The sequence below is a fragment of the Pinus tabuliformis genome, chromosome 1_2 (assembly GCF_031772625.1).
Source record: "Pinus tabuliformis cultivar Carrire ecotype Pingquan chromosome 1_2, CPIR1, whole genome shotgun sequence".
NCBI lineage: Eukaryota > Viridiplantae > Streptophyta > Pinopsida > Pinales > Pinaceae > Pinus > Pinus tabuliformis.
Window position 1 is genome coordinate 761,951,265 of NC_142298.1, and position 107,748 is coordinate 762,059,012.

Sequence of the window (107,748 nt, forward strand, 5' to 3'; positions counted from 1 at the left end):
CTACATGTGAGCTTGAAACGACTATCTATATAAGAACTTGTTGAAGCAACAAATTTTTTCCCAAAAATTCTAGCTTAAAACTAGTAATCCTTTCCCCGTGACATATGACAAGCAATTGAAAATCCCTGAGATCACCTAGAAGTATCGATTAATTGATGAAGCCTTGAGCTCACCTAGAAGGTATCAAGAACCATCCACAAACCATAAGCAATAGTGATAATCATAGAATTGGGTTTGGCAGGCACTGCAATAACAAATCGTCTTCTTACTATGAATCTCTAAAAAAATAGCCAAAATGTTGGCCTTCACGCAAGTACGCAAAATATTATTCATTCAAATTACTATTACATGACTATATTGAATTTCTCTAAACAATTTCATATGTGGATAGCTTCAAGGCTATCTTAGCTAACCATTGTCACAAGTTCTTAGAGTAAGTCTGCTTGATTTCTATTTCAAAAGCTCTCTTTGGAGAGAGGGCTCCCACCATGGGAATTCAATGTGTTATGGTCTAAACTCTGACTAAAATAATTTAAGGCATTTGTTGAATTCATAATGTCCTAGTCTAAATACTGACTAAAACAATTAAAGCGCATTTGTTGGTGTGTAGTAAGTTATATTTACTACAGTCCATCAATTATGGATACATGAAATACAAAATGGATTATCCCCCTTTATATAACAAAACTCAAAGACAAGTATGTTTCATATTATGATTAATTATTGCATTCAATTCTCCAGTTTAAATTGTATATTGATTTTAATACCTTATTATGTATTTGTTGTTGATGTCTTGTTGTGGTGAACACAAGTAAGTGGAATACAAAATGGAGTGTTTATCGTTATATAACAAAATCTAGAGGAGGTGTGTTTTCTATTATGAATAATTATTGGTTTTGAATTATGCTTATGATTACTTTCTGTGTTTGGATTTGAATGTTATTCACCCCACTTTTTTTTCCTTCCAGTTGAGGAGAGGACACTACAGTAGAGATCATGTGCAAAGGAGAAGTTTGCAATTTTTTGTTTGTTATTGGCTACATGTTTTGTTTTTGTTGAGTTTTAGCATGGTCATGCTTTTTGTTGTACTCGTTTAGCTCTGTTTTACATTTTTTTCTCATTTCTTTTAGTTTGGTCTTGGTTTTATTTATTGGATGTGTAATAGGAAAGGAAACAAGCAAGGAGAGAAAATCAAAGAGATAAGATGGAGGTTGTCATTCATAAATGAAGGTGAATCACCTTAACTATATGCAATGCATTTCACTCACAATTATCTTTCGCTCATTTATGAATCCATTTGCTTGCTTCTCAATTTATTATATGTTTTATATGTGGTCTCACACTCATCTAAATCTGCTTAGTGTAGTGAGCAACCACAATTGTATAGTCTATGAAGGTCAAGGTGAAGATACCCTAGACATTCTATCAACGCAACTTGGACGATTGGTGAGCCATATCTTTTTCCTACATAAGAATAGTTTCCTATTCGCAAATCAATTTATCCTTTTGTCATGGATTCAAGTTAGTATGATCTTGTTAATGAGTATGATTTTGATAGAGAATAAAGGGAAATGTTATATTGAGGTTCACAATTTCAGGGGTTATTTCTCATGGTTGTTGTTGCTATAACATTAGCCAAGGGCGAACAAGTATGCGTATGATTAATTTATCGCTCTGTACATTTATTATTCATTTTCTCTTGTGGTTTATTTGTGATCTAATATATAATATTACTTTGTGTAGTGAGTGACTATAGTTGCAGTGTCTAGGATGGTGCAACGTATGTTTTCTTGCTCCACATCACATGCACACCCCCCCACAACGTGCCTTGTACAAGAGGTGGGTAAGATTGAGCAGATAAGCATACTGACCCTTCAACCAATCAACCATCGTGCTTACATACAACACTACTGCCTTGTAAAGCCCTGGGATTTTGTGTGTTCAATATGTTTAGATATGCTTAGATTCCTTTTCCGAAAAATTTACATCTTCTGAAAACATTGTTTGTATTACTCGTAGTATAAATACATCTAGTTTATAAAATTTATATATTTTTTGAGATATAGCACAAAATATAACTGGAATCGAACTGGAATAGAAATCTAATATGTTACTGTATATCTAGTGCAAATGGCTTGTTCCAATGAGCTTGAATACATGAAATATAAAATGGACTCTCCCCTTTTATATAACAGTCTTAAAGAAAGGTGTGTCTCTTATTACGATTAATTATTGCGTTCGACTCTTTAGTTTAACTTATATAACGATTCTAATATCTTATTTGTGTATGTTGTAGATGGCTGGTTTTGATGAGCACGAACAAGTGGAATACAAAAGAGAGTGCCCATCATTATAAAACAAACTCTAGTGTAGGTGCGTTTTCTATTATTAATAACTATTGGTTTTGAAATATGCTTACTATTACTAATTGTGTGTATATTTTAACATTATTCAACCCACTTTTTTTCCTTTCAGCTGAGGAGAGCACATTATAGGAGAGATGATGTGCAAAGGGGATATTTGCAATTTTTATTTGTTCTTGTCTGCATGTTTTGTTTTATGATTGTGAGCATGGCCATGCTTCGAGTTGTTGTTGTTTTTTTTTGTTCTCATTTTTTGTAGTTTGGTCTTGGTTTCATCTGTTGGGTGTGTTGTACTCGTTTTCGTTTGTTTTCCTTTTTTCATGTTTTTTTATAGTTTGGTCTTGGTTTCATTTGTTGGGTGTGTTGTACTCGTTTTTGTTTGTTTTCCTTTTTTCATGTTTTTTGTAGTTTGGTCTTGGTTTCATTTGTTGGGTGTGGAAAAGGAAATGAAGGAAGTGGACACAGAAAGAAATGAAGGAAGCAAACAAAGAAAATGGAGGTTATTGTTCATAAATGAAGGTGAGTTAACATACTGATATGCAATGAATTTCACTTAAAAGTATCTTTTGTTAATTTGTGGCTCTACTTGTTTGTTATTCAATTTATTATGTTTTATCTATGCTCTCATAATCAACTAAAATGATCTTCTTTATGTAGTGAACGGATACAATTGTATAATCTACAAAGGTGAAGTGGTGAAGATACATTAGAAATTATACAAACTTGGCACAAAAGATGGGTGAGCCATATTTTTCTCTTACAAAACACTATTGTTCTTTAATACACTGAAATATTTGCTTTTTGCACAACAATTTATCCTTTCGTAATGGTTTCGAGGTAGTATGATCTTGTTCATGTGTGTGAGATTCAAGAAATTTTCGTAAAACTTTATTATGAAAGAAACAGAGAAGTTATACTTAGGTTCACATCTTGAGTACATATTTTTCATGATTGCTGCTACTACAATATTAGTGAAGAGAGGGCGTGTACGCATATCATTAATTCAAGTGTAAACTTGTCGATTTTTCCATGATACTCAAGAATCTAGTTTGAGTCTAAAATCACAAACACAAAACACTCAAATGCGACAACACTTCTAGTTTGCACAAACATACATTAGTGAGTCAACAAATGCACATGACAATTTTTAACGTTTTAAACCCTCTACTTGTTATATTACACACTATAATACAATTGCCTTAGGGCTTCCGTACTAGGTATCACGACCCTTACATATAGCCCTGATACAAGGACACAACTAGGGCTTGGTGCCAACTTCTATGATCACCAATCTACCCTAAACAAAGTACACTTGAATTACTTGTTGACAACATGCACTATAACCATTTCAGTCCATGTACCTTGAACGCATCTGGCGGGTCCTCTTGCCTCCCAATTTGTTGATCACTGCACTTGCATCTTTAGTTGCCACTATCAATGATCACAACTCCTTTTGTGTCACTAAACTTTGGCTCACGGATTTTCCCACTAGCAGCCTTCTAGCTCCATTAAGAAGTCTGCTCCTTGGGTCTTCTGTATATGCCCTTTTGTCAACCATGTGGCTCCTTTCATAAGTTGAACTGGGGCTTCATTACAATGCCTCCTAACAGCCCATTGATTCATTTCGTGAACACTATACTTGAGGTCTTCTAGACTACCCACTTTTCAACTTTCTAGATGCTCCAAAATGCTATTCCTAAGTCACACCACATCTAGCCCTCTTGGTTGCCCTTTCATCCTTCAAAGTTCGACCCTTAGGGCTTCCAAAATTACGCATACACAGTCAACACCATGACTAATCTAGGGCTTCCAAGGCTGCCATTTCTTCTGCAATTTGTCTCCTTAAATTGTCCAGGTCTAGGGCTATTCCAAACAACCCATCAACAATGATAAGATGCATTCTAAAGGGATTCCAAAATTACCCATACACAGTCAACACCATGAATAATCTAGGGCTTCCAAGGTTGCCCTTGCTTCTACAATGTCTCCTTAAATTGTCCAGATCTAGGGTTATTCCAAACAACCCACCAACAATGATAAGATGCGTTATATATCCATATTCTGAGGGTTAATTACAACTGTTGTTAAAGCCTTTGAACAATCCTTAACTTTTCCTTTACTACATCACCCTTCTCGTTGTCCTTCCATCTCAAACTTCTACCCACAACAAAGAGTCATCTGCCTCCCTTTCTAGGGTCTCAACACTCTTCATTCATCAAAGATTTGGGCTATCCTTTCACTGAGATTTGGACAGACCATAGGATGGCTCTCTGCATAGGAATAAGCCCTAACTAGAGCATATCAAAATTGTTGTCCAAAACATTGTGGACAACCCTCCAACCTTAGTAATCTATCTCATTGAGATTGCTACCGCTTAGTCTCCAAGCAACCACCGTTTTGGTCAATTTCTTGACTGATATCCTAGGCCTTGCTACAGATCTTTGCGGCCCCAAATCTAGGGTTACCTCAGACCTGCGATACCCTTCTTCCAACCTTGTACTTGTTGCATTGCTCCACTAAGGCATGCGGTGTTACTCCAACTTTCCTCCAGTCCTCACGACATACCAAAACATCCTTATTGTAGGTGTTTTGGCCCTCTAATAAGGTATAGGAGTCTGCGACTAGATCACAAAAGTACCATTGCTTTTGGCCCAGAACTTTCGGCCCTTTTCCACAATTCTCTTCCACTACTTGGATGCACAGACTTGCCCACTAAAACCCTCACCAAACTCAGTCAACATCCTCCTTGAACCTGAACCAGATCATGAGACAAAAAGACAAACGTGAAACCCTTCCTCTCGCTCTTTATCTAGCTCAGCGTGTTGAGGTATGTGGCTTCCTTGGATCAGCCCTCACTTGAGAACAATTGCACTTGTTGGATAATTAAATGAGTTTCACAAATTCTCTTCTTATAGTTTTCTCACGAGGGTAGACTTTTCCCTCTAAGGGTGTCTTTCCAAGCCTAGGCCGACTTGAAGTTTCTAGACAAACCCAACTAACTTAAGGAAAATTAATTTCTTCATTTGATCAAGACCCTTCATCGTATCCTTAGGTTACCCTTACTCCTCTAAGGGTTTCCCACTTGCAACAATGAATAAATAATAATTCCTTTTCTTGATTTTGCACCCACACCTTGGGTACAAAATCCCAAGACAAATCCCAAATAACTGAAGGAAAAATAATTTCTTCTTTTGATCAAGGTCCTTCATCGTAGCCTTAGGTCACGCTTGCTCCTCTAAGGGTTCTCCACTTGCAACAATGAATAAATAATAATTACTTTTCTTGATTTCACACCCACGCATTGGGTACAAAATCCCAATGCTTGGGTTGTTTTCCCACAAAGGGGAAAACCCTTTTGTGGTGCAAACTCAAACAAATCCAAGCATGGGTGGTGTGCAGGGATGACCCCTTCATCAATAGAGATTTAGTCCTGTAGAAGCACATTTCACTTAACTTTGCACTTCCATTGTTGGAATCGATTTGAGATATGCTGAGAAGCTTTCATTGATAATTTTCTCCCAAAGAACTCTTTGAGATTGTCTTTGATGTAAATCCAAAACATTTTTCTATATCACTGCAATCCCTTTAATTTTGTATCGTGTATACGTAAACATGATGTTGTATCCAAACAACTGTGCGACTTTATACATCGTTGGGTGTTTCAATCTCTTATGCCTACTTGCAGTGGAAGAGATTGGACTCTGGAGGTCAATAATTGCATACAAGTATAAAACAAAATGATTTTTATAGTCGTGGAACGAATAGAGAAATAAGTCACAATAGTTATGAGAACACCACCTTTGTATTGGAGTTTTTTAAGCTAGAAACACCAACCCAAAGTTTGTATAAGCGACATTAGCGTCAAGAAAAACATGTGAAGAAAACAATTTTCTTGTATTGCAACTCATTGACCAAAACTATGTGCCAAATTCCTATTTTATGAGTTTCATTTCGTCTGATTTGGTAACTAGCAAGTTTTACAAGGTGTACAAGAGCTATATTGCCCACAAACATGAGGAAACCAATGTTTTCCGCAGTGATTCTCCTCACATGCATGGGTGGCCTAATCTAGTTGTAGGCTCCAAATATCATTAAAATCACCGCCCAACCTGCGCCCTACTACATATCCCTTTTCATTTCCTCAGACACAACAAACTGTAAGCTACCATGATTGGCAAAGCTATTGTATATAGTTGTCGGTCTGTCACTCCTATGTGACACTGAAAAAATATGCGTTCAATTTCTAGAACGAAAAGTGCGAACACTGATAGCTTTCATACCGAACAAAATTGATTTCTTATCAGATAACTTCCGTCTACTCATATTAAATATAAAGTTAAATATATGCCCATCCAATCCACATAGGATCATCACCAATGGGATTTATATCAAACTCAATGACCAAATATTTCTCCAATTTCCAGATAGACAATATTACCCCTTCTGTGGCCAAAAGAACCTGAACAACATTGTGACTAGAATTATAGAAAATTTAGTGGGTACTATCAAATATGACCAAATCTTCTCTTTTCCTGGTAGCTTTGTTGATGCGTGATCATGACTGCAGACTGTAAGAGAAAACCCTCTTTAAATGCTCCGAAAAAGGGAACAACTTGAACTTATGCTTGACTTTCACCTAAAATACAAAAGTTCGTTATAAGATCGATATTTACATATCTTTCCAAAACTTCTACATGTGAGCTTGAAACACCTAGCTACTGATGTAATTTAATAAATTATAAATCTCCATAGCTCGAACTTATTTACACAAATATGCTATCTAAATAAGAAGTTGTTGAAGCAAGAAATGTTTTTCCTTGAAGTTCTAGCTTGCAACTAGTAACCCTTTCCCCTTGACATATGACATGCAATTGAAAATCCCTGAGTCACCTTAAGTATGGAGCAATTGAAGAAGCCCTGAAATCAAGTAGAAGGTATCAAGAACCATATGCAAACCATAAGTATTAGTGATAGTCATTGAATTGGGTTTGGAAGGCACTGCAATAACAAATCGTCTCCTCACTATGAATCTCTGAAACAAACAACCAAAATGTTGGCTTTCACACGAGTATGCATAAGATTATTCATTCAAATTACTATGACATGACTATATTGAATCACTTTAAACAATTTGATATGTTGATAGCTTCAAGGCTATCTTAGGTAACCTTTGTCACAAGTTCTTAGAGTAAGTCTGCATGATGTTCTATTTCAAAAGCCCTCTCTCTCTCGAGAGGGCTCCCACCATGGGAATTTAATGTGTTATGGTCTAAATTTTGACCAAAATAATTAAAGGCATTTGCTGAATTAAATGTGTTCTGGTCTAAATACTGACTGAAATAATTAAAGAACATTTGTTGGTGTGTAGTAAGTTATATTTACTACAATCCATCAAAATTATGGATACATGAAATACAAAATGGATTATCCCCCTTTATAAACAAAATTCAAAGACAAGTATGTTTCATGTTATGATTAATTATTGCATTCAATTCTCCAATTTAAATTGTATATTGATTTTAATATCTTATTATGTATGTGTTGTAGAGTCTTATTGTGGTGAACATGAGCAAGTGGAATACAAAATGGAGTGTTTATCGTTATATAACAAGCTCTAGAGGAGGTGTGTTTGCTATTATGAATAAATATTGGTTTTGAGTTATGCTTACCATTACTATTTATGCTTGGATTTTAATGTTATTCACCCCTTTTTTTTCCTTTCCGGTGAGGAGAGGACTCTGTAGTAGAGATAATGTGCAAAGGGGAAGTTTGCAATTTCTTGTTTGTTATTGGCTACATGTTTTGTTTTTGTTGAGTTTTAGCATGGTCATGCTTTTTGTTGTACTCGTTTAGGTTTGTTTTACATTTTTTTCTCATTTCTTGTAGTTTGGCTTTGGTTTTCTTTTTTGGATGTGGAATAGGAAATGAAGGCAACAAGGAGAGAAAATCACAGAGATAAGATGGAAGTTATCATTCATAAATGAAGGTGAATCACCTTCACTATATGCAATGCGTTTGACTCACAATTATCTTTTACTCATTTGTGAATCCATTTGCTTACTTTTCAATTTATTATATGTGGCCTCACACTCAACTATATTGATCTGATTTGTGTAGTGACGAACCACAATTGTATAGTCTATGAAGGTCAAGGTGAAGATACCCTAGGCATTCTACAAATGCGGAACTTGGACGATTGGTGAGCCATATTTTTTTCCTACATAAGAATATTGTCCTTTAACCGATTGAAATATTTGTTTTTTGCGAATCGATTTATCCTTTTGTCATGGCTTCAAGGTAGTATGATCTTGTTAATGAATGTGAGGTTTGATATTTTCCAATTACTTTGATACATAATAAAGGAGAATGTTATATCGAGGTTCACAATTTTAGGGCTTATGGTTCATGGTTGTTGCTGCTATAACATTAGCCAAGGGCAAACAGGTATGTGTATGGTTAATTTATTGCTCTGTATATTTGTTATTCATTTTCTTTCATGGTTTATTTGTGATCTCATATATAATATTACTTTGTGCAGTGAGTGACTATAGTTGCAGTGTCTAGGAATGGTGCAACGTATGTTTTCTTGCCCCACATCACATGCACACCCCCACACAACGTGCCTTGTAGAGGAGGTGGGTAAGGTTGAGTAGACAAGCATAATGACCCTTCGACCAATCAATCGACGTGCTAACATACAACACTACTGCCTTGTGGACCCTGGTATTTTCGGTGTTCAACATGTTTAGATATGCTTAGATTCCTTTTCCGCAAAAAATTACATCTTATGAAAACATTGTTTGCATTACTCGTAGTAGAAATACAACTAGTTTATAAAATTTATATTTTTTTGAGATATAGCACAAAATATAACTGGAATCGAACTAAGTTGCATGACAAGTTCATACCTTCAAACTCTCTAGTTTAAATTCCATTAGAAATCTAATATTTTATCCTATATCTAGTGAAAATGGGTTATTCCATTGAGCATGAATACATGAAATACAAAATGGGATGTCCCCTTTATATAACAGTCTTAAAAAAATGTGTGTTTCTTATTACGATTAATTATTGCGTTCGACTTTTTAATTTAACTTATATAACGATTCTAATATCTTATTTTGTATTTATTGTAGATGGCTTGTTTTGATGAGCACGAACAAGTGGAATACAAAAGAGAATGCCCATTGTTATAAAACAAACTCTAGGGGAGGTGAGTTTTCTATTATGAATAATTATTGGTTTTGAAATATGCTTACCATTCCTAATTGTTTGTTTATTTTAACGTTATTCAACCGACTTTTTTTCTTTTCAGCAAAGGAGAGCACATTGTAGGAGAGATGATGTGCAAAGGGGATATTTGCAATTTTTCTTTGTTCTTCTTTGCATGTTTTGTTTTTTGAGTTTGAACATGGCCATGCTTTGAGTTGTACTTATTTTCCTTTTTTTGTTTTTTTTTTTTTCTCATTTTTTGTAGTTTGGTCTTGGTTTCATTTGTAGGGTGTGTTTTACTCGTTTTCCTTTGTTTTCCTTTTTTTCACGTTTTTTGTAGTTTGGTCTTGGTTTCATTTGTTGGGTGTGGAAAAGGAAATGAAGGAAGCAGATAGAGAAATAAATGAAGGAAGCAGACAGAGAAAATGGAGGTTATTGTTCATAAATGAAGGTGAGTTAACATACCTATATGTGGTGCATTTCATTTAGAAGTATCTTTTGCTAATTTGTGACTCTACTTGTTTTTTATTCAATTTATTATGTGCTATATATGCTCTCGTAATCAATTATAATGATCTTCTCTATGTAGTGAATGACTACAATTGTATAATCTACAAAGGTGAAGTGATGAAGATACACTAGAAATTATACAAACTTGGCACAAAGGATAGGTGAGCCATACATTTCTCCTACAAAATACTATTGTCCTTTAATACAATGAAATATTTGCTTTTTTCACAACAGTTTATCCTTTTGTAATGGTTTCGAGGTAGTATGATCTTGTTCATGTGTTTGAGATTCAAGAATTTTTCCTAAAACTTTGATATGAAAGAAATAGAAAATTTATACTTACGTTCACATCTTTAGTGCTTATTTTTCATGATTGCTGCTACTATAATATTAGTTGAGGGCGGGCAAGTATGCGTATGGTTAATTGAAGCATAAGCTTGTTGATTTTTCCACAGCACTCAAGAATCTGGTTAGAGTCTAAAATCACGAACACAAACACACTCAAATGCGACAACACTTCTACTTTGCACAATGAAATAACATACATCAGTGAGTCAACTAATGCTCATGACAATTTTTAATGTTTTAAACCCTCTACTTATATTACAAACTATAACACAATTTTCTTAGGGATTCCGTACCAGGGATCACTACCCTTGCATATAACCTTGATATAAGGATACAACTAGGGCTTGGTGTCAACGGCTATGATCACCAATCTACCCTAAATAGAGTACACTTGACTTACTTGTTGACAACAAGCATTATAGCCCTTTTAGTCCATGTACCTTGAACGCATCTGGCGGGTCCTCTTGCCTCCCAATTTGCTGATCACTGCACTTGCATCTTCAACTGCCAGTGTCAATGATCAAAACTCCTTTTGTGTCAAAAAACTTTGGCTCACATATGTGCCCACTAGCAACCTTCTAGCTCCATTAAGAAGTCTGCCCCTTGGGTCTTTTGGATATGCCCTCTTTTCAACCATATGGCTCCTTTCATAAGCTGAACTAGGGATCCATTACTGTGCCTCCTAAGAGCCCATTGATTCATTTTATGAACACTGTACTTGAGGTCATCTAGACTGCCCACTTTTCAACATCATGGATACTCCAAAATGCTGCTCCTAAGTCACACCACATCTAGCCCTCTTCGTTGCCCTTTCATCCTTCAAAGCTCAACCCTTAGGGCTTCCAAATTTAGCCATACACAATCAACACCATGACTAATCTAGGCTTCCAAGACTGCCCTTTCTTTTGCAATTTGTCTCCTTAAATTGTCCAAGTCTAGGGCTATTCCAAACAACCCACCAACAATGATAAGATGCATTCTAAGGGATTCCAAAATTACCCATACATAGTCAACACCATGACTAATCTAGGGCTTCCAAGGATGCCCTTTCCTTTGCAATTTGTCTCCTTAAATTGTCCAGATCTAGGGCTATTCCAAACAACCCACTTACAGTGATAAGATGCGTTTTATATCCCTGTTCTTAGGGTTAATTACAACTGTTGTTCAAACCTTTGAACAAACCTTAATTTTTCCTTTACTACATCACCCTTCTCGTTGTCCTTCCATCTCAAACATCTATCCACGGGAAAGAGTCATTTGCCTCCCTTTCTAGGGTCTCGACCCTCTTCATTCATCAAAGATTTGGGCTATATTTTCATTGAGATTTGGACAGACCATATGATGACTTTATGCATAGGAAGAATCCCTAACTAGTGCATATCAAAACTCTTGTCCAAAAGCTCATGGACAACCCCCCAACTTTAGCAATCTACCTGCTTGAGGACGCTATCACTTAGATTCCAATTATCCACCGTTTTGATCAATTTCTTGACTGATATCCTAGGCCTTGCTATAGATCTTTGCGACCCAAATCTAGGGTTACCTCAGACCTGCGGTACCCTTCTTCTAGACGTGTACTTGTTGCATTGGTCCTCTAAGGCATGCGACGTTACTCCAACTTTCCTCCAATCCTCACAACATACCAAAACAAGCTTATTCTAGGTGTTTTGTCCCTCTATTAAGGTACAAGAGTTTGCGGCTAGATCACAGAAGTACCACTGCTATTGGCCTAGGACTTTCGGCCCTTTTCCACAAGTCTCTTCCACTACTTGGATGCACTGACTTGTCCACTGAAACCCTCACCAAACTCAGAGAGCATCCTCCTTGAACCTGAACTAGAGCATGAGACAAAAGGACAAACACGAAACCCTTCTTCTTGCTCTTTATCTAGCTTGGCTTCTTGAGGTATGCAACTTCCTTGGATCAGTACTCACTTGAGAAGAATTGCACTTGTTGTATAATCAAATGAGTTTCACAACTTCCCTTCTTATAGTTTTCTCATGAGGGTAGAGTTTTCCCTCGAAAGGTGTCTTTCCAAGGCTTGGCCGACTTGAAGTTTCTAGAAAAATCCCAAATAAGTTGATGAAAATTTATTTCTTCATTTGATCAAGACCCTTGATCGTAGCCTTAGGTCACCCTTGCTCCTCTAAGAGTTTTCCACTTGCAGCAATGAATAAATAATAATTCCTTTTCTTGATTTCACACCCACAACTTGTGTACTAAGTCCCAAGACAAATCCCATTTAACTTAAGGAAAATTAATTTCTTCATTGGATCAAGACCCTTCATCGTAGCCTTATGTCACCCTTTCTCCTCTAAGGGTTCTCCACATGCAACAATGAATAAATAATAATTCCTTTTCTTGATTTCACACCCACACCTTGGGTACAAAATCCCAATGATTGAGTTCTTTTCCTAAAAAAGGAAAAACCTTTTTGTGGTGCAAACTCAGACAAACCCAAGCATAGGTGGTTTGACATTGATGCCTCCTTCATCAGTAGAGATCTAGTCCTGTAGAAGCACTTTTCAGTTAACTTTTCACTTCCATCGTTAGAATCGAACTGAGATATGCTGAGACGCTTTCAATTATACTTTTCTCCCAATTAACTCTTTGAGATTGTTTTTGATGTAAATCCAAAACATTTTTCTATATCACCGCAACCCCTTTAATTTTGTGTTGTGTAGACATAAACATGATATTGTAGCCAAACAACTGTGCAGATTTATAAATTGTTGGGTGTTTCAATTGCTTATGCCTGCTAGCAGAATGGAAGAGATTGGAGGTCAATGTTTACATACAAATGTAAACTGGAATGATATTTATAGTCGTGGAACGAACAAAGAAAGAAGTCACAATAGGCATGAGAAGACCACCTTTGTATTGGAGTTCTTTAAGCTAAAGACAATCTCCAACAAAAAATAATCATCAACCCAGAGTTTGTATAAGCGACGTTAGCGTTGGGAAAAACTTGTGAAGAAGGTAACAATTTTCTTGTATGGCAACTCGTTGACCAAAACTATGCGTCAAAGTTCTATTTTATGAGATTCATTTTGTTTGATTTGGTAACTAGCAAGTTTAGCAAGGTGTACGAGAGCTATATTGCCCACAAACATAAAGAAACCAATGTTTTCTGCAGTGATTCTCCTTACATGCATGGGTGACCTAATCTTGTTGTAGGCTCCAAATATCGTTGAAATCACCACCTAGCTTGCACACTTCTCCATGGCTATTTTATTTTTTTAGACACAACAAACCGTAAGCCACCATGATTGACAAAGCTATTATATATAGTTGTCACCTTGTCACTCCTATGTGACATTGCAAAAATATGTGTTGAATTCCTAGACCGAAAATTGCGAAGACTGATAGATTTCATACCCAACGAAATTTCCTTCTTATCAGATAATTTGGCCGTAGTTTCCAATTTTAACACTCCCTCTCAACTAGGGAGAATTCCACTTGCCAATCCATCTGTCATCATGCCATCCTGTCATCCCGGACCATCCCTGTCATAACAACCCTGCTCTGCTCTGCACTGCTCTACTTTTCTTTGCTCTGCTAAACCATGAAGTAATAATGAAGAAGTGATCGAGAGTGAGTCATAACATCATACCACTCTCTACTGATAGAAGTTAGTCCTTGATCCCAAATCAAGTTGTTGAACACCATGCATCCTAGTCATAGGGAGTACGACAATACATGATGCGTCCATTGGTAGTGCTATGGTCCCTAACCATCTTTTCCCAACTCATTGTCCAGATGAGAGGTACTTCCCATGAGTCCTAGACTTTATGGGTAGGATGTATGTCGGGGCATCAACAGGAGAAGGTGAACCACTCATCCTGCTCATATGCCATAGGAGAAGGTGAACCACTCATCCTATGCATATGTCAATCGTAGGGGAAGGTGAACCACTCACCCTACACACATGTCAACCATAAAGGGGTATCATATGAGAAGGTGAACCACTCACCGTACACACATGTCAACCATAAAGGGGTATCACAGGAGAAGGTGAACCACTCACCCTGTATCAAGCTCACCACTAGGGAAAGGTTGTTAATTTACATAACAATGGTATGTTCTATGCTTAAGAGCAATTTACTTCAATTTTTCTTATTAGCTCAATATTAGTTTCCAGATTAGCAATCACATTAACATTGATAGTAAATGTAGATAGAACATAATTAATAAGCAGAAGACAAGCCAAGACAAGAGGACACAATATTTGGCGGATGCTAGGGAAAAAATTGAACGTGTGGAAAACCCTTTGCTCAAATCTTCTTATTATTCTTGAAAAGTTCGGCAGAGAGAGAGAGTATAATATACAAAATTCACTTGCCCAAACACTGTCAAAATAGTCCAGTCAAACTGCAATCAACAAGATGCCCTAACTAGAAAGTCAATGCTGGTCAAACCACCAGAAAGTCTCCTCCAAATCAGCTTGGTCAAACCTAGTTAAATCGACCTTCAGTGACAATCCAAATCAGCCCAAAACAGTCCAGAAATTATCAGTCAAAGTTGGTCCACGCAGGTCAACGCTGTGGTCAAACTTGCTGCAATCAATGCTAGTCAACTTGCCCAGAAAATCTCGATTTTTGTGCCATAATATGTGGCCTTCCCAAACAGAGAATTTCCCACAAAAAATGTAGTCAAACAAAGTCAAACACTGCTCGATCAATGCTGGTAAAAGCGGGCTGCAACTCGGTCAACGCAGAGAACAAAAATCTCAATCAAACCTTCACACGTGTGGAGAAGAACATGTTGCCTATTATTTTGTATGACCCAATCAGATGAAGAGGGATAAAGATGTGTGTTGGTGAGTGTCCAAATGAGGAAAATATCTCTTCTATTTATACACAACGTTGAGGGTGAAGAGACATGTCTGTTGGGCTTCATGACCCTACATTAGACTTCTGGCCGACCTTGACAATTTGTCCATAAAAGAAATAAATTCATAATTCCATTTATACTTGTCAGAATGAGATGATCTTTAGATCAATCTTGCACCTCTTGGAAAGAGGAATCCAATAAAAATATCATCTCCATCATATGAGCCGTCCAAGGTGGAGTTTGGCCCTAGTTGCCAATTTTAACACTCCCTCTCAACTAGAGAGAACTCCACTTGCCAAACCTTCTGTCATTCTATACCATCTCTGTCATCCCTGCTCTGCTTTGCTGAACCATGAAGAAATAATGAAGAAGAAATGATCGAGAGTGTATCATACCAATCTCCACTGACCCGAAGTCAGTCTCCATTGATCCTAGATCAATATCAAACATCCTAGCATAGGAAGTACGGTAGTACACGATGCGTCCATCGATAGTACTATGGTCCCTATCCTTATTTCCCTACTCATTGGCCAGATAAGAGGTACTTCCCATGAGTCCTAGACTGCATGGATAGGATGTATCGACAGGAGAAGGTGAACCACTCATCCTACTCATATGCCATAGGAGAAGGTGAACCATTCATCCTATGCATATATCAACCATCATGGGGTATCACAGGGGAAGGTGAACCAATCACACTTTACACAGCGCACCACTAGGGGAAGGTGAACCACTCACCCTATGGTCGCTCATAGCTTCAAGAAGTACCCCAAGCCCCCTAGAGCTCCCAGAGTTTAATATCCAACTCAAACGGGACCCTCATAAGAGGGTCTCTCCACAACTCCAAGTCGTTCATAGAAGGTTAAGAATTTGACCTTCCCTAGGGGCTTTGTAAGAATATATGTGACCTGATCATCAATCCCAATGTGATGGAGCCTTATTGCTCCTTGATGTACCATATCCCAGATAAAGTAGTACCTGAATATGCTTGGAGATGTCATGAAACACAGGATTCTCAGAAAGACGAATCCCACTTTGGTTGTCACAATAAATCACGGTGGTATCTAGCACATGCCCAAACAACTCACTAAAGAGCTTCCTCAACCAAACAACTTCACAGGAGGCCATACTAGCAACAATATATTCAGCCTCGACGATGCTTAAAGCAACTGATTTCTACTTCCTGCTCATCTAGGATATCGAAGCAAAACCTAGTGAAAAGAAACATCCAGGTGTGCTCTTACAATCCACCACACTGCCAGCCCAGTCAGCATCAAAATAACCATGGAGCCTCAAATTCCCGACAGTGTATCTTAGTCCATAGGTGGTTGTGCCCGGGAGATATCTCAAGAGATTCTTGGCAACAATCCAATGTATGTGATGAGGCTCAATCATAAATTGACTCAAATGTATTCACTGCAAAGCATATGTCCGTACAGGAGTTGACCAAGAACATCAGGCCCCCCACGAGTTGACGATACTCAGAAGGATTTCCCAATTCAGGCCCAACAACACTTTCCCATAACTTCTTGAAGTTAAGTTCCATCGGAGTGGTCACAGACTTGCAATCCACCATCCCAAATATTTCAAGTAACTTCACAATATATTTTCCTTGGGAAAGGAAAACCTTACCTTGCTTTTGCCAGACTTCCAAGCCTAAGAAGTATTGCATCAATCCTAGGTCCTTCATCTTGAATTCAGAAGCCAACTCCCTCTTGCATTGATAAATAAGAGGTTCTGCACCAATCAGAAAGAGATCGTCCACGTAAAGTACCAAGATGAGAGGTCTATCATTTTCAACCTTAAAGTAAAGGTTCAGATCAGCTTCACTTCTTGTAAAACCCAACTTCATCAGATATATGTCGATCCTCTCATACCAAGCCCAGGGAGCTTGCTTCAACCCATAGGGGGCTTTCTTCAACCTGCATACATGTGTCTTTCGATCTAGAACTTTGAACCCCTCGGGTTGTTCCTCAAGTGAACCATGCAAGAGGCAGTCTTGACATCCATTTGATGTAAATTCCATCCTCGAGAGGCAACAGGGGCAATGATCGAGCGGATGGTGGTATATCGGGCAACTAGTGCAAATATCTCATCATAGTCCACACCTTCCTTTTGAGAGAAGCCTCGAGCAACAAACCTGGCCTTGAACTTTTTAGCACTTCCATCAGCTCCATGCTTTATCTTGTAGAGCCATTTCGAGGTGGCAACATATTTGTCCTTGGGTCTAGGGACCACATTCCAGACATCATTCTTCATAATCGACACATATTCTTCGTTCATAGCATCCTTCCAAACTTGGTGCTTCACAACTTCTTCGAATGTGCAAGGCTCAGTTTGAACAATGGTGCTCATGGCAGTTAAGTACCCTTGGTACCTATTCGGTTTGTTACTTTCACAAAATATCCCCCTTGGTGCAATATGTCTCTCGACATCTTTGAGACTGTCCCTAAGCCATGAGGGTCTTCTTTTTTAGGAGGGCTCATGGGAAGGTGGATCAATGGGATCCATTGGTTATTCAACATCGGGCATCGGCTCATCCTGCCGTTCTCCTGCTTTCTTGTATCTGCTTCTTTGTCTTTCCTTGGAATATGAAGGTTCCTAATCTTCCCAAGGGCAGCATCTTCATCGAAGGTGGCATCATGACTTATCTCCACTTCTCTTTGAGTAGGCACATAGATTCTATATGCCTTTGAAGTTTCACTATAGCCCACAAATGTTCCTTTCTTCCCAGATACATCCAATTTGCTTCTCTTTTCTTTTGGCACATGAAAATACATGGGGCTACCAAAAATTCTAAAGTGAGAAACATCAAGTTTCTTACCGGTGAAAACTTCTTGGGAGTTTTGGAGTCAAATGCTTGACGAGGGCATCTATTTTGAACATACACGACAGTGTTGGCAGAGTCTTCCCATAGGAACTTCCGAAGGCCTTGATCATGAAGCATGGCACGAGTGGCTTCTATAATAGAACGATTCTTCCTTTCAGCAACACCATTTTTCTCATGAGTATGTAGTAGTCTCCCTCTTAATGCCAACTTCTCTACAATAGTCATTGAACTCATTTGATTCATATTCGATTCCATTATCGGTCCTCAATATTTTGATCTTCTTCCCTGTTTGAATTTCAACCAAGGCTTTGAAAGCGTGGAACCATGAGAACACTTCGTCCTTCTTCTTCAAGAAATAAATCCAAGTTTTGCGAGATAAGTCATCCACAAAGATAACATAATATAAATATCCTCCCATGGATGTTACGGGCAACATACCAGATAGATTAGAATGAACCAATTGCAAAATGTTGGTAGTCTTGCTATCGCTTGAGCGGGATGGTCCCCTTGTATGTTTTCCTTCGGCACATCCCTGACAAGCATCTTCATGTTCTACTTTAAATTTGGGCATACATGTTACCATCTTCCTTACATCGGGTAGGGATTTATAATGTAGATGAGCTAACCTTCGGTGCCATAATTCGGATTGAAGAGATGTGTCACAAGGCATAGCTCCTAGAGGACTTCCTCCAACTTGATATAGGCTATCAACCCTGAATCCAAGAGTAAATTCTTCTTTGAAATTCCTTTTCCAAACACATACCTTTCCATCAATGAATGCCACCTTGAATCCTTTGTCCTCCATTGTCGAGATAGATACTAGGATCTTCTTTAGATCGGGTACATATAGCACTTCTTGTAGATGAATGATGTTACCTTGATTCAATTGAAGAGTAACATTCCCAACTCCTTTCACGGGATAGGTGGCATTGTCTCCAAGAATGATTTCCAAATTTTTATCTTTTTCTATCAGATTTGAAAGAGCCTCCTTGTACCTAGTGAAGTGCCTTGAGGCACCACTATCAATCAACCAATTTCCCAAGGTATTTGGAGGAGAGGCAGTAGAGAGGGCAGATATAAGATAAAATTCTTTTGGTTTGTTATCTACAACATTAGATTCATCATACCTGGAGTTTCTTGATCTTTTGGGAGGTCGACCATTTCCATGTTGAGTAGCAGAAACTTTCCTTTTTCCTTTGTTGTTGAATCTGCCATTCCTTTGATTGTTGTTGCCCCTGAAATTGTTGCAGTTTTTGTTGTCATCATCCTGGGGTTTATCCCTTCTATTAGGACACTCTCTAGCATAGTGGCCAAACCTGTTACCAATGAAGCATCTACCCTTTCTTCCATCTTTGAATCTCGGTCTTCCTTGACATTACTTCTTTGAACCTGCATTGTTCTTTCTTTTAGCATGAGTAGAGAATGCAGTAGGATCATTCCTATTTGAAGGCATGTCTCTCTCTATCATTCTTGTTTCTTCTTGAATGCATCTAGTCAACAATTCATCAAAACCTGGAATCCGATCATTGTTGAGGATAGTAGTGGTTGAACACATGCCATTCGCGAGGGAGACCTCTAAGGGAAATGAGAGTGAGCTCCTTGTCAGCAATAACTTCTCCAATTGAAAGAAGATCATTTTTTATTTTGGTAATCCTCATGAAGTAGGATTGGATATCTTCTCCTCTTCCCTTCTTTATGTCCTTCAACTTGTTCTTGAGAAAGAGGACTTGGTTTGCATTGCTGGCTTTGAACATGCCAACCAACTTGTCATATATCTCCTTAGATGTATTCAAATCGGAGATGTAAGCAACTAAATGCTTTTGAATAGAATCCTTGATGATCTTCTTTTCTTTGACTTCACCTTTCTTGTACTTTGTCTTAGCGGCAGCCGATGCATTTGAAGGAGGTTCAGTAATCTTTCCCTGAACATAGTCCATAACATCAGGCTCTTCCAAAGTCAAATCAAGAGACATCTTCCATGCACGATAATCAGACTTATAATGGAGCTTGTCATCAGGTTTGAAGTAAGATGAGGAGGCCATTGAATCTTATCCTTGTCCAACAAATCTAAGTGATTGCTCTTCTCACTCTTCCTTGGGCTTTGTCTTTACCTTAGCTCTGATACCATGTTAATTTTAGATAACAATGGTATGTTATATGCTTAAGAGAAATTTACTTCAGCTTTTCTTATTAGCCCAATATCAATTTCCAGATTAGCAATCACATTAACATTGATAGTAAATGCAGATAGAACACAAACAATAAGCAAAAGACAAGCCAGGACAAGAGGACACAATATTTGGCGGATGCTAGGGAAAAACCCCAACTTGGCGAAAACCATTTGATCAAATCTTCTTTATTCTTCAAAAGTTCAGCAGAGAGAGTACAATATACAAAATTCACTTGCCTAAACACAATCAAAATAGTCCAGTCAAACTGCAGTCAACAAGATGCCTAACCAGAAAGTCAACGCTGGTCAAACCAGCAGAAAGTTTCCTCCAAATCAACTTGGTCAAACCCAATCAACTTGACCTTTAGGGACAATCCAAATCAGCCCAAAACAGTCCAGAAATTCTCAGTAAAAGTTGGTAAACACAGTTCAACGCTATGGTCAAACTTGCTCCAATCAACGCTGGTTAACCTGCCCAGAAAATCTCAATTTTTGTGCCAAAATATGTGGCTTGCCCAAACAGAGAATTTCCCACAAAAAACGTAGTCAAACAAAGTCAAATGCTGCCCGGTCAACGTTGGTCAAACCTGGCTGCAACTCGGTCAATGTGGAGAACAGGAAACCAATCAAACCTTTGCACGTGTGGAGAAGAACAAGCTGCCTATTATTTTGTATGACCCAATCACATGAAGAGAGAGAAAGATGTGTGTTGATGAGTGTCCAAATGAGGAAAATGACTCTTTTATTTATACACAACGTTGAGGGTGAAGAGACATGTCTGTTGGGCTTCATGAGCCTACATTAGACTTCTGGCCGACCTTGACAATTTGTCCATAGAAGAAATAAATTCATAATTCCATTTATACTTGTCTTAATGAGATGATCTTTAGATCAATCTTGCACCTCTTTGAAAGAGAAATCCAATAAAAATATCATCTCTATCATATGAGCTATCCAAGGTGGGGTTTGGCCCTAGTTTCCAATTTAAACAAAGGTGAACCACTCACCCTATGGTCTCTCTTAGCTCCGAGAAGTACCCCATGCCCCCAAGGGCTTCGTGAGAATGTTTGTGACCTGCTCATTCGTCCTTATGTGTTGGAGCCTTATTGCTCTCCGTTGTACCATATCCCAAATAAAGTGGTACGTGATATCAATGTGCTTTAAGCGGTCGTGGAACACAAGATTCTCTAATAGGGAAATCCATCTCTATTTGTTGTAGAAGATCACAGTGATATCTATCATGTGCTCAAATAGCTCATTGAAGAGCTTCCTCAACCAAACTGCTTCACAACACGCCATGCTTGCAACAATGTATTCGGCCTCGGCGGTGCTTAGTGCAACTGATTTATGCTTCCTCCTCATCCAAGAATAGAAGCAGACCTGAAAGAGAAGCAACACCCAGATGTGCTCTTACGATCGACCACACTGCTAGCCTAGTCAGCATCTGTATATCAATGTAGCCTCAAATTCCCGACAGTGTATCTCAGTCTATAGTGGATTGTGCCCCTGAGATATCTCAAGAGATTCTTAGCAACAATCCAATGAATGTGATGAGGCTCGACCATATATTGACTCAACGCGTTCACAACGAGGCATATGTCAGGACGGGAGTTGACCAAAAACATTAGGGCCCCCACAAGTTTACGATACTCAGAAGGGTTCGCCAATCCGGGCCCAACAACACTTCCACATAGCTTCTTAAAGTTGAGTTCCATCGGAGTAGTCATGGACTTGCAATCCACCATCCCACATCTCTCAAGTAATTTCACATTGTATTTTCCTTGAAAAAGGAAAATCACAGCTGGCTTTTGCCAGACCTCCAACCCTAGGAAATAATGCATCAGTCCTAGGTTCTTCATCTCGAACTCGGAAGCCAACTCCCTCTTGCATTTATGAATGAGAGGGCCATCACCTGTCAGAAAGAGATCATCTACATAAAGGGCTAGAATGAGACTCTGTCCTTTTCAACCTTGAAGTATAGGTTTGTTTCAACATCGCTCCTTGTAAATCCCAATTTCATAACATAGCTATCAACTCTCTCTGAAGAATTTCAACCCCCACTCCGGTTATCAGTTTTCCTTATCACTCTATGCATTTAGTTTTAAATCCAAGCATGATAAAAATTCTAAAATCTGGAAATGACAATATTTTCTAAAAACACAAATTTAGAGATTTCACAACTACTGAAATTGCTGAAATAAAACACAGCAAAATTATGACAGCCACACACAGAAAATAACATAGTGATTTTTGGTCAATGTGACCTTGGAAAAACCCCCCTACAACTCTTGGGGAAAAGTAGTTTGAGAGCTCTTCTTTATTTCTGGAAATGCTTTTACAGAGAAACTGAAATACACAGTAAAAATTCTAGCAACCACAAATTATAACTTATCTCGATTTATGTGCTCGAACTCTACCTTGAAAATCGTGCTAATCAGCGAACTGCCAAAACGGAAAATTTTCCAGCAATAAAACAGCATTAAATGTTGTACGACTTGCCTCGAAAACCGTGTCTGGAACCTGTTTTATGGATCACACAAATTTCAATAGTACGGATGCCTCGAAAATCGTGCCCAAAACCTGCCTCGAAAGTTGTGCCCTTGTTGCTGTCCCTCTTCCTTGATTTTTGTGCCTTTTTTTTCCTGCTGTATGGTTTTGCCTTGGGATGTGTGCCAATAAATGCTACTGCCCTGATTTGTTGAAATGTCTTCTTGCTACTCTCCTTCACTTCCTCACTGCTTAGAAATTGTCTCCTTGCTCTCTCTTCTCTTTCTCTCAAAATGCTCATGAAAGAATGAATTGATCTTTTTCTCTTCTCTTCTCCTTTTACTTTCTAAATGACCTTTTGGGTTACCCTAAGATCTAATGGTTGAGATTCATTTAGATCTAGGGATGAGAATACATGTGCATTTAATTCTCACTTTCTATTTTTTAACTCACCCACTTAAATAAAGACCCACTTAGCGTTTTATTTTCATAGTCACTTTTTCACTTTCTAATTCTTCATTGACTTTAATAAAGTCACCTTTAAATTAGAATGTATCTTTACCACTTATAAAGTCACTTTTAAATTAAATTGACTTTACCACTTATAAAGTCACTTTTAAATTAAATGGACTTTACCACTTATAAAGTCACTTTAGGAGAAAAGTACAGATAAATTTGGACATTTTTCCCTAGGCCAAAGATCAAAGCCTTAGGGAACCACTTGTCCTCTGGTACCCAAATTTTAACACTCCCTCTTACCGAGGAAAGTGTTCCTCACCACTCCCATCTTGTCTCTGAAGTAGACATGCTTCCCCCATGGTAAGGATTTGGTGAAAATGCCCGCTACCTGCTGATTTGTGGAAATGTACTCAAGCTTGACAGTTTCCCTTTGGACATATTCTCTAATGAAGTGATACTTGATCTCAATATGCTTTGACCTGTCATGAAAAACTCGATTCTTCGTGAGTTTTATGCAACTCTGATTATCAGAGTAAAATACTAAAGGTCTCAATGCTTGACCAAATAGACCAAACAACATCTTGCGAAGCCATATGGCCTCACGACTAGCCAAACTAGTAGCCATATACTCTGCCTCAGCTGAGCTCAATGCAACTGACTGTTGTTTCTGGCTGATCCACGACACAATTGCTGAACCCAACCCAAAAAAACACTCGAAAGTACTCTTCCTATCTGAAGCACAACCGAATCTGTGTACCCTACCAGTCTCACTCCATCACCCTGTCTATAATCCAGAGCAAAATCCATAATCCCCTCCAAGTACCGAAGAATGTGCTTTGCAGCCACCTAGTGCACTCTCCTGGTCTCACACATGAACTGACTCACAGTGTTAACTGCAAAACATATATCTAGTTGAGTGTTGACCAAATACATCAATTTACCAATTAGCTGTCTGTATAGAGTATGATCCACCAACTCGGAATCAGAAGCGTGAAGCTACTTCCAGTTAGTGATCATAGGTGTAGACATGGTTTTGGAGTCCTCCATGTGAAATCTGCTAAAAATATCCACAATGTACTTCCTTTGTCCCATGAAGAAATACCCCTCCTCCTACCAGACCTCCAATCCTAGAAAAAAATGCATCGAGCCGATATCCTTCCTCTCAAACTCTGAAGCAAGATCTCTCTTGCAACCCTCAATGAGTCTCTTTGCACCAGTGATGATCAAGTCATCAACATACAACACCAGAATGAGAGGCTCATCACCCACCACAATGAAGTATAGGTTTGAATCAGCCTCACTCTTTGTGAAACCCAACTGCTGCAAGTATGTATCAATCCTTGAGTACTAAGCTCTAGGAGCTTGCTTCAGGCCATAGAGTGCCTTTTTCAATCTGCATACATGGGACTCCTTCCCATGCACCTCAAAGCCCTGCGGCTGCTCAATATAAACCTCCTCCTGAGTGAAGCCATTAAGAAATGCGGTCTTCACATCCATTTGGTGGATCTTCCAACCCATCTCTACTGCAATCGATATAATGGAGCAAATAGATGTATACTGAGCTACGAGAGCGAAGGTCTCCTCATAGTCAACTCCCTCTACCTGTGAGAACCCTCTCGCCACAAATCGAGCCTTGAACTTCTCGATGCCGCCATCTGCAGCATGCTTTATCTTGTAGAGCCATCTGGAAATAACAACTGATTTACCTTCAGTCCTCGACACTACCTCCCAAACATTGTTCTTCATAATAGAAGAATACTCCTCCATCATGGCCTCTCTCCAGACCTGCTGGCTGGCTGCCTCCTCGTAACTAGAAGGCTCGGAGTCAACAATGCTTGTTACCAATGCCATGTAACTATAGAACTACTCAGGTGGTTTACTCTCTCTAACCTGTCTCTTTGGCCCAGCAACTGATGTGGCCTCGCACAAGGTATCTTGAAGCCACTTGGGCTTCCTCTTCCCTGAACATACTTCTCCCACTGGAGTGAAAGAATCCTCATCATCATCAGAAGCTTGAACTCCTGAAGGCCTGCCAACTAACCTCATGCTTGAATCTGTGCCTGTAGACGCTGAAGTATCATGCGAACTGTCCATTAGTGGACTACCCTGTGAACTGCTCTGTGGACTGCCCTGCATGCTGCCGGAAGAACCACCCACCTGACTCTGAGAGCCACTACTCACTGATGGACCTGACACTGTAATCGATGTACCTCTTGATCCCTGACCACTGGATCCTTATGACTGACTCAGCTGCTCCTGAGGGTCTGGTGACTCTGGATACTCTAACTCTTGTGACCTCTTGAAAGTTCTCTCTTCCTCGAACTTCACATCCTTCCTGACAACCACTCTCCTTTGTGCAGGAATATAAATCTGATAAGCTTTCGAGGTCTCGCTATAACCCACAAAGATGCCCTTGTTTGTAGTGGGCTCTAGCTTGGTCCTGTTTTCCTTGGGGACATAGGAATATGTAAGGCACCCAAAGATACGAAAGTGCCCAACATCAGGCTTCATTCTAGAAATAGCCTCCTTCGGAGTCACATTCCCCAAGGCATGATGTGGACTCCTGTTCTGCAAATACACAACAGTGTTGTAGGCCTTTGCCCACAAAAATAAAGCAAACCCCGGATCATGAAGGACGGCTTTGGTAACCCCTATAATGGATCTGATCTTCCTCTCTGCAACCCCATTTTGCTGGGGGTTGTAAGGAACTGTGAACTCCCTTCTAATGCCTGCCTCAGCACAAAAATCAACATACTCACCAAGGGTATACTCCCCTCCATTGTCCAACCTGAGGACCTTGATCTTCCTACCTGTTTGGGTCTCCACAAGAGCTTTGAACTCTTGAAACCGCTCGAAGACCTCACTCTTGGTCTTCAAGAAATAAATTCAGGTCTTCCTGGAGTGGTCATCAGTGAACGAAACATAGTACTCATAGCCACTCAAGGATACATGAGACATCCGACCACTCACATCAGTATGAATCAAGTCAAGGATCCCGATCGCTCTGCTGTCATTGCTGGGAAAAGGGGATCTGGAAGACTTCCCCACAACACATCCTTTGCATACATCAAGGTGATCAGAATTGAAATTTGGCACACCAGTGGTGATCTCCCGCAATGTACTCAAGGCCCCATGATACATGTGCCCCATCCTGCGGTGCCAAATCTCACACAACTCTGAATTGCTAGATCTGCTGTCGGTCCTGTCTCGGGTGCTGCTACTCAATGCCATCAGGGGCTGGAATGAGAACTTGTACACCTTGGCATGGCGCATACCAATCACTCTAGCTGAAGAAGCTGGAGTTCCCCTAGGATATATAAGCACCTGCCTTCTCCTAAACAACACATCATACTCTCTGTCCTCAAGTGCTGAGATGGATATCAGGCTCTTCTTCATTCCAGGCACATATAGAACATCTAACACTTTCAAGGGAGGTTTGGGTTTCCTATCAAATGTCAATGTCCCTACACCGACTGCTCTAACCATGCTGTCATCACCAAGTACTACCTCCATATCAATATCATCCTTTGAAAGCTTTGAGAAGTACTCTCTGACTACTGTCATGTGGCAGGAAGTGCCATTGTCAACATACCAAATGCTAGAAGATGCTCTGCTAGTAGTGGAAAGTGCACACTCCCTCTGAACCTATATGGCAGGTGATCCTGCACTAGTGGCATCACAAGCTATGAACCCAAACTCCCGATCAAAGCTCTCTGAGAAGCTCTCTATCTCTGCAGAAGCTGCCATGGGTTTGTCTCTCCCTTTTTTATTCTTCTTCTCCGGACACACAACAACATAACGTCCCAACTTTTGACAATTCCAACATTTGACTTTGGAATAGTCTTTCTCCTTGTTCTTTTGCTTGCCTTTACCTTTGCCTTTGCCTCCACTGTTGGAAGCTTGCTTCTTTGCTCTGCCCTTCTTGCCTCTTGCTAACGATGCCACATTGTCATCCTCCTCCACCTGTTTGGCTGCCCCAAGATGGTTCTTTCTGATCTCATTCTGAATGCAATCATCCCACAACCTCTCCCAATCAGGAAGGTTTTCCCGTGCAACAATGGCATCCACAAAATTCTCCCAAGTTTTGGGAAGGCCATTCAAAGCAATCCTCACCAACTCAGTGGGTGCAATGATCTCACCTATGATTGCCAACTCATCTCTCACTGAAGTGATCTTTGTGAGGTATGTGGTAGCACTGTTAGTCTTAGCCATTTTAATGGCCTTCAGTTTCTCCTTTAGGACCATTTTTTTGTTTTCATTTGAGCTCTAATAAAGACTGGTCAAGGCTATCCACATCTCATGTGCATATGTCTTTCCTTTCACACGAGTGGCTTCTCTACAGTAGTATTTGAATTCATTTGACTCATATTCGGTCCCATTATCAATCCTCAATAATTGATCTTCTTCCCTGTTTGATTCTTGACCAAGGCTTTGAAAGAACGGAACCATTTGAACACTTCATCCTTCTTCTTTAAGAAATAGTTCCATGTTTTGCGAGAGAAGTCATCCACAAAAATATCATAGTACAAATATCCACCCAGAAATGTCACAGGCAACATACCTGATAGATCAGAATGGACCAACTGAAGAATATCGGTGGTTTGAGTTTCACTTGAGGGGAATGGTCCCCTTGTATGTTTTCCATCTTCACATCCTTGACAAACACCTTCATTATTCAAGTTGAATTTGGGCATCCCTGTGACCATCTTCCTTACATCAAGTAAGGCTTTGAAATGAAGGTGAGCAAATATCTGGTGCCATAGTTCGGATTGAAGAGAAGTGTCACAAGTCATTGCTCCCAATGGACTTCCTCCAACCTGATAGAGACCTTCAACCCTGAATCCAAGAGTGAATGCATCTCTTGGGTTCCTTTGCCAAACACGAACTTTCCCATCAATGAATGTCACCTTAAAACCTTTGTCTTCCATCGCAGAAATAGAGACCAAGTTCTTTTTCAGATTAGGTACATATAATACTTCTTGTAAGTGGAGGGTTTGACCTTGATTTAAGTGAAGAGTAACAATCCCAATTCCTTTCACGGGATAAGTGGCATTATCCCCAAGTATAATCTCCATATTCGTCTTCTTTTCAACCAAGTTTGAGAGAGCTTCTTTGTACCCAGTGAAGTGCCTTGAGGCACCACTATCAATCAACCAATGATCCAATGTATTCGAAGGAGAGGCGGTGGTGAGGGAAGAAATAAGATAAAATTATTTTTGCTTTACAACATTAACTTCTTCATACCTGGAGTTTCTCAACTTCTTGGGAGGACGACCATTTCCATTTTGAGCAGCGGGAGCATTCCTCTTTCCTTTGTTATTGAACCTGTTGTTCCTTTGATTGCCATTTCCCTTGAAGTTGTTGTTATTGTTGTCATCATCTCTTGGAGTATCCTTTTTGTGAGGACACTCTCTAGTGAAGTGGCGAAACCTATTACAATTGAAGCATCTTCCTTTTCTTCCTTCTTTGAATCCCGACTTGAACCCTTGTCCTTGATTCCTTGGACCATCATTGTTCCTTCTCTTAGAATGAGCGGAGAAGGCGGTAGGATTGTTTCCATTTGAGGGCTTGTCTCTTTCCATCATCCTTATTTCTTCTTGAGTGCATCTAGCCAATAGTTCATCAAATCCCGAAATCCTGTCATTGTTGAGGATGGTAGTGTTAAACACATCAGAATCTCTTGTAAGGCTTCCAAGTGCAATAAGAGTGAGCTCCCTGTCACCAATGACTTCTCCAATAGTTAGGAGATCATTATTGATCTTGGTAATCCTCATGAAGTAGGATTGAGTGGATTCTCCTCTATCCATCTTGATGTATTTCAAATTGTTCTTGAGAAACAGAACTTGATTTGCATTATTTACTTTGAACATCCCAACTAGCTTGTCATACATCTTCTTAGATTTTTCCAAATAAAAAATATAGGCAACCAAAGGCTTATGAATAGAATCAACAATAATGTTCTTAGCTTTAACCTTACCTTTCTTGTACTTGGTTTGTGCAACAGCGAATGCATTTGAAGGAGGCTCTACTATTCTTCCTTTGACATAGTCCATAGCATCATTTTTTGCCAAAGTCAAATCTAGAGTCATCTTTCATGCATGATAGTCAGATTTGTCCTTAAGCTTGTTCTTGGATTTGAAGAAAGATGTAGTCGTCATTGGGACTAGTTCCAAGTCCTTGTCCAACAACTTCCCTTAGTGATTTCTTTGCTTCACTTTTGCTTGGGCATTGTTTTCACCTAAGCTCTGATACCATGTTAATTTTAGATAACAATGGTATGTTCTATAGTTAAGCACAATTTACTTCAATGTTCCTTTAACAACCCAACGACAATTTCCAATTATATCCAGTAGAAAGCACATTAACTTAAACACATTGATAGTAAATGCAAATAGAACATAAAAACATGTGCAGAAGATAAGCCAAGACAAGAGGACACAAGATATGGCGGATCCCAGGGACAAACCCCAATGTGGGGAAACCCTTTGATCAAATCTTCTTATTATTCTTCAATAGTTCAACAGAGAGAGAGTACAAATATCAGAATAACATGCCCAAAACAGTTCTGCCAAATCAATAGTCAATCAGCAGTTAATCAGCCCTAACCAGAAAATCAAGAATGGTCAAAGCTGCCCCAAAAGGTCCTCCAAGCAGCTCGGTCAGCAGCAGAAGAATGCAGCTTGCCAAGGGAGTCAAAGTAAACCCAAAATCAGCTCGGTCAACCTAGTCAAAGTTTGCTTTTATTTATCTCGTAAAACCAGAAAGTCAACACAACAATCAACACAGTCAAACAGTCCCCAAACACCTCAAAACTCATGCCAATGAATGTGGCATGTAGAAATCAGAATTCCGCCCACAAAATCGAAGTCAACACATGGACAAATACCCCAAGTCAACATTGGTCAACGCATGCCCTAATCTCCGAAATTTCAACCTCCAAAACCAATCAAGAAATCTGTCCTCTTCCATGCGTGCGAAGTAGAGAGCCTCCAGTTGTACGAACCAATCAAGAGAGGAGAGAGAAGATGATGTCATGAGTTGATATGATGTCCAAATGAGAGAGGGGTCACTTCTATTTATATACTTCGTTGAGGGTGAGGAGACACATCTATTGGGCTTCATGAGCCTACATTTGACTGAGGCCGACCTTGAAAATTTGTCCATGAGAAAGAATAAATTCAAAATTCCATTTCTGCTTGTCAGAATGAGATGATCTTTATATCAAAATTGGACCTCTCAAAAAGATGAATACAACGCAATAATCATCTTCATCATATGAGTTGTCCTAAGGTGAAATTGGCCTTGTTTACCAATTTTAACACCCCTTCCGTGGCTAAAAGAACCTAAAGAACATTGCGACTACAATTATAGAAAATCTAGTGGGTATTATCAAATATGACCAAATCTCCTTTTTGCCCAGTAGCTTTGTTGATGTGTGCTCATGATTGTGGACTGTAAGAGAAAACCCTCATTAAAAGCTCCAAAATAGGGAACAACTTGACCTTATGCTTGACTTTCATCTAACGTACAAAAGTTCGTTATAAGATCCATATTTACATATCTTTCCAAAACTTCTACATGTGGTCTTGAAATAACTAGCTACTGATGCAATTTAATAAGTTATAAATCTCCATAGCTTGACCTTATGTACACAAATCCGCTATCGAAGTTGTTGAAGCAACAAATGCTTTTCCCAAAAGTTCTAGCTTGAAACTAGTAACCCTTTTCTCTTGACATATCACAGGCAATTGAAAATCCCCGATATCACGAAGAATTATTGAGCAATTGAAGAAACCCTGAAATCACCTAGAAGGTATCAAGAACCATCCACAAACCATAAGCATTAGTGATAGTCATAGAAATGGGTTTGGCAGGCACTGCAATAACAAATCGTATCCTCACTATGAATCTCTAAATCAAATAGCCAAAATGTTGGCTTTCACATGAGTAGGCAGAAGATTATTTATTCAAATTACTATGACATGACTATATTGAATTACTCTAAACAATCTGATATGTGGATAACTTCATGGCTATCTTAGCTAACCCTTGTCACAAGTTCTTAGGATAAGTCTGCTTGTTTTTCTATTTCAAAAGCTCTCTCTGGAGAGAGGGCTCCCACCATGGGAATTCAATGAATAAATAATAATTCCTTTTCTTGATTTCACACCCACACCTTGGGTGCAAAATCGCAATGCTTGGGTTCTTACAAACACAAGCATAGGTGGTCTGATAGTGATGACTCCTTCATCAATAGAGACTTTTGTGGGCGAACCCTTATGTGGTGCAAACTCACACAAACCCAAGCACAAGTGGTCTAAGAGTGATTACTCCTTCATCAGTAGAGATCCAGTCCTGTAGAAGCACATTTCACTTAACTTTGCACTTCCATTGCTGGAATCGATCTCGAGATATGCTGAGAAGCTTCAATGATACTTATCTCCCAAAGAACTATTTGAGATCGTCTTTGATGTAAATCCAAAACATTTTTCTATATCACCGTAACCCCTTTAATTTTGTGTTGTGTAGATGTAAACATGATGTTGTAGCCAAACAACTGTGCGACTTTATACATTGTTGGGCGTTTCAATCGCTTATGCCTGCTAGCAAAATGGAAGAGATTGGAGCTCAATGTCTACATACAAATATAAAACAGAATGATTTTTATAGTCGTGGAACAAACATAGAAAAAAGTCACGATAGGTATGAGAAGACCACCTTTTTATTAGAGTTCTTTAAGCTAAAAACAATTTCCAACCAAAAATAATCACCAACACAGAGTTTGTATAAGCGACATTAGCGTTGGAAAAAACATGTGAAGAAGATAATAATTTTCTTGTATAGCAACTCATTGACCAAAACTATGGCGAAAGTCCTATTTTATGAGATTCATTTTGCCTGATTTTGTAATTCAATTGCTTATGCTTGCTAGCAGAATGGAAGAGATTGGAGATCAATTTCTGCATACAAATATAAAAAGGAATGATTTTTATTGTCATGGAACGAACAAAGAAAGAAGTTGTGATAGGTATGAGAAGGCCACCTTTGTATTAGAGTTATTTAAGCTAAAAACAATTTCCAACAAAAAAATAATCACCAACCCATAGTTTGTATAAGCGACATTAGCGTCGGGAAAAACTTGTGAAGAAGATAACAATTTTCTTGTATGGCAACTCATTTACTAAAGCTATGCGCCAAAGTCCTATTTTATGGGATTCATTTTGTTTGATTTGGTAACTAGCAAGGTTAGCAAGGTGGAGGAGAGCTATATTGCCCACAAACATAAGGAGACCAATGTTTTCTACAATGATTCTCCTCACATGCATGGGTGGCCTAATCCTTTTGTGGGCTCCAAATATCATTGAAATCGCCACCCAACCTATGCATTGCTCCATGCCCTTTTGTTTTTATCAGACGCAACAAACCATAAGCTACCATGATTGGCAAAGCTATTGTATATGGTTGTTAGCATGTCACTCCTATGTGACAGTACAAAAATATGCATCGAATTCCTAGACCGAAATATTAGAATAATGCTATTTTAGTGTTTAATGCTCATCTGTGATTGTAATTAGCTGTTTCTTGTTAGAAACTTGCTGTTTCTATATTCTTAGTAGAAACTTGCTGTTTCTGTAAATACAGTTGTATTATTTATTGAGCTTCACTGCTCATTATAAATCAATTCAATTCATTCATTGATCATGGTATCAGAGCTTGGACCCAGGTTCGATTCCCCGAGTTGTGTTTGAGGGGGTGTTAGAAGAATAGTCCATAATTTCCACCTTGGGGATCCTAGTTACTGGTTTGGAATCCGTAATTTCCACCCTGGGGATCCTAGTTAATGGTTTGAAACGTTTACCAACACCTGCGGGTTTTGGTGTAATGGAAAACCGCTTCATGGTGTAATGAAATAATTCTTCATTGCGTGAATTTTTTTTTGCTTCATTCGAAATTGCTCTCTAGGGGTTTGAATTTGCTGCATCATTGTAGATGCCATTGTTTCATCTGAGTGCTTGCTTTCTTACTGTTTGAGTTGTTCTTTGGTGAGAGTTTCTGGTGTCATCCGAGAGATTCGATACACTCCGCTTGTGTTTCGTGTTGGCCAGGCTCGAACTACTCCCATCCCGCCTCATTGGACCGGACGCTGTTTTGACGTTGTTCGAAGTTGGATTTTTTTTACCGTGTGGATTTTTTTGTGTGCGAGGTTAGGCTCTGTCACCGCGTCTAACCCTGGATCTGTTCCACGAGCATCGGCTGTTGGTGGAAAACACCACGAACGTCACCACCACGAGACCTACGGCCTTTTGCGGCAAAGACCGAGACTGGAAGAATTACTCTATTTACGCACCAGTGGCAATAGGATACTGTGGCTAAAAGGAGTTCTTCGACATCTGCGAGAAGGGGTCGAACTGTCGTGCCTCTCGAACTGGAGTTCGAATTCCAACGATTCGTAAATCATTGCCACTTTGGCGTTGGGATTGTCGACATGAAGGGTAATGATAGTGTCGGGGCGGAATTGCACTTGAATTTGTAGGAGAGTATTGTTGTGCGGTTTTTGAACTTGTTCAATCCATCCGAACCAAAGTTCAATTTACATCGCAATTTATTTGGGTTGAGTATAGTTGGAACTCATGACCTTCTCCCGCTGCTCCACCATACTGCTCTTGCAAGGCCATCTTGCCCTTTAGTGAGTTCAGCGACAGAAGCTCCGAAGAAGCTACAGACAGCAGGTCGGCCGAGGGCGACGAACATAACAGCTGCTCCGTGGTCGTGTTGGGCGTCCACGATGCCGGGGAAGAGCGCTTGAAGGCCTTGCCCATCAAACGTGCTCGACGTCAAGCCGGAAAGTATCCATCCGTCTAGCACTGCACCACGACGATATGCAACAACAATGCATTACCAACAAAGCGTTTGACAATTTGATGGAATGGATCTGCAACGCATTAACAACAGGGCATTTGGCGGAGGAACACCAATCATTTCTGTCCTGCACGTGGGCCCATATTCACTATCCTGGTGGGTTACGTATTTTTTGGACAGTTAACTTTGGTATGTTATATAGCTTTTTTTTTTGCATAGAGACCATGAATTGCTGACAACTTGCTCGTATCAATTTCTCAGTATATATATATTTTTTGACACTTCAGAAAATATATATTTTTTTTGCATACAAATATTCTCCAAGTTTGTTTTGGTTCTGTCAGATTTTATCCGGATTAGCCGGCATCTGCATTGAAATCCGTGTCGGATTCCTTTGGTGTTTTTTGTGTCTTGGAAAACGTGCAGATGGGTTCGGTAACCAATCTGATGTTGGAAGGCAGTTAGCGCTTTAATGGCACCAACTATAACATCTGGAAACAGAGAATGTTGACCATTTTTGAATATAGGCGTCTTGACCAGCTCGTTTTGGGCAAAGAACTCCGTCCTGGTACACCTGGTATAGATCAAGATAAGTTTGATGATCGAAATCGAGAGGCTGTTATGCTTCTCAAACTTTCTGTGACTGATGATCAGTTACCACAGATTCCTTCCGGCAAGACAGCTGCCGAAATCTGGCAACATTTGAAGGAATTGCATGAAACATCCGACAAGAGCAGAGCTTTCTTTCTAAAGAATCAGTTGTTCTCCATCATGATGGACGAACATATGTCTTTACAGGAACATCTTAACAAGATTAAAGACATTCGCGATGAGCTCAAAGCCATTGGTCGGATCACGGAGGAAGAAGATATGGTAGTCATTACTCTGAAAAGTCTACCGAAAACTTATGAACACTTCATAGAAACAATCAACATTACCACCACTAATGTTGATCTGAAATTTCCGGAGTTATGCACCAAACTCCTGCAGCAGGATCGTTGGAAACAACAGTTTGGTAGTGGTGCTTCATCAGCCTCCTCAGAAAATGCTTTTGCTGCCAAAGATCAGTCCTCTCAGTCCTTTCAGCAGAAAGGTTCTTCTCAACCTTCTGACCCTGCTAGGAAGAAAAATGTGCAGTGTAATTACTGTCACAAGTTTGGCCACATGAAGAAGGATTGCCGACAGAGGATCGCTTCTGAACAGAAGAAACAGGGAGGGTCTCATCAGACAACGAATGTTGCAGAACATTTTGAGCAGACAAAATCTGCTTTTTACGCCTTTATGGCTAAGAGGTCCTCAGATTATGCCCTGTCTTCTGCCTGATACATTGACTCTGGCACATCACGTCCTTTCTCTCACAGGCGTGACTGGTTTATTGACTTCTCATCATTCAGTGATTCCATGGTATTCGATGGAGGTGAGGAGTACACAGTGGTTGGTAGAGGTACAGATCAGATCCAGTTTGGTGGGCATACACTCATCTTCCTGGTATGGAAATTAATCTGCTGTCTGTTAGCCAGATTATGAGGAGCTCTCCTCAGCTCGATGTGGTGTTCAGTGCACATAAGTGCTCCATTATTGACAGGGAAACTCGTCTTACGGTTGCTGTTGGCCTAGAAGATCATGGCCTATACAGGCTTCTTGACACTGGTGATTCTCCAGAAGTGGCTCTAACGGCTTGTGTTTATCCCATCAACACTCTGTGGCATCAGAGATATGGGCATCTAAACATTCAGTATCTCTCTCAGGTATCTCGTGAAGGACTTGTGTCAGGGTTAAACTTAGCAATTGGGAGTGTGTGGTGCTTGTCAAGCTGGCAAGCAACTTCGGTCTTCATTCAAGGATGGAGAATCTTGGCGCGCATCTAAGGTACTCCAGTTAATTCATGCTGATATTTGTGGTCCTATGAATACATCTTCTATTACTGGTTGCAAATATTTGTTGCTTATTGTAGATGATTTCAGTAGAAAGATTTGGGTGTACTTTCTAAAACATAAATCTGATGTATTTAGTATCTTTTAGAAGTTTAAGTCCTTAGTTGAAAAAGAGTCTGGCTGTAATATCATAACTTCTTAGGATAGATAACGGGGTGAATTTGTTCTTTTGCTTTTCTGCAACTTCTGTGATACCCATGGCATCAAATCCCAGTTAACTACACCCTACACTCCTCAGCAGAACAGTGTTGTCGAACGTCGCAACCATACGGTTGTTGAAATGGCTTATTCCATGTTACAACAGAGGAGTGTTCTGAACAAATTCTGGGCTGACGCAGTGCTTACTGCTATCTATCTTCTTAACTGATCATCTACTTAGGCTGTTAAGGGGAAGACTCCAAAGAGGTTTGGTCTGGCCGTAAGCCTAAGATCAGTCACCTCAAAGTATTTGGCTCGGTTGCAAATGTTTGGATTCCAGCTGCTAAGCGCTCTAAGTTGGATTCCAAAAGCCAGAAACTCATGATGACAGGGTACAATGATCACCACAAGGCCTATAGGTTGATAGATATAGCCACTGGTCGTCTTAGCTTCAGTTGGGACGTAGTATTTGATGAAGACAGAGGATTTTTTCAGTCTACTCCTTCTTAGCAATGTTCTGAGGATCAACCTCACAGTGTTCTTCTTCCGTTAGGTCCACCTGATGGGAGGGATGATGCAGCATCAGTATTTGATGATGCACTACCTGAGCTTCCTCCAGAAAATAACCCTCCTCTTACTGCTCCTATTGTTCCTGAGCCTCCTCCACCTCCTCCTGATATTGGTTCCTCTACTCTCCGACCTAAATGGTGGGCTAAAACTATTGGTGATCTCCAGGATAATGAGCTCCTTGAAGGTAGAACTTCCAGAAATAAGAGCAAACAACAGTCTACAATAAATTTTGCTCTTATGGCTAACCTACACAGTGTTTTTGAGCCTCAAACCTATTCAGAGGCTAAGGGTACACCTGAGTGGGAACAGGCTATGGAAGCTGAATTCCAGAGTCTTCAGAAGAATCACACTTGGACCCTTTCTGATCTTCCTGCAGGGAAAAAGCCCATTAGCTGCAAATGGGTGTATAAAGTGAAATACAAAGCTGACGGAACCCTAGACAAGTATAAGGCTCGCCTTGTTGCTCAAGGGTTCTCACAGAAGGAAGGCATAGACTATGAGGAGACCTTTGCTCCTACAGCCAAGATGAGTACCATACGGCTTGTCCTTGCCTTAGCAGCTCAGTTCAATTGGAAAGTCCATCAGATGGATGTAAAGAGTGCTTTTTTGAATGGTGACTTATAGGAAGAAGTCTACATGACGCAGCCTCCAGGATTCAAGGTTGTCGGTCAAGAACAGAAAGTCTGTAGATTAGTCAAAGCACTCTATGGTTTGAAACAAGCCCCTCGGGCTTGGTACATGAAAATTGACAAGTACCTAACAGATCATTGCTTTTAGCGGAGTCCATCTGATGCAAACCTGTATATCAAACATACTGGTGATGATATCCTGTTTGTGGTTGTCTATGTGGATGATCTTATCATTACTTGTAGTTTAGCACATTTGATCCATGGGATCAAACAGGATTTGTGCAACACTTTTGATATGACAGATTTGGGACTTCTTCATTACTATTTAGGGGTGGAAGTTTGGCACACTGAGAACAACATCTTTCTCTCTCAGTCCAAATATGCCAGAAATCTTGTGGACAGGTTCAGAATGCAGGATTGCAAACCTGCCACGACTCCTATGGAACCAGGGCTCAAACTTTCAGCTCAATCATCCTCACCACTTGTGGATGAAACTTTATTCAAGCAGTTAGTGGGTAGCCTCATCTACCTTACTGCCACTCGACCTGATATCAGTTTTGCAGTAAGCTACATTTCACGCTTCATGTCAGCTCCTAAGGCTGATCATTGGATAGCAGCAAAGCGTGTGTTGCGTTATGTAAGAGGCACTCCTGATTATGGACTTCTGTACACTCGGAGTTCAGATCCTACACTCAGTGGTTACATAAATTCAGACTCGGCTAGTTCGGTTGATGACCGTAAATCTACAGCTGGGTATGTGTTTAGTTTGGGATCCGGCGTTGTCACATGGACTAGTAAGAAGCAGCAGGCAGTGGCTCTCTCCTCGACAGAAGCAGAGTATCGAGGAGCAGTTAAGGCATCTTGTGAGGCAGTTTGGCTTCGACGTATGCTTGCGGATATGCATGTTTCCCAGGCAAGTCCTACTCCCTTGTTCTGTGATAATCAGGGAGTGCTCAAACTCGCCAAGAATCTAGTCTTCCATGAACGAACAAAGCATGTGGAAACCCATTGTCACTACATTCAACAACTTGTTGAAGACAGATCCATTCAGTTGCTGTATGTTCCCACAATGGAGCAACCAACAGACATCTTCACCAAGCCTCTTGCTCCTGAAAAGTTTGTAAAATTCAGAGGGTCTATAGGTGTTGTAAATAGATTGAGCATTAAGGGAGGGTATTAGAATAATGCTATTTTAGTGTTTAATGCTCATCTATGATTGTAATTAGCAGTTTCTTGTTAGAAACTTGCTGTTTCTATATTCTTAGTAGAAACTTGCTGTTTCTACTTTCTTAGTAGAAACTTGTTGTTTCTGTAAATACAGTGGTATTATTTATTGAGCTTCACTGCTCATTGTAAATCAATTCAATTCATTCATTGATTACGAAAATTGCGAAGATTAATAGCTTTCATACCCAACGGAATTTCTTTCTTATCAGATAATTTCCCTCTGCTCATATTAAATATAAAGTTAAATATATGCCCATCTAACCCACATAGGATCATCACCAATGGGATTTATATCAAACTCAATGACCAAATGTTTCTACAATTTCCATATAGACAATATTACCCCTTCTGTGACCAAAAGAACCTGAAGAACATTGTGACTACAATTATAGAAAATTCAGTGAGTATTATAAAATATGACCAAATCTCCTTTTTTCCTAGTAGCTTTGTTGATGCGTGCTCATGACTGTGGATTGTAAGAGAACCCTCTTTAAATGCTGCGAAATAGGGAACAACTTGACCTTATGCTTGACTTTCATCTAAACTACAAATTTTCGTTATAAGATTGATATTTTCATATCTTTCCAAAACTTCTATATGTGAGCTTGAAACGACTAGCTATTGATGCAATTTAATAAGTTATAAAGTTCCATAGTATTGAATCAACAAATGTTTTTCCTAGAAGTTCTAGCTAAAAACTAGTAACCCTTTCCTCTTGACATATGACAAGCAATTGAAAATCCCTGAGATCACCTAGAAGCATCGAGCAATTGAGGAAGACCTGAAATCACCTAAAAGTATCGAGTAATTGAGGAAGCTCTGAAATCACCTACAAGGTATCAAAAACAATCTGCAAACCATAAGCATTAGCGATAGTCATAGAATTGGGTTTGGCATGCTCTGCAATAACAAATCGTCTCCTCACTATGAATCTCTAAAACAAACAGCCAAAATGTTGGCTTTCACACGACTACGCAGAAGATTATTCATTCAAATTACTATGACATGACTGTATTGAATTAGTCTAAACAATTTGATATGTAGATAGCTAGAATATCTGAGCTAACCCTTGTCACAAGTTCTTAGAGTAAGTCTGCTTGATTTTCTATTTCAAAAGCTCTGTCTTGAGAAAGGGCTCCCACCATGGCAATTCAATGTGTTATGGTCTAAATTCTTACTAAAATAATTAAATGCATTTGTTGAATTCAGTGTGTTCTAGTGTAAATATTGACTGAAACAATTAAAGCACATTTGTTAGTGTGTAGTAAGTTATATTTAGTTCAATCCATCAAAATTATGGATACATGAAATACAAAATGGATTGTCCCCCTTTATATAACAAAACTCAAAGACAAGTATGTTTCATATTTTGATTAATTATTGTATTCAGTTCTCCAGTTTAAATTGTACATTGATTTTAAGAATAATAAGATATTAATCTTATTATGTATTTGTTGTAGATGCCTTGTTGTGTTGAGCATGAGTAAGTGGAATACAAAATGGAGTGTTTATCGTTATATAGCAAACTCCAGAGGAGGTGCGTTTGCTATTATGAATAATTATTGGTTTTGAATTAGGCTTACCATTACTATCTATGTTTGGATTTGAATGTTATTCACCCCACTTTTTTTTCATTTCAGCTGAGGAGAGTACACTGCAGTAGAGATAATGTGCAAAGGGGAAGTTTGCAATTGTTAGTTTAATATTGGCTACATGTTTTGTTTTTGTTGAGTTTTAGCATGGTCATGCTTTTTGTTGTACTCGTTTAGCTTTGTTTTACATTTTTCTCTCATTTCTTGTGGTTGGTCGTGGTTTTGTTTATTGGATGTCCAATAGGAAAAGAAGGCAGCAAGGAGAGAAAGTCAAAGATATAAGATGGAGGTTATCATTCATAAATGAAGGTGAATCACCTTAACTATATGCAATGCATTTTACTCACAATTATCTTTCGCTCATCTGTGAATGCATTCGTTTGCTTTTCAATTTATTATATGTTTTATATGTGGTCTCACAGTCAAATATATCGATCTCGCTTTGTGTAATGAGCAACCACAATTTTATAGTCTATGAATGTCAAGGTGAAGATACCCTAGACATTATACTAACTTAAATTGGACGATTGGTGAACCATATTTTTTTCCTACATAAGAATATTGTCCTTTAATCGACTGAAATATTTGTTTTTTTGCGAATCGATTTATCCTTTTGTCATGGATTCAGGGTAGTATGATCTTGTTAATGAGTGTGTGGTTGGAGATTTTCCAATAACTTTGATGCAGAATAAAGGGAAATGTTATATTGAGGTTCACAATTTCAGGGCTTATTGCTCATGGTTGTTGCTGCTATAACATTAGCTAAGGGTGAACAGGTATGTGTATGATTAATTTATCGCTTTGTATATTTGTTATCCATTTTCTCTCGTCTTTTGTTTGTGATCTCATATATTATATTAGTTTGTGTAGTGAGTGACTATAGTTGCAGTGTCTAAGATGGTGCAGAGTATGTTTTCTTGCTCCACATCACATGCACACCCCCACAGAACGTGCCTTGTAGAGGAGGTGGGTAAGGTCGACCAGACAAGCATACTGACACTTTAACCATTCAAACATCGTGCTAACATGCAACACTGATGTCTTGTGGACCCTGGGATTTTGGGTGTTCAATATGTTTAGGTATGCTTAGATTCCTTTTCCGAAAAATTTACATCTTATGAAAACATTGTTTTCATTACTAGTAGCAGAAGTACATCTAGTTTATAGAATTTATGTTTTTTTGAGATATAACACAGAATATAACTGTAATCGAACTAAGTTGCATGACATGTTCATACCTTCAAACTCTCTAGTTTAAATTCTATTAGAAATCTAATATTTTATTGTATATCTAGTGCAAATGGCTTGTTCCACTGAACATGAATACATGAAATACAAAATGGACTCTCCCCTTTTATATAACAATCTTAAAGAAAGGTGTGTTTCTTATTATGATTAATTATTGCGTTCGACTCTTTAGTTCAAATTATATAACGATTCTAATATCTTCTTTTTTATCTGTTGTAGATGGCTTGTTTTGATGAGCAGGAACAAGTGGAATACAAAAGAGAGTGCCCAATAAACTCTATGGGAGGTGTGTTTTCTATTATGAATAATTATTGGTTTTGAAATATGCTTACCTTTACTAATTGTGTGTATATTTTAACTTTGTTTAACCCACTTTTTTTCCTTTGAGCAGAGGAGAGCACATTGTAGGAGAGATGATGTGCAAAGGGGATATTTGCAATTTTTCTTTGTTCTTGTCTTAATGTTTTGTTTTCGAAGTTTGAGCATGGCCATGCTTTGAGTTGTACTTATTTTCCTTTGTTTTTTTTTTTGCAAACTTTTTGTAGTTTGGTCTTGGTTTCATTTGTTGGGTGTGTTGTACTCGTTTTCCTTTGTTTTTTTTCCACATTTTCTGTAGTTTGGTCTTGGTTTCGTTTGTTGGGTGTGGAAAAGGAAATGAAGGAAGGAGACAGAGAAAATGGAGGTTATTATTCATAAATGAAGGTGAGTTAACATACCTATATGCAGTGCATTTCACTTAAATGTATCTTTTGCTAATTTGTGGCTCCACTTGTTTGTTATTCAATTTATTATGTTTTATCTATGCTCTTATAATCAGCTATAATGATCTGTTTTATGTAGTGAACGACTAACATTGTATAATCTACAAAGGTCAAGTGGTGAAGATACAATAGAAATTCTTCAAACATGCCACAAAGATTGGGTGAGCCATACTTTTATCCTACAAAATATTGTTGTCCTATAATACACTGAAATATTTGATTTTTGCACAATGATTTCTCCTTTTGTAATGGTTTCAAGTGTGTGAGATTCAAGAGTTTTTCCTAAAACTTTGATATGTAATAGAAAATTTACACTTAGTTTCACATCTTTAGTGCTTATTTTTCATGATTGTTGCTTTTATAATATTAGCCAATGGATGGCAGGTTTGCATGCACTTAATTCAAGCTTAAGCTTGTTGATTTTTCCACAAAACTCAAGAATCTGGTTTGAGTCTAAAATCGCGAACACAAACACACTCAAATGCGACAACATTTCTACTTTTCACAATGAAATAACATACGTCAGTGAATCAACTAGTGCACATGACAATTTTTAACTTTTAAAACCCTCTACTTGCTATGTTACAAATTGTAATACAACAATCTTAGGGCTCCCTACTAAGGATCATGGCCCTTACATACAACCTTGATATAAGGGCACACCTAGGGCTTGGTGGCAACTGTTATGACCACCAATCTACCCTAAACAAATTACACTTGACCTACTTGTTGACAACACGCACTATAGCCCTTTCAGTCCACGTACCTTGAACAGATATGGCGGGTCCCGTTGCCTCCCAATCTACTGATCACTGAACTTGCATCTTAAGCTGCCACTATCAATGATCACAATTGCTTTTGTGTAACTGAACTTTGGCTCACGGATTTGCCCACTAGCAGCTTTCTAGCGCCATTAAGAAGTCTACTCCTTGGGTCTTTTGGATATGCCCTCTTGTCAAACATATGGCTCCTTTCATAAACTAAGCTAGGGCTCCATTACTCTGCCTCGTAACAACCCATTGATTCCTTTAATGAACATTGTACTTGAGGTCTTCTAGACTACCCACTTGTCAACCTCCTAGATGCTCCAGTTGCCCTTTCATCCTTCAAAGCTCAACCCTCAGTGCTTCCAAAATTACGCATACACAATGAACACCACGACTAATCTGTGGCTTCCGAGACTGAAGTTTCTTTTGCAATTTTTGTACCTAAATTGTCCAGATCTAGTGCTATTGCAAACAAGCCACCAACAATGATAAGATGCATTCTAAAGAGATTCCAAAATTAGCCATACACAGTCAACTCCATGACTAATCTAGGGCTTCCAAGCCTGCCCTTTCTTTTGCAATTTGTCTCCTTAAATTGTCCAAATCTGGGGCTACTCTAAACAACCCACCAATAGTGATAAGATGCATTCTATATCCCTGATCTTAGGTCTAATTACAATTGTTGTTCAGACCATAGAACAAGCCTTAACTTTTCCTTTACTACATCACCCTTCTCGTTCTCCTTTTGTCTTAAACTTCTACATAGAACAAAGAGTCATCAACCTCCCTTTCTAGGGTCTCAACTCTCTTCATTCATCAAAGATCTAGGCTATTCTTTCACTGAGATTTGGACAGACCATAGGATGGCTCTCTGCATAAGATGAAGCCCTAACTAATGCATATCAAAATTGTTGTCCAAAACCTCATGGACAACCGTCCAACCTTAGCAATCTATCTCCTTGAGGACGCTACCACCTAGCCTCCAAGCAACCACAATTATGGTCATTTTCTTGATTGATATCCTAGGCCTTGCTACATATCTCTGTGGCGCCAAATCTAGCATTACCTCAGACCTGCATTACCCCTCTTCCAGCGTTGTACTTGTTTGATTGGTCCTTTAAGGCATGCAGTGTTACTCCAGCTTTCCTCCAATCATCACGGCATACCAAAACAACCTTATTTTAGGTGCTTTGACCCTTTAATAAGGTACCAGAGTTTGCAGCTAGATCACAGAAGTACCAATGCGATTAGCGTAGAACTTTCGTCCCTTTTCCACAAGTCTCTTCCACTACTTGGATGCACATAGTTGCCCATTGAAACCCTCACCAAACTCAACCAACATCCTCCTTGAACATGAACCAAAGCATGAGACAAAAGGACAAACATGAAACACTTCTTCTTGCTCTTTATGTAGCTCAATTTCTTGAGTTATGTGGCCTCCTTGGATACGTCCTCACTTGAGAACAATTCCACTTGTTGGATAATAAAATGAGTTTCAAAACTTCCCTCCTTATATTTTTCTCATGAGGGTAGACTTTGCCCTCAAAGGGTGTCTTTCCAAGCCTAGGCTGACTTGAAGTTTCTAGACAAACCCCAACTAACTTAAGAAAAATTAATGTCTTCATTTGATTAGGACCCTTCATCGTAGCCTTAGGTCATGCTTGCTCCTCTATGGGTTTTCCACTTGCAACAATGAATAAATAATAATTCATTTTCTTGATTTCACATCCACACCTTGGGTACAAGATCCTAAGACAAACCCCAACTAACCTAACGAAAATTAATTTCTTCATTTGATGAAGACCCTTCATCGTAGCTTTAGGTCACCCTTGCTCCTCTAAGGCATCTCTACTTGCAAAAATGAATAAACAATAATTCCTTTTCTTGATTTAACACCCACACCTTGGGTGCAAAATCCCAATGGTTGGGTTCTTTGTCCATAGAAGGGAAAAACCCTTTTGTGGTGCAAACTCACACAAACCCAAGCATAGGTGGTCTGATAGTGATGATTCCTTCATCAATAGAGACATTTGTGGGTAAAACCTATTGTGACACAAACTCACACAAACCCAAACACAAGCGGTCTCAGAGTGATTACTCCGTGATCAGTAGAGACCCTGTCTTGTAGAAGCACATTTCACTTAACTTTGCGACTTTATACATTGTTGGTTGTTTCAATCGCTTATGCCTGCTAGCAGAATGGAAGAGATTGGATGTCAATGTCTGCATACAAATATAAAACGGAATGATTTTGACAGTCGTGGAACGAACAAAGAAAGAAGTCATGATAGGTATGAGAAGACCACCTTTGTATCAGAGTTCTTTAAGCTAAAAACAATTTCCAACAAAAAGTAGTCACCAACCCAAAGTTTGTATAAGCGACATTAGCGTCGGGAAAAGCATGTGAAGAAGATAACAGTTTTCTTGCATCGAAACTCATTGACCAAAACTATGCGCCAAAGTCCTATTTTATGAGATTAATTTTGTTTGATTTGGTAATTCAATCGCTTATGCCTACTAGGAGAATGGAAGAGATTGGAGATCAATGTCTGCATACAAATATAAAAAGGAAGGATTTTTATAGTTGTGGAATGAACAGAGAAAGAAGTCACTATAGGTATGAGAAGGCCACCTTTGTATTGGAGTTATTTAAGCTAAACACAATTTCCAACGAAAAATAATCACCAACCCATAGTTTGTGTAAGTGACATTAGTGTCCGGAAAAACTTGTGAAGAAGATAACAATTTTCTTGAATGGCAACTCGTTGACCAAAACTATGTCCCAAAGTCCTATTTTGTGAGATTCATTTTGTCTGATTTGGTATCTAGCAAGGCTAGCCAGGTGTAGGAGAGCTATATTGCCCACAAACATAAGGAGACCAATGTTTTCTACAATGATTCTCCTCACATGAATGGGTGGACTAATCCTTTTGTAGGCTCCAAATATCGTTTAAATCACCACCGAACTTGCGCATTGCTCCATGGACCCTTTGTTTTTATCAAACGCAACAAATCGTAAGCTACCATGATTGGCAAAGCTATTGTATATAGTTGTCAGCCTGTCACTCCTATGTGGCACTACAAAAATATGCGTTGAATTCCTAGACCGAAAATTGCGAAGATTGATAGCTTTCATACCCAACGAAATTTCTTTGTTATCAGATAATTTCCCTCTGGTCATATTAAATATAAAGTTAAATATATGCCCATCTAATCCACATAGGATCATCACTGATGGGATTTATATCAAATTCAATGACCAAATGTTTCTCCAATTTACATATAGACAATATTACCCCTTCTGTGAACAAAAGAACCTGAAAAACATTGTGACTACAATCCTGTTGGTACTATAAAATATGACCAAATCTCCTTTTTTCCTAGTAGCTTTGTTGATGCGTGCTCATGATTGTGGACTGTAAGAGACAACCCTTGTTAAATGCTTCAAAATAGGGAACAACTTGACCTTATAACATCGATATTTACATATCTTTCTAGAACTTATGTATGTGAGCTTGAAACGACAAGCTAGTGATGCAATTGAATAAGTTATAAAGCTCCATAGCTCGACCTTATGTACACAAATCCACTATCTAAATAAGAAGTTGTTGAAACAATAGATGTTTTTCCTAGAAGTTCTAGCTCGAAACTAGTAACCCTTTCCTCTTGACATATGACAGGGAATTGAAAATCCTTGATATCACCTAGAAGTATCGAGCAAGTGAGGAAGCCTTGAAATCATCTAGAAGTATCGAGTAATTGAGGAAGCTCTGAAATCACCTAGAAGATATCAAAAACCATCTCCAAACCATAAGCATTAGCAATAGTCATAGAATTGGGTTTGGTATGCTCTGCAATAACAAATCGTCTCCTCACTATGAATCTCTAAAACAAACAGCGAAAATGTTGGCTTTCACGTGACTATGCAGAAGATTATTCATTCAAATTACTATGACATGACTGTATTGAATTATAGTAAGTTTGTTCGATTTTCTATTTCAAAAGCTCTCTCTTGAGAAAGGGGGCTCCCACCATGGCAATTCAATGCATTATGGTCTAAATTCTTACTAAAATAATTAAATGTATTTGTTGAATTCACTGTGTTCTAGTGTAAATACTGATTGAAACAATTAAAGCGCATTTGTTAGTGTGTGGTAACTTATATTTAGTTCAATCCATCAAAATTATGGATACATGAAATACAAAATGGATTGTGCCCCTTTATATAACAAAACTCAAAGACAAGTATGTTTTATATTTTGATTAATTATTGTATTCAGTTCTCTAGTTTAAATTGTATATTGATTTTAATATCTTATTATGTATTAGCTGTAGATGCCTTGTTTTGTTGAGCACGAATAAGTGGAATACAAAATGGAGTGTTTTGCGTTATATAGCAAATTCTAGAGGAGGTGCGTTTACTATTATGAATAATTATTGGTTTTGAATTATGATTACCATTACTATCTATGTTTGGATTTGAATGTTATTCACCCCACTTATTTTTCCTTTCAGCTGAGGAAAGGACATTGCAGTAGAGATAATGTGCACAGGGGAAGTTTGCAATTTTTAGTTTGTTATTGGCTACATGTTTTGTTTTTGTTAATTTTTAGCATGGTCATGCTTTTTGTTGTACTCGTTTAGCTTTGTTTTACATTTTTCTCTCATTTCTTGTAGTTGGTCGTGGTTCTGTTTATTGGATGTGTAATAGGAAACGAAGGCAGCAAGGAGAGAAAGTCAAAGATATAAGATGGAGGTTATCATATATAAATGAAGGTGAATCACCTTAACGATATGCAATGCAATGCATTTTACTAACAATTACTTTTGCTCATCTGTGAATGCATTTGTTTGCTTTTCAATTTATAATATGTTTTATATGTGGTCTCACACTCAAATATAGCGATCTCGCTTTGTGTAGTGAGCAACCACAATTTTATAGTCTATGAAGGTCAAGGTGAAGATACCCTAGACATTATAATAACTTAAATTGGACGATTGGTGAGCCATTTTTTTTTCCTACATAAGAATATTGTCCTTTAATCAACTGAAATATTTGTTTTTTTGCGAATCGATTTACCCTTTTGTCATGGATTCAAGGTAGTATGATCTTGTTAATGAGTGCGTGGTTTGAAATTTTCCAATAGCTTTGCAGAATAAAGGGAAATGTTATATTGAGGTTCACAATTTCAGGGCTTATTGCTCATGGTTGTTGCTGCTATAACATTAGCCCAGGGCGAACATGTATGTGTATGATTAATTTATCGCTTTGTATATTTGTTATTCGTTTTCTCTCGTGGTTTATTTGTGATATCATATATTATATTAGTTTGTGCAGTGAGTGACTATAGTTGCAGTGTATAGGATGGTGCAATGTATGTTTTCTTGCTCCACATCACATGCACACCCCCACACAATGTGCCTTGTAGAGGAGGTGGGTAAGGTCGAGCAGACAAGCATACTGACCCTTCAACCATTCAAACATCGTGCTAACATACAACACTGCTGTCCTGTGGACCCTGGGATATTGGGCGTTCAATATGTTTAGGTATGCTTAGATTCCTTTTCTGAAAAATTTACATCTTATGAAAACATTGTTTGCGTTACTCGTAGCAGAAGTACATCTAGTTTATAGAATTTATATTTTTTTGAGATATAACACAGCATATAACTGGAATCGAACTAAGTTGCATGACATGTTCATGCCTTCAAACTTTCTAGTTTAAATTCTATTAGAAATCTAATATTTTATTGTATATCCAGTGCAAATGACTTGTCCCATTGAACATGAATACATGGAATACAAAATGGACTCTCCCCTTTATATAACAGTCTTAAAGAAAGGTGTGTTTCTTATTATGATTAATTATTGCGTTCGACTCTTTAGTTTAAATTATATAACAACTCTAATATCTTCTTTTTTATATGTTGTAGATGGCTTGTTTTGATGAGCAGGAACAAGTGGAATACAAAAGGGAGTGCCCAACAAACTCTATCGGAGGTGCATTTTCTATTATGAATAATTATTGGTTTTGAAATATGCTTACCATTACTAATTGTGTGTATATTTTAACCTTGTTCAACCCACTTTTTTGCCTTTGAGCAGAGGAGAGCACATTGTAGGAGAGATGATGTGCAAAGGGGATATTTTCAATTTTTCTTTGTTCTTGTCTTAATGTTTTGTTTTCGGAGTTTGAGCATGGCCATGCTTTGAGTTGTACTTATTTTCCTTTGTTTTTTTTTGCTCATTTTTTGTAGTTTGGTCTTGGTTTCATTTGATGGGTGTGTTGTACTCGTTTTCCTTTGTTTTTTTTTTTTTTTTCACATTTTTTGTACTTTGGTCTTGGTTTCATTTGGGTTTGGAAAAGGAAATGAAGGAAGGAGACAAAGAAAGAAACGAAGCAAGCAAATAGAGAAAATGGAGGTTATTATTCATTAATGAAGGTGAGTTAACAAACCTATATGTAGTGCATTTCGCTTAAATGTATCATTTGCTAATTTGTGGCTCCACTTGTTTGTTATTCAATTTATTATGTTTTATCTATGCTCTCATAATCAGCTATAATGATATGTTTTATGTAGTGAACGGCTAGAATTGTATAATCTACAAAGGACAAGTGGTGAAGATACAATAGAAATTCTTCAAACATGCCACAAAGAATGGGTGAGCCATAATTTTATCCTACAAAATATTGTTGTCCTATAATACACTTCAATATTTGATTTTTGCACAATGATTTCTCCTTTTGTAATCGTTTCAAGATAGTATGATCTTACTCAAGTGTGTGAGATTCAAGAGTTTTTCCTAAAACTTTGATATGTAATAGAAAATTTATACTTAGGTTCACATCTTTAGTGCTTATTTTTCATGATTGTTGCTTTTATAATATTAGCCAATGGAGGGCAGGTTTGTGTGCGCTTAATTCAAGCGTAAGCTTGTTGATTTTTCCATGACACTCAAGAATTTGGTTTAAGTCTAAAATCGTGAACACAAACACACTCAAATGCGACAACATTTCTACTTTTCACAACGAAATAACATACGTCAGTGAATCAACTAGTGCACATGACAATTTTTAACTTTTAAAACCCTCTACTTGCTATGTTACAAACTGTAATACAACAATCTTAGGGCTCTCGTACTAGGGCTCATGGCCCTTACTACCACCTTGATATAAGGACACAACTAGGGCTTGGTGGCAATTGCTATGACCACCAATCTACCCTAAACAAATTACACTTGACCTACTTGTTGACAACACGCACTATAGCCCTTTCAGTCGACGTACCTTGAACACATATGGCGAGTCCCCTTGCCTCCAAATCTACTGATCACTAAACTTGCATCTTGGACTGCCACTGTCAATGATCACAACTGCTTTTGTGTAACTGAACTTTGGCTCACGTATTTGCCCACTAGCAGCCTTCTAGCGCCATTAAGAAGTCTACTACTTGGGTCTTTTGGATATGCCCTCTTGTCAACCATATGGCTCCTTTCATAAGCTAAGCTAGGGCTCCATTACTCTGCCTCGTAACAACCCATTGATTCTCTTAATGAACATTGTACTTGAGGTCTTCTAGACTACCCACTTGTCAACTTCCTGGATGCTCCAATTGCCCTTTCATCCTTCAAAGCTCAACCCTTAGGGCTTCCAAAATTATGCATAGACAGTCAACACCGTGACTAATCTGGGGCTTCCGAGGCTGAACTTTCTTGTGCAATTTGTGTACTTAAATTGTCCAGATCTAGGGTTATTGCAAACAAGCCACCAACAATGATAAGATGCATTCTAAAGGGATTCCAAAATTAACCATACACAGTCAACACCATCTAAGAAGCACATTTCACCTAACTTTGCACTTCCATAGCTGGAATCGATCTTGAGATATGCTGAGAAGCTTCAATGATAATTTTCTTCCAAAAAACTCTTTGAGATCGTGTTTGATGTAAATCCAAAACATTTTTCTATATCATCGCAACCCCTTTAATTTTGTGTTGTGTAGACGTAAACATGATGTTGTAGGCAAACAACTGTGCGACTTTATACATTGTTGGGTGTTTCAATCGCTTATGCCTGCTAGCAGAATCGAAGAGATTGGATGTCAATGTTTGCATACAAATATAAAACGGAATGATTTTTATAGTCGTGGAACGAACAGAGAAAGAAGTCATGATAGGTATGAGAAGACCACCTTTGTATTAGAGTTCTTTAAGCTAAAAACAATTTCCAACAAAAAGTAGTCACCAACCAGAGTTTGTATACGCGACATTAGCATTGGGAAAAGCATGTGAAGAAGATAACAGTTTTCTTCCATGGAAACTCATTGACCAAAACTATGCGCCAAAGTCCTATTTTATGAGATTCATTTTGTTTGATTTGGTAATTCAATCACTTATGGCTACTAGCAGAATGGAAGAGATTGGAGATCGATGTCTTCATACAAATATAGAAAGGAAGGATTTTTATAGTCGTGGAACGAACAGAGAAAGAAGTCACGATAAGTATGAGAAGGCCACCTTTGTATTGGAGTTCATTAAGCTAAAAACAATTTCCAACGAAAAATAATCACCAACCCATAGTTTGTATAAGTGACATTAGCGTCCGGAAAAACTTGTGAAGAAGATAACAGTTTTCTTGTATGGCAACTCGTTGACCAAACGCCAAAGTCCTATTTTATGAGATTCATTTTTTCTGATTTGGTAACTAGCAAGGCTAGCAAGGTGTAGGAAAGCTATATTGCCCACAAACATAAGGAGACCAATGTTTTCTACAATGATTCTCCTCACATGCATGGGTGGCCTAATCCTTTTGTAGGCTCCAAATATCGTTTAGGTCACCACCGAACCTGCGCATTGCTCCATGGCCCTTTTTTTATTATCAAACACAACAAACGGTAAGCTACCATGGTTGGCAAAGCTATTGTATATAGTTGTCAGCCTGTCACTCCGATGTGGCACTACAAAAATATGCATTGATTCATAGACCGAAAATTGCGAAGATTGATAGCTTTCATACCCAACGAAATTTCTTTGTTATCAGATAATTTCCCTCTGCTCATATTAAATATAAAGTTAAATATATGCCCATCTAACCCACATAGGATCATCACTGATGGGATTTATATTAAACTCAATGACCAAATGTATCTGCAATTTACATATAGACAATATTACCCCTTCTGTGACAAAAAGAACCTGAAAACATTGTGACTACAATTATAGAAAATCTTGTGGGTACTATAAAATATGAGCAAATCTCCTTTTTTCCTACTAGCTTTGTTGATGCGTGCTCATGACTATGGACTGTAAGAGAAAACCCTCTTTAAATGCTTCGAAATAGGGAACAACTTGACCTTATGCTTGACTTTCATCCAAAATACAAAAGTTCGTTATAAGATCGATATTTACATATCTTTCCAAAACTTATATATGTGAGCTTGAAACGACTAGCTATTGATGCAATTGAATAAGTTATAAAGCTCCATAGCTCGACCTTATGTACAAAAATCCGCTATATAAATAAGAAGTTGTTGAAACAATAGATGTTTTTCCTAGAAGTTCTAGCTCGAAACTAGTATCCCTTTCCTGTTAACATATGACAGGCAATTGAAAATCCCTGAGATCATCTAGAAGTATCGAGCAATTGAGGATGCCTTGAAATCACCTAGAGGTATCAAGCAATTGAGGAAGCCTTGAAATCACCTAGAATGCATCAAAAACCATCTCCAAAACATAAGCATTAGAGATAGTAATAGAATTGTGTTTGGCATGCTTTGCAGTAACAAATCGTCTCCTCATTATGAATCTCTAAAACAAACAGCCAAAATGTTGGCTTTCACACGAGTATGCAGAAGATTATTCATTCAAATTACTATGACATGATTGTATTGAATTACTCTAAACAATTTGATATGTAGATAGCTTCAAGGCTATCTTAGCTAACCCTTGTCACAAGTTCTTAGAATAAGTTTGCTCGATTTTCTATTTCAAAAGCTGTCTCTTGAGAAAGGGCTCCCACCATGGCAATTCAATGCGTTATGGTCTAAATTCTTACTAAAATAATTAAATGCATTTGTTGAATTTGATGTGTTCTTATGTAAATTTTGACTGAAACAATTAAAGTGCATTTGTTAGTGTGTAGTAAGCTATATTTAGCTCAATGCATCAAAATTATGGATACATGAAATACAAAATGGATTGCCCCGCTTTATATAACAAAACTCAAAGACAAGTATGTTTCATATTTTGATTAATTATTGTATTCAGTTCTCAAGTTTAAATTGTATATTGATTTTAATATCTTATTATGTATTTGTTGTAGATGCGTTGTTTGGTTGAGCACAAATAAGTGGAATACAAAATGGAGTGTTTATCGTTATATAGCAAACTCCAGAGGAGGTGCGTTTGCTATTATGAATAATTATTGGTTTTGAATTATGCTTACCATTACTATCTATGTTTGGGTTTGAATGTTATTCACCCCACTTTTTTTCCCTTTCAGTTGAGGAGAGGACACTGCAGTAGAGATAATGTGCAAAGGGGAAGTTTGCAATTTTTAGTTTGTTATTGGCTACATGTCTTGTTTTTGTTGAGTTTTAGCATGGTCATGCTTTTTGTTGTACTCGTTTAGCTTTGTTTTACATTTTTCTCTCATTTCTTGTAGTTGCTCGTGGTTTTGTTTATTGGATGTGCAATAGGAAAGGAAGGCAGCAAGGAGAGAAAGCAAAAGATATAAGATGGAGGTTATCATTTATAAATGAAGGTGAATCACCTTAACTATATGCAATGCAATGCATTTTACTCACAATTATCTTTCGCTCATCTGTGAATGCATTTGTTTGATTTTCAATTTATTATATGTTTTATATGTGTTCTCACACTCTAATATATCGATCTCGCTTTGTGTGGTGAGCAACCACAATTTTATAGTCTATGAAGGTCAAGGTGAAGATACCCTAGACATTATACTAACTTAAATTGGACGATTGGTGAGCCATATTTTTTTCCTACAGAAGAATATTGTCCTTTAATCCATTGAAATATTTGTTTTTTTGCGAACTGATTTATCGTTTTGTCATGGATTCAGGGTAGTATGATCTTGTTAATGAGTGTGTGGTTTGAAATTTTCCGATAACTTTGATGCAGAATAAAGGGAAATGTTATATTGAGGTTCACAATTCAAGGCTTATTGCTCATGGTTGTTGCTGCTATAACATTAGCCAAGGGAGAACATGTATGTGTATGATTAATTTATCGCTTTCTATATTTGTTATTCATTTTCTCTCATGGTTTATTTGCGATCTCATATATTATATTAGTTTGTGCAGTGAGTGACTAGAGTTGTATTGTCTAGGATGGTGCAATGTATGTTTTCTTGCTCCACATCACATGGACACCCCCACACAACGTACCTTGTAGAGGAGGTGGGTAAGGTCGAGCAAACAAGCATATCGACCCTTCAACCATTCAAACATTGTGCTAACATACAACACTGATGTCCTGTGGACCCTGGGATTTTGGGTGTTCAATATGTTTAGGTATGGTTAGATTCCTTTTCCAAAAAATTTACATCTTATGAAAACATTGTTTGCGTTACTCGTAGCAGAGGTACATCTAGTTTATAGAATTTATATTTTTTTGAGATATAACACAGAATATAACTGGAATCAAACCACGTTGCGTGACATGTTCATACCTTCAAACTCTCTAGTTTAAATTCTATTAGAAATCTAATATTTTACTGTATATCTAGTGCAAATGGCTTGTTCCATTGAACATGAATACATGAAATACAAAATGGGCTCTCCCCTTTTATATAACAATCTTAAGGAAAGGTGTGTTTCTTATTATGATTAATTATTGCGTTCGACTCTTTAGTTTAAATTATATAACAATTCTAATATCTTCTTTTTTATCTGTTGTAGATGGCTTGTTTTGATGAGCACGAACAAGTGGAATACAAAAGAGAGTGCCCAACAAACTCTATTTGAGGTGTGTTTTTTATTATGAATAATTATTGGTTTTGAAATATGCTTACCATTACTAATTGTGTGTATCTTTTAACCTTATTCAACCCACTTTTTTTCCTTTTTGCAGAGGAGAGCACATTGTAGGAGAGATGATGTGCAAAGGGGATATTTGCAATTTTTCTTTGTTCTTGTCTTAATGTTTTGCTTTCGGAGTTTGAGCATGGCCATGCTTTGAGTTGTACTTATTTTCCTTTGTTTTTTTTGCTCATTTTTTGTAGTTTGGTCTTGGTCTCATTTGTTGGGTGTGTTGTACTCATTTTCCTTTGTTTTCTTTTTTTGCACATTTTTTGTACTTTGGTCTTGGTGTCGTTTGTTGGGTGTGGAAAAGGAAATGAAGGAAGGAGACAAAGGAAGAAATAAAGGAAGTAGATAGAGAAAATGGAGGTTATTATTCATAAATGAAGGTGAGTTAACATACCTATATGCAATGCATTTTACTTAAATGTATATTTTGTTAATTTGTTGCTCCACTTGTTTGTTATTCAATTTATTATGTTTTATCTATGCTCTCATAATCAGCTATAATGATCTGTTTTATGTAGTGAACGATTACAATTGTATAATCTACAAAGGTGAAGTGGTGAAGATACAATAGAAATTCTTCAAACATGCCACAAAGAATGGGTGAGCCATAATTTTATCCTACAAAATATTGTTGTCCTATAATACACTTAAATATTTGATTTTTGCACAATGATTTCTCCTTTTGTAATCGTTCCAAGATAGTATGATCTTACTCAAGTATGTGAGATTCAAGAGTTTTTCGTAAAACTTTGATATGTGATAGAAAATTTATACTTAGGTTCACATCTTTATTGCTTATTTTTCATGATTTTTGCTTTTATAATATTAGCCAATGGAGGGCAGGTTTTTTGTGCGCTTAATTCAAGCGTAAGCTTGTTGATTTTTCCACGACACTCAAGAATCTGGTTTGAGTCTAAAATCGTGAAGACAAACACACTCAAATGTGACAACACTTTACTTTTCACAACGAAATAACATACGTTGGTCAATCAACTAGTGCACATGACAATTTTTAACTTTTAAAACCCTATACTTGCTATGTTACAAATTGTAATACAACAATCTTAGGGCTCTTGTACTAGGGCTCATGGCCCTTACATACAACCTTCATATAAGGACACAACTAAGGCTTGGTGGCTATTGCTATGACCACCAATCTACCCTGAACAAATTTCACTTGACCTACTTGTTGACAACACGCACTATAGTTCTTTCAATCCACGTACCTTAAACACATATGGCTGGTCCTTGTTTCTCGCAATCTACTTATCACTGAACTTGCATCTTGGATTGCCACTATCAATGATCACAACTGCTTTTGTGTAACTGAACTATGGCTCACGGATTTGCCCACTAGCAGACTTCTAGTGCCATTAAGAAGTCTACTACTTGGGTCTTTTGGATATGCCCTCTTGTCAACCATTTGGGTCCTTTCATAAGCTGAGCTAGGGCTCCATTACTCTGCCTCGTAACAACCCATTGATTGCTTTAATGAACATTGTACTTGAGGTCTTCTAGACTACCCACTTGTCAACCTCCTGGATGCTCCAGTTGTCCTTTCATCCTTCAAAGCTCAACCCTCAGAGCTTCCAAAATTACGCATACAGAGCCAGCACCATGACAAATCTGGGGTTTCCGAGACTGAACTTTCTTCTGCAATTTGTGGACATAAATTGTCCAGATCTAGGGTTATTGCAAACAAGCCACCAATAATGATAAGATGCATTCTAAAGGGGTTCCAAAATTAGCGATACACAGTCAACACCATGACTAATATAGGGATTCCAAGCCTGCCCTTTCTCTTGTTATTTGTCTCCTTAAATTGTCCAAATCTGGGGTTACTCCAAACAACCCACCAATAGTGATAAGATGCATTCTTTATCCCTGTTCCTAGGTCTAATTACAATTGTTGTTCAAACCTTAGAACAAGCCTTAACTTTTCCTTTACTACATCACGCTTCTCGTTCTCCTTTTGTCTCAAACTTCTACCCAGAGAAAAGAGTCATCAACCTCCCTTTCTAGGGTCTCAACTCTTTTCATTCATCAAAGATCTGGGCTATTTTTTCACTGATATTTGGACAGACCATAGAATGGCTCTTTGCATAAGATGAAGCCCTAACTAGTGCATATCAAAATTGCTGTCCAAAACCTCATGGACAACCCTCCAACCTTCGCAATCTATCTCCTTGAGGACGCTACTACTTGCAACAATGAATAAACATTAATTCCTTTTCTTGATTTCACACCCACACCTTGGGTGCAAAATCCCAATGCTTGGCTTCTTTTTCCATAGAATGGCAAAACCCTTTCGTGGTGCAAACTCACACAAACCCAAGCATAGTTGGTCTGATAGTGATGATTCCTTCATCAATAGAGACTTTTGTGGGTAAAACCTATTGTGAAGAAAACTCACAGAAACCCAAGCAGATGTGGTCTGAGAGTGATTACTCCTTCATCAGTAGAGATCCAGTCCTGTAGAAGCACATTTCACTTAACTTTGCACTTCCATTGCTGGGATCGATCTTGAGATATGCTGAGAATTTACAATGATAATTTTCTTCCAAAAAACTCTTTGAGATCGTGTTTGATGTAAATCCAACACGATCAATGTCTACATACAAATATAACAAGGCACAATTTTTATAGTCATGGAACGAACAGAGAAAGAAGTTGCGATAGGTATGAGAAGGCCACCTTTGTATTGGAGTCCATTAAGCTAAAAACAATTTCCAACAAAAAAATAATCACCAATCCATAGTTTGTATAAGCGACATTAGCGTCCGGAAAAACTTGTGAAGAAGATAACAGTGCTCTTGTATGGCAACTTGTTGACCAAAACTATGCGCCAAGGTCCTATTTTATGAGATTCATTTTGTTTGATTTGGTAAGTAGCAAGCCTAGCAAGGTGTAGGAGAGCTATATTGCCCACAAACATAAGGAGACCAGTATTTTCTACAATGATTCTCCTCACATGCATGGGTGGCCTAATCCTTTTGTAGGCTCCAAATATCGTTTAAATCACCACCGAACCTGCGCATTGCTCCATGGCCCTTTTGTTTTTGTCGAATGCAACAAACCATAAGCTACCATGATTGGCAAAGCTATTGTATGTAGCTTTCAGCTTGTCACTCCTATGTGGCACTACAAAAATATGCATTGAATTCCTAGACCGAAAATTGCGAAGATTGATAGCCTTCATACCTAGCGAAATTTCTTTGTTATCAGATAATTTCCCTTTGCTCATGTTAAATATAAAGTTAAATATATGCCCATCTAAGCCACATAGGATCATCACCGATGGGATTTATATCAAACTCAATGACCAAATGTTTCTGCAATTTACATATAGACAATATTACCCCTTTTGTGACCAAAAGAACCTGAAAAACATTGTGACTACAATTATAGAAAATCCTATGGTTACTATAAAATATGATCAAATCTCCTTTATTCCTAGTAGCTTTGTTGATGCGTGCTCATGACTATGGACTGTAAGAGAAAACCCTCTTTAAATGCTTCGCAATAGGGAACAACTTGACCTTATGCTTGACTTTCATTGAAAATACAAAAGTTCGTTATAAGATCGATATTTACATATCTTTCCAAAACTTATATTTGTGAGCTTCAAACGACTAGCGACTGATGCAATTGAATAAGTTATAAAGTTCCATAGCTCGACCTTATGTGCACAAATCCGCTATCTAAATAAGAAGTTGCTGAAACAATAGATGTTTTTCCTAGAAGTTCTAGCTCGAAACTAGTAACCCTTTCCTCTTGACATATGACAGGGAATTGAAAATCCTTGAGATCACGAAGAAGTATCGAGCAATTGAGGAAGCCTTGAAATCACCTAGAAGTGTCGAGCAATTGAGGAAGCCCTGAAATCACCTAGAAGGCATCAAAAACCATCTCCAAACCACAAGCATTAGCGATAGTCATAGAATTGTGTTTGGCATTCTCTGCGATAACAGATCGTCTCCTCACTGTGAATCTCTGAAACAAACAACCAAAATGTTGGCATTCACACGAGTGTGCAGAAGATTATTCATTCAAATTACTATGACATGACTGTATTGAATTACTCTAAACAATTTGATATGTAGATAGCTTCAAGGCTATCTTAGCTAACCCTTGTCACAAGTTCTTAGAGTAAGTTTGCTCGATTTTCTATTTTAAAAGCCCTCTCTTGAGAAAGGGCTCCCACCATGGCTATTCAATGCGTTATGGTCTAAATTCTTACTAAAATAATTAAATGCATTTGTTGAATTTGATGTGTTCTAGTGTAAATTTTGACTGAAGCAATTAAAGCGCATTTGTTAGTGTGTAGTAAGTTATATTTAGTTCAATCCATCAAAATTATGCATACATGAAATACAAAATGGATTGCCCCCCTTTGTATAACAAAACTCAAACGCAAGTATGTTTCATATTTTGATTAATTATTGTATTCAGTTCTCCAGTTTAAATTGTATATTGATTCTAATATCTTATTATGTATTTGTTGTAGATGCCTTGTTTGGTTGAGCACGAATAAGTGGAATACAAAATGGAGTGTTTATCGTTATATAGAAAACTCCAGAGGAGGTGCGTTTGCTATTATGAATAACTATTGGTTTTGAATTATGCTTACCATTACTATCTATGTTTGGATTTGAATGTTATTCACCCCACTTTTTTCCCCTTCAGCAGAGGAGAGGACACTGTAGTAGAGATAATGTGCAAAGGGAAAGTTTGCAATTTTTAGTTTGTTATTGGCTACATGTTTTGTTTTTATTGATTTTTAGCATGGTCATGCTTTTTGTTGTATTCGTTTAGCTTTCATTTACATTTTTCTCTCATTTATTGTAGTTGGTCGTGGTTTTGTTTATTGCATTGGCAATAGGAAAGGAAGGCAACAATGAGAGAAAGTCAAAGATATAAGATGGAGGTTATCATTGATAAATGAAGGTGAATCACCTTAACTATATGCAATGCAATGCATTTTACTCACAATTATCTTTCGCTCATCTGTGAATGCATTTGTTTGATTTTCAATTTATTATATGTTTTATATGTGGTCTCACACTCAAATATATCAATCTCACTTTGTGTAGTGAGCAACCACAATTTTATAGTTTATGAAGGTCAAGGTGAAGATACCCTAGACATTATACTAACTTAAATTGGACGATTGGTGAGCCATATTTTTTTCCTACAGAAGAATATTGTCCTTTAATCGACTGAAATATTTGTTTTTTTGCGAATTGATTTATCGTTTTGTCATGGATTCAGGGTAGTATGATCTTGTTAATGAGTGTTTGGTTTGAAATCTTCCAATAACTTTGATGCAGAATAAAGGGAAATGTTATATTGAGGTTCACAATTTCAGGGCTTATTTCTCATGGTTGTTTCTGCTATAACATTAGCCAAGGGCGAACAGGTGTGTGTATGATTAATTTATCGCTTTCTATATTTGTTATTCATTTTCTCTCGTGGTTTATTTGTGATCTCGTATATTATATTAGTTTGTGCAGTGAGTGACTATAGTTGCAGTGTCTAGGATGGTGCAATGTATGTTTTCTTGCTCCACGTCACAAGGGCACCCCCACAAAACGTGCCTTGTAGAGGAGGTGGGTAAGGTCGAGCAGACAAGCATACTGACCCTTCAACCATTCAAACATCGTGCTAACATACAACACTGTTGTCCTATGGACCTTGGGATTTTCGGTGTTCAATATGTTTAGGTATGCTTAGATTCCTTTTCCGAAAAATTTACATCTTATGAAAGATTTGTTTGCGTTACTCGGAGTAGAAGTACATCTAGTTTATAGAATTTATATTTTTTTGAGATATAACACAGAATATAACTGGAATCGAACTAAGTTGCATGACATGTTCATACCTTCAAACTCTCTAGTTTAAATTCTATTAGAAATCTAATATTTTATTGTATATCTAGTGCAAATGGCTTGTTCCATTGAACATGAATACATGAAATACAAAATGGACTCTCCCCTTTTATATAACAGTCTTAAAGAAAGGTGTGTTTCTTATTATGATTAATTATTGCGTTCGACTCTTTAGTTTAAATTATATAACAACTCTAATATCTTCTTTTTTATCTATTGTAGATGGGTTGTTTTGATGAGCGGGAACAAGTTGAATACAAAAGAGTGTGCCCAACGAACTCTATGGGAGGTGCGTTTTCTATTATGAATAATTATTTGTTTTGAAATATGCTTACCATTACTAATTGTGTGTATATTTTAACCTTGTTCAACCCACTTTTTTTCCTTTGAGCAGAGGAGAGCACGTTGTAGGAGAGATGATGTGCAAAGGGGATATTTGCAATTTTTCTTTGTTCTTGTCTTAATGTTTTGTTTTCGGAGTTTGAGCATGGCCATGCTTTGAGTTGTACTTATTTTCCTTTGTTTTTTCTTTGCTCATTTTTTGTAGTTTGGTCTTGGTTTCATTTGTTGGGTGTGTTGTACTCGTTTTCCTTTGTTTTTTTTTTTTTTCACATTTTTTGTACTTTGGTCTTGGTTTCGTTTGTTGGGTGTGGAAAAGGAAATGAAGGAAGCAGACAAAGAAAGAAATGAAGGAAGCAGATAAAGAAAATGGAGGTTATTATTCATAAATGAAGGTGAGTTAACATACCTATATGAAGTGCATTTCACTTAAATGTATCTTTTGCTAATTTGTTGCTCCACTTGTTTGTTATTCAATTTATTATGTTTTACCTATGCTCTCATAATCAGCTATAATGATCTGTTTTATGCAGTGAACGACTACAATTGTATAGTATACAAAGGTCAAGTATTGAAGATACAATAGAAATTCTTATTTTGTAATGGTTTCATACTATAGTATGATTTTACTCTAGTGTGTGAGATTCAAGAGTTTTTCCGAAAACTTTGATATGTAATAGAAAATGTATACTTAGGTTCACATCTTTAGTGCTTATTTTTCATGATTGTTGCTTTTATAATATTAGCCAACGGAGGATAGGTTTGTGTGCGCTTAATTCAAGCGTAAGCTGGTTGATTTTTCCACGACACTCAAGAATTTGGATTGAGTCTAAAATCTCGAAAACAAACACACTCAAATGCGACAACACTTCTACTATTATCAACGAAATAACATACGTCAGTGAGTCAACTAGTGCACATGACAATTTTTAACTTTTAAAACCCTCTACTTGTTATGTTACAAACTATAATAAAACAGTCTTAGGGCTCCCTTACTAGGGATCATGGCCCTTACGTACAACCTTGATATAAGGACACAACTAGGGCTTGGTGTCATCTGCTATGACCACCAATCTACCATAAACAAATTACGCTTGACTTACTTGTTGACAACACGCACTATAGCCATTTCAGTCCACGTACCTTGAACACATCTGGCGAGTCCCCTTGCCTCCCAATCTACTGATCACTGAACTTGCATCTTGAATTGCCACTATCAATGATCACGACCGCTTTTGTGTAACTGAACTTTGGCTCACTGATTTGCCCACTAGCAGCCTTTTAGCGCCATTAAGAAGTCTACTCCTTGGGACTTTTGGATATGCCCTCTTGTCAACCATATGGCTCCTTTCATAATCTAAGCTAGGGCTCCATTACTCTGCCTCGTAACAACCCATTGATTCTCTTAACGAACATTGTACTTGAGGTCTTCTAGACTACCCACTTGTCAGCATCCTGGATGCTCCAGTTGCCCTTTCATCCTTCAAAGCTCAACCCTCAGGGCTTCCAAAATTACGCATACACAGTCAACACCATGACTAATCTGGGGCTTCTGAAGCTGAACTTCCTTGTGCAATTTGTACTTAAATTGTCAAGATCTAGGGTTATTGCAAACAAGCCACCAACAATGATAAGATGCATTCTAAAGGGATTCCAAAATTAGCCATACACAGTCAACACCATGATTAATCTAGGGCTTCCAAGCCTGCGCTTTCTTTTGCAATTTGTTTCCTTAAATTGTCCAAATCGAGGGCTACTCCAAACAACCCACCAATAGTGATAAGATGCACTCTATATCCCTGTTCTTAGGTCTAATTACAATTGTTGTTCAAACCTTAGAACAGGCCTTAACTTTTCCTTTACTACATCACCCTTCTCGTTCTCCTTTTGTCTCAAACTTCTACCCAGAACAAAGAGTCATCAACCTCCCTTTCTAGGGTCTCAACTCTCTTCATTCATCAAAGATCTGGGCTATTCTTTCACTGAGATTTGGACAGACCATAGGATGGCTCTCTGCATAAGATGAAGCTCTAACTAGTGCATATCAAAATTGTTGTCCAAAACCTCATGGACAACCCTCCAACCTTAGCAATCTATCTCCTTGAGGACGTTACCACCTGCAACAATGAATAAACAATAATTCCTTTTCTTGATTTCACACCCACACCTTGGGTGCAAAATCTCAATGCTTGGGTTCTTTGTCCATAGAAGGGAAAACCCTTTCGTGGTGCAAACTCACACAAACCCAAGCATAGGTGGTCTGATAGTGATGACTCCTTCATCAATAGAGACTTTTGTGAGTAAAACCTATTTCGACGCAAACTCACACAAACCCAAGCACAGGTGGTCTGAGAGTGATTACTCCTTCATCAATAGGGATCTAGTCCTGTAGAAGCACATTTCACTTAACTTTGCACTTCCATTGCTGGAATCGATCTTGAGATATGCTGAGAAGCTTCAATGATAATTTTCTTCCAAAAAACTCTTTGAGATCGTGTTTGATGTAAATCTAAAACATTTTTCTATATCATCGCAACCCCTTTAATTTTGTGTTGTGTAGACGTAAACATGATGTTGTAGGCAAACAACTATGCGACTTTATACATTGTTGGGTGTTTCAATCGCTTATCCCTGCTAGCAGAATGGAAGAGATTGGATCTCAATGTGTTCATACAAATATAAAACGGAATGATTTCTATAGTCATGGAACGAACTGAGAAAGAAGTCACGATAGGTATGAGAAGACCACCTTTGTATCAAAGTTCCTTAAGCTAAAAACAATTTCCAACAAAAAATAGTCACCAACCCAGAGTTTGTATAAGCGACATTAGCGTCGGGAAATGCATGTGAAGAAGATAACAGTTTTCCTGCATGGAAACTCATTGACCAAATCTATGTGCCAAAGTCCTATTTTATGAGATTCATTTTGTTTGATTTGTTAATTCAATCGCTTATGCCTACTGGCAGAATGGAAGAGATTGGAGATCAATGTTTGCATACAAATATAAAAAGGAAGTATTTTTATAGTCGTGGAACGAAGAGAGAAACAAGTCACGATAGGTATGAGAAGGCCACCTTTGTATTGGAGTTCTTTAAGCTAAAAACAATTTCCAACTAAAAATAATCACCAACTCATAGTTTGTATAAGCGACATTAGCGTCCGGAAAAACTTGTGAAGAAGGTAACAGTTCTCTTTTATGGCAACTCATTGACCAAAACTATGCGCCAAAGTCCTATTTTATGAGATTCATTTTGTCTGATTTGGTAACTAGCAAGCCTAGCAAGGTGTAGGAGAGCTATATTACCCACAAACATAAGGAGACCAGTGTTTTCTACAATAATTCTCCTCACATGCATGGGTGGCCTAATCCTTTTGTAGACTCCAAATATCGTTTAAATCACCACCGAACCTACGCATTGCTCCATGGCCCTTTTGTTTTTGTCAAACGCAACAAACCATAAGCTACCATGATTGGCAAAGCTATTGTATGTAGCTGTCAGCCTGTCACTCCTATGTGGCACTACAAAAATATGCATTGAATTCCTAGACCGAAAATTGCGAATATTGATAGCCTTCATAACTAGCGAAATTTCTTTGTTATCAGATAATTTCCCTCTGCTCATATTAAATATAAAGTTAAATATATGCCCATCTAACCCACATAGGATCATCACCGATGGGATTTATATCAAACTCAATGACCAGATGTTTTTGCAATTTACATATAGACAATATTACCCCTTTTGTGACCAAAAATGTGACTACAATTATAGAAAATCCTGTGGGTACTATAAAATATGAACAAATCTCCTTTATTCCTAGTAACTTTGTTGATGTGTGCTCATGACTGTGGACTGTAAGAGAAAACCCTCTTTAAATGCTTCTAAATAGGGAACAACTTCACCTTATGCTTGACTTTCATTGAAAATACAAAAGTTCGTTATAAGATCGATATTTACATATCTTTCCAAAACTTATATTTGAGAGCTTGAAACGACTAGCTACTGATGCAATTGAATAAGTTATAAACCTCCATAGCTCGACCTTATGTACACAAATCCGCTATCTAAATAAGAAGTTGTTGAAACAATAGATGTTTTTCCTAGAAGTTCTAGCTCGAAACTAGTAACCCTTTCCTCTTGACATATGATAGGGAATTTAAAATCCTTGAGATCATGAAGAAGTATCGAGCAATTGAGGAAGCCTTGAAATCACCTAGAAGTGTCGAGCAATTGACGAAGCCCTGAAATCACCTAGAAGGCATCAAAAACCATCTCCAAACCATAAGCATTAGCGATAGTCATAGAATTGTGTTTGGCATGCTCTACAATAACAAATCGTCTCCTCACTGTGAATCTCTGAAACAAACAGCCAAAATGTTGGCTTTCACACGAGTATGCAGAAGATTATTCATTCAACTTACAATGACATGACTGTATTGAATTACTCTAAACAATTTGATATGTAGATAGCTTCAAGGCTATCTTAGCTAACCCTTGTCACAAGTTCTTAGAGTAAGTTTGCTCGATTTTCTATTTCAAAAGCCCTCTCTTGAGAAAGGGCTCCCACCATGGCAATTCAATGCGTTATGGTCTAAATTCTTAGTAAAATAATTAAATGCATTTGTTGAATTTGATGTGTTCTAGTGTAAATTTTGACTGAAGCAATTAAAGCGCATTTTTTAGTGTGTAGTAAGTTATATATAGTTCAATCCATCAAAATTATGGATACATGAAATACAAAATGGATTGCCCCCCTTTGTATAACAAAACTCAAAGACAAGTATGTTTCATATTTTGGTTAATTATTGTATTCAGTTCTCCAGTTTAAATTGTATATTGATTCTAATATCTTATTATGTCTTTGTTGTAGATGCCTTGTTTGGTTGAGCACGAATAAGTGGAATACAAAATGGAGTGTTTATCGTTATATAGCAAACTCCAGAGGAGGTGCGTTTGCTATTATGAATAACTATTGGTTTTGAATAAAGCTTACCATTACTATCTATGTTTGGATTTGAATGTTATTCACCCCACTTTTTTTCCCTTTCAGCTGAGGAGAGGACATTGTAGTAGAGATAATGTGCAAAGGGGAAGTTTGCAATTTTTAGTTTGTTATTGGCTACATGTTTTGTTTTTGTTGATTTTTAGCATGGTCATGCTTTTTGTTGTACTCATTTAGCTTTCTTTGACATTTTTCTCTCATTTCTTGTAGTTGGTCGTGGTTTTGTTTATTGCATGTGCAATAGGAAAGGAACGCAACAAGGAGAGAAAGTCAAAGATACAAGATGGAGGTTATCATTCATAAATGAAGGTGAATCACCTTAACTATATGAAATGCAATGCATTTTACTCACAATTATCTTTCGCTCATCTGTGAATGCATTTGTTTGATTTTCAATTTATTATATGTTTTATATGTGGTCTCACACTCAAATATATCGATCTCACTTTGTGTAGTGAGCAACCACAATTTTATAGTTTATGAAGATCAAGTTGAAGATACCCTAGACATTATACTAACTTAAATTGGACGATTGGTGAGCCATATTTTTTCCTACAGAAGAATATTGTCCTTTAATCGACTGAAATATTTGTTTTTTTGCAAATTGATTTATCGTTTTGTCATGGATTCAGGGTAGTATGATCTTGTTAATCAGTGTGTGGTTTGAAATTTTCCAATAACTTTGATGCAGAATAAAGGGAAATGTTATATTGAGGTTCACAATTTCAGGGCTTATTGCTCATGGTTGTTGCTGCTATAACATTAGCCAAGGGCGAACAGGTATGTGTATGATTAATTTATTGCTTTCTATATTTGTTATTCATTTTCTCTCGTGGTTTATTTGTGTTCTCATATATTATATTAGTTTGTGCAGTGAGTGACTAGAGTTGTAGTGTCTAGGATGGTGCAATGTATGTTTTCTTGCTCCACGTCACATGGGTACCCCCACAAAACATGCCTTGTAGAGGAGGTGGGTAAGGTCTAGCTGACAAGCATACTGACCCTTCAACCATTCAAACATCGTGCTAACATACAACACTGCTGTCCTATGGACCTTGGGATTTTCGGTGTTCAATATGTTTAGGTATGCTTAGATTCCTTTTCTGAAAAATTTACATCTTTTGAAAGATTTGTTTGCGTTACTCGGAGCAGAAGTACATCTAGTTTATAGAATTTATATTTTTTTGAGATATAACACAGAATATAACTGGAATCGAACTAAGTTGCATGACATGTTCATACCTTCAAACTCTCTAGTTTAAATTCTATTAGAAATTTAATATTTTATTGTATATCTAGTGCAAATGGCTTGTTCCATTGAACATGAATACATGAAATACAAAATGGACTCTCTCCCCTTTTATATAACAGTCTTAAAGAACGGTGTGTTTCTTATTATCATTGATTAGTGCGTTCAACTCTTTAGTTTAAATTATATAACAACTCTATTATCTTCTTTTTTATCTGTTGTAGATGGCTTGTTTTGATGAGCAGGAACAAGTGGAATACAAAAGAGAGTGCCCAACAAACTCTATGGGAGGTGCGTTTTCTATTATGAATAATTATTGGTTTTGAAATATGCTTACCATTACTAATTGTTTGTATATTTTAACCTTGTTCAACCCACTTTTTTTTTCCTTTGAGCAGAGGAGAGCACGTTGTAGGAGAGATGATGTGCAAAGGGGATATTTGCAATTTTTCTTTGTTCTTGTCTTAATGTTTTGTTTTCGGAGTTTGAGCATGGCCATGCTTTGAGTTGTACTTATTTTCCTTTGTTTTTTTTTTTGCTCATTTTTTGTAGTTTGGTCTTGGTTTCATTTGTGGGGTGTGTTGTACTTGTTTTCCTTTGTTTTTTTTTTTTCACATTTTTTGTACTTTGGTCTTGGTTTCGTTTGTTGGGTGTGGAAAAGGAAATGAAGGAAGCAGAAAAAGAATGAAATGAAGGAAGCAGATAGAGAAAATGGAGGTTATTATTCATAATGATGGTGAGTTAACAAACCTATATGCAGTGCATTTCACTTAAATGTATCTTTTGCTAATTTGTTGCTCCACTTGTTTGTTATTCAATTTATTATGTTTTATCTATGCTCTCATAATCAGCTGTAATGATCTGTTTTATGTAGTGAACGACTACAATTATATAATATACAAAGGTCAAGTGTTGAAGATACAATAGAAATTCTTCAAACTTGCCAAAAAGAATGGACGAGCCATACTTTTATCCTACAAAATATTGGTGTCCTATAATACACTTGAATATTTGATTTTTGCACCATGATTTCTCCTTTTGTAATGGTTTCATACTATAGTATGATTTTACTCAAGCGTGTGAGATTCAAGAGTTTTTTCTAAAACTTTGATATGTAATAGAAAATGTATACTTAGGTTCACATCTTTAGTGCATATTTTTCATGATTGTTGCTTTTATAATATTAGCAAACGGAGGGCAGGTTTGTTTGCGCTTAATTCAAGCGTAAGCTGGTTGATTTTTCCACGACACTCAAGAATCTGGTTTGAGTCTAAAATCTCAAACACAAACACACTCAAATGCGACAACACTTCTACTATTCACAACGAAATAACATATGTCAGTGAATCAACTAGTGCACATGACAATTTTTAACTTTTAAAACCCTCTACTTGTTATGTTACAAACTGTTATACAACAGTCTTAGGGCTCCCATACTAGGGATCATGGCCCTTACATGCAACCTTGATATAAGGGCACAACTACGGCTTGGTGTCATCTGCTATGACCACCAATCTACCCTAAACAAATTACACTTGACTCACTTGTTGACAACACACACTATAGCCCTTTCATTCCACGTACCTTGAACACATTTGGCGGGTCCCCTTGCCTCCCAATCTACTGGTCACTGAACTTGCATCTTGAATTGCCACTATGAATGATCACGACCGCTTTTGTGTAACTGAACTTTGGCTCACGGATTTGCCCACTAGCAGCCTTCTAGTGCCATTAAGAAGTCTACTCCTTGGGACTTTTGGATATGCCCTCTTGTCAACCATATGGTTCCTTTCATAAGCTAAGCTAGGGCTCCATTACTCTGCCTCGTAACAACCCATTGATTCTCTTAACGAACATTGTACTTGAGGTCTTCTAGAATACCCACTTGTCAACGTCCTGGATGCTCCAGTTGCCCTTTCATCCTTCAAAGCTCAACCCTCAGGGCTTCCAAAATTACACATACACAGTCAACACCATGACTAATCTAGGGCTTCTGAGGCTGAACTTTCTTGTGCAATTTGTGTACTTAAATTGTCCAGATCTAGGGTTATTGCAAACAAGCCACCAACAATGATAAGATACTTTTGGAAATAATACTGAGAGGGGGGGTGAATCAGTATTATCTAGCAATTTAATAAATCTTCCTTATTTGATCTTTGAATTATTTTTGCATGTCAGTACCATAAAAAAATGAGCATGAACAAAGAAAACAGATAGTCACACCAAAGAACACAAGATGTAAGGTGGAAACCCAATGTGGGTGAAAACCACCTGCTGCAATATGTCTCTATCTTCTTTCAAATTAGAAACTCCTTTTACAATGATTTTGTACTGGTGCAGTCCTTTACCAGTACGCAGGCTGCAACCTGCAGAGAGCTACAACTCTCTCTCGTTTTCCAGTCTTCTCCTGGAAGGGAGCTACAACCCCCTACTTCTTTTCATAAAGCATCAAATGATCATCAAGTACATAACAGTTACAGTCAGATCAGTAATAACAGAACTAACCCAGAACACCTTATCAACAGAGAAATTCAATCAACAGAACATCTTAAGACAGAGACGCAATTTTCCCTTCTGTGTCCTGCGACCAGACGCAGTTAACCTTCTGCTCCCCTGCGTCCACACGCAGAGATCCTTTTGCTGCGCTGCGTGCCCAAGCACTGTTCCTTCAACTGCACTGCGTCCTGTTGCTGCAAGGACGCACCCAGAAACACTGTCACGCCGCGTTCTTTTGCTGCAGGGACGCACCCAGAAATACTATCGCGCCGCGTCTTTTTGCTCAGAGACGCACCTGATCCTTATTATGCTCCACGTCCCCACGCAGTGCGCCTGTTACTGTATGGTGTCCCAGACGCACCTGAATCTTGCTCTGCCCTGCGTCCACACGCAGGTCTCTTCTTACTGCATTGCGTCCCGGCGCACTTGCCTTTCACTGAACCTGCGTACCTTCGGGTATGAATGATTTTAAGACTTTAAGAGTAACCCAAACAGTCAGATCTACAGATCTGATCATGCGCCAAAGAGATCTCAGTCTTTCAGAAGATTCGCCTTTTAGATCTAGACCAGATCTAGCCTCTTAAGATATTCAACCAAAGACATACTCTAACCAAATGATCTCCTTTGCTTTATATAGGCAAGCTCCTCTTCAAATCATGGAACAATACCACGAGCCGACACCATAGTAACACAATACCGTCGGCTAGATACCAAGAGTAAAACACAAGAAACCCCCACGTGTGCTTTTCTCTGCCTTAAAATGTGTGCACTGGGTGGACGCACCTCCTGAACGGCTGGCCTGCGTCTTTGGACGCGGCTTCTGCACGGTGTACCTGCGGGTACGCATCTTCTGAACTGATTTCCTGCGTCCTTCTTTATTTTCAATAAAAAGAGAGCCTTGCCATGGGAGTTGCCATCAAGTACAATATCTGTAACATAATGCCAACAATCTCCCCCTTTGGACTTGATGGCAACCTCACAAACTTTGCTTCATTCTCCCCCTTTGACATCAAGGGCAAAGGGTATGCTCCCCCTAAGATCATGTTCCCCCTGAACCAGATCTGCAACAAAGAACCATAATCCTCAATGAAAGAGATAGAGACATATTGCAGCTATTTCCAAGATCTCCTTCTGACCATCCTCCATAATGCCAACAATGCATTATGTGCTCCCCCTGAACCTGTACCATCAATCAGAAAAGGTTCAACAATAAGATGATGCATCAACAACCCCCAGCTTTTGCCTGAGGTATTCAAAAGTGTCCCTGGGCAATGGTTTGGTGAGAATATCAGCAACTTGTTCCTTAGAAGGAACATACTCCAACTTGACCTTCTGTTCAAGCACTTGTTCCCGGAGAAAATGATACTTGATTGGTATGTGCTTGGTTTTTGAATGCATAACCGGATTCTTTGAGATGCTGATTGCACTTGTGTTATCACATAAGATGGGGATAGGTGGTGTACAAGTGATTTGAAAATCCTGCAAAGTCTGCATCATCCAAAGGAGTTGAGTGCAACAAGATGCAGCAGCAACATATTCCGCTTCAGCTGTAGACAAGGCAATCGAACTCTGTTTCTTGCTGAACCAAGATACCAGTCTGGAACCCATAAAGAATGCACCACCACTTGTGCTTTTCCTGTCATCCACGCTTCCGGCCCAATCTGCATCTGTATAAGCATGAAGTGTAAGATCTGTATCTCTAGGATACCATAAGCCATAATTTTGAGTCCCTTGAAGATATTTGAAAATTCTATTCACTGCCTGTAGATGAGTCTCCTTCGGATTTGCCTGAAATCTTCCAACTATTCCAACTGCATGCATGATATCCGGTCGGGTACCTGTCAAATAAAGTAAACTTCCAATCATAGATCTGTAGGTTGGTTGATGTACTGCTGCAGATTCATCATTTGCACTGAGGCTACATCCTGTGACCATGGGTGTACATACTGGTTTTGCATCTTCCATACCATATTTCTTCAAAATCTGTTTGAGATACTTGGTTTGAGATAAAAAGATTCCTCCTTCTTTTTGTTGGATTTGCAAACCAAGAAAATATGTCAGTTCTCCTAGTAAAGACATTTCAAATTCTTTCTGCATGACCGAGGCAAAGCTTTGACTCATAGCTTCTTCATTGCTCCCAAAAATAATGTCATCTACATACACAACAAGTATTAGCAATTTGTCATTTTCAACTTTTATATAAAGATTGCTATCTGCTGATCCTTTTGAAAAACCTTGTTGATGAAGATATTTGTCCAAACGGTAGTACCAAGCCCTTGGAGCTTGTTTGAGACCATAGAGAGCCTTTTTCAATCTGCATACAAGATTTGGATCATTTCCAAGAATGAACCCATCTGGCTGTTCAATGTAGACTTCTTCTTCCAAGTCTCCATTCAGAAAGGCTGATTTCACGTCCATTTGAAATACTTTGAAGTTTTGAAAACTTGAGAGAGCAAGGAACATTCGGATGGCCTCAAGTCTTGCAACAGGAGCAAAGGTTTCTTCAAAGTCTATTCCTTCTTGCTACGCATACCCTTTACAAACAAGTCTGGCTTTGTTTCTAATTACTTCTCCATTTTCATTCAATTTATTTTTGAAGACCCATTTTGTTCCGATTACATTCTTATCCTTTGGTCTAGGAACCAGCTCCCAAGTGTTGTTCTTTTCGATTTGCTCAAGTTCTTCATCCATTGCTTTCACCCAACATTCATCTTTGCATGCTTCTTTCACATTTTGTGGTTCAGTAGAGGAGAGTAATGCCAAATAGCTTGAGGCTTCTGCAACTGTTCTTCTTGTTTGTACACCTGCTTCTTTCTGCCCTACAATCTGAGATTCTGGATGATTCTTCTGAACATATCTGGATGGGGTTTTCTCTTCTATTCTTGTCTGCTCCTCTGGTTCTTCTTGAGGTTCTGCTTGAGGTTCTTCTTCTTCATCATTCTGTCTTTGAGGGTAGCCTTCATCTTCTTCTATGTCTTCATGATGTACTTGCCTAGGAATGTATCCCTTCTCATCAACCACTACATCAATACTGTCAACAATTCTGCCAAGTCTTTTATTGTAGCACTTGTATGCTTTGCTATATGGAGAGTAACCAAGAAGAATGCCTTCATCTGCCCTAGGTTCAAGTTTGCCAAGCTGCTCATCAGTATTCTTGATATAGCATTTGCTCCCAAAGATTTTGAAGTGCTTTACCGAAGGAGTCCTACCACTCCAAAGCTCATGAGGAGTTTGAGTGCTGTTCACCCGGACATTTGTTTTGTTGAGAATAACAACCGCAGCATGTGCAGCTTCACCCCAGAAAGTTGCGGGAGTTCCTGATTCATCAAGCATAGCACGAGCCATTTGTTGGATTGTCCTGTTCATTCTTTCCACAACTCCATTTTGCTGAGGAGTTCTAGCTGTAGAAAATTCTCTCCTTATCCCATGTTCATCACAGAAATCGAAAAATTCATTTGAAGTAAATTCCCCACCTCTGTCGGATCTGAGGCACTTAATTTTGTGACCTGATTCATTTTCAACCAAGGCTTTGAAGGATTTGAATTTTTCGAATGCTTCATCTTTGTGCTTCATAAGTCCTAACCAGACAAACCTGGAGAAATCGTCAATGAATAATATCAAGTATTCTTCTCCTCGAGGTGTCCTTTTTTTGAAGGGACCGCATGTATCTGTATGTACTAGCTCAAGAGGCATGCTAGCTGATCCTTCTTTCTCTGGAAAGTTAGTTCTGGTTTGTTTTCCAAACTGACATGATTTGCATATGGTGTTGTCAGGAATTTTAATATCTGGAAGATCGCGAACTGCCTGATATTTGCATGCTTTCCTTATTTGTGAGAAGCTTAGATGTCCCAACCTTCGATGCCATAACCAGTGCTCTTCATCCTTGCTCAGATAGCATTGTTGTTGTCCTTCTTCAAATATGTACAGATTATTTGGAGTTCTTTTGCCTTTGAGCACTGTTTTACCTGTATCAAGATCACGAACAAGACATCCATTCGATCTGAATATAACCTCGGTTCTTTGATCACACATCTGACTGACACTTAGAAGATTATGCTTCAATCCATCAACATACAAAACATTTCCAGCCTTGACCTTTTCTTTTAACTGAGCAATGCCTTTTCCTTTTATAGTCGCAGGAGTATCATTTCCAAAAGAGACTTTCTTTCCCTTTTCTAGAGCAGAATAAGATTCAAGTTTTTCTTTATCACCTGTCATATGCTTCGAACATCCACTGTCAATATACCATAGATTTTCCTGTCCCTCTGCATAAAATGCTATCCCACATCTTTCTATTTGAGGTTCCTTTATTCTCCATGTTTTGGTGCTTGAGGCTTGTTCCTTTTTCTGCTGGAACCTGCTCCTGCATTCAGAGTCTTCATGACCAAAGTTATTGCAAATAGAACATTCAACTTCATTTTCAAGAACCGAAAAGTTGTTATAGGTCCTTTTTGTAATCCCTGTCATACTTCTTTGTTTTTGAGCTTCCCTAGTCATGATTGTTTTATATGCAACACATTGAGCTGCTTTGTGACCAAAGTTATGGCAAGAAAAGCATTGTCCATTGAAGAAACTTCTGCGGTTATCAAATCTACCAGCCAAATGATTGTAATTTCTATTGTCATCCATTCTTGAACCAAATTGAGAAGATTTTACCTGTGGCTGGTTGTAGCTTTTGTTCACCCTTAAGATGGATTGCCCCTGATAGTTTCTGTTTGTAATTCGTCCCTGCTTTACCTGATGATCTTCATTTTGCTTTTGCTCATTTCTTCTTGCTGCATCAAGATAACTTTTTGAGGTGGATGCTTGAGAAGTTTCTCCATTATAGCCCAGACCTGTCTTGTTTAGAGGAGATCACTGCACATTGATAATCTCATCCAAAGTTTCAGATCCTTTGACAAACTTGAGATTAATAGCTTTTGTTTTCTCAATCTCTTTTCTAAGACCAACAATTTCACCTTCTAATTTTTCTAAGATGTTTTTCCTTTTCATCAATTTGAAATTGTAGAGTATCAATGATCATGTTCTTTTATTCTATACATCTCTTGAGTCTAGTAATTTCATCATAAAGGTTATCCACATCTACAGCATCCATATAATCATCATCTTCAAATGCCATTAACAACTTATATTCATTACCTTGTTCATCTTCATCACTGTTTGATAGACCATCACTATCTTCATGAGTGTAGTAGCTTTTCTTATTTGCGTTCTGTTTCTTGTTCCATCTAGCAGGTTCCTTTCCTTTATCCTTATAAGGGCATTTTGCAGCATAATGACCTACTCTTCCACAATCAAAGCATTTAAAAGGTAACTTACCTCTGAACCTTCCAGAACCCCTTTGAAGATTTCTGACAAAATTTGATTCTTCTTCCTCTTCTTCTGGGACGTGGCTTGCTTCATAATAATCTCCTTTGCCTGATGCCTTGAAAGCAACTTCTCTTTTGTCTGAAGGACCTCCCTTTCTCATTTCATAAGCAGTTAGAATTCCATGTAGCTGAGACATAGTAAGAATTCGTAGATTTTCTTTTTCTTCTATAGCAGATACTTTAGATTCAAATTTGGGAGACAAGGATCTTAGAACCTTTTCAACCACTATAGCCTCTCTTATTTCTTCACCCAAATTTTTCATACAATTAACAATCTCATCTACCCGAAGAAAATAGTTAGCCACACTTTCATCATTATACATCTTGAGAGTCTCATACTGAATCTTGAGAGTTTGAAGTTTAGCACGCTTTACCTGTTCATCTCCTTCATAGCTTGTGACAATTTTGTCCCATATTTCTTTTGTGGATTTGTAGTGCATTACCTTCATGAATTCCGTTTGGGATATACATCCTAACAGAGTACTGACTGCTTTTGCATTTGTTTCATACTTCTTTTTCTCAGCTGGATCTGTAGGAGTAGCTGAAGGAAAAGCATAGCCTGTTTCTACAATGTCCCAAACTTCTGTACCAAGAGATTGAAGATATGCAGTAACTCTTACCTTCCAATAATTGAAGTTTGTCCCATCAAAAACCGGTGGCCTGATTGATGCTTCTCTCTCGTAGTTGCTCATGATGAACGATCTACCTTCAAGCGATCAAGCTTCTCTAAAGAACCTGGCTCTGATACCAATTGTTGGAAATAATACTGAGAGGGGGGGTGAATCAGTATTATCTAGCAATTTAATAAATCTTCCTTATTTGATCTTTGAATTATTTTTGCATGTCAGTACCATAAAAAAATGAGCATGAACAAAGAAAACAGATAGTCACACCAAAGAACACAAGATGTAAGGTGGAAACCCAATGTGGGTGAAAACCACCTGCTGCAATATGTCTCTATCTTCTTTCAAATTAGAAACTCCTTTTACAATGATTTTGTACTGGTGCAGTCCTTTACCAGTACGCAGGTTGCAACCTGCAGAGAGCTACAACTCTCTCTCGTTTTCCAGTCTTCTCCTGGAAGGGAGCTACAACCCCCTACTTCTTTTCATAAAGCATCAAATGATCATCAAGTACATAACAGTTACAGTCAGATCAGTAATAACAGAACTAACCCAGAACACCTTATCAACAGAGAAATTCAATCAACAGAACATCTTAAGACAGAGACGCAATTTTCCCTTCTGTGTCCTGCGACCAGACGCAGTTAACCTTCTGCTCCCCTGCGTCCACACGCAGAGATCCTTTTGCTGCGCTACGTGCCCACGCACTGTTCCTTCAACTGCACTGCGTCCTGTTGCTGCAGGGACGCACCCAGAAACACTGTCACGCCGCGTTCTTTTGCTGCAGGGACGCACCCAGAAATACTATCGCGCCGCGTCTTTTTGCTCAGAGACGCACCTGATCCTTATTATGCTCCGCGTCCCCACGCAGTGCGCCTGTTACTGTACTGCGTCCCAGACGCACCTGAATCTTGCTCTGCCCTGCGTCCACACGCAGGTCTCTTCTTACTGCACTGCGTCTCGGCGCACTTGCCTTTCACTGAACCTGCGTACCTTCGAGTATGAATGATTTTAAGACTTTAAGAGTAACCCAAACAGTCAGATCTACAGATCTGATCATGCGCCAAAGAGATCTCAGTCTTTCAGAAGATTCGCCTTTTAGATCTAGACCAGATCTAGCCTCTTAAGATATTCAACCAAAGACATACTCTAACCAAATGATCTCCTTTGCTTTATTAGGCAAGCTCCTCCTCAAATCATGGAACAATACCACGAGCCGACACCATAGTAACACAATACCGTCGGCTAGATACCAAGAGTAAAACACAAGAAACCCCCACGTGTGCTTTTCTCTGCCTTAAAATGTGTGCACTGGGTGGACGCACCTCCTGAACGGCTGGCCTGCGTCTTTGGACGCGGCTTCTGCACAGTGTACCTGCGGGTACGCATCTTCTGAACTGATTTCCTGCGTCCTTCTTTATTTTCAATAAAAAGAGAGCCTTGCCATGGGAGTTGCCATCAAGTACAATATCTGTAACATAATGCCAACAGATGCATTCTAAAGGGATTCCAAAATTAGCCATACACAGTCAACACCATGACTAATCTAGGGCTTCCAAGCCTGCACTTTCTTTTGCAATTTGTTTCCTTAAATTGTCCAAATCCAGGGCTGCTCCAAACAACCCACCAATAGTGATAAGATTCACTCTATATACCTGTTCTTAGGTCTAATTACAATTGTTGTTCAAACCTTAGAACAAGCCTTAACTTTTCCTTTATTACATCACCCTTCTCGTTCTCCTTTTGTCTCAAACTTCTACCCAGAACAAAGAGTCATCAAGCTCCCTTTCTAGGGTCTCAACTCTCTTCATTCATCAAAGATCTGGGCTATTCTTTCACTGAGATTTGGACAGACCATAGGATGGCTCTCTGCATAAGATGAAGCCCTAACTAGTGCATATCAAAATTGTTGTCCAAAACCTCATGGACAACCCTCCAACCTTAGCAATCTATCTCCTTGAGGACGTTACCACCTGCAACAATGAATAAACAATAATTCCTTTTCTTGATTTCACACCCACACCTTGGCTGCAAAATCTCAATGCTTGGGTTCTTTGTCCATAGAAGGGCAAAACCCTTTCGTGGTGCAAACTCACACAAACCCAAGCATAGGTGGTCTGATAGTGATGACTCCTTCATCAATAGAGACTTTTGTGGGTAAAACCTATTTCGACGCAAACTCACACAAACCCAAGCACAGGTGGTCTGAGAGTGATTACTCCTTCATCAGTAGGGATCTAGTCCTGTAGAAGCGCATTTCACTTAACTTTGCACTTCGATTGCTGGAATCGATCTTGAGATATGCTGAGAAGCTTCAATGATAATTTTCTTCCAAAAAACTCTTTGAGATTGTGTTTGATGTAAATCCAAAACATTTTTCTATATCATCGCAACCCCTTTAATTTTGTGTTGTGTAGATGTAAACATGATGTTGTAGGCAAACAACTGTGCGACTTTATACATTGTTGGGTGTTTCAATCGCTTATCCCTGCTAGCAGAATGGAAGAGATTGGATCTCAATGTGTTCATACAAATATAAAACGGAATGATTTCTATAGTCATGGAACGAACTGAGAAAGAAGTCACGATAGGTATGAGAAGACCACCTTTGTATTAGAGTTCCTTAAGCTAAAAACAATTTCCAACAAAAAATAGTCACCAACCCAGAGTTTGTATAAGCGACATTAGCGTCGGGAAATGCATGTGAAGAAGATAACAGTTTTCCTGCATGGAAACTCATTGACCAAATCTATGCGCCAAAGTCCTATTTTATGAGATTCATTTTGTTTGATTTGTTAATTCAATCGCTTATGCCTACTGGCAGAATGGAAGAGATTGGAGATCAATGTTTGCATACAAATATAAAAAGGAAGTATTTTTATAGTCGTGGAACGAACAGAGAAACAAGTCACGATAGGTATGAGAAGGCCACCTTTGTATTGGAGTTCTTTAAGCTAAAAACAATTTCCATCTAAAAATAATCACCAACTCATAGTTTGTATAAGCGACATTAGCGTCTGGAAAAACTTGTGAAGAAGGTAACAATTCTCTTTTATGGCAACTCATTGACCAAAACTATGCGCCAAAGTCCTATTTTATGAGATTCATTTTGTCTGATTTGGTAACTAGCAAGCCTAGCAAGGTGTAGGAGAGCTATATTGCCCACAAACATAAGGAGACCAGTGTTTTCTACAATAATTCTCCTCACATGCATGGGTGGCCTAATCCTTTTGTAGACTCCAAATATCGTTTAAATCACCACCGAACCTGCGCATTGCTCTATGGCCCTTTTGTTTTTGTCAAACGCAACAAACCATAAGCTACCATGATTGGCAAAGCTATTGTATGTAGCTGTCAGCCTGTCACTCCTATGTGGCACTACAAAAATATGCATTGAATTCCTAGACCGAAAATTGCGAAGATTGATAGCCTTCATAACTAGCGAAATTTCTTTGTTATCAGATAATTTCCCTCTGCTCATGTTAAATATAAAGTTAAATATATGCCCATCTAACCCACATAGGATCATCACCGATTGGATTTATATCAAACTCAATGACCAAATGTTTTTGCAATTTACATATAGACAATATTACCCCTTTTGTGACCAAAAATGTGACTACAATTATAGAAAATCCTGTGGGTACTATAAAATATGAACAAATCTCCTTTATTCCTAGTAACTTTGTTGATGCGTGCTCATGACTGTGGACTGTAAGAGAAAACCCTCTTTAAATTCTTCTAAATAGGGAACAACTTCACCTTATGCTTGACTTTCATTGAAAATACAAAAGTTCGTTATAAGATCGATATTTACATATCTTTCCAAAACTTATATTTGAGAGCTTGAAACGACTAGCTACTGATAAAATTGAATAAGTTATAAACCTCCATAGCTCGACCTTATGTACACAAATCCGCTATCTAAATAAGAAGTTGTTGAAACAATAGATGTTTTTCCTAGAAGTTCTAGCTCGAAACTAGTAACCCTTTCCTCTTGACATATGATAGGGAATTTAAAATCCTTGAGATCACGAAGAAGTATTGAGCAATTGAGGAAGCCTTGAAATCACCTAGAAGTGTCGAGCAATTGACGAAGCCCTGAAATCACCTAGAAGGCATCAAAAACCATCTCCAAACCATAAGCATTAGCGATAGTCATAGAATTGTGTTTGGCATGCTCTGCAATAACAAATCGTCTCCTCACTGTGAATCTCTGAAACAAACTACCAAAATGTTGGCTTTCACACGAGTATGCAGAAGATTATTCATTCAACTTACAATGACATGACTGTATTGAATTACTCTAAACAATTTGATATGTAGATAGCTTCAAGGCTATCTTAGCTAACCTTTGTCACAATTTCTTAGAGTAAGTTTGCTCGATTTTCTATTTCAAAAGCCCTCTCTTGAGAAAGGGCTCCCACCATGGCAATTCAATGTGTTATGGTCTAAATTCTTAGTAAAATAATTAAATGCATTTGTTGAATTTGATGTGTTCTAGTGTAAATTTTGACTGAAGCAATTAAAGCGCATTTTTTAGTGTGTAGTAAGTTATATATAGTTCAATCCATCAAAATTATGGATACATGAAATACAAAATGGATTGCCCCCCTTTGTATAACAAAACTCAAAGACAAGTATGTTTCATATTTTGGTTAATTATTGTATTCAGTTCTCCAGTTTAAATTGTATATTGATTCTAATATCTTATTTTGTCTTTGTTGTAGATGCCTTGTTTGGTTGAGCACGAATAAGTGGAATACAAAATGGAGTGTTTATCATTATATAGCAAACTCTAGAGGAGGTGCGTTTGCTATTATGAATAACTATTGGTTTTGAATAAAGCTTACCATTACTATCTATGTTTGGATTTGAATGTTATTCACCCCACCTTTTTTCCCTTTCAGCTGAGGAGAGGACACTGTAGTAGAGATAATGTGCAAAGGGGAAGTTTGCAATTTTTAGTTTGTTATTGGCTACATGTTTTGTTTTTGTTGATTTTTAGCATGGTCATTCTTTTTGTTGTACTCGTTTATCTTTCTTTTACATTTTTCTCTCATTTCTTGTAGTTGGTCGTGGTTTTGTTTATTGCATGTGCAATAGGAAAGGAAGGCCGCAAGGAGAGAAAGTCAAAGATATAAGATGGAGGTTATCATTGATAAATGAAGGTGAATCACCTTAACTATACGCAATGCAATGCATTTTACTCACAATTATCTTTCGCTCATCTGTGAATGCATTTGTTTGATTTTTCAATTTATTATATGTTTTATATGTGGTCTCACACTCAAATATATCGATCTCACTTTGTGTAGTGAGAAACCACAATTTTATAGTTTATGAAGGTCAAGGTGAAGATACCCTAGACATTATACTAACTTAAATTGGACGATTGGTGAGCCATATTTTTTTCCTACAGAAGAATATTGTCCTTTAATCACTGATATATTTGTTTTTTTGCGAATCGATTTATCGTTTTGTCATGGATTTAGGGTAGTATGATCTTGTTAATGAGTGTGTGGTTTGAAATTTTCCAATAACTTTGATGCAGAATAAAGGGAAATGTTATATTGAGGTTCACACTTTCAGGGCTTATTGCTCATGGTTGTTGCTGCTATAACATTAGCCAAGGGCGAACAGGTATGTGTATGATTAATTTATTGCTTTCTATATTTGTTATTCATTTTCTCTCGTGGTTTATTTGCGATCTCGTATATTATATTAGTTTGTGCAGTGAGTGACTATAGTTGCAGTGTCTAGGATGGTGCAATGTATGTTTTCTTGCTCCACGTCACATGGGCACCCCCACAAAACGTGCCTTGTAGAGGAGGTGGGTAAGGTCGAGCAGACAAGCATACTGACCCTTCAACCATTCAAACATCGTGCTAACATACAACACTGTTGTCCTGTGGACCGTGGGATTTTCGGTGTTCAATATGTTTAGGTATGCTTAGATTCCTTTTCCAAAAAATTTACATCTTATGAAAGATTTGTTTGTGTTACTCAGAGCAGAAGTACATCTAGTTTATAGAATTTATATTTTTTTGAGATATAACACGGAATATCACTGGAATCAAACTAAGTTGCATGACATGTTCATACCTTCAAACTCTCTAGTTTAAATTCTATTAGAAATCTAATATTTTATTGTATATCTAGTGCAAATGGCTTGTTCCATTGAACATGAATACATGAAATACAAAATGGACTCTCCCCTTTTATATAACAATCTTAAAGAAAGGTGTGTTTCTTATTATGATTAATTATCACGTTCGACTCTTTAGTTTAAATTATATAACAACTCTAATATCTTCTTTTTTATCTGTTGTAGATGGCTTGTTTTGATGAGCAGGAACAAGTGGAATACAAAAGAGAGTGCCCAACAAACTCTATGGGAGGTGCGTTTTCTATTATGAATAATTATTGGTTTTGAAATATGCTTACCATTACTAATTGTGTGTATATTTTAACCTTGTTCAACCCACTTTTCTTCCTTTGAGCAGAGGAGAGCACGTTGTAGGAGAGATGATGTGCAAAGGGGATATTTGCAATTTTTCTTTGTTCTTGTCTTAATGTTTTGTTTTCGGAGTTTGAGCATGGCCATGCTTTGAGTTGTACTTATTTTCCTTTGTTTTTTTTTTGCTCATTTTTTGTAGTTTGGTCTTGGTTTCATTTGTGGGGTGTGTTGTACTCGTTTTCCTTTGTTTTTTTTTTTGTTTTTTTTTTTTTTTTTACATTTTTTGTACTTTGGTCTTGGTTTCGTTTGTTGGATGTGGAAAAGGAAATGAAGGAAGCAGATAGAGAAAATGGAGGTTATTATTCGTAAATGAAGGTGAGTTAACATACCTATATGCAGTTCATTTCACTTAAATGTATCTTTTGCTAATTTGTTGCTCCACTTGTTTGTTATTCAATTTATTATGTTTTATCTATGCTCTCATAATCAACTATAATGATCCGTTTTATGTAGTGAACGACTACAATTGTATAATATACGAAGGTCAAGTGTTGAAGATACAATAGAAATTCTTCAAACTTGCCACAAAGAATGGATGAGCCATACTTTTATCCTACAAAATATTGTTGTCCTATAATACACTTGAATATTTGATTTTTGCACCATGATTTCTCCTTTTGTAATGGTTTCATACTATATTATGATTTTACTCAAGTGTGTGAGATTCAAGAGTTTTTCCTAAAACTTTGATATGTAATAGAAAATGTATACTTAGGTTCACATCTTTAGTGCTTATTTTTCATGATTGTTGCTTTTATAATATTAGCCAATGGAGGGCAGGTTTGTGTGCGCTTAATTCAAGCGTACGCTGGTTGATTTTTCCACGACACTAAAGAATTTGGTTTGAGTCTAAAATCTCGAACACAAACACACTCAAATGCGACAACACTTATACTATTCACAACGAAATAACATACGTCAGTGAATCAACTAGTGCACATGACAATTTTTACCTTTTAAAACCCTCTACTTGTTATGTTACAAACTGTAATACAACAATCTTAGGGCTCCCATACTAGGGATCATGGCCATTACATACAACCTTGATATACAGACACAACTAGGGCTTGGTGTCATCTGCTATGAGCACCAATCTACCCTAAACAAATTACACTTGACTTACTTGTTGACAACACGCACTATAGCCCTTTCAGTCCACGTACCTTGAACACATTTGGCGGGTCCCCTTGCCTCCCAATCTACTGATCACTGAACTTGCATCTTGAATTTCCACTATCAATGATCACGACTGCTTTTGTGTAACTGAACTTTGGCTCACGGATTTGCCCACTAGCAGCCTTCTAGCGGCATTAAGAAGTCTACTCCTTGGGACTTTTGGATATGCCCTCTCAACCATATGGCTCCTTTCATAAGCTAAGCCAGGGCTCCATTACTCTGCCTCGTAACAACCCATTGATTCTCTTAATGAACATTGTACTTGAGGTCTTCTAGACTACCCACTTTTCAACTTCCTGGATGCTCCAGTTGCCCTTTCATCCTTCAAAGCTCAACCCTCAGGGCTTCCAAAATTACGCATACATAGTCAATACCATGACTAATCTGGGGCTTCCGAGGCTGAACTTTCTTGTGCAATTTGTGTACTTAAATTGTCCAGATCTAGGGTTATTGAAAACAAGCCACCAACAATGATAAGATGCATTCTAAAGGGATTCCAAAATTAGCCATACACAGTCAACACCATGACTAATCTAGGGCTTCCAAGCCTGCACTTTCTTTTGCAATTTGTTTCCTTAAATTGTCCAAATCTAGGGCTACTCCAAACAACCCACCAATAGTGATAAGATGCACTCTATATCCCTGTTCTTAGGTCTAATTACAATTGTTGTTCAAACCTTAGAACATGCCTTAACTTTTCCTTTACAACATCACCCTTCTCGTTCTCCTTTTGTCTCAAACTTCTACCCAGAACAAAGAGTCATCAAGCTCCCTTTCTAGGGTCTCAACTCTCTTCATTCATCAAAGATCTGGGCTATTCTTTCACTGAGATTTGGACAGACCATAGGATGGCTCTCTGCATAAGATGAAGCCCTAACTAGTGCATATCAAAATTGTTGTCCAAAACCTCATGGACAACCCTCCAACCTTAGCAATCTATCTCCTTGAGGACGTTACCACCTGCAACAATGAATAAACAATAATTCCTTTTCTTGATTTCACACCCACACCTTGGGTGCAAAATCTCAATGCTTGGGTTCTTTGTCCATATAAGGGCAAAACCCTTTCGTGGTGCAAACTCACACAAACCCAAGCATATGTGGTCTGATAGTGATGACTCCTTCATCAATAGAGACTTTTGTGGGTAAAACCTATTTCGACGCAAACCCACACAAACCCAAGCACAGGTGGTCTGAGAGTATTTACTCCTTCATCAGTAGAGATCTAGTCCTGTAGAAGCACATTTCGCTTAACTTTGCACTTCCATTGCTGGAATCGATCTTGAGATATGCTGAGAAGCTTCAATGATAATTTTCTTCCAAAAAACTCTTTGAGATTGTATTTGATGTAAATCCAAAACATTTTTCTATATCATCGCAACCCCTTTAATTTTGTGTTGTGTAGACGTAAACATGATGTTGTAGGCAAACAACTATGCGACTTTATACATTGTTGGGTGTTTCAATCGCTTATGCCTGCTAGCAGAATGGAAGAGATTGGATATCAATGTCTGCATACAAATATAAAACGGAATGATTTCTATAGTCGTGGAACAAACAGAGAAAGAAGTCACGATAGGTATGAGAAGATGACCTTTGCATCAAAGTTCTTAAGCTAAAAACAATTTCCAACAAAAAATAGTCACCAACCCAGAGTTTGTATAAGCGACATTAGCATCGGGAAAAGCATGTGAAGAAGATAACAGTTTTCCTGCATGGAAACTCATTGACCAAATCTATGCGCCAAAGTCCTATTTTATGAGATTCATTTTATTTGATTTGTTAATTCAATCGCTTATGCCTACTGGCAGAATGGAAGAGATTGGAGATCAATGTTTGCATACAAATATAAAAAGGAAGTATTTTTATAGTCGTGGAACGAACAGAGAAAAAAGTCACGATAGGTATGAGAAGGCCACCTTTGTATTGGAGTTCTTTAAGCTAAAAACAATTTCCAACTAAAAATAATCACCAACTCATAGTTTGTATAAGCGACATTAGCGTCCGGAAATACTTGTGAAGAAGATAACAGTTCTCTTGTATGGCAACTCGTTGACCAAAACTATGCGCCAAAGTCCTATTTTATGAGATTCATTTTGTCTGATTTGGTAACTAGCAAGCCTGCAAGGTGTGGGAGAGCTACATTGCCCACAAACATAAGGAGTCCAGTGTTTTCTACAATGATTCTCCTCACATGCATGGGTGGCCTAATTCTTTTGTAGGCTCCAAATATCGTTTAAATCACCACCGAACCTGCGCATTGCTCCATGGCCCTTTTGTTTTCGTCAATGTCCATGATTGGCAAAGCTATTTTATGTAGCTGTTAGCCTGTCACTCCTTTGTGGCACTACAAAAATATGCATTGAATTCCTAGACCGAAAATTGCGAAGATTGATAGCCTTCATACCTAGCGAAATTTCTTTGTTATCAGATAATTTCCCTTTGCTCATGTTAAATATATGCCCATCTAAGCCACATAGGATCATCACCGATGGGATTTATATCAAACTCAATGACCAAATGTTTCTGCAATTTACATATAGAAAATATTACCCCTTTTGTGACCAAAAGAACCTGAAAAACATTGTGACTACAATTATAGAAAATCCAGTAGGTACTATAAAATATGACCAAATCTCCTTTATTCCTAGTAGCTTTGTTGATGCGTGCTCATGACTGTGGACTGTAAGAGAAAACCCTCTTTAAATGCTTCGAAATAGGGAACAACTTGACCTTATGCTTGACTTTCATTGAAAATACAAAAGTTCGTTATAAGATCGATATTTACATATCTTTCCAAAACTTATATTTGTGATCTTGAAACGACTAGCTACTGATGCAATTGAATAAGTTATAAATCTCCATAGCTCGACCTTATGTACACAAATTTGCTATCTAAATAAGAAGTTGCTGAAACAATAGATGTTTTTCCTAGAAGTTCTAGCTCGAAGCTAGTAACCCTTTCCTCTTGACATATGACAGGGAATTGAAAATCCTTGAGATCACAAAGTATTGAGCAATTGAGGAAGCCTTGAAATCACCTAGAAGTGTCGAGCAATTGAGGAAGCCCTGAAATCACCTAGAAGGCATCAAAAACCATCTCCAAACCATAAGCATTAGCGATAGTCATAGAATTGTGTTTGGCATGCTCTACAATAACAAATCGTCTCCTCACTGTGAATCTCTGAAACAAACAGCCAAAATGTTGGCCTTCACACGAGTATGCAGAAGATTATTCATTCAAATTACTATGACATGACTGTATTGAATTATTCTAAACAATTTGATATGTAGATAGCTTCAAGGCTATCTTAGCTAACCCTTGTCACAAGTTCTTAGAGTAAGTTTGCTCGATTTTCGATTTAGAGTAAGTATTCAGTTCTCCAGTTTAAATTGTATATTGATTCTAATATCTTATTGTGTATTTGTTGTAGATGCCTTGTTTGGTTGAGCACGAATAAGTGGAATACAAAATGGAGTGTTTACCGTTATATAGCAAACTCCAAAGGAGGTGGATTTGCTATTATGAATAACTATTGGTTTTCAATTATGCTTACCATTACTATCTATGTTTGGATTTGAATGTTATTCACCCCACTTTCTTTTCCATTTCAGCTGAGGAGATGACACTACGGTAGAGATAATGTGCAAAGGGGAAGTTTGCAATTTTTAGTTTGTTATTGGCTACATGTTTTGTTTTTGTTGAGTTTTAACATGGTCATGCTTTTTGTTGTACTCGTTTAACTTTGTTTTATATTTTTCTCTCATTTCTTGTAGTTGGTCGTGGTTTTGTTTATTGGATGTGTAGTAGGAAAGGAAGGCAGCGAGGAGAGAAAGTCAAAGATGTAAGATGGAGGTTATCATTCATAAATGAAGGTGAATCACCTTAACTATATGCAATGCAATGCATTTTACTCACAATTATCTTTTGCTCATCTATGAATGCATTTGTTTGATTTTCAATTTATTATATGTTTTATATGTGGTCTCACACTCAAATATATTGATCTCGCTTTGTGTAGTGAGCAACCACAATTTTATAGTCTATGAAGGTCAAGGTGAAGATACCCTAGACATTATACCAACTTAAATTGGACGATTGGTGAGCCATATTTTTTCCTATAGAAGAATATTGTCCTTTAATCGACTGAAACATTTGTTTTTTGGCAAATGGATTTATCGTTTTGTCATGGATTCAAGCTAGTATGATCTTGTTAATGAGTGTGTGGTTTGAAATTTTCCAATAACTTTAATGCAGAATAAAGGGAAATGTTATATTGAGGTTCACAATTTTAGGGCTTATTGCTCATGGTTGTTGCTGCTATAACATTAGCCAAGGGCAAACATGTATGTGTATGATTAATTTATTGCTTTCTATATTTGTTATTCATTTTCTCTCGTGGTTTATTTGTGATCTCATATATTACATTTGTTTGTGTAGTGAGTGACTATAGTTGCAGTGTCTAGGATGGTGCAATGCATGTTTTCTTCTCCACATCACATGCACACCCCCACACAACGTGCCTTGTAGAGGAGGTGGGTAAGGTCGAGCAGACAAGCATACTGACCCTTCAACCATTCAAACATCGTGCTAACATACAACACTGTTGTCCTGTGGACACTAGGATTTTGGGTGTTCAATATGTTTAGGTATGCTTAGATTCCTTTTCCGAAAAATTTACATCTTATGAAAACATTGTTTGCGTTACTCGTAGCAGAAGTACATCTAGTTTATAGAATTTATATTTTTTTGAGATATAACACAGAATATAACTGGAATCGAACTAAGTTGCATGACATGTTCATACCTTCAAACTCTCTAGTTTAAATTCTATTAGAAATCTAATATTTTATTGTATATCTAGTGCAAATGGCTTGTTCCATTGAACATGAATACATGAAATACAAAATGGACTCTCCCCTTTTATATAACTGTCTTAAAGAAAGGTGTGTTTCTTATTATGATTAATTATTGCATTCGACTCTTTAGTTTAAAATATATAACAATTTTAATATCTTCTTTTTTATCTATTGTAGATGGCTTGTTTTGATGAGCAGGAACAAGTGGAATACAAAAGAGAGTGCCCAACAAACTCTATGGGAGGTGCGTTTTCTATTATGAATAATTATTGGTTTTGAAATATGCTTACCGTTACTAATTGTGTGTATATTTTAACCTTGTTCAACCCACTTTTTTTCCTTTGAGCAGAGGAGAACACATTGTAGGAGACATGATGTGCAAAGGGGATATTTGCATTTTTTTTTTGTTCTTGTCTTAATGTTTTGTTTTCAGAGTTTGAGCATGGCCATGCTTTGAGTTGTACTTATTTTCCTTTGTTTTTTTTTTTTGCTCATTTTTTGTAGTTTGTTCTTGGTTTCATTTGTTGGGTGTGTTGTACTCGTTTTCCTTTGTTTTCTTTTTTTTCACCTTTTTTGTACTTTGATCTTGGTTTCATTTGTTGGGTGTGGAAAAGGAAATGAAGGAATGAGACAAAGAAAGAAATAAAGGAAGCAGATAGAGAAAATGGAGGTTATTATTCATAAATGAAGGTGAGTTAACATAGCTATATGCAGTATATTTCACTTAAATGTATCTTTTGCTAATTTGTGGCTCCACTTGTTTGTTATTCAATTTATTATGTTTTATCTATGCTCTCATAATCAGCTATAATGATCTGTTTTATGTAGTGAACGACTAGAATTGTATAATATACAAAGGTCAAGTGGTGAAGATACAATATAAATTCTTCAAACATGCCACAAAGAATGGGTGAACCATACTTTTATCCTACAAAATATTGTTGTCCTATACTACACTTAAATATTTAATTTTTGCACAATGATTTCTCCTTTTGTAATGGTTTCAAGATAGTATGATTTTTCTCAAGTGTGTGAGATTCAAGAGTTTTTCCTAAAACTTTGATATGTAATAGAAAATTTATACTTAGGTTCACATCTTCAGTGCTTATTTTCATGATTGTTGCTTTTATAATATTAGCCAATAGAGGGCAGCTTTGTGTGCTTAATTCAAGCGTAAGCTTGTTGATTTTTCCACGACACTCAAGAATCTAGTTTGAGTCTAAAATCGCGAACACAAACACACTCAAATGCGACAACACTTCTACTTTTCACAACGAAATAACATACGTCAGTGAATCAACTAGTGCACATGACAATTTTTAACTTTTAAAACCCTCTACTTGCTATGTTACAAATTGTAATACAACAATCTTAGCGCTCTCGTACTAGGGATCATGTCCCTTACATACAACCTTGATATAAGGACACAACTAGGGCTTGGTGGCAATTGCTATGACCACCAATCTACCCTAGACAAATTACATTTGACCTACTTGTTGACAACACGCACTATAGCCCTTTCAGTCCACGTACCTTGAACACATCTGGCGCGTCCCCTTGCCTCGCAATCTACTGATCACTGAACTTGCATCTTGAATTGCCACTATCAATAATCACAACTGCATTTGTGTAACTGAACTTTGGCTCACGGATTTGCCCACTAGTAGCCTTCTAGTGCCATTAAGAAGTCTACTCCTTGTGTTATTTGGATATGCCCTCTTGTCAACCGTATGGCTCCTTTCATAAGATGAGCTAGGGCTCCATTACTCTGCCTTGTAACAACCCATTGATCTAACCCACATAGGATCATCACCGATGGGATTTATATCAAACTAAATGACCAAATGTTTCTCCAATTTCCATATAGACAATATTAACCCTTTTGTGACCAAAAGAACCTAAAGAACATTGTGGCTACAATTATAGAAAATCCAGTGGGTACTATAAAATATGACCAAATCACCTTTTTTCCTAGTAGCTTTGTTGATGTGTGCTCCACAGCTCGGCCTTATGCACACAAATCCACTATCTAAATAAGAAGTTGCTGAAACAATAGATGTTTTTCCTTGAAGTTCTAGCTCAAAACTAGTAACCCTTTCCTCTTGACATATGACCGGCAATTGAAAATCCCTGAGATCACCTAGAAGTATCGAGCAATTGAGGAAGCCTTGAAATCACCTAGAAGTATCGAGCAATTTAGGAAGCCCTGAAATCACCTAGAAGGTATCAAAAACTATCTCCAAACCATAAGCATTAGCGATAGTCAAAGAATTGGGTTTGGCATGCTTTGCAATAACTCCTCACTATGAATCTCTAAAACAAACAGCCAAAATGTTGGCTTTTACACGAGTATGCAGAAGATTATTCATTCAAATTACTATGACATGACTATATTGAATTGCTCTAAACAATTTGATATGTAGATAGCTTCAAGGCTATCTTAGCTAACCCTTGTCACAAGTTCTTAGAGTAAGTTTGCTCAATTTTCTATTTCAAAAGCTCTCTCTTGAGGAAGGGCTCCCACCATGGCAATTCAATGTGTTATGGTCTAAATTCTTACTAAAATAAATAAAGGCTTTTGTTGAATTCAGTGTGTTCTAGTGTAAATATTCACTGAAACAATTAAAGCGCATTTGTTAGTGTGTAGTAAGTTATATTTAGTTCAATCCATCAAAATTATGGATACATGAAATACAAAATGGATTGTCCCCCCTTATATAACAAAACTCAAAGACAAGTATGTTTCATATTTTGATTAATTATTGTATTCAGTTCTCCAGTTTAAATTGTATATTGATTTTAATATCTTATTATGTATTTGTTGTAGATGCCTTGTTTTGTTGAGCACGAATAAGTGGAATACAAAATGAAGTGTTTATCGTTATATAGAAAACTCCAGAGGAGGTGCGTTTGCTATTATGAATAATTATTGGTTTTGAATTATGCTTACCATTACTATCTATGTTTGGATTTGAATGTTATTCACCCCACTTTTTTTTCCTTTCAGCTGAGGAGAGGAGACTGCAGTAGAGATAATGTGCAAAGGGGAAGTTTGCAATTTTTAGTTTGTTATTGGCTACATATTTTGTTTTTGTTGAGTTTTAACATGGTCATGCTTTTTATTGTACTCGTTTAGCTTTGTTTTACATTTTTCTCTCATTTCTTGTAGTTGGTCGTGGTTTTGTTTATTGGATGTGCAATAGGAAAGGAAGGCAGCAAGGAGAGAAAGTCAAAGATATAAGATGGAGGTTATCATATATAAATGAAGGTGAATCACCTTAACTATATGCAATGCATTTCACTCACAATTATCTTTCGCTCATCTGTGAATGCATTTGTTTGCTTTTCAATTTATTATATGTTTTATATGTGGTCTCACACTCAAATATATCAATCTCGCTTTGTGTAGTGAGCAACCACAATTTTATAGTCTATGAATGTCAAGGTAAAGATACCCTAGAAATTCTACTAGCACAAATTGGACGATTGGTGAGCCATATTTTTTTCCTACGTAAGAATATTGTCCTTTAATCGACTGAAATATTTGTTTTTTGCAAATCGATTTATCCTTTTGTCATGGCTTCATGGTAGTATGATCTTGTTAATGAGTGTGTGGTTTGAGATTTTCCAATAACTTTGATACAAAATAAAAGGGAATGTTATATTGAGGTTCACAATTTCAGGGCTTATTGCTCATGGTTGTTGCTGCGATAACATTAGCCAAGGGCGAACAGGTATGTGTATGATTAATTTATCGCTCTGTATATTTGTTATTCATTTTCTCTCGCGGTTTATTTGTGATCTCATAGATTGTATTACTTTGTGCAGTGAGCGACTGTAGTTGCAGTGTCTAGGATGGTGCACCATATGTTTTTTTGCTCCACATCACATGCACACCCCCACACAATGTGCCTTGTAGAGGAGGTGGGTAAGGTCGAGTAGACAAGCATACTAACCCTTCAACCATTCAACCATCGTGCTAACATACAACATTGTTGTCTTGTTGACGATGGGATTTTGGGTGTTCAATATGTTTAGATATGCTTAGATTCCTTTTTCGAAAAATTTACATCTTACGAAAACATTGTTTGCATTACTTGTAGCAGAAGTACATCTAGTTTATAGAATTTATATTTTTTTGAGATATAGCACAGAATACAACGGTAATCGAACTAAGTTGCATGACAAGTTCATACCTTCAAACGTTCTAGTTTAAATTCTATTAGAAATCTAATATTTTATTGTATATCTAGTGCAAATGGCTTGTTCCATTGAGCATTAATACATGAAATACAAAATGGACTCTCCCCTTTTATATAACAATGTTAGAGAAAGGTTTGTTTCTTATAACGATTAATTATTGCGTTCGACTCTTGAGTTTTAATATGTAACGATTCTAATATCTTATTTTTTATTTGTTGTAGATGGCTTGGTTTGATGAGCACGAACAAGTGGAATACAAGAAAAAGTGCCCATAGTTATAAACAAACTATATGGGAAGTGTGTTTTCTATTATGAATAATTATTGGTTTCGAAATATGCTTACCATTACTAATTGTGTGTATATTTTAACCTTGTTCAACCAACTTTTTTTACTTTGAGCAGAGGAGAGCACATTTAGGAGAGATGATGTGCAAAGGGGATATTTGCAATTTTCTTTGTTCTTGTCTTAATGTTTTGTTTTCGGAGTTTGAGCATGGCCATGCTTTGAGTTGTACTTATTTTCCTTTGACTTTTTTTGCTCATTTTTTGTAGTTTGGTCTTGGTTTCATTTGTTGAGTGTGTTGTACTCGTTTTCCTTTGTTTTTTTTTCTTCACATTTTTTGTAGTTTGGTCTTGGTTTTGTTTGTTGGGTGTGGAAAAGGAAATGAAGGAAGGAGACAAAGAAAGAAATGAAGGAAGCAGACAAAGAAAATGGAGGTTATTATTCATAAATGAAGGTGAGTTAACATACCTATATGTAGTGCATTTCACTTAAATGTGTCTTTTGCTAATTTGTGGCTCCACTTGTTTGTTATTCAATTTATTATGCTTTATCTATGCTCTCATAATCAGCTATAATGATCTTCTTTATGTAGTGAACGACTACAATTGTATAATCTACAAAGGTCAAGTGGTGAATATACACTAGAAATTCTTCAAACATGGCACAAAGAATGGGTGAGCCATACTTTTATCCTACAATATATTGTTGTCCTATAATAAACTGAAATATTTGCTTTTTGCACAATGATTTCTCCTTTTGTAATGGTTTCAAGACAGTATGATCTTACTCAAGTGTGTGAGATTCAAGAGTAACTTTATATCTAATAGAAAATTTATACTTAGGTTCAGATCTTCAGTGCTTATTTTCATGATTGTTGCTTTTATAATATTAGCCAATAGAGGGCAGGTTTGCGTGTGCTTAATTCAAGCGTAAGCTTGTTGATTTTTCCACGACACTCAAGAATCTAGTTTGAGTCTAAAATTGCGAACACAAACACACTCAAATGCGACAACACTTCTACTTTGCACAACAAAATAACATACGTCAGTGAATCAACTAGTGCACATGACAATTTTTAACTTTTAAAACCCTCTACTTGCTATGTTACAAACTGTAATACAGCAATCTTAGGGCTCCCGTACTAGGGATCATGGCCCTTACATACAACATTGATATAAGGACACAACTAGGGCTTGGTATCAACTGCTATGACAACCAATCTACCCTAAACAAATTACAATTGACCTACTTGTTGACAACACGTACTATAGCCTTTTCAGTCCACGTACCTTGAACACATATTGCGGGTCCCCTTGCCTCCCAATCTACTAATCACTGAACTTGCATCTTTAGCTGCCACTATCAATGATCACAACTGCTTTTGTGTAATTGAACTTTGGCTCACGGATTTGCCCACTAGCAGCCTTCTTGCGCCATTAAGAAGTCTGCTCCTTGGGTCTTTTGGATATGCCCTCTTGTCAACCATATGGCTCCTTTCATAAGCTGAGCTAGGGCTCCATTACTCTGCCTCGTAACAACCCATTGATTCCTTTGATGAACATTGTACTTGAGGTCTTTTAGACTACCCACTTGTCAACCTCCTGGATGCTCCAGTTGCCCTTTCATCCTTCAAAGCTCAACCCTCAGGGCTTCGAAAATTATGCATACACAGTCAACACCATGACCAATCTGGAGCTTCTGAGACTGAACTTTCTTCTGCAATTTGTGTATTTAAATTGTCCAAATCTAGGGCTATTGCAAGCAAGCCACCAACAGTGATAAGATGCATTCTAAAGGGATTCCAAAATTAGCCATACACAATCAACGCCATGACTAATCTAGGGCTTCCAAGCCTGCCCTTTCTTTTGCAATTTGTCTCCTTAAATTGTCCAAATCTGGGGCTACTCCAAACAACCCACCAATAGTGATAAGATGCATTCTATATCCCCGTTCTTAGGTCAAATTACAATTGTTGTTCAAAGTTCAAACCTTAGAACAAGCCTTAACTTTACCTTTACTACATGTCCCTTCTCGTTCTCCTTTTGTCTCAAACTTCTACCCAGAACAAAGATTCATCAACCTCCCTTTCTAGGGTCTCAACTCTCTTCATTCATCAAAGATCTGGGCTATTCTTTCACTGAGATTTGGACAGACCATAGGATGGCTCTCTGAATAGGATGAAGCCCTAAATACTAAAATAGTGCATATCAAAATTCTTGTCCAAAATCTCATGGACAACCCTCCAACCTTAGTAATCTATATCCTTGAGGACTCTACCACTTAGCCTCCAAGAAACCATGGTTATGGTCATTTTCTTGATTGATATCTTAGGCCTTGCTACATATCTCTGCGGCCCCAAATCTAGGGTTACCTCAGACCTGCAGTACCCCTCTTCTAATGTTGTACTTGTTTCATTAGTCCTTTAAGGCATGCAACGTTACTCCAGGTTTCCTCCAATCCTCACAGTATACCAAAAAACCTTATTTTAGGTGCTTTGGCCCTCTAATAAGGTACGAGAGTCTGCGGCTAGATCACAGAAGTACCACTGCGATTAGCGTAGAACTTTCGTCCCTTTTCCACAAGTCTCTTCCACGACTTGGATGCTTAGAGTTGCCCATTGAAACCCTCACCAAACTCAACCAACATCCTCCTTGAACCTGAACAAAGCATGAGACAAAAGGGCAAACATGAAACCCTTCTTGCTTTTTATGTAGCTCGGCTTCTTGAGTTATGTGGCCTCCTTGGATACGTCCTCACTTGAGAACAATTCCACTTGTTGGATAATAAAATGAGTTTCACAACTTCCCTCGTATTTTTCTCATGAGGGTAGAATTTGCCCTCAAAGGGTGTCTTTCCAAGCCTAGGCTGACATGATGTTTCTAGACAAACCCCAACTAACTTAAGGAAAATTAATGTCTTCATTTGATCAAGACCCTTCATCATAGCCTTAGGTCAAGCTTGCTCCTCAATGGATTTTCCACTTGCAACAATGAGTAAATAGTAATTCCTTTTCTTGATTTCACACCCACACCTTGGGTACAAGATCCTAAGACAAACCCCAATTAACTTAACGAAAATTAATTTCTTCATTTGGTCAAGACCCTTCATCGTAGCCTTAGGTCACCCTTGCTCCTCTAAGGCATCTCCACTTGCAACAATGAATAAACAATAATACTTTTTCTTGATTTCACACCAACACCTTGGGTGCAAAATCCCAATGCTTGGGTTCTTTGCAAGCTCACACAAACCCAAGCTTAGGTGGTCTGATAGTGATGACTCCTTCATCAATAGAGACTTTTGTGGGTAAAACCTATTGTGACGCAAACTCACACAAACCCAAGCACAGGTGGTCTGAGAGTGATTACTCCTTCAACAGTAGAGATCCAGTCCTGTAGAAGCACATTTCACTTAACTTTGCACTTCCTTTGCTGGAATCGATGTTGAGATATGCTGAGAAGCTTCAATGATACTTTTCTCCCAAAGAACTCTTTGAGATCGTCTTTGATGTAAGTCCAAAGCATTTTTCTATATCACCGCAACCCCTTTAATTTTGTGTTGTGTAGACGTAAACATGATGTTGTAGCCAAACAACTGTGCGACTTTATACATTGTTGGGTGTTTCAATCGCTTATTCCTGCGAGCAAATGGAAGAGATTGGATGTCAATCTCTGCATATAAATATAAAACGGAATAATTTTTATAGTCGTGGAACGAACAGAGAAAGAAGTCACGATAGGTATGAGAAGATGTTAAATTATGGTATGTTCTATGCTTAGAGCAGTTTACTTATTTTTCTTCTTATTATCCACAGATTAGCAATCACATATACATTAAGTAAAGTGCAGATAGAACATTAAATGATCAACAGAAAACAAGCCAAGACAAGAGACACAAGATGTGGCAGCTAGCCAGGGACAAACCCCAATGCGGGGAAACCCTTTGATCAAATCTTCTTTTATCTTCAATAGTTCGGCAGAGAGAAATAGTACAAAATCTGAATTCTGTAATTTTTTATCAGCAGCAGCAAACCCTAGATTAGCAAAGTCAAACTTGGTCAAACTAGTTGAAATTGACCTGTAAAATACTTTGTCAATTTCTGGTCAACTTGTCCTCGAATAGCCTGAAGAAACAGCCCTTGAACAGCCCCAAAAGTTCAGTCAAATTGCAGATTTCTAAAGTCAACTTACAGCCCTAAACTAGGGTAGTCAATACCGGTCAAACCAGAGGTCAGATCACCTCGATTTTAGTGCCAAAAATTGCGGCCTGCCTAAGAGAGGCAACCACACCCAATACGCACTTCAGGAAGGTCAATGCTTGGTCAACGCTGGTCAAAGAGATGACCTGCTGCCCTAGCGTCCTTCTTTCTACGTCTTCCTTGCCCTAGGACGTCTTCCTTTCAGCGACACGTGTGAGAGAGAGAGAGAGAGGCTCCTTTTATGTGTAGGAGAGAGAGAGAGAGAAGATGAGTGAATTGAATTATCCAAATGAGGAGAATGATCCTTGTATTTACATGCAAACATTGAGGTTGAATAGACATGACTGTTGGGCTTCTGAGCCTACATAAATTTGCTGGCCGACCTTGACAATTTGTCCATAATCAAAATAAATTCATATCTCCATAAATATTTATCAGAATCAGATGATCTTTAGATCAATCCTACACCTCTCGGTGAGAGGAATCTAGGAAAAATATTAGAAGCCATCAATAAGGTGATCCACATGGAGTTTGGCCCTAGTTGCCAATTTTAACACTCCCTCTCAACTAGGGAGAACTTCATCTGCAATCCATCAGACCGTCGTTTCTATCCATCCATCAAATGCACTGTCCTGTACAGCTTGACCCCACTTTGCTCTGTTCTGCTTTGCTCTGCTCTGCTCGAACTATGAAGAAGAAGAAATGATCGAGGATGTATCATACCATCTTCCACTGACCCGAAGTCAGTCTCAGAGTGTGAAACACTCACTGATCCCAAATCAGTATCATTGATCCCAAATCAATGGAGGTCATCCTAGCATAGGGAGTGCGGTAGATACAACGATGCGTCCATCGATAGTACTACTATGGTCCCTATCCTCATTTCCCTGCTCATTGATCAGATGAGAGGTACTTCCCATGTGTCCCAAACTACATGGGTAGGATGCCTTGACAGGAGAACTAATCATCCTGTACAGTGGATACCACGGAGAACTAATTATCCTACTCCACAGTCGTCACGGAGAACGAATCATCCTGGTCCACAGGAGAACTAATCATCCTGTTCCACAGTCGCCACGGGGTGTCACAAGGGAAGGTTGAACCTTTACCCTATACATAATGCACCACCAGGGGATGGTGAGTCGCCCTGTGATCACATGTTGTTCCAAGAAGTACCCCGCGCCCCCCTGGAGCTCCCAGAGCTCAATACATCATACTCGACCCTCATAAGAGGGTCTCTGAACGACACCAAGTCATTCTCGAAAAGTCAAGAATTTGACCTTTCCTAGGGGCTTTGTCAAAATTTTGGTGACCTGTTCATCTATACCGATATGTTGGAGCCTTATTGCTCCTCGTTGCACCATATCTTGAATATAGTAGTACCTGATATCAATATGCTTGGAGCGATCATGAAATATGGGATTCTCTGATAAACGGATCTCGCTCTAGTTGTCACATAAGATCACAGTGGTATCCAATGTAAATCCCAACAGTTCACTGAAGAGCTTTCGCAACCAGACTGCCTCACAGGAGGCCATGCTAGCAGTAATGTACTCTGCCTCGACGATGCTCAAAGCTACCGACTTTTGCTTCCTACTCATCTAGGATATTGAGGCAGATCCCAAAGAGAAACAACGCTCGTAAGTGCTTTTTCGGTCCATCACACTGCCTGCCCAATCAGCATCAAGTATACCCAAGTAGTCTCGCATCTCCGGCAGTGTATCTCAACCCATGAGTGATTGTGCCACGAAGATATCTTAAACAGATTCTTGGCACCAATCTAATGTGAGTGGTGAGGCTCAACCATATGTTGACTGCAAAGCATATATCCGGACAGGAGTTCACCAAGAACATTAATGCTCCGACGAGTTGACGATACTCGGTAGCATTTCGTAAAACATGTCCGGCAGCACTACCACTTAACTTCTTGAAGTCAAGCTCCATCGAGGTAGTTACGGGCTTGCAGTCCACCATGTCGAATCTCTCCAATATCTTCACCACATATTCTCCTTGAGATAGGAAAATCTCCCCTGGTTTTTGCCAAACTTCCAGTCCTAGGAAATAATGCATAAGTCCTAGGTCTTTCATCTCGAACTCAAAAGCCAGCTCCCTCTTACATTCGTGAATGAGAGGGTCCGCACCTGTTAGAAAGAGGTCGTCAACATATAGCACCAGTATGAGAGGCTTGTCATCTATAACCTTAAAGTAAAGGTTAGGGTCGACTTCACTCCTATTGAATCCCAGCTTCATCAAGTAGTTATCAATCCTCTCATACCATGCTCAGGGTGCTTGCTTTAGCCCATAGAGGGCCTTCTTCAACCTGCACACATGAGATTCTCGATCATAAATCTCAAATCCTTCAGGTTGCTCCACATAGACCTCTTCTTTGATCGAACCATGTAAGAACGCAATCTTGATATTCATCTGATGTAGGTTCCATCCTTGCGAAGCAGCAAGGGCTATGATCGAGTAGATGGTGGTATATCAGGCAACAAGTGCAAATATCTCGTCATAGTCTATACCTTCGTTCTGGGAGAAGCCACGAGCGACAAAACGAGCCTTATACTTTTCTGCACTTCCATCAACTGCATGCTTTATCTTGTAAATCCATTTTGAAGTGACAACTGCTTTGTCCTGGGTCTGGGGACCACATCCCAGACATCGTTTTTCATAATGGACTCATATTCCTCAATCATAGCATCCTTCCATACTTGATGCTTGACAACATCTGTGAATGACGAAGGCTCATTTTGGATGATCGTGCTCATGATGGTCAGGTATCCCTGATACCTATTCGGCTTCTTACTTTCACGGAAGGTCCTCGGGGTGCAATGTGTCCTTCAACATCATCAAGTATTCCCCTAAGCCATGAAGGCCTCTTCCTAGAAGAGGAAGGCACTTGCGGAGGAGGATCAATAGGATCCATAGGTTCTTCCACATCAGGCATCGTCTCATCTTCTTTTTCCTTCGGTTCCCCGGTGTCAGCTTCTTTAGATCCCCTTAAAGTAGGAAGATTTTCTACCTTGCTAAGAGCCATATCTTCGTCAAAGGTGACATCATGACTAATCTCGACTTCCCTTTGTCCAGCTACATAGATTCTATAGCCCTTAGTATTTTCGCTATAGCCCACGAAGATTCCTTTCTTTCCAAATGCACCCAATTTATTCCTTTTCTCTTTCGGCACATGAAAATATACAGGGCTTCCAAAAATTCTAAAATGAGATACGTCAGGTTTCTTACCGGTGAACATTTCTTCAGGAATCTTGAAACCCAATGCTTGAGAGGGCATTGGTTTTGTACATATACGGCGGTATTTGCAGCTTCGGCCCATAGAAACTTCGGAAGTCTTTGATCATGGAGCATAGCACGGACAACTTCCACAATTGTACGATACTTCCTTTCCGCCACACCATTCTGTTCAGGAGTATATGGTGTAGTAGTCTCCCTCTTAATGCTAGCCTCTTTGCAAAAGTCATGAAACTCATTGGTTTCATATTCAGTCCCATTATCAGTCCTTAAGATCTTGATCTTCTTTTCGGTTTGATTCTCGATCAAGGCTTTGAAGTGCCGAAACCAGGAGAATGCTTCATCCTTCTTTTTCAAGAAGTATATCCAAGTCTTGCGAGAATAATCAGTGAGGTAATATAAATATCCTCCCAAGGAGTTCACAGGAATCATACCGGATATGTCTGAGTGAACCAACTGCGATATATTGGAGGTCTTGCTTTGGCTTGAGGGGAATGGTCCCCTTTTGAGCTTCCCTTCGGCACATCTTGGACATACACCTTCTTGCTTTAATCTGAACTCGGGCATCCCGGTCACCATTTTTCTTACATCGGGTAGAGCTTTATAATGAAGGTGAGCAAACCTCCGATGCCATAGTTCAGACTGAAGAGATGTGTCACAAGACATGACACCTAGCGGACTTCCACCGACCTGATATAATGAATCAACTCGAAACCCAAGAGTAAAAGCATCTTTAAAGTTCTTTTTTTATACACGTACCTTTCCGTCGCTGAAGGCCACCTTGTAGCCTTTGTCTTCCATTGCCGAAATGGACACCAGGTTCTTTTTGAGATCAGGTACATATAATACATCTTGTAAGTGGATGGTATTACCCTGATTCAATTGAAGAGTGACATTTCCTACGCCTTTCACGGGATATTTTGAATTATCTCCAAGAACAATTTCCAAGTTGGTTTCCTTCTCTATCAGATTATAGAGAGCTTCTTTGTAACCAGTGAAGTGCCTTGAGGCACCACTATCAATAAGCCAATTTCCTAGCGAGTCTGAGGGAGCAATAGTAGATAGAGCTGCTGGTAGATAATATTCATCTTTCTTATTGTTAACATTGTTAGATTCATACCTGGAATTTCTTGCCTTCTTGAATGGTTGTCCTCTTCCTTGATTTCTGGCACTTCTTTTGCCTCTACCATTTGACCTGCCTTTCCTTTGATTGCCTTGAGAGGGATTTTGATCATCGTCCCGATGTGAGTCCCTTTTATCAGGGCACTCCCTCGCATAGTGACCAATTTTATTGCAATTGTAACATCGTCCTTTTCTTCCACCCTTTGGTCCAACCTTTCCTTTAAATTTAGCCCCGGAATTGTTTCTTCTTTTAGTATGAGAAGAAAAGGCAGAGGGATGACCTTTAAGTATGGGCATTTCTTGCTCTTCCATCCTTGTTTCTTCTTGAATGCATCTGGCCATTAATTCCTCAAATCCAGGAATTATGTTATTGTTGAGAAGAGTAGTCTTGAATATATACCATTCAGATGGTAGTCCTCCAAGAGTTGTGAGTGTCATTTCCCTGTCAGGAATTACTTCTCCAATAGATAGGAGATCGTTCTTGATCTCGGTGATCCTTAAGAAATATCCTTGCATACTCTCATCTTTGCCCTTCGTAATTTCCTTCAGCTTATTTCTAAGAAACAAGACTTGATTTGCATCATTAACTTTAAATAAACTCACAAGTCTATCATAGATTTCCTTGGAGGTGTTCAACTCGGAAACATAGGCCACCAAGCGCTTGTCGATAGAGTCTCCGATGATCTTCCTTGCTTTGACTTCTCCCTTGATCCATTTGTTCCTAGCAGCAGCGGATGCATTTGATGGAAGCTCAACAACCCCGCCTCTCACATGGTCCAATACTTCCTACTCTTCTAATGTTCGATCAAGAGACATCTTCTATCCGTGATAGTCAAACTTGTCACGGAGTTTGTCTTCAGCAGGGAAGTGTGTTGAGGACCCTATGATTTCTTTAAAATAGCCTTGCCAACCTTCTCTTCAGTGATTGCTTTTGCTCTTGCTCTTGCTTGGGCTTTGTCTTCACCTCAACTCCGATACCATGTTAAATTATGGTATGTTCTATGCTTAGAGAAGTTTACTTATTTTTCTTCTTATTATCCACAAATTAGCAATCACATATACATTAAGTAAAGTGCAGATAGAACATTAAATGATCAACAGAAAACAAGCCAAGACAAGAGACACAAGATGTGGCGGCTAGCTAGGGACAAACCCCAATGCTGGGAAACCCTTTGATGAAATCTTCTTTTATCTTCAATAGTTCAACAGAGAGAAATAGTACAAAATCTAAATTCTGTAATTTTATATCAGCAGCAGCAAAACCTAGATCAGCAAAGTCAAACTTGGTCAAACTAGTTGAAATTGACCTCTAAAATACTTTGTCAATTTCTGGTCAACTTGTCCTTGAACAGCCTGAAGAAATAGCCCTTAAACAACCCCAAAAGCAATTTGTAGATTTCTGAAGTCAACTTGCAGCCCTAAACTAGGGCAGTCAATACCGGTCTAACCAGAGGTCAGATCACCTCGATTTTTGTGTCAAAAATTGCGGCCTGCCTAGGAGAGGCAACCACACCCAATCCGCACTTCAGGAAGGTCAACGCTTGGTCAACGTTGGTCAAAGAGATGACCTGCTGCCCTAGCGTCCTTTTTTTTGCGTCTTCCTTTCAGCCACACGTGTGAGAGAGAGAGAAGCTCCTTTTATGCGTAGGAGAGAGAGAGAGAAGATGAGTGAATTGAATTATCCAAATGAGGAGAATGCTCCTTGTATTTATATGCAAACGTTGAGGTTGAATATACGTGACTGTTGGGCTTCTAAGGCTACATAAGTTTGCTAGCCAACCTTGACAATTTGTCCATAATCAAAATAAATTCATATCTCCATAAATACTTATCGGAATCGGATGATCTTTAGATCAATCCAACACCTCTCAATGAGAGGAATCTAGGAAAAATATCAGAAGCCATAAATAAGGTGATCCACATGGAGTTTGGCCCTAGTTGCCAATTTTAACAGAAGACCACCTTTGTATTAGAGTTCTTTAAGCTAAAAACGATTTCCAACAAAAAATAATCACCAACCCAGAGTTTGTATAAGCGACAAAAGCGTCGGGAAAAACATGTGAAGAAGATAACAGTTTTCTTGCATGGCAACTCATTGACCAAAACTATGTGCCAAAGTCCTATTTTATGAGATTCATTTTGTCTGATTTGGTAATTCAATCGCTTATGCTTACTAGCAGAATGGAAGAGATTGGAGATCAATGTCTGCATACAAATATAAAAAGGAAGGATTTTTATAGTCGTGGAACAAACAGAGAAAGAAGTCACGATAGGTATGAGAAGGCCACCTTCGTATTGGAGATCTTTAAGCTAAAAACAATTTCCAACAACAAATAATCACCAACCCATAGTTTGTATAAGCGACATTAGCGTCCGGAAAAACTTGTGAAGAAGATAACAGTTTTCTTGTATGGCAACTCGTTGACCAAAACTATGCGCCAAAGTCCTATTTTATGAGATTCATTTTGTCTGATTTGGTAACTAGCAAGGTTAGCAAGGTGTAGGAGAGCTATATTGCCCACAAACATAAGGAAACCAATGTTTTCTACAATGATTCTCCTCACATGCATGGGTGGCCTAATCCTTTTTTAGGCTTCAAATATCATTGAAATCACCGCCCAACCTGCACATTGCTCCATGGCCCTTTTGTTTTTATCAGACGCAACAAACCGTAAGCTACCATGATTGGCAAAGCTATTGTTATTAGTTGTCGGCGTGTCACTCCTATGTGGCACTACAAAAATATGCGTTGAATTCCTAGACTGAAAATTGCGAAGATTGTTAGCTTTCATAGCCAACGGAATTTCTTTCTTATTTGATAATTTCCTGTTAGATGATCCAAAAATACAATCTTATCGTAGGTTATAAAATTAAAATAAAATAATTATTAATTTAAGATATTAAATTAATAATTATTATTATTCTAGAATGTTTAATTATTTAGAATTAGTATATTGTTGCAACTAGATATGACTCTCCAAATGTGTCGTATCTTAGGCTATATTTTAGGAGATTTGTTAGCTAGTTGGTTTGAATAGCATTTATTGTAAATGGACACTTGTTATTTAATAAGTGATCCATAATTAGAGGTAGTTATGACATGGAGCTTATAAATAGCTCATTGCAAGAGAGTTTGGATGTTCGGGTGTAAACTCTTGCAAAATCAATTATGTAATTATTTTTTTCTGATTAATAAAATTACATGTCTGAGGACACTTCTGCCATTATTGTGGTATCAGAGCTCGAGTAATGCTGCAGTGGATGTGAAGAGGAGATTCCAGCTCTACAAGCACATGGAAAACTCCATTAATTTGGTCAGTTAATATTTGGTATGCAATCTATTGATTTGGTATCAATTTTTTTTCTGAAAAGAACTTTACTGAACTTTAATTATATCATTGATTTTAGATTTTTAAATCTAAAAACCATTCTCTGTATTATTTCCCCTCTTTTTGGAAAGAAGGCCTAGTATACTCATTACCACCAAGCATAGGCATAAATCCCTTCACTCTAGTTTCCCCGTTCCCTTTGAAACCAGTTTTTGCACGAACTTTAGAAACTGGTAAAAGCTTGTTGGGAATCCGTAAAGATGGAGGCATACCAGGTGAAGAAAATGGTGGCATGATCCCATTAGGACTCCTACATCTTCCAGCTGATTTCTGATGATTGAAGGGCCAATCCAGATTTATAAGCAGTGGAGACTTTCGGCTGTTTCTATTTCCAATGAAAAAAGTCCACGCGATTGCCAGGATAAATCCCACTGGCCATGATGAAGGAAGCAAGCCGAATGCCATGTGCTTTGCCGACAGCAGTCGAGTAAGATTCCAATGATGCATGTCAACAAGTCAAATATGACGTGCAAATGTATCTCCAAAAATAATGTGATCCCCGTTTTCAAACTGACACCCTCATTTTACTTTTCTAGCCGATCTGCTTAACGATACAATATCCGCAACCAACATTTCACATAAAGGCAAGCGTCTGGCTGAAATTGACCATGGGCTTTCTCGAAATGCTCTGCCTGGTCGTAACGAAAAAATTGAAGGATCATTTTGCTATAGTTTACTTCCAAAATGGTAGAAACTTGTAATTGGGTTCTGCATTGAATTGTATTTGTTCCGCGTTGATTCACAGTTACAGTGCGTGTAATCCTTGAAACATTGCGTTAAAATTCCATGTGTAGTCAATTTTTTTGTGCATTGGGTTTTGTGTTGTTGGTGGTCAATACAATATTGAAGCGACCTCCAAGTTTGAACGCTTTCCAAATTTTTGAATGCATCGTTGTTTGGTGTGTACAATAACTGTCATCTTGAATTAAATTACGTCTGCAGGCTTGTACAGCTTCAGGATCCGCAAACTTCTTCAGCTTCAGAATCCGCAAGCTTGTTCAGTGCAACTGCCAGATTTTCGCCAGCAGATATAATAGACACTGTCTTGTCATTCACCAAATTTGAATACTTGTATGAGTGCAAGTTGTAAAGACTGTAAAGATCTCTACTAAACTGAACCTTGGCGCTACTATTCATTTGGCTAAAGAAAGCAAGAAAAGGGATGAAACCGGTTGCCAGTCTCAGGAAGGGCCTCTTTTGTGGGCGATCAATTGTGGATTTTTTCAATATAGCTACAACGAATTTTTGCTCCAAATGTACATAATTTTATGTAATGTTTTATTATTGGAGTAATAAGGGTTTTGTAATATTTGTAGAATAATAAGGTGATTTGTTTTTTTTTGGAGCATTCAGGGATTTTAATTGTAATTTTTGGAGGGATAAGTGTAACTCAAAGTAATTTTACTTTGAGGGGGGGGGGGTAAATTTTTTTTTTACCAAGTTTTGCAAGAGCATCATCTAAAAGTCAAATTTTGAAAGTTGCCTTGTAATTTTTGAGAAATTGACTAGAGCCAAGTGCAAAGCTCAGTGATTTTTCTCCTACTTCAACGACTATACGAGGGTCAAGGCCAAACCCCAATAGATCGTGTTTTTTGCGTGGTGTGTTTGTTGTCCATCTTGACATTTTTGTTCTGATTCTTGATGCGAAGCTTCAACGCTACAATGTCTAAGTTGATTAATTTGTTTTCTGATTCTGACAAATTTTAAGGCACAAAATCTTATAAAACATGGCACCGTCTCATCGAAAGCACTCTCATTTACAATGAATTATGGCAGGGTATATGTGATGGAGATATTAAGCCCAATAAACCCACAGATGCAGCTACACTAGAAAAATGGGAAGTTAAGAATGCCAAAGCCTTAGCTCTTATTAAATCTTCTGTGAATGATGGAATGTATGTCCATATAGAAAATGCTACAGATGCATGGTCTGCTTTGAAAACTTTTAAAGACCTCTTTGATACTCAGCCTGAATCAAAGAAAGTTGATCTACAATTAAAATTGTTGCAACAAAAATTGACTAAAGGAGGTGATGTTCTTGAATATATCTCAAGACTTAAGAATATTAGGCAGGAAATCATTAATGATAGTTTTCCAGCAATATATGATAGTTTTATGGTAACAATTGTAATTGTTGGACTTCTTTCTTCCTACACGCATTTTTTGGAGACTCTACAATTAACTGGGAAATTAGAGAAACTAAAGTTTGATGCGCTTTGTGAAATGTTGACACAACATGATAAAACCTTTGGGAAGAAGAAGAAAGTTGGTGAAGATGTTTTTCTCACAGAGGCCAGCACTAGTAAATCATCAGCAGACAGTTCTCGCGGCAGAGCAGAGGCAATTAGAATCAAGCAGCACAAAGTCGAGGTCGAAGACAAAACAGAGGAAACAACTTTAACAAAGTCAACAGTTTAGGAAGGAATAATTTTCAAGGTAGAGGAAACAACCAAGGAAGAGGCAATTTTCAAGGACAAGGAAACAATAATCAAGGTAGAGGACAATCTCAACATAGAAGTCAAAGCAGAGGCAGAGGACAATCTTCAGGAAGAGGAAGAGACTTAAGTCAAATTGTGTGTCGAAGATGTAACAAAGTTGACCATTATGCTGAAGATTGTCGAACTTCACTTAATAAAATTCCCAAGTTTCAACAGCATTCAACGCAATTTGCAAATGATCAAGATGATGATAACTCAGAATATGTTTTTACTTCCTCGCCAGCATCACAACTTTCATGCCATCTTAGAAGTGACTATGAAGATGCCTGGATCTTGGATTCAGGGGCAACTCAGCA

At 38.0% G+C, this 107,748-nt stretch overlaps 5 long non-coding RNA genes across 5 annotated transcripts; all 5 read left to right on the plus strand.

The window, feature by feature from the left end:
- Nucleotides 1–9,490: 9,490 nt before the first annotated feature.
- On the plus strand, nucleotides 9,491–40,470 carry LOC149208044 (uncharacterized). Its single transcript, XR_016252063.1, has 6 exons — nucleotides 9,491–9,576; nucleotides 9,679–10,026; nucleotides 10,165–10,246; nucleotides 40,031–40,107; nucleotides 40,211–40,263; nucleotides 40,407–40,470. It is a non-coding gene; the product is annotated as an uncharacterized LOC149208044 (long non-coding RNA).
- A 9,044-nt stretch (nucleotides 40,471–49,514) lies between these two features.
- On the plus strand, nucleotides 49,515–53,687 carry LOC149208045 (uncharacterized). The gene is made up of 3 exons (XR_016252064.1): nucleotides 49,515–49,602; nucleotides 53,261–53,337; nucleotides 53,441–53,687. It is a non-coding gene; the product is annotated as an uncharacterized LOC149208045 (long non-coding RNA).
- A 611-nt stretch (nucleotides 53,688–54,298) lies between these two features.
- On the plus strand, nucleotides 54,299–59,579 carry LOC149208046 (uncharacterized). The gene is made up of 5 exons (XR_016252065.1): nucleotides 54,299–54,476; nucleotides 54,864–54,930; nucleotides 55,036–55,372; nucleotides 55,511–55,592; nucleotides 59,500–59,579. It is a non-coding gene; the product is annotated as an uncharacterized LOC149208046 (long non-coding RNA).
- Nucleotides 59,580–61,281: 1,702 nt separating this feature from the next.
- Nucleotides 61,282–66,527, plus strand: LOC149208047 (uncharacterized). The gene is made up of 3 exons (XR_016252066.1): nucleotides 61,282–61,614; nucleotides 66,093–66,169; nucleotides 66,273–66,527. It is a non-coding gene; the product is annotated as an uncharacterized LOC149208047 (long non-coding RNA).
- Nucleotides 66,528–81,548: 15,021 nt separating this feature from the next.
- On the plus strand, nucleotides 81,549–87,172 carry LOC149208048 (uncharacterized). The gene is made up of 4 exons (XR_016252067.1): nucleotides 81,549–81,908; nucleotides 82,296–82,362; nucleotides 82,468–82,796; nucleotides 87,091–87,172. It is a non-coding gene; the product is annotated as an uncharacterized LOC149208048 (long non-coding RNA).
- The last annotated feature ends 20,576 nt before the right edge of the window (nucleotides 87,173–107,748 follow it).